The sequence below is a fragment of the Caloenas nicobarica genome, chromosome 2, assembly GCF_036013445.1.
Source record: "Caloenas nicobarica isolate bCalNic1 chromosome 2, bCalNic1.hap1, whole genome shotgun sequence".
In the NCBI taxonomy this organism is placed as follows: domain Eukaryota; kingdom Metazoa; phylum Chordata; class Aves; order Columbiformes; family Columbidae; genus Caloenas; species Caloenas nicobarica.
Window position 1 is genome coordinate 157,080,416 of NC_088246.1, and position 144,179 is coordinate 157,224,594.

The 144,179-nt window shown below is 43.4% G+C and overlaps 1 protein-coding gene across 1 annotated transcript; it reads right to left on the reverse strand.

Moving 5' to 3' along the window:
* Positions 1 to 13,463: 13,463 nt before the first annotated feature.
* On the reverse strand, positions 13,464 to 91,810 carry ST3GAL1 (ST3 beta-galactoside alpha-2,3-sialyltransferase 1). The gene is made up of 7 exons (XM_065628325.1): positions 91,695 to 91,810; positions 39,182 to 40,021; positions 28,322 to 28,518; positions 25,184 to 25,363; positions 21,405 to 21,450; positions 18,747 to 18,866; positions 13,464 to 16,917 (listed from the first exon to the last, which is right to left on the reverse strand). Exons 2-7 carry the CDS (start codon positions 39,491 to 39,493, stop codon positions 16,744 to 16,746), a joined length of 1,029 nt encoding a protein of 342 aa, XP_065484397.1. The 5' UTR covers positions 39,494 to 40,021; positions 91,695 to 91,810; the 3' UTR covers positions 13,464 to 16,743.
* Between the last annotated feature and the right edge of the window lie 52,369 nt (positions 91,811 to 144,179).

Consider the following 144,179-nt stretch of genomic DNA (forward strand, 5'->3'; position numbering starts at 1 on the left):
TGCCCTGTGGTGCAGAGAGAGTCCTTCCAAAGTTTAATAACTATGTTTTAAACTAATATTGCTTGTACTTAAGCAAAGTTGCTCTGACAAGGAGCTGATCCTGCAACACCCCAGTCTTTGCTTCACTCAGAGGTGGCAAACATGAAGAAATGAGCAGAAGCACCCAGCACCATCAATACAGATGGACACAGGCTCACTGGATGAGCAGGACACTCAGTGATGGTGGGATCCAGGGGCCCAGCAAACTGGGAGTGGGTGGTAGACCATGGTGAGCTGAGCCAAGAAGGGTCCAGCTCTGTTTCAGGGGATCAAGGCTGCCCTGTAAATGGAGTCTGAAAGGATGAAAGTCTGGTTTGGGTTTTGTCTTCTACTCAATCTGTAATAATACCCCTTATTACTCAGCCAAAACCAACAACAGACATTAAAAAATACCTACCCTTGTTCATCACCATCAGCTTTCACAGAAAGCAAAAATGCCCATTTTCTGGGACCAGCTCATTCTGCTGCTTGACCTGCCTTTGCTATGCTCGGCTTTAATTTTTTTTCTTTAACAATTTCACAGTAGGGCTCTATTTTCCAGATCTCAAACAAACAGCAGGGTGCACGCTGAACAATAGTGAAGAGTTTGGCAGCACACAGGTTCCTTGTCTGTGCCAGAAAAGCTTCTCTGATGGCCCCGAGTTCCTCTTTCCCCGCCTCTGCCAGTGGCTGACATCAGGGAAAGAGAAAATACAATTGAAAGCCATCAAGAGTAATGTCCTGTTTATTTTCCTGCTAACAGAATTATTTTCAGGACATCTCAGAAATCAGAAATGGGAGTGAAAGAAAAGGGATGCGGGAAAATCAGAACAAGCACACATTGGGATTTCATTAGCTGTTAGCAGAGAAGAGACTAGAATTGGGACCAAAATGCAGGTCAGGGACAGGGTAAATGAAGCTGTACATATGTCCTGTGTCCTTGTTTACCCTTCTGGGAGAAGACCATAAAGAGCTGGAGAGGTTTCTGTGCCAGAAGCAGGACGACATACTCTGTTCATTATGTTTGTGATCATATTCCTGTTTAGTTATCACTGGCCCCTATAGCTGCATGGGAGCCATTCTAGAGCAGTGCTAGCACCGACATGGATTTACCAGGGGAAAAAAAAAAGGGAGATTTGAGCTTCTCATGAGCAGTAGGTGCTGCTGTTTGCCCTTGTGTAAACGATGAGGTTGCGCAGCTGCACAGCCTCTTTCTTGCTATTAGGGCAAAGTTACACAAAGTGGGAAAGCCAGTCTGGCATCTCTCAGCTGCTGAAAGGCGCAGGTCTTGCTACCTCTCTTTCCACCTCTTCTCCTTCCCTGCACATAGTTGCAGCTGTACCGTCCCACCCTCCTGCACCAGCTCTGGCTCTACTTGGATGCGAAGAGCAAAAAATAAGCATGTGGTCTGGGCTTTACCACCTTCTGTAAAAAGGATTTCTTTCTTTTGTTCAGTAAAGCTTTTGCGTTTAAACATTTGTCTTTACCTCTTAACAGTGAAGATCCTGGACTGTTCTTATTCAGTAAAACCGCTCTGACTTAAAACCTGCTTCTTTACCTCTTAAAAGGCAGGATCTTAGGATGTTGATCTTTCTTAAGCAGCACAGAATAGCAGGACACACAGACTACCCAGCACAGGGTTAGTGAGGTGTGCTGTCTGATGTGGTCTTCTTGTGTCAGCAGAGTCTTCTTGTCCAAATGCTATGTGGCTGTCAGAGATGCTCAGTCCTTTTTCCAGGCTTTCAGTCATTCCTGGGCAGTTCAAGGGTTCTCTCTGTTTTGTGCAGGCGGGGAGAAATGAGGTGGGACATCCATATGATGAGGTGTGGCGTGAAGAAAATGGGCCGGTCTGTGTCCAGGCACGGTTTGCAAAGTGGAAATCAGAGACTGAGTACGCTGCTTCTGACCATTTGGTCTCTGGACCACCTCTGCCCACTCCTGTCCGGAAGATGTGCCTCTTCTGGTAACCACCACCTCAGGGTAACAGGTTACGCTGTTCCCACTGCTCTAATTGCAACTCCCATCTCTGCAATTACAACTGCTGTAAGTGACGTGGATCAATAACAAACTGATGAGCAAGAGCCTTTCCTGAGGCTACTGCATTGAGCAGAAGATGAAGAACACAGCAGGGGGCTTTCCAGCTTTCACTACCTTCTATCTAGCCAAGGCCAGTGACAACCCAAAATCAGGCACAAGCCAATGGCTGAGTTGGCAGGGACCTCTCATTGGGGTTCCTGCCTGCTCCTCTCTGAGCCTGGCAGCAACCCTGCAGGTCTGCCCGGCTGAGCTGGCCACACCGGTGGGGACGGAGAAGAGAAGATATGAGGAGAGGATGCTGGACCTGTCACCTCCTCCTGATGCCAGACTGATATAGGCCATGTATTTAATCAGGGGTGGGTTCATGGGTAGGATGGGGGACTTGATCTCCCTCTATTTCCCTTCCCCAGGCTAGTTCAGGGGTGTCTTGCCACAGCTAACTGTGCTATGAAATTAACAGACAGTTTTCCAAGAGCAGTAGTTCTTTCCATAGGAAAGAGTGAATGAAGCCATGAACTTATATTTCTGTCCTTTAATACATCATCAAGACCCACACCTCAACTAACCTTTTAACCTGGACAAGCTACATTACTAATCAGTGTATTGTGAACTCCCTTCCCTTACCCATTCCCATTTTGACAGGGACTGCATTTGTGGTACCTTTTTCTTTCTACATCTATTTTCCATCATAAATAATTTTCCATTGTTCCAGTTCAACCACCCCGTGGAAAAGAAAACATGCTAGTAAAGGAGAAATGCAAAACCTGGTCTCTGAGCCAAAGATAACAGTAGATGGCCAACATCTGCTCTACTGTAGGGAGGAAGGGTGATGGTGACGGCGAAGAACATAGAGAAGGCTGTACCTGCCCCCGGCAGAAATGGCCTTTCCCACTGCTCAGGAGCACATTGGTGGGATTTGGGTTTGAGCTGCCTCACGTTGGGCCTAAACTGGTAAACAAAACAAAGCACAGGCTGAAACCCTGTCCCACAGCTGACCCTGTGCTTAGCTGCTTGCACATTTGCTGGCCTGGCTTTGGGGACCATTCCCACGAGGCAGCACCTGGTACATGGGGTTAAATGCAGGTGGCCGGGTGGATGGGAGCTGTGCTGTCTCACAGCACCAACAGCAGGGAGAGGCCCAAGATTTCTGTTCGCTGTCATGGACATCACCTGCAGTCCTAATCTAAACCCACTAAAGAGAACAGAAAGATCTCCTGGTGGCTTCAGTATTCTCTGTGTCATGTCCTAAACTGAATTCAGGCCAACGCAGGATCAGACCAACTTCACATAAGCAGCTTTAGGCTGATGTCAGTGGAACTGTTGATACGAATTTTCAATAGCGGGGTTAATGTTGCAGGGTGAGAGCTTCCTGAAAGCCGAGTCTGCACGACTTATATCAGGTCTACAAATTTATAACTGTGAGCATGACACAGCCCAGTCAATGTAAGTTTTAGAAATGTGGCCTGGGTAATAGTTAATGACTGACCTACACAGCAAGGATAAATTATTGTAGCATGCAATCTGTTGACCCCATGCTTAAAGCAGCCTTGCTGTACTCTCCCTCTGCAGATAAAGAATCTTGCAAAAGGGAATAGAAGTTCATAAATCACTAATTTTTTCCGAGGAAAATTTTCACTATGCTCCAGTGTTTTTTGCTACATTTTAAAAGCAGGTGCTTTTTATTTTTCTCTAACTTTCAAAATTCTTCCACTACTTCTAAATGTTTGAAAGGGGGTAAAAAAAGATTGGGACAATGTATAGAAAAAAAAAATCAAGCCTGAAGGATAGGTGGATATTTGATATGTAAATACATGTATATGTCTATATGTCTCACTCTATATATGTATTAGGTCTAAGACAATTTTGAAAATTATCTTGTCATAAATACCATTTCTTGATTATTCTTGGTAACACAGTGGACATATTAAATACTTACCTAGCCTGTATATCTTGGGGATAGGAATATTTTTTTTTGTTCTGATCCTGGATACTTCTGCTATGGCAACAAGGACTCACCATGTCATTATCATTTTAGTGACAAGTCATGACCCCACTGCATGCCATTATGTGATACGATTTTTATGAACCTGTTGAGGTGCAGCAAAAAATCTGACTGGCAGACAGGTTTTTCTGGTTATTTTCTTCATGGGTACTGATTAGATCAAAACTCTCCAATTAAGGCCCAGACTCTCCTGTGCTAAGCACTACACAGAGGTGTAACAAGAGACAAGCTCAAAGAGTTGAGGGGAAAGGATGCCAGGGTATGGCATATCTATAAATGCCATATGGCATTTCCATAAATTCAAAACATAAGATCTGGAAAGTTAAATTCACAGATAGAGTGTTCAAGTGATGACAAAAATGGCATTTTTTTTTTTTTTTTTTATCCTGGGATAGAATGGAAAATCCTGCTGACTGGTGTAAACTGATGTAGTTTTGACCTCTGGGAAGTGGAGCTGATCTACTTCCACTGAGAACACGGCCAAGTAATAACATGCTGCCTTGGGCTTTGCACTAAGCGGGTTTGCAGAGCTGATGAGTTTGCTTTGTTTAGGGGGCTGGTTTAGGTGTGCTATATTGCAAAGGAGAAGAGGGTCTGAAGGAGGCTGTTACCAAAGGAACTGAATGCCTGAGACACAAAGAGCTAAAGCTGTTCTGTACCAGCCATGAGGCAAACCTTCCTTGCTGAAAGCACAGTAACATTTCTGTCCTTCCTGCAAAATACAGCCTCTCCCCAAACAGCTGGATGCCAGGGAATCTCTGCTGATGGCTTTAAAGAAATCTTTCAGTCTTCCTTTCAAAACTCTGCAATTTCAGCTGGTTTACCAGATCCACTCCACTCCTGGGGAGTCACACTGCTCGGACATAACCCCAGCCTTGCAAATCATTAACAAAAATGCAGTAGATCTGCTGTTCACCAGAGATTCCTAGAAGCTTTGACTGAAAGTGCTCTCTGAAGGTTTCTAATCCAAGTGGGAAGCTCCTGTGCCGGATCAGATCAGCCGTGGCTTTGCCTAGCCAAGTCTTGGTGCCTTTCAAGGACAGAGGTCCCATTTCTTCTCTTGGCTGATCTATTAACTTCTTGCTCTCCAAGCGAGAAAGACATTTTTCCTAATCATAGAATCATAGAATCATTTCAGTTGGAAGAGACCCTCAGGATCATCAAGTCCAGCCACAACCTAACCTAACTCTAGTACTCAACTATGTCCCTAAGGACCTCGTCTAAACACCTTTTAAACACCTCCAGGGATGGTGACTCCACCACTTCCCTGGGCAGCCTGTTCCAATGCTTGACAACATTTTCCATGAAGAATTTTTTCCTAATTTCCAATCTAAACCTCACCTGGTGGAACTTGAGGCTATTTCCTCTCATCCTATCACTTGCTACTTGGGAGAAGAGACCAACACCCTCCACGCTCCAACCTCCTTTCAGGCAGTTGCAGACAGCGATCAGGTCTCCCCTCAGCCTCCTGTTCTCCAGGCTGAACAGCCCCAGTTGCCTCAGCTGCTCCTCATCACACTTGTGCTCCAGGCCCCTCACCAGCTTTGTTGCCCTCCTCTGCACTCCCTCTTATGACCAGTTTGAACCTCCCAAACTGCAGTGCTTCGCCATTGGTGCTTCTGCTGCCATTTGGCACTACTGAAAAGAGCTTGTCTCAGCCATCTTCACCTCTCCTTGACACAAGGGCAAGGACATCAAAGCCACACAGTACATCTCATCATCTTTATACATTGCTTGCTCTTATTGTAGAAAAGAAGGCACATGGTATACATGCAGTCCAGGGACTAACTAGGACCAAGCTGTGTCCTGAGATCATCCATACTGTTTAGTCAGTAGTCTGTTCCCTGGCAGTGTTTTAGCCCATGGCTTCTCATCCCTCTCAGAGAATGCCCAGGCTCAGCCTCGGGCACAGCGTGAGCCAAGGAGTGTTCCCAAAAGGCGGTGTAAAAGAAGCCATCCAGTATTTTTAGGACATGGAGGTTTAGTTGTACAGGCATACTCCATGGTACTTCTGTGCCCTTCATCGCAAGAATGGGACTTAACCTATTTTATTAAATCCTATTTTTATGTTTCCATATCTACATATATAAACATCTCCCAAAACATCCCTACTCTTAAATGCCAGCTGTGAGCTCACCCTTTGTGCTCGTCAGCCCTCCCTTCTGCAGCAGCAGACAGTGCTGCTGCAACACTCTCATGTTATTTCACATACTTTTACTTTATATATATATATATGGTTTAGTAATAATTCATTTTATTCATTTATATGTTTTAGTAAGAATTCATTTTTTAGGTCACAGGGACAGTACTTGGGGCATACAAGAGATACAGAGTCAGGTGCTAAGCAGCACAGGAATGGTCAGTCAGCTGGAGAGAACTAGTCCTCAGCAGTGGAGGTGAGGCCACCTCCAGGAGATGAAGTGTCAGCAGTGCTGATGTAGCCACAGTGGGTTATTCATGGAAAGGTGTCTAGAATTGGTGAATTGAGCCTTACTGTGCTTTCTGTTATCATGAAGGAAGCATTGGGCCAAGAGCTTGGCTTTACTCTTTCAAATGAAGGTGAGCATGGTCACCACAATGCACCCCAGCTGCTCCTAAATGCAGGTGACTTGGGGTGGGGTTATTCTCAATAGGTATACACTCAGAAGGGAGAAGTCCGATTACAAACCTCAGCACATCCTTTTCCTACCTCCTCTGGGATTTTGCTACTCATGGGCTATGAGTAAATACAAGTTACCACACCACTTAGAAAAACTGAAAGCTGAGCAAAACAATAGTGACCACAGCATCTGTGAGCCAGGCTGGTGAATTTTGTCCTGGGCTGTAATCCTGCAAAACCCGTGGTCAGTCATTAGGATCTGGTCAATGAGATGAGAGTTACTGGGCTTGGTGGAGGACCTCACACACATCTTAGAGATGGGCAAAGAATGAGAATCACAAATAAAAACTCTTCAGCCCAAAATGATGAGAGGACTATGGAGGTATTCAGCAGAACAAGTGGAGTGGAACAATTGTTCACTGTACTGATATTATAATATTGAAAACCCAGGAGCCTAATGAAGTGTTAGGCTAGGAAATTTAAAACTGAAGGCAGTAGCTGTTCGAAGAACACAATTTTATTACTGCCACGGGCCCTGGGAAGAGTCCAGCATCTCCACATGAGGTGCGTCTTTCCCACACGTGCTGAATGTGCTGCAGCAGGTCACCCTGTTTTGTGGGTCTCTCTGGCTTAGCACAAGCATCTCTTCCCACAGGGTGGGGTGGAGGCAGCTCTGCATCCATGCGGGGGGATGATGGGCAATGCCAGTGCCAATGCCCCAGCCAGCATTGTCCCCTGGAGTACCTGGGACGGGCGTGCTTTCCTCTGCAGCAGACAGGCAACGGGACTTGGTGTTGTCACCCAGCAGAGCCACCTCAGAGTCCAAAACAGGAACCAGGACCCTGTGGTCCCTGCCCAATGCTCTGCCAAGTGGTCCCCTCTGCCCCACTCTGCCTTGGCTGTGGGGCACTGCTGAGGCACGAGTGTATGCCCTGCTGGCAGGCACACCCAGATAGGGCTTCTGCTTTCATTGAACCCAGCTAATTAGTTTGCAGCATTGATTGCTTTTTACAATATATCTGCCCCTCATTTAACATCTGGGTGCTACAACTGAGAACAAACAAATGCAAAACTACATGAGTTGATTACATTGGTAGCAAAACATACAAGTCCTTTTAGAAACAACTGAGTTGCCTTTATGATCCACAAAGGGCATTTTCATCTGCTATAACTAAAGGCTTTTGCAACACCAGCTAAAAAGATTTGAGCATTCCCACATAGCCAGGAGTCCCAAAGATTTGTCTCTGGCCAGGGAATTAAGTTTCAAAGGAAGAATAACTTTTTTAAAAATTTTAATATATTTTTTTATATTTTATTTTTTATTCTCGATTATGAGCATTCCTAATGGGTCAGTGCAGAAGACAACACACACATAGCTGAGAGTGTGATCCCCGTTCAAAATAGGAAAGGAAAACTGCTTGGCTGACAACACTGATGTAAACTCTCAGGGTGTGAAGCTTTGCAGCACTTCTCCCATCTCGTGCTCCCCCATCCCTTTCATGGCCAGCGGGCTCCTGCATTTAGTTCTCATCCAGAGGCCAAAATATATAGATTTAGCAAATAAATCCCAAGCCATGAAGATGTAGTAGTGTCAGGAGGTAACGAACTCTAAGCTGGTGATGAGACGCACACTGGTACAAGAGAGCTTTGTGCTCCAGAAGCCACTATATAACTCATGGGAACAGGAAAACAGCACGCTCTAGTGGGGAAATTATTAAGATCTGTTAGAAAACGAATCACTGCACGGAGTGCTCCGTGTGAGAGCAGCTGTTGCTTCGTATCTCTGTCCCTTTTCTCCTCCTTTCCTTGTGCATCTCCAGTCACTTGTTGCCCCTCATACCCATTAGCCCAGGGATGGGGATGATATCTCTGAGGCTGTCCCACCTACTGTCATCCGACTTGGGCCGATTTATTTTTCAGGAGCCAGGACTGGCTTGCTGAGTGTGTTTAGCACATCACACATATACTCGTGACAAGGCATCAGGACTAGTTATAGTGGGGCAGGGAGGACAGTTGGGTCAGTGAGGCCGATGGCAAAGTGCCCCGTTAGCAACATAATTAGAGGGCTCCTTCTCTCTCTCCCTTTCACGATCACCCAGTGGAAAACTCCATCTCCATTAAGAAGCAGAACTCATTACCAAACAGAGACACTAATCAGATATTAGTTGTAACCATTAATGAAAAAGCTAATGAGGTGCTGAGATCCCCAGCGCTGACTGAAATGAGTTAATCACATCTCACTGCTCAGAGACCCATTAATCTGCGTACATGCTGATGTTTCCCATTCCTTTGCTTATTACAGGAAATAAAAACATTGTTCCAGCTTCATTTACCTGTGTCTGCTGGATCTCTCTGCTAAACTGCAAAGTCATGTAGCTGTGGGCCAGTGTCATGGTTTAACCCCAGCTGGCAACTAAACACCACGCAGCTGCTTGCTCGTTCCCCCTGGTTGGGACGGGGGAGAAAATCAGAGGATAAAAGTGAGAAAATTTGCAGGTTGGGTTAAAGACAGTATAATAGGTAAAGCAAAAGCCATGCATGCAAGCAAAGCAAAACAAGGAATTTGTTCACTACTTCCCATCAGCAGGCAGGTGTTCAGCCATCTCCAGGACAGCCAGGCTCCATCACGCGTAATGTTTACTTGAGAAGACAAACACCATCACTCCGATTGTCCCCCCTTCCTTCTTCCCAAAGCTTTATTTGCTGAGCATGATGTCACATGGTATGGAATATCCCTTTGATCAGTTGGGGTCAAGTGTCCCAGCTGTGTCCCCTCCTAACTTCTTCTGCACCCCCAGCCTACTCGTGGGTGGAGTGGTGTGACAAGCAGAGAAGCCTGGATGCTGTGTAAGCACTGCTCAGCAATAACAAAAACATTCCTGTGTTATCAACACCGTTTTCAGCACAAACCCAAAACATAGCCACATATTAGTTACACACAGAAAATTAACTCTGTCCCAGCCAAAATGCACATAACCAGACTTGGAACCAGTAACAAGCAATGAAGTTCTCTTAGCCCCTCAAGAAGACACCACAGAGGACTACTACTTGTGCGATGGCACACACCTTCAGGGAAGAAGTGCTGTGGTGACCCAGGGAAGAAAGCAAACACCATGCACACAGCCACATAAAACAGTGATTTCTCATTGCCTCTGGCTGTTGGCTTAAACTATTATTCCAGCTTCTACAGTGACAAGAACTGAACTGTCCCAACTGCCCTGGTTGCACTGTTCCTGAAGAAACTCCTAGGTTTTTCTGTTTGGATCGTGTCATTCCTGCTAGTGGTGGGTTGTAATCTCACCTGATTGCTAAGGTGTTGTTGATATTGCCTGCTCTCAGATGTCAGGAAAGGTCTTACCACCTCTTGAATCCACAGACTTCTTTAAGTCTCTGGTTTATTTTAGTCTCGCTGGAATGGAGTTAACTTCATAGCAGTCCATAGGATGCTGTGGTTTGGATTGATGGCTAAAACATTGTTACAACACACCAGAGTTTTGGCTGTTGCTGAACAGTGTCTGCACAGTGTCAAAGCCTTCTCTGTTTCTCACTTTGGCCCCATCCAGCAACTAGGCTGGGGTAGGCAAGAGTTTGGGAGGGAACACAGACGGGACAACTGACCTGAATTAGCAGACTGTTATTCCATCCCATGTAATGTAACCTTGGCAATAAATTGGGATGGAGGGAGAAGGAGATGTAGGGCTGCATTCCAAGGTGGCTGTTGCTCAGTCACTAGCTGGACATTGGTCTACTGGTGGGAGGTGGTGAGTGATTGATTGCCTTTACATAGCTCGTTTTTTCTTCTTCCTTTGCGACTGAACTTATCTTGACCCACAAGTTTTCTTGCTTTTGCTCTTCCTAATCTCTCCCCCATCGCACTTGGCTGAGGGGGAGGGAGCAAGTGGCTGTGTGGCTGTGTGGCTGCTGGCTCACAACTCACAACTATGTTAATTGCCCCAAAGCATCACCAGCCTGATTCACTCCTGGCCCACCTACTTCAGCAGACAAAATAAATAGTTAAAAAACTACTTCATTTCTAAAGGCTTTCTAGAAGCTCAATCAACTTTATTTTTATTTAGCCATTTTTGATCTTTACTTCTTTTTATTTTATTTCCTTATCTACCTATTCAAATCAAGCCCTAAAATGAGAGAGCCTGTCCGCTTGCAGAACTTCTCCCCACAGCCAATAATTTGATGTGCCCAGTGATGAACTGTTGGTCACCAGTCACTCCCATGCGTCTGCCTGTGATTCCACCAGAAGTTGAGGCTTCTGATGAGGCAGAAGCTCTGTGCCTCGTCAGCATCCTGGCGAGCTTGCTCAAACATACTTATGCTCTGAGCGTGAGGATGTGTTATACAAAATCCTCCTACATTCAAAGAAGAAATAGGAGTGGAAATCACTCTTTTCATCATTTTCTACCATATGAAACCTACCTAGTCATGTGCACCGGCTGAACACATGATGTGGCTGCAAACTGGAAACATTTCAAATCACATCTCGAGTACAGCCAGTCCATTCAAACACCCAGTCCCAGACTGCAGGTTTGGGGCAGGGCTGGGGGAGCAATGTGCAGCTCCTTTGGATGGTGACAGCTCTTAGGGTCTAGCTCCAGAAAAGCAAGGAGGGAACAGAAAAATCCATATGGGCAGAACCTGCCATAAGGGACTCCATGATGGAACACTTAATTTGGAGACTTGCCTGGGGCATCCTTGGAGGAACATCATGGTGCTGCAGGATGCAGTGTTAGTGGCATAGGCCAGGATGCTTTTCTTACCGATTTTTTGTCTGGGTGGACTGGGAGGCAGCTGGTAGTTGCTGTGTAACTCTGGACTCTCTGATTTTTTGGGAGAAGTAACAATTCTGGAAAAATGTTCTGTCTTAGCAGGAGTGTGTCACAGATCAGACCAAATTCCCATATGGATCTGTTTGTATTCTGCCAGTCAAAGTAACTAAGGAGTAAAGCAACATGCTACATTTTGTGTAGGAGAAAATTAAAATGAAAACACAGAGATTTACCTCTTCATAAAAGTACCTAACCTTGGAGAACTTTTCACAGTGTGAACAACATTTTATTTCATATTGCCTGAAGACAACAAAATGTAATAAGATCTGAAAGTCTGTAGGAAAGACAAGCGAAAACAGAAATTTTAAATGTGGCAAGGGACTCCCTTGCCTTTTCATTCGTTGGGTTTAATTGCTATCCTGAATGTAAGCCACCAAAGGAATCCATGCCATGAACAGAAGCCATATTGTTCCCCTGTGGGTACTTTCTTTCTTCGTTTGATGGTACAAGCAAAGTCCTTTGTCCAACTCCTGTGGTCGGACCATCTGTCTGGATGTTGCTGTTGTCGCTGCTGCATGTCTTACTGGTCCCAGGGGGTCTTTAGACTGTGTTTTTTATTCAAATTAATTTCCTGACAAAATCATTTCAGACCTGGAAGCTGCACTTAGTGCACTTCTCGTGAGTGGACATGAAGCCAAATGAAAAATTATTTTCAAGAGCAAGCTGTTCCCCAGTGTTACTTTGCTTTGCTGAGGGTGACAGAAGAGCAAATGCTTCACGTCTCCTCTGCAGAGCGACAAGCGTGAAGCTACGGAGCCACTGTGAAGGACAGTCCCATTCCATAGCCATCCCAGGTTAGCACCCTTGTTTTCCCTGTTTGGAACAATTCTGTGACCAGCCTGGTTATAGAAGCTCTGGGCAGAAAACAGGCTTGGGGACCTGAAGTGACTGGGATAGCTACTTAGACATCTGCACCTCTACTTCCCACCCATTTATGATAAGTGCGATGCTGACTGCACTGTAACCATTAGGGGTAGTTAATATCTCACCGATGCAGCTTGTTTAGAACCTGGCTTGAAAAGCAAAGTATGAAGCAACTCCTGAGAGTTTGGTCCTCTGACGGTCTCACTGCAGAGCAGCTCTTACTGTGACCATCAGACCATCGCCCGTATCTGAACAGGAGCTTCCTGAGCTGCCCTGTGATGACTTCTTGAACTCCTACCACTAAGCAACGAGGCTGATTAAGTTTCAGTGGGAAATGTGCATCATTGCTAGTCTATGTACCTCATTCCCTTAAACAACAGATAGAAATGGCACATAAGGAAACTGAGCAGCTTATGAGGTCCACAAGAAATAGTTAAAGTGGAGTCTCCCCGAGTAAAACCATGGTCACGCAGATGAGGCGGTGTGGCATGCTGCCGTGACACCTGCTGACACCAGCTCCCACTGAGGGCTGCGCTTGTGACGTCAAAGATGTCCATCTCCTAGATGGGGTTGTCCTAATGGACAGCCATGACTAAAGTGCTTGTGTGATCATAGCAGCTAAATTTGGCTCTTAAAATAGGTACCTGGGATTGATCCTCAGCATCTCTCCTGTGATAGGAGCCAGGTCTGTTACTGCCAGAGAATAGCTGTCTTCTCAAGTCACTCATTTCTGAGTCTGCCCAATTTCCCTTATGTATCACCTAAATACAGCATAGATCCATCAGGAAACGACAGGCATGTGAAGTTTGTTTCTTCTCCAGAGGCCTACAGCTGCCATAAGTGAAGCAGTGTGACGCCCATGACCGCAAGCTTGCCAGCAGTCTGAAGCACGCATTCCTCTGCTGGTATCACCCGAGGGATGGGTGGGAGGGCAGTGGGATAAGGCTTGATTACACTGCTATGTGACAGAGAAGGTTCTAGGAGCTAATGGAAACGTTGTGGGAAGAAGTCTGCACAAGGAGAAACACCTTTAATTTGATTACAATAAAAAATTTATTTTGATTCATATCATACTGAAAAATTAAATAAATAAAAGGTCAAAGAATGATTGAGACTCCCCGCCATCAGAGAAAAGAATTATTATCATAGTTGATCATGTAGTCAAAGAAAAATAGGAACAAAATTTGGTCATGGGAGAGAAAAAAGTGCTCAAGAGATTTGGCTTTGGTAAAAAACATAACACACACTCAAGGAGTGCTTCGGAGACTTTGAAGTGGTGGCAAATAGAGTTCAAGAGTTTGAAGCCTTGACGTGTTGCTATATGTTTTCCTTTGTTGTTCCTTGAAACAAAACAAGCCCATAAAGTTTCTAGCAGGAACACAGTCTTCAACATTGGCAGTGGGAATTAATTCTTCCCTCGACATCATCTGTTGGTATCTCCTTATTCTGAAGGCATTTGAGCAAGCAGCAAAATTGTGGAGGAACTGAGACAAAGATCTAATACAACAGTCATTTGCCTAAAGGACTCTAGAAAATGTTCCTCTGGAATAGAAATGTGATGGCACAGACTATCACTCGTCCTACAGCTGAAGAAGACCACTCTGCTCTTCTCATGCTCTGAAAAACAGACACTAGTGGTACACAGTTACTGCTTGCTATCAGCAAAATTAGATGGGATTTGCAGCTTGTTCCATGATGTAGACACTAAATCTATCCACGACAGTATAAGCCACAAAGTTTTATATCTGCTGTCAGAAACAGAATATTCAGGGGAAAATGGGAAATTTAATTTGGGCAACAAAAGGAAACTTGCAGAACAACATGGGCTAGAAGATAGCTGATATTTTTTGCCACTTTCTTTGATCCCAAACTGACACATGTTCTGAAAAAAAGAATTCAATGGGATTTGAGTACCAAACCACCATGAGTTTTCTTCCAAGTGATGACAGAAGAATGACTGAAACAGCAATTAAGTGTTTCTAAATTACTGAGGAAGAAATATTAAAATATTTGAATCTTATGATCAAAAAAGTATCTCCGAAATCCAGCCAGAGGGTGAAGAAACCATTGGGATCTTCCGTAGAGTCTTTTTTCCCTCTTATAGTTGCTTTACTGGTATTACTGTGACATCTCACCAGAAACATATTGATTAACAAAAGTTGAAACAGTAAGAATGCTTTAAGCAAACAATGAACAGGTAGAAATGTTTCATTCTTTTACGAAGGACACGTAGAAGACAGCAAGGCCATTGAAGTTGCTGTGCCTGTGATATCCAGGTGAGTTCTGCTGGCCACCTTGCTCAGAAAGGGCTTCTTGACATGACAGAGGATCATGAACAGGTCTAAGTATGATGATTTGAAAGTCCTGCCCTTTCCACATTGCTAAACTGAAGGGTCACATGTGTACGGCAAAGGGAGCTCAGTTCCCCACGCAGACGTTTGGCATCCTCCTCTATTTATACGCTGTGAGTCCAGCAACACTCATGCAGGTAAAGCAGTTTGTGTTGGTGAATAGTACTGTGGCCCAAAATACCACCTGACCGTGCCGCTTTTGCCATGAATTGCTGCCTTGGCAGGGAGTTCACAGTTAATAACTGGCACGGGAAGACAAGGGGAAACATTTGGGACTGAAGCACATCACTGAGCGAAGGGCGAGGATTTCACTGAGCTCAAATACTCATCAGCTTGGACTTGCTGCCACAACTGGTGCAAGAAAGGCGAATCATTTAGGTGATGATTTCTAAATTGCCACAAACCCCAACCATCATAGTCTATTAAAAATGAAATAGGACATTTTTTCCAAGCCTGATCTGAAGTCCCTTGAAGTCTGCGGCAAGAACTCCATTCGCTTCACCAGAGCTCGAAATGGGTCAATAATCCATTAATCTTATTTTCATGATATCAGGAAGAAAAGTAAAACTGTTCTCCATTCTTCAGCACCTGAACATTGTTCTTGGATTCGTACTTTATCTCTCCTTGGAGACTAAATGTGTTAATTCCAGCAAAAATCTGTGGATATAAAATCTTCCCTGTCACCTCCCTCCTCTCACTGCCTAGAGGTACTGACATTAATACTCTCATTCCTCCAGAGATGCACATAATTTTGAAGTCTGGCTTACACTGTAGGATCAGCTTGCGTAGATCGTGTCCTTGTAGATGCTGCTACAGGGCAAAAGATTCCTTTTGTATGACTAGCTGGTATCCAACCCATGACAGTTCTTCAATTTCAAATAAAGACTTTGCAAAGAGTTACCACTTTCTAAATTTGTAAAAAAATAAGAGGAAATGTTTCCTTGGAACTTTTGGATATTTTCCCATAAAAAAAGGTAAAAGTTACCTTTAAAAATTAGTATTGTTTGTGTTCGCTCAAATACAATATAGGAGCTGTTATTATTGGTTTTGACTACAAAAGTATACCATATGGAGGCTAAACTTTGGTTAATTTTTCCCCCTTTTATAAAAAAGTTTAATTTAGGGTTTGTCATCTTAAAAAAAAAAAATCACATCTGTTGCACAAATATAAAGGCACATATAAATGACTGAAAGAAAAAAGTCCACTTTCCAACCTTAAACTGATTAAATGAAAATAAACATTCCAGAGTATTTTCCACCAAAAGAAAAAAAAAATCATATATAACCAAACAAGACAAACAAACAAATGGCTAAAAAAGGCCATTTTTTTGCTGGAGTTTTCAGTATTGTTTTCTCTCTCATTATGGCTGTATAGGAAGCAATATTAAATAATATATGATTAGAGATGATTTGATACATATTTTCTAGACACTATCAATGCAGAACGAAGCAATGGCTGAAAAATTTACTACTCCAGGCAACTTCATCATGTTTTTGCTTAATACAGCATGAAACCAGAAATAATAAAGGAAATAGAAGAGACAGTTCAAAAAGAAGATCAACAGCAGAAGTGAATTCATTTCTTTGAGGTAATCCTTACTATGATGTTCAGAGCTGCCCTAGCTGGTCTTAAGTCCCAGAAGTTGTTTTGACTCCTCTTCAAGGATCTCCTGCCTTACTTGAGGAAAGAACAGACACACAAACAGCAGTTCCTGTGCCCAGGTTTCCCCTAATTGCAGCAGGCAGATCTTTCATCAGTAATTCAGCAATCAAGCCATAGAGCCTAAGCAGAGATTCATTTATTCCCGCAACTGATTGGTAGATCCCAGGTATCTGGAGACTGGAAATCACGTGCAGTGTGGAAGCCGGTCCTTGGCCGAGCTCCCTGCGGTGAGCATTGCAGCAGTGAGACGCTCCGAATCCGCCGCACATTCACACATTCAAACCTGGCTGGTGCCCAGATCATCTTCATTGGGCTTTGTTCTGCCGCATGTTGGAAATTGCAGCCCCCACTTCTCTCTGTGGTCAGGGTCATCTGCCCTTGAAAAAATTGATTTTTTCAATGGAGGCAAGAGTCAAAGTTACATTGAACTCAAAATCCCCATCATGGACACCTGTCTTCCGGAAAGCCCCAGCTGAACCATTGTTTTCCCAGTAATGATGCCAGTTTCCTCTGCTGTCTGCTCCAAAACCATACACATTCACCTAGGAAGTAAGAGAGAAATAGGGTTATAGCCTGGAAAACAACTGGTCTTCATCTGAAATGTTGAAGAATCTCTCTTGATTCTGCCATAGGCAGTAGGACCTCGGTGGTGTCCCAAGCTATTCTGCTGCATGGCATGATGCAACCACAGAATAATGGTCCAAGGCCTCCTCAAGAGACACTACATCCTAAGCTATTCTGAGAACACTCTCATACCTGAACCCAGACAGAAAAGGAAATTTCTATCCCTGAATTCTTGTTTGGCAATTATGAAAAACACATTCCTGTCCCCTAAGCATGATGTTTGACCTCAGGAGGTCAGTGGTTTGGAATGGGAATCTCTTATTTAGCTGATTAAGGCCACAAAGACTGGAAAATTTTTGGTTTTGCTTTTAGTATTCCAAATGATGAGCCATGCTGATCCTCACTTACATGCTTAATTATATGACATTTGCAGTCACTTCAGAGTCAGATGGACCTTATGCTCTTTGTGTGTATACTCCTATGGCCTTTCCCCATAGGTCATTTATTGATGGCTATGCCCGTCTGCTCTGGTGGTGAAAGTCCAAACATAACAGTTGACTTATTTAAACTGAGAGCGGCCATATGGCTGGTTTTGAATGGGTTATAGCCCACAAAACAAGGGTCCTAACCCACCCACACCTGGATCCACCCAAATAGGAGGTTATTTTAAACTGTTTTGGGTAATGTCAGAGCCTGGCTCACTGCCTGCTTACCAGAAAACAGGCTCCACCCAACCCACCCATCCTATCTGCCTTGGCTATGGTACAGTTTCTGCCAGCATCATTAAGAGCATTTCTATCACTTCTTCGATCAGTACAGGCCTAGGTGACAAAAATATCTCTTTCATCAGCAGACCTGTGTCCAGGACAGGTATTTTACCAGTATAGTGATTTTCATCCACCATGCTGACAAGCTCATACTTGCAGGATTTTGTGGAGCTGATCTGGCCTTACACTAACTAGCCAACTCTCCTGTCACCTAGGAACATCTTACATCACTTAAGCCAGGGAATTTTCTCAAGTAACTGCTGGAGCGGAGGCATTTACCATAACCTACTGTATAAACCCACAAGCCTGGGTTTGAAAAGAGACCATCTGCACTCCCCAGATTGGCTAATGTAAGAGATGATCATTGAAGTTCTTCAGGTGGGATCATGTTTAAGATTAAGATATCCAAATGGAGGTGCCTGAACATCCATTAGTCAGTGGTGATTCAGGCAGCACAGTTGCTGGAACCCAGGGAGCGATATTGCTCTCCTAATGTCTTATCATGCAGTTGATTTGCCCCACTGATTAGAGAGATAAGACCTCCTTGCAGTTGCCCAAATATAAGTGCCATTTGAGATGTCCTTGGGTACTCAACACATGTATTCAAGGCAGGCAGATGTCACAAGCCAAGAGATTTGAACTTTTCTGGCCTGGCAGATGGAGGCAGAGGGCATGCCCAGGGCAACACCAATGGCTCTAGGTGCCTAAACAGTGAGACAAAATATAATTTGGGCTTCCACTAACAAAATGGGCACTGACATCATCCATATTTATATGCCTTTGAATGCCAAGTGGAATCTCACTATATATGTTTAGTTACATTCCCCCAAAATGCATCTTAAACCCTAGAACTTGCTGACATGAAAAAAATCACTGTCAGTTGAGCATATTTGCATGTTACTGAGGACTCTGTATCTGTTTGAAGAAACAAATGGTAGAGAAAATGGAGAGAAGGAAATAAAGGCTGAGTGGCCAGGGCATGTTCCTGGCACTTCAGTGTAAAATGTCCTGATTTTTTATCCATATATCAAAACACAGACCTCATCGCATACGTGGAGTGCAAATATCAAAGACAGAAGGCCCGTGGAGGGGTATCTCCCATGATGCTGGAGCCAGTTTTCATAGACATATTTCATAAAAGCTGGATTATAAATGAGGATCTAGGCAAAATTAGAGAGAAAGACTCATTAGTAAAATACCCAGGGGAAAAAAAAAAACCACAACAAACCAACAGTAGCATGCCATCCCTAAAGGACACTTGGGTAGGGGAGGAAGGGAAAAAGGAATAATAGTTATTCCCTGAGGGCAGGTGAAAGGGAAAAATAAAGTCCCAGAGTTAAGTGCATTCAAGGGTATTTCCCATGTGCAATTACACATGAATATTCCTTCTTTGGTCTTGATATCCCACCTGCTTACACTAATGCAAATCCTGGATGATTCTTACTGAAACCAATGGGTATAAAATGGCACAAGTTGGAAGAAAGTTAGGCATTCAGCTCTCCCTGTAGTGTCCTGCTCTAACGTAGGTGAGCTCTGGGGAGTTGGAGGCCTGAGTAAGGCAAGTATAAGATTCCATCTGAGATTTGATAGAATTATAGAATCATTTAGGTTGGAAAAGACCCTTAAGATCATTAAGTCCAACTGTAATTTGTGCAGGAACATAGGAGCAACTGCATCTTCTGCACAATACGCTGACCATGTCTTAGTATCACTATAGGTACAGATCTAAGGAAATGAGAGGTCAGGTGTAAACTATCAGGAAGCTTATTAGCTTGCATCAGCTGCATTTCTCCCGTTTCCCAAACATGCTATTTTTCTATGCTGTTTTGTTCTGGTTTGTTTGTTTGTTTTTTAAAGACGTAAATAGTACTTGGTTATCACCTGGGGAAATTGTGAGGCCATCTAATGGAGACAGAGTGCTTAAGACCAGACCTGAGTGCACAGTAAATCCAAGGACTAGTGGGAGCCATTGGTTTCAACCACCTTGTCTCAATCAGGCAAATAGAGCCTTTTCCCTCCATGCTGCGTTTGTAATTAGAGTGACTGGTTAGCTGCAGGGCTTTTCCTTTTACGAAGTCAGAGGTTAATTGCTGATATTGTATCTGTGTGTAATCGCTTCTCACAGGATGTTTTGCATTGCACAACATGGGAAGAAATACAACCTTCTTATCTCTCTGCTCAGGAAGCTGCTGCGAATCGCCAGCCGTACCCTGGGCTGGTGCTACTCAAGTGTGACGTGAGTTTAACAACCTGCCATAGCGCATCTCACGAGGTTTTTGCAGAGGTTAATGTGTTTCTCACACCAGGTAGGGATGAGCTAAGCGATTATTTAATAGCCCCAAAGGTCCACAGTTCGGAGCATGGGGATATAAACTAATACTGGTTAAAGACCTTTGCCTTTGGCAAAAGCTGGCCTCCTGAATGAAGGACATGCTTTAATCTTTAATTTTAATGCTGTGGAGTTAACATACATTACCAACCCTTGAGACATTAGAAGCTTGAGCTCCTCTGAAAATCAGGCTCTCCGAAGGCTGAGAGAATGAGACACTTATTTTGCTGGAAGGCTTTGTGGAAGAGAAAACATCTTTTACCTTTCTCTACATAGCCTGATTATGTCCTCAAACCATGCAGCTACAGAAGACAAAAGTCTTCGCACGGTGGCTAAAGGTGCAACACGGGAATGACTATCCTGCCCCATGGGAAACCCTGCCTCCAGCAGTAGGACACGTCTGTTAGACCACAGTAAACTTGGGCAATGAATCTGTATAGATCGGTTGGACTCTCTTCTGACCACTGTAAGTGGGCAGCAGGTTTGTCCATCTTCGACCTTCTCAGAGAATTGAGGTCTGCTGATTGATTGCCTTCTACATTTCCACACAATGAAATAAAATGGGTCGGAGGTGTTTTGTTAGCCTTGAGGGAAGTGCTATGGCACAGACCCTGCCTGCATTGCTCAATTCTGTCACTGTGCAAAACAGGGAATATTCCCTGGTCTGTGCTATTCTTCAAACCTTGCTTGAACATTGCGTGGGAGAGTTTTAATAAATCTGCAACAAAATCAGTGTGGATTGGGCCTGAGCCTAGTCTCCAGGCTTGTTTAATTAGGTGCAGACAGTAATTAAAACTGTGGGTTAGGAACCTTCTCCAAGAGCCATCGATACCATCTTGAATTCTCCCCTGACTTGAAAACACACAGCTTTATTTGTTCAGAGTTCACTTAGCTCTTTATTCCAAGGAACTGAGCCAGGAGAGAGAAACATCGCTAGTGTTCAAATAGTAAAATTATTTTTAAAGAACCCCAAAGGCTTTCCGCAGCTCAAAGTGCCATTACATCCAAATGACTGCAATGGATGGGAACAGCAGAACTGCTGTGGATGGTGAGCACGGTTGGCCAACAGTGAACCTTAAATCTCCCTGAGCAGTAGCAGAGGAAGGAACGCGACCTTCAGAACAGTGGTAATGCTCTGGTATAGTCACAAGAATCGTTTCTTTCCAACCTCAGTTATTTAGTGGTTGATCTATGTCCTGAAGGGTACACAGGATCTAAACCTTTAGTTCAGTGGAGGCTTGTGAAGTGTGTGTTCTGGTTGTAGTTTTTATGAATATCAAGGGGTTCCTTGGATTCTTGCAGTCTCCCAAAGTGGCAAAAGACCTACAAGTAGATTAGCAGAACAAGTTCACAAATCAGCATCGCTCACCTTTTCTTTTTTGACTTTGATTTTCCGTGGAACTGGAACATATGTGCTGTTAGAAGAAAAAATTAACACCAAGATTAGTAGAAGTCAAACACGTTAGTATTTTCCTGTGTTTCCAAAGAAAGGATACTCTTCATGTACAGAAATAATTTCAAATTATTTGAAAGCAATATATTCAAGCAATTGTTGGAAAATGAGTCTACAATTAAGTTATACAGCATAAAAAAGAACTGAGGTGTCACTGAAGCAAGTTTATAGGAAGCCATTATGTTTTTAAATTTTCGAGTTAATTATTGACAGTAGGACACCAAAGATTTAGTTCACAATATATTGTAAAGTCAATATTATGTGGAGCCCATGACTTCTTGGCCCGTGACTGTTGCAGTCTTTGCACTCTGATGAAGGAAAGGGCTTTCCATTTAATTTCATGGCAGAAAAAACTTTTCCCACCAGGGGGAGACTTTTCCCCTCCTAATACTTGTAGCTACTGCATGATTTCCAGAGAAGGTGGTAGTAGAGTTTATAATTTCTGTGGTTATGTGCAATTCTGGCATTCCCAGTACACGGCCCCTCATCAGCAAGCTATTCCCTCCTCCTCAGGGGGATGCTGAGGGCTTCCTGCAGTTCCCAGCATAAAACTTCCAAGTCATACCTTATGACTGGATCAAAATCACGAGTCATGTCTTGAAAACAAAAAAATCTTTTCTTCCCCATATCTCATGCACAGTGCAGGCTGGCATTGCACAGCTCATCACAAGTGCTGTAAAAAAAAATAAATCTCCCTGACTTTGTTTCAAGTAAGAAAATTCTGAACTGACCTTGTAGCTGGACTATATCCCCAAATATACTCTGTGTACTTTTTAGATGGGTCGTGATAAATCACCAAAACCTTCCATTAATTCAATCTAAATGTTTTTACTTATGAGGGTTTTTTTGTTTGTTTTGATTTTTGTGGGGTTTTTTTATTTGTTGTTTGTTTGGGTTTTTTGTTTGTTTGTGGTTGTTTGTTTGTTTGGGGTTTTTTTGTTTGTTTGGTTGGTTGGTTGGTTTGTATTTTGGTAACGACAAGGTTCCTGTGATTAAAGTTTTATTTCTTTTTGAACCACGGATCATCAGAACTTTGAAACATTTGTCTAAGTCTTTCCAGACCAGTGGTGACCTAGCAATGTTCTCATCTGCTTAGGTACCTTCTTTTGCAAAACCAAGTGGAAATACATGGAGATTTTTCACTGTAGAGACTCCTGGAAGACTCGGAGAAGTCAGGTTAAGGCAAGTAGGCTAAATATATCACTGATGAGTTCCTGAAGGCTTTCTGTCCCAGAAGGCTTTCCTAGGTCTTTTCTGGGACAATGCTCAGTCTTAGAGAGCCACTTTGAAATAGGACATCCATCAGTCAAATGGGACATGTCTGAATCATTCAGCTATCAATTCAAGCCAATATTAAGGCCATATGCAGTTTGGCTTTTCTTTGGAACCATAATACAGGATGCTTATATTTTTAATTAAGGTATTTATTCTCTTCTAAAATACCAAATTTCAGATTTTTTTTTTTTAATTTGATGCCTTCTCCCCTTTACAAATATACAGCCAACAATTCCCCTATACACTGTACCTGACATTGTATGTTTAAGGCATGCTCATAGGTTTATTCTGCTAGCCTAAAATTTTGTTAAATGCATTGTTATGATTTGTGAGCTTATGATTTTCTGGTTTTATTGCTCCAGCATGTGCCAGCTTATTAATTATCCAAATTCCCTGTTTGAGTATGGCAAAAGCCTTAAAATACTGGTATTTCTTCCATGGGGTTAAATTCTCATACACTAATTTATACCAGATGCTTACCAAGCCCACGTATACAATCTAATTACAAATATGTAATATATCCTGTAATTTATTAAGCAAAGATGTTTTTCCTTACATGTGCTGTGACTGCCTTGTAGTCAACCACTTATATCTTCCTGACAGGCTAAGGGCTTACTCAACTTTACTGCTGCAACCCACTTGCTGCCACTTCTGAAGGTAAATACTCCACAAAAAATAGTGAATGGCTTTGCAATCTAGGCACAGAGCAGTGACAGTGCTGGAAATATGGATGGGTGACGATGGCAACAACTGGTCCTCTGCGGGTGCCTCTTCCTAGCACAAGGATGGATTTGATAAAGAGCTAGCAAGAGGTTTCAGTCAAAGGCAAGTGAAGGCAGCTGGGAGCTTTCCATTGCTTCTGATAGGATTTGCTTCTAGGCTTAAGAGCAGACTTTCTCAACCTTTTTTATCAAAACAGTTTCTAAAAGAAAAAAAAAAGCCTTTCAAAAAAGGTGAAATCCTTCAGCCAATTTCTGAGTGTGTGCTGATTTTTCCAAGATATGAGTGTGTCCTGAAGATGGATTTTTTTTTTTTCCAGACAACTTATGGCTGTATATACTAAGTGCTGTTGGAAAAAATAGGTAAAAAGAGATGAAACCAGATTTGTTACAAGCTAAGAGAATCTTAATAAGAAGTGAAAATAATCTAAAATGCATTTGCAAAGAGAGAAAAGAAAAATGAAAGAAATAAAACTCCATTTGTTGTCCCATCAAAAAGTTTTCCTTAAAAATGTCAAGCAGGACTTATCCTCAGTCAACTTGGACATACTTCTCCAAGTTTTAATCTTCTGAGACTCTGAAATTGTGGGGGGAAAAAAAAAAAAAGCTTAAATGTCTTGAAATACTTCTCTCTGGAATAACGCAATCTGATCTGCTGTTGCTGTCTATGTGTAGCAGGGCACCACCGAGCAACTCTACCAGGCTGTGGCTTTACATCCAGCAGATAACCTCACACACAGCACAAATGTCATGTATTTCATTCTCTGGATTAGGAAAAGCCATTTTATAGGAAGGGAGAGAATCTGCTAGCAGGCATCCAGAAGAAACATGCATTTTGTTCACATTTCTAATTCTAATGTTGCCATAAATGCATTAAGCAAGACAACATTTTCTTCTGAAAACATGAAGAAATGGAGAATCAATACCAGCATCGTGAGGCAAAATCTGTTAATTTAAATCTAAGGCACACAGGTGACACATGGAGCAACGGTGTCTCTTTGGCACAGCTCTCAACCACCTTCCATCAGGAAAGACGAACAGAACTTCTGACCAGGGGAGGATGCTGCGGATGGAGGACTAAGTGCCCCAGTCTCCTTCTGCTCTCACTGCCTTCTGTGAGCAGCCTGTGCATCCCTCTCTGCCTCCTTGTCCTCTTCTGCAAGTGGAATAATGTATGTCGGAGGACCACTTGGCCAGCCAAGTACCTCAGGTGGGATAATCCAGGTGTCTAGAACCGCTGCTGAATGAATAACCCACCAAACACCTGATTCTGCGGTGGTTTTCTGATGGGTACCACTGGGTACGGCCATGCTGGCTGTATCCACTGTACTGCCAAGGGACAGGAGAGGAGGAAGGATGAGCAGAAGCTCAAAATGAGGTACTGAACCCCAAAGCCCAGGAAGCCACTGCTCAAACTGGCCGCCTCCAGCAGCAAAAATTCCCTCTTTCATTTCTCTGAGACCACTGTGTGGGGCTGGAAAGAGCTGGATCTGGATCTTCTCCTCAAGGACTGCACCATAACATTAAGCTTTTCCTAGAAAGCAAGCACTCAGGACTGAACCCTGACCGGAGAGGGTCTGTAAAGCTCCCCTAGGCCTTATCAGAAGCAGGGATTTTCCCTGCATGGGCTTTTCTGTCCTACAGCAACGTATGGGGGCTCCCACCCCTTCAGCCTGTCCACTCGGGGCTGCCCTTACTCACAAGTTGATGGTGCCTGTGGTGAGAGCGGTGACAATCCAGCGCAGGTCCAGGGTTTTGAAGGGGATCAGGATCATGCTCACGTTTTCTGCCAGCTCTTTGTAGCTCTCGGGGTAAACGAAGTGGTGAGTGGTCTTGCTTCCGACATCTGATTCGTAGCCAGTGGTGGGGGCACGGTTCATTCTGCAGCCCAAATAATAAGAAGTCAGAGAGTGAGAAAACTGGAGAGGTACTAGGTAGGTGCAAACATGTGTGATTCTTCCCCAAATCATTTGCTTTGGGTGGCAGGGAAATGCTCTCATGGCTAAGGAGAGTGCTGTATGCAGGCTCCTCAGACAACCTTGAAAAGGTGTTAGTTGTCCTCAAGAAGGCTGAAATGACCATAACCCGTAGTGGATAAATTAAAACAAAATGAAAGCTCAGCTTTAGTGTGGGATTCCTCGGACTGAATGGGAATTTCTGCCAAGCAAGTGTACCTCTGAGCACATCAATAAGTTCCCTTTTCAGTCAGTGGAGCACTGGTCAAAAGAGCAGTGGGTCCATGAGGACACATCTCCTTTCATCCTAAAGCTGAAGCTTCCAGTAGGTGAGAAAAACACTGGCCTGAAGTCTATTGGGTTGACTTCTCGCAGTTTCATTTCCCCCATCTGTACAGGTGTATTTGGAGGTCTAGGGTCAAGGCAAAAACCATGATATGTGTGATAAGAAGCAGCAGGTATTTCTTATGGTCCTCCCATGAAAAGGCACCAAAGTCACAGTGACAAATTCAGGACCTTCTGCTGACACTTCATTTACTCAAACCTTACTTTGTAGTACATCCCCCAAAACTGGTACCTCTACTTAGGGTTGCTCTGCACACACACGGTTTGCTTTAGTAACCCTGGGGTCAGTGCACGGAGATCTGCCCGTGGCACATCAGGGCTCAGCCAAAATGTGTTGGTTAAACAGGGCTACCTCATGTTGGGTGTGTCAGGGAACAGAGCGGGGGGTTTCCCAACTCAGAACTGCAGAAATACCTCTACGCTTGTGTTCACTTCTGAAAGCAAAACTGGGCACGCATCAGCAATTCCTTCCCTGATGCATTAGCTCACTTCTAGTAGAGATTTGCATGTTTCTGTGGTGCAGTGTGATGCACATCAGGGGTCTCCAAAGTGGCCCTGCATGAATCCATGTTGCTGTGCAACACCATGGAGAAACCTCCAAGCTGGCTCAGAGCAAATGGGTTTTCTCTGCAGCCCAGTGCAGTCTTCTGCAGAGACATTAACTCAGCTCCTGGCAGAAGTGCAGGGAGGACAAGGAAGGATGTAGCTGTTGAGGTGATGAGGAGCATTGTACGTTGCCGGACAACATGCTGCCCTGGTCACTGATAATGGGGGAGGTAAAATCTGTTATCAAGTCTATGCCAGGCTGTGATACTGTAGTGCTTCCCCAGGTGAATTAGTTAGGTTTCTTCCAGCTTCTTTAAAGGGAGTTATTAGCGTAGGTAGAACAGCCTGCCAAGCTACATGGGCTTGTTATTGACGTAGCCTCTTCCCTGCCAGTGACCCACATCATACTGTGTAGAAATACTCAGTAAAGCGTGAGACTTACTATGTCTTATCTTGAGATTAGTCAGTCTAAGGTATAAAATATGGGCTTTTCTTTCTGTCAGGACAAAGCCAAGGGTGGCTTCTTAGTTATTTTACTCACATCCTGCCCTTGGGTTTATGTACCTTGTCCACCACCCGTGGTGGGGCTGCCTGCATGATGTGGCAGAGGGCAGCTTTCACATGCAGGCTTAGCAGGAAGGACCAAGCAGGAATTTCCTTCCGACATGAAAGCAGATAATTAAACAAATAAAAGTGGGCTGGAACATGGTGTCTGGAAGGACTACAGGCATGGCAAGGCCTCAGAGCAGAAACATTCTTCCAAGTGCATTAGTCTTTTGCTACTACCCAAAAAAACAGCTTTTGAGTCTAGCAAAGGCTTTTCTGCATGAATCTGGAAACACAGGCCAGGCATGATAAGAAAGTCGGCATGGGGATGGGGCTGTCTCCACAGCCAGGAACATGGAATTAAGCATAAATGCACCTCAGCTGCCTCACATTTGCACCGTGCAGGACTAATGTCTATAGCTCTTCCCTTTGTGGATTGGAAGACCAGGTTGGCTGCCTCTGCCTTTGTGGAGGTACTTTTAGCAGAGGGAAAGGCATGAAAATGAAGGAAGCAACTCCCAAAATTATTTGTCATTAATATTTAGATATCATCTAAGGACTGTACAGCATGTCCAGGCCACACTGGAAGCCAAGTGGCTTAAGGTGGCCTTAGCAGTTCAAATAGTGGTGATTTGCTCACGCACTCTTGACCTCAGTGCACAGCTTCCTGCTAAAGGTCATGTTGTTTCTTGGACCGTAACCCCACATATGTGGTATTTTCAATAGCAATTCCTCCCTGCCAAGAACTCTGACCTGCCCTGTGTTGATCCCCAAATTGTGCTGTACTGGCAGCTGTGGTGTAAAAGCTGGACATGTTGGAGATTAACTTAGCCCAGATATCTTGGCTGCCCTCTGGGTGATCAGCTCTGCTTACCTAGTTCCTGCTTGCGTTTCAGTGGGACAAAATAGCCAACCTTCATTGCCTCGAAAGGAAGAGGTGATGCGACACTCAACAAGGTACGTGCAGCCAACCAGTTGTCTCCTGTCCTTTGCAAAGTGACTTTGGCTTTCCTACCCCACCATTGCTTAAGAATGAACCAGTGTTAGAAAGTCAAATCTCATAAAAGTCAATTAAGTGTGTAAAAGATCACTTGTAAGTACTAGTTACAGAAATAAGCTTTTATTTCTGTAACTGGGTTACAGAAAACTGCAGTTTTGAGTAAAGTTTATTTCTGTAACTAGTACTTAGTTTTTTTCAGCTATATTTCATGGGCAGTTATGGATAGTACAGAGCAAGCTACAGTATCAACACCTATTCATGTTATTTTTCCACGCTAAAACACGACATCATATCTCCAATACACGTAGTTTACATCCTGGGAACCTAGATTTGATCTAAGTAGCAGATTTCACTAGATAGCCCCTGAAAAGTTGTTTACTCACTTGTCCCCCAAAATACCTGTGTATCTTAACAGAGACATCTGGAGATGAGGTGATGCCTACTCACCTGAGCACAAAGTCATGGGAGTCAATATCTTGACCATACTGAGACTGCAGAAGGTTCCCAGAGTTGCCCACGACGGCACACCGTCTGCACGTGGAAGTGCCTCGCTCCTGCAGTGGATCCCCATCCCCAGGAATGAACTCAAACAATTCCTTCAGAGTAGCATTAATATTCTTCGGAGTTTTCTCCCCTTGTAATTTCTGTTAGGAAGAAAAATCATTCCAGGTTACCAACATAGCTAGATTTTGTGCGACCAAGATGTGGCTTCAGATGTCTTCTCAAAGACTCTTTTTGCTTCTACCCGCAGACACTGTTTTCTGCAGTATGCAGGCTTTGGGCTGGGAGAAGAAGTGTGAAAAATAAAGTGAAAAATCCCTTCCAATTAACTTTTTAAACTTGGTTCCCCTTTTCCCTTGCTTTTCCTTGGATTCCCTCACCTCCTCAGTCTATCTAGCCATGGTGGCACAGAACATGTGTCCTCCCCAGGGCTGGCTTTAGCAGAATAAATGTTCCTCTGGTGTGAACCTAATCACACCTGGGACCAGATATCTTCTGTTAGGACATGTATAAGATTTCTTTTGACCCCCCAGGAAGGACAGAAGAGTCCCAGGGAACCTGATGGAGCACAGAAGTGGCTGATACCACTTGTACAAATTTTGGCATATGCCAGAAGTGGGAGACCATATTCCAGACTGTGGAGGAGCCAGCTGCTAGTTTAATAGGAAACTCCTGTAAGGTAGCATTAGCTCCGAGAGTGGTAGATGTAAAATCATCTAAAAAATTCTCCAGGACGAAGAAAACCACCCGGACCTCGGTCATTGTATCTGTTGCCATGGAGGGAAACTCTTTTGTAGCAGCTCTGTGGTGCATGGTGGAAACAATGGCTCAATCAGGAAGGTACAGGCAAGGTGCAAGGCAGGTGATGGTCAGACACTCCCTTTCTGGAGCTCTGTTCTCTAAGGGCTACTAAAGAGGTTGTGAATGCTGGCAAGCTCACAAAAAGCATTGCCCGCTCTCGTGGTGCTGCTTGCTTGCAAGTTCACAAAGGGAGAACAGCACCTAACAGAAAATCTGCCAAAAGGCTTTACCCTTGCTCTGCCAGCCCAGGGAGTGAGAGAGGAGAAACATCTTTTCCCACGACTCCTGGCAATGGCCTGGAGTAATTGGGCTTTAGTTTCTGATGCGTTTCTCTTCCTTGTACCAGGAACTGCTAATTGGTCCTGATCTCTCCCTCTCACACACAAGCACACAGATGTATAATTTAATTTTTGTTTAAATTTTGTGCTGCCTTTTTGCAGATTTATGTAAAGCAACCTTCTTTACACTGAATTGAACAACAGATCCATGAAGCTCCGAGCTACAAGACAACACTGGTGCCAAGGACCGAAGACAAAAAAGACAAAGCAATTATATATAGAATCATAGAATAATTTGGTTGGAAAAGACCTTTAAGATCATCAAGTCCAACTGTTAACCTGACCCCAGCAATAAACCCTGTTCCTAAGAACCTTATCTACACGTCTTTTAAACACCTCCAGGGATGGTCACTCAACCGCTTCACTGGGCAGCCTGTTGCAATGCCTGACAACACTTTCCATTAAGAAATTTTTGCTGATATTCAACCTGAACCTCCCCTGGTGCAACTTGAGGTCATTTCCTCCCATCCTATCACTTGTCACTTGGGAGAAGAGACCAACACTCTCCATGCTACAACCGCCTCTCAGGTAGTTGTAGACAGCAATATGCAAGACTTAATCTTCTTGCTGATCCTTGCTAACCTACATGCTCATATATGGACTGCAAAAGGTGGTTTTTATTAAAAGAGGTGACTACAAAACTCTCACTGGGCGGAAGTAATTAAGCACATGTTACTAATCTGGTTTGTCTTTCCCCTGCTATAGCTGATGCTGAGCACTGGGAGAGACAAGATCAAGGGCTCAGGTTACCCCAAATCTGAGTCCATTGGGAAGTGTTGAGAACTGATGCCAACCATGACATTGCCAAAATAGTCACTGCCTTCTCCAGGGCAGACACATTAATAAAAAGTACAAGTGATCCCTTTACTTAATTTTATTCCCTTAACCCACCCTGAGGGCAGCACAGCACAAAAGCCAGGTCAAGCAACCAAATGGTTGCACATGCAGCAAAAAGATAATTAAGATGCCCAGACAAGCACTGTCATTATTATCACGTATGTCAGTATTCTGCGGATGGCTCCATTATTTAAATGTAAAGTATTATCATCTTCTAAAATTCTGTGTGATGATACAAACACATGTTCACATATCTCAACTCTTGTGTATTGTTTATTAATCCAATCCAACCTGTCTTTACTCTGAATATATGAATAACAATGTTAGAAAGCCCACAGCCTTCAAAATAAATACAGACTTTGTAGATGTCTTAGAGTGTATTATCAGGTGTATACTATAGAAAAATCCAAGCTTTTTTAAAAAAGGAACTTATTTTGAGTTATTTGAACATGCATGTATATACATATATGCATAATCTCTCTCTGTAAAGGTGAACTGACTGTCTTTAAGAAATGAAAGAGAAAGCCACCAAACATGCACCAAAACATTTTTAAGAACATTATTCTGGGGGAAAACCAACTAACCAATCAAAACCACAAACAAATAAACAAACAAACAAACCTATTCTTGAAGTGATTTTGCCCGAGAAAATTCAGATGTGGAAGGTAATTCTCAGAAAATTCTCAGCACCTCAGCCCCCTTTTTAAGATAAGTTGTCTCTTCAGCCAGAATTATAGCATCAGAAAGGAACCGGAGTATTGGCTTCTGTTTGATGCATTAAAATGGTAAGAAACATTATCATGGATAGGCACCTCCATCACAGAATTACAGAATCACGGAATGTTTGGGGTTGGAAGGGACCTCTGGAGATCATCCAGTCCAACCCACCTGCTAAAGCAGGTTCACCAGAGCAGATCACACAGGAATGTGTCCAGGTGGGTTTGAATGTCTCCAGAGAAGGAGACTCCACAACCTCTCTGGGCAGCCTGTTCCAGGGCTCTGGCACCTCAAAGTAAAGAAGTTTCTCCTCATGTTTAAATGGAACCTCCTGTCCTTCAGTCTCTGTCCGTTACATGGAACAGGGATCTGCCTTTTCTTTCTGTTATGCTGCCATCAGTCTCGAGTAAATCTATTGCAACCAAATGAAAACATGGGCACCAACACCAGCGAGAAAGAAGGACACCATTGTCCTGCAATCCCTTAGCTGTACACAACCTCCACAGCAGAGATTATTACTTATATGAGAGATTCCCACAATGATCTCTAATAACATGAGGACCTTATTGCGCTGTGTGCTGAACATCCATACATTAAGACATTCACCCTTAACTCATTAAAAGTGTTCTGTTTTAATTTCTGCAGTGATTATCTGATTGGACTACACTTTTCAGGCCTCATCTTCAGTCAGGACTGGTTAGTCTTTGACATTTCAGCAAAACAGAGCAGAGCAGGCAATGAAGTTGGTTATCTCCAAGGCAGATAGTTTTTAAAAGTTCAGACTTAATGTGCAGACAGTTCTTTATTGCACAATGTTTACATGACTTCTTGAAAAAGACCATTTTAATAGCATTACAATTACAAGCCAATTATCCTTTGCTTTCCCACACCACTTTTTTTTCAACAAGCTGCCACCAGTCTGGCCTTTCCCATAAATCAACAAAAGCACTGGGTGAAAGTCTCTCCATGCCATGCAAGACAGAGCCACGTCAGTGCCATGCGGCTCTACTGGGACAACATCCTCCCTCCAAGTGCCTAGATGTGTGCCAGGGATATGTGTATGGATCTAGCTGCTAGAAGTGGGCTTAAATACACTGAAATACCTGACCCCTGTGTCCTGAGTGGAGTGACTGCTTTTCACGGAAGTCTGTGCAAGCAACAGCTCTGTCTAACGAAGCTTAACCTCTTGCCCAAGTCCAAAAAGCATCTTAACCCACCTTTTGTACACATATAAAATATCACTAAGTCACTTAACACTCCAGCTCCCCTCCATAAAATATTTGCATGTCACTTGAGAGTCAACTCTTCACCTTAGTTTTTTAAAAACTATAATTGGAAGTGCAGATTGAGAAGTTTCCTAATTGTCTTCACAGGGAAGATAAATTCTGGTGTCCTCCCAGCTGTAAAAACTCTGCACTTCACATACAGAAGTTTAATGGTTGGTTTTGCATCTTTTTATTAAAAAAAGAAGAAAAAAAAAAAAGAAAAAGCAACCAAACCGAAACAAAAAACCCAAGAAAAAAGAACCCCCACAATTTATCCACTTCCTTTCTTTACCCATGAATGGCTTTCTGAGGAACATCCTGTTGCTCCTTCTTACACCACACTGTGCACACCTCCCTTTAGGATGGCAATGGATTGTGCTGCTTTTACAAACTTCTCAGAAGGCTTCCCTGGGCTCTCTGGTACCACCATGTCCTCAGTGATCACCAAGAAGCAATACCCAAAACTCAGCTAAGGGGATGCAAGATGAGGATGTGAATTCAGCCAAGGCTGCGGAGAGGTAATAGCCTGGAGTAGTGAGGACACAGCTACAGTCAGGAGAGCCTCAGAAGAAAGTTCTCATGGTGCCTTCGCATACCACATAGATTCATAGAATGGTTTGGGTTGGAAGGGACCTTCAAAGGTCATCTAGTCCAGGCCGCCCGCCATGAGCAGGGACATCTTCACCCAGGTCAGGTTGCTCAGAGCCCCGTCCAGCCTGGCCTGGGATGTCTCCAGGGATGGGGCATCCACCACCTCTCTGGGCAACCTGGGCCAGTGTTTCACCACCCTCATTGTAAAAAATCTCTTCCTCATGTCTAGCCTGAATCTCCCCTCCTTTAGTTTAAAACCATCACCCCTTGTCCTATCACAACAGGCCCTGCTAAAATGTCTGTCCCCATCTTTCTTGTGGGCACCTTTTAAGCACTGAAGGGCTGCAATAAGGTCTCCCTGGAGCATTCTCTTCTCCAGGCTGAACAACCCCAACTGTCTCAGCCTGTCATTTTTTGACAGGTATTAAATACTTCTTCAAAATCCCAATTAAGTAGCAGGTAGAAAATATCCTTCTTAATCTGTAATCACTGGTGTGATGTGGATGCAGGTGGAGCATGAACTGAGACACAGCCTTTGTGATGGACAGACAGGTGTAGGTTTGGGTCTGGCAGCAGCCAGACTGCCAGGGCAGCCCTCCTGTGAGAACACAGCCAGGCAGCCTGGGGAAGCTGGTGTAGCAATACTGGGTTTTGTGTTTTTTTCTGATTTTTTTAACTGTTTTTAAAAGATAAAGAGGCAATAAATCCCCACAAGAATCCCTTTTGCACAGCTACTAATTGCCTCACTGCAGCAGTTTGGAGGCATTAAGACTTGTGCAGCACTTCCCAGCTATATGACATTGTATAAAGATTAATCCTGGCAACAGCCCGGTGGGGCAAATCCAGGTAATCTCCATTTTGCAGACAGAAGGAGAGGTGAAAAGGAAACCATTAATTTTAAAAATGCCTCTTTGGTCTGGAAAATATGGCATTATTATTGTTATATTTAATGTCCTGAAATTACTATTTGTCAAAGAGATTAAGGGGAAGAACATAGCGGCTTTCAAGAGCTTGGGCTTTGTTTAATGATTTGTGTCTGTTAAAAAGTATGCATTCTCAAATCGGAATGTAATGTGCATACATTACATAAATAACACACAATAATATGCATATGACAAATTCTATGATTTATGACTTCCATGGTTGGAACGAGTCACTTTCATGAAACTCTAAGGAGCAAAGCCCCTGCCTCCTCCAGCTTCGTGTGTCCTCATTTCTGGCTATAGGACTCTTGCAGCTCGGCAGAGTGCATCGTAGTGCTTAGAGGGACCCATGAGCTTGGACAACCTTCAGATCTACTTGCCCTTGCTATAGGAGACCCTGAAGCTGCGGTCCAGCTTTGTGTACCCAGGGGCTGACAGGGTGGATAAGCGGTAGCCCAGGGTTAGGTTCTCACCCAATGCTACAGGCTCGGGGAAGAGTGGCTGGAAAGCTGCCTGGTGGAAAAGGATCTGGGGGTCTTGGTCAACTGCCGGCTGAACGTGAGCCAGCAGTGTGCTCAGGAGGCCAAAAAGGCCAACAGCATCCTGGCTTGCATGAGGAATAGTGTGAACAAGTGATAGGACAAGAGGAAATGGCCTCAAGTTGCACCAGGGAAGGTTCATTTTGGATATTGAAAAAACTTCTTCACTGAAGGGGTTATTAAGCATTGGAACAGGCTGCCCAAGGAGGGGTTTGAATCACCATCATTGCAGGTGTTTAAAAGATGCATAGAGGAGGTTTTTAGGGACATAGTTTAGTGCCAGTGTTAGGTTAATGGTTGGACTCGATGATCTCGAGGGTCTCTTCTAACCAAAATGGTTTTGTGATTCTATGATTCTCACCCAGTATGTCCAAGGCTGGCCTCAATGTCACGCCTGCATCCAAGCAGGACGACACCAGCTGGGACTGGACATGTAGCAGGCACTGGGACTAGAGCTTGGAACCTGGGCTGGATTTGGTGTCACCTTCTGCAGCGAACCTGCCACTTTCAGGGAGGTGAGCTCTTTGTATTGCTTTCAAAGTATCATAGACAGTGTCCCAGTTTTAAAGAAGACTTCTGGTGATCAAAGTATTTGGTCAAACTTTCTACAAAGAGCATTCAAAATGCATGATTCAGGTGCCAAGTAGCTCTGCTGCTGTCTTAAAAATAAGTGCAGCTTCTGTGACTTCCCCAGAGCATATGTTGGGGATGCCCTTTTGTTCACTGTCTGCTTAACAAATCTTTAAGCCATATATTACATTTCTTCCCGCAAACAGAAGGACTAAAAGCTAACATTTCTTTTAGATAAGCTAATCACACGGTCCCAGGAGCCAAGCTTTCTTCCAAAAAACAAAAAAAAAAAAGAAAGCAAATCCCTCAAATATCGTAAGACTCGAGATAAAAATTTTTATAACGTGGTAGTTTGTGAACAATGTGCTACAGATAAGATTGCCAGGGAACTCTGAGCCTCATTTTACATCACAGTTTTAATCCATCAGCCTCAACAGGGTTATTTTGGATTTAGAACAGCAGGTTCTGATATTGTATTTTCATACTTTCTGACTATCAAAAACAATGCCAAAAACCCCTGAGAATAAAACATATAGTTCTTGCTGCGTTACATGTTACTAAATTTAGTGAAAATGTCCACAGCATTTGTGTCATGAAATGATGAAAAACTTGCAGGTGAGTCAGCTCAAGGAAGTGAGAAAGAAAATATAAACAGAAAGAAATTCATCACGTAACCTAAGGTGCTAAATTCCAAAACACTGAGACTCTCACAGTCCCTGAGTGTAAGATGATGGAAGAAAGATGGATGGACAGACAGAGAGACACACAGGTAGAGAAGAAGAGAGAGAACCATGAAGCAGTCTGGCAGTCATGTGAAGAGCTGCACACAAGTGGAACCACCCCATGCTTTGGCCACAGATGTCACTTCATCTCAAATACTGGTCTTCAGGCTCTGAAATCAGTCCTTACTTTCCTAAGGATACTAATGCTACAGGAATGTTTGGATGAAAAATCTTTATTCGCATACACAGCAACAGGGTTAATGGGAAGGGAGGGCAGACTGAGCTTGGTAGACAGAGAGATCTCTGGCAAGGGCTCTGCCTATGTTTAGTCCAAGCACATTACATGAGTCTCCCCGTGACAGGAAAGTCACAGCTTTATAATAAATAGCTCCAGTGAAGTCACCATCACCTCAGTTACGCATGATGAAACCACCACGCTGGCTGAAGTCAGGTCCCAAGAGTGAATGCACAGTCATTTCTCCCCTGAAATGTTTAAGGAATCTTAGGTCTCCTCATGCCTTATATTTCAAGTACAAATATAGTAAAAAGTCATAAACTACTGAGTTGGCAAAGTAAGCAACAGTAAAACATGGCCATGAGCAAAGTTTTCTTTAAGACGGACTGAAATCTCAGAATCACTTTGAAGATGAGCCTAAAAATGAACAGTGAAAAGGAAGGGAGGTCAGGATGCACCTGGGAATTACTTGCTGTAGAAATTACACTGTCTCAGAAACACCCAAAGCAATATGTATATAGGAAATAGATTGCAATGAATTGAGGCCACGTCATGCCTGAGTTTACCCAGAAGAATCTTTCAGAGGAGTCAGGGCATCATCTCCATCTATCATAGATTAAGGCAAGTATTTTCAGTAAGGAACTGATTTCCAATAAACATTGCAGTTTTGTGAGACACCAAAATATTTCACACGTTCTAGTTGAAGAAAAGTTCTGGATGAAAAAAAAAAAAGCTGGAAAAAATGTAGAAATCTAAGAAGATGTATTTTTACCAACTAAGAAAAAACTACTTTGATTTTGTATTCTGAAATGGTGTATTGCCTTTGAACTTGACCTGAATTCAAAAAATGAATGAAAATACTAAGAATAGGGTGAAACAGCCCCAAAAGTTAATGGACAGCTTCTATTTGGGCTCAGGAGGGGGAAAGGAAGAAAAGCCTTTGGGCTGTCCTGAAAGTCCCTATTTTTAAAAAAAGACGCAACCCTCACCAAAAAAAACTCAAATCCTGTTTCAGGTTGAGCTGAATTCATAATTCTGTAAAGAAAAGTCCCAAGATTTTCTTTTTTTTTCTTTTTCTCATGTTTGAATCAGAGCGGGCTTTGAATGCAGAATGCAGCGTGTCTTTGCTCAGGGATGATGTACAAGCCCTGGGGAGCAGAGCCCCCATTGCAGAGGCACCTTCGCCACCCCGCCGCATCTCATGGGACATCTCCTCAGCTGGATGCTGCGGCAGTGCAGCCCCCACAGCGATGCCAGGATTTGGGAGATTATTCCACCCTTTCCTCAACACCATCTTGAGATGCTGAGTGCTCCCAGTTTGGAGAGGAGGCCACCAAAATGATCAGAGGGCAGCAACGCCTCTGCTATGAGGACAGCCTGAGAGAGTTGGGGTTGTTCAGCCTGGAAAAGGCTCCAGGGAGACCTTATTGCAGCCTTTCAGTACTTAAAAGGTGCCCACAAGAAAGATGGGGACAGACATTTTAGCAGGGCCTATTGTGATAGGACAAGGGGTAATGGTTTTAAACTAAAGGAGGGGAGATTCAGGCTAGACATGAGGAAGACATTTTTTACAATGAGAGTGGTGAAACACTGGCCCAGGTTGCCCAGAGAGGTGGTGGATGCCCCATCCCTGGAGACATCCCAGGCCAGGCTGGACGGGGCTCTGAGCAACCTGATCTGGGTGAAGATGTCCCTGCTTATGGCGGGCGGCCTGGACTAGATGAGCTTTGAAGGTCCCTTCCAACCCAAACCGTTATATGATTTTATTGTTCTATGATTCTATTCAGAGGCAATCAGGAGGCACTTTATAACCAGCCTTTCTGCTAATGCTGTCCACAAACAACCTCATCCTCTCATCTACTAAGCTTGATTTGAAATATCCCCTGTCTTCCAAAAAATGCCAGGTGTTACATCAGCTCAGCTGCCTGGTGAAACCTCACCCCAAGCCAAGGGGAATTAGGATGTGAGCTTCCCATCTTCCCTTCTCATGGCTCCAGCAAAGCCCACCTAGGAAATGTGGGGACCAGAAGGAAAAGGGTCTGCAGAATTCAAGAAAAAACACAAGTGATGGAAAATCATTGCCAAGTCATAGCCAAGGGAGAGGTGGAAGGATGCAACACCTGGAATCTGTGGGACCCGTAGCAAAAAGGTTGGTTTCATCATTAAATGAGGAAATGATTTATGCAACAGTTAAAAACGTCAGAGTTCAGTGGCGTCTCTTTCACCAGTAAATGCAACAACCAGCAGAGTGAGAAGTGATAAATCAGACAAAGCCTTATTCCCACAGCACCTGACACCTGCTCCGAAAACAGAATGTCCCCACGGTTAAAGTGGCACCTGCCAGAGTGGCCTCCCCAGGGTACCAGGGAAGGGCTGAAAGCCCCAAATGCAACACCAAGCTTTGTGCTCACCACAGGACACCAAGTTGCATGTGGTTTTATGTTCAAAGAAAGGCACAGGGACACTACTCATAATGAAACTGTGATTTGATGGGCTGCTGCCACCAGAACCTGCACTTGGCAGCTTGGCAGCACAGGCCTTGAGCTACTCATAAAATTAATGTCTTGTTTGAAAAGAACATAAAAGGGGCTTTAATTAGGCAAAACATCAGGATACGACGCCTTCCTTTCTGTGCTTTCCAAACAAGATACCACCAGCTTTCATGATGTTTGGTTCAGGCTCTTTGGACCACCCTACTCAGAGGATACGCAGAGGCTGCTCCTTCCCAGTGACCCATGGCCACCCATGAGCTTTACAGATCCATTTTACATCACCATCCACAATGGAGGCTGTTCTCATACACATGGAATTAATAATTTTCTGTTTAATCCTGCTAATTATTTACATATCTTATGCTAGGGAGAGCATCAGGTGAATTACACACTTCACAATGAGTTTTCTTTGCTACCTTGATGGCTTTTGTCAAAAGCCCTTTTTATCATCTGAAGTGAAACGAGCTGGCTTACGGAGTCTAGTCTTTCGAAAAGAAGGGAGAAAAAAGGCAATATTGACATTCGCAAATTCTGGATTCACCGCCTATCTCTGACAGGGATTTTCTAGCTTGGAGCAAGTGAACGTGCACTCCGAGTGCCCATGAGCTAAACAGCAGCACGAACTCCCCACTTTCTTCCACCTCTGCCTGCCTCGTCAGCTGGGACAGCAAATGCTTTCGGCAGGAACCATCTCCCGCTATCTGTTCAGCATCGCCCAAAGCCTGACACCGCAACCATCGCACGAACACCAGGTCGTACCCACACTTCCCACTTACCAGCCACCACTTGTAGCTGTCTTCTGGGATCAAGGCATTTTGTGAGGTCAAGAAAGGTTGCATAGTTGAATTAAATCTCTGATCGAACCAGAGGGAATGTCCCAGCTCAGAAATGCACGAGCGACAGCTGCAGGGTCTCCTGGGGTACTTGAAAAGTTTTTGGACTTGCTCAGAAAACTGCACGACGAGATGTCTCGGATCCCAGGTGGTCGTGGTCACCTGGTGCGTGTAGTTCAGTAGAAATGACGTCACCGTGATGAGCAAAAAGGCAAAGGTAAACACTTTCACATTCCTCCTCCTTACGACGACCATCTTTCCCACCCGGGTTCTGCCGTCGCCACTGACCAAGGATGATGTAGGGTCCAATGTAAGGCAAAAAGGAAAGGGTGCTGCAGGCGTCCGCCAGCTGCTACCTCCGGCTTAGGCTGAACCTACTGACTCCACTACCTCCATCCATAAGGAAAGAAGCTTCGTTTCCTCCAAATGAGCTTAAAAAAGGCAAAGCTGGGTATTTCCCTTCGCCTGCTCACAGTCCTTCCAAGTCTCTTCCACCTCTCTGTAACCTGCTGCTAACCTCTCCCACCAAGAGTTTTAGGAAGACGAGCCCTTGCCATTTCGCTTACCAGAAGATTTGGAGGGGAGCAATATCAGCATTAAAACTTAGGTATTCTGTGTGGGAGCAAGCCATAAATTAAAGCAAGCAAATTGTAGAAAGAAGAGGGTGGTTATTTCTTTTTTCTCGGAAGTTAGTTCATGAAGGATCAGATCATCCGGGGATGTACATTCCAGCGGAGAGACGTGCTTTGATGCCCATTTAAGCCACGGAGAGCAGTTTTCAGCCTGGAGACACAGACACATGCATGAAAGAAAGAAAAAAATATTGTTAGAAAGCTTTTTGCATTGCTCCAAACCTGATTTCTCTGCTTTTCTCTGCCTACTCTTAAAGTTCTGATCAACTCAGAGCCCTCGACGCAGCAGCACCAGCTGCAATTTCTGCTGCGGTATTTACACACTGAGAAGTTTCAAGGTGAAATTTCTGAAAGGGCAGAGCATCGACCTGTGGACATTGAGTCCCTTTGTATCGAATCAGCCCCTGCGCCCTGGTCTTATTTGAATTACAGTTCGTAGCCATTTGAATGGCAATGACTCACCTCCTTCCCTTAGGCTGACCTTGGTAGCCACAAGATAGGCAGTAAAGTATTCATAACTCAAAGCAGCTGAACAAAAAACACTCTGCAAAGGAGGGAGGAGCAGGACAGGGAGGAAGAGGAATTGTTTCCTTTCTCTTCCTCCCCCCACCCTGACGGGCTTAATTTCTTAAGGGTCGGGGCTGGACTCGTGATTCAGAGAAAGCCAAGCAAGAACAGCTCATGCGTCCTGGGACAGATGGAGGAAATCGCAGTATAAATGGCCTTTGTTTCACATGGATTATTGCTATTTTTCCTGCCAAGGGAGTGTAGGTGAGGGCAGCCTGTGATCTCAGAGAGTTCCTGTGAGATCCCGAGCCAGGCAGAGACACAGGGAGCTGCTTCACCTCGGCGAGTCAGGGGGTACGGAGGGACCGGGAGCTGCTCTTCGCTCCCTTTCTGGTGTCCCCTGCCTGGCAGCGGTGATTTAAATGAGTTTTTAAAAGTCGAAAAATGGATCTCTTCCTCCCATGATGCAATCGTTTTGTGGGAAGAAGAAAGTGTTGTAGTTTTTAAAACTTCGGATGTTTGTAAAAAGCCCCCGAAGTGCCATTGCTTAAATAATACGCTTTTAAATTTAAAAAAAAAAAATAATCAGAGAAGCATCTATGTCAGAGTATGTGCAATTTATGAACAAGCAAAAGCCAGCAAAGGAAGTCTCACTTGCTACTCAGCTGCAGGTTTCAGGTCAGCAAATAGCAGAACCGCAACTACTACCCATGAAAAAACATCATTTTAACCCATCTTTTAACCCACACTGATGCAGGATCCCTCTCATTCCATCGCCCAAATCTGATGATTATCCAGACATGGGAGAAGTGCGTCTGGTGGCCACGGCTTTGCTGCTGGCTTTTCTCCTGGGGATCCGTGAGGATCTGCCCAAGGCCAAACTGCTTTTCCAAGGTGTTTGACACGGTGTCTTGGAGACAGCACAGGCCTGGTTTTTAGAGGGGATACGTAAATATTTAATGAGTCCCATAAAGCCAAATCCGACGGCAGGAGCCTCAGATTGTGGTCTTAAGCCTTTGCTCTGCTGCAGGTTTCTCATCTGCAGCACGTGATGGGTTGCATGTGCTGTTCAATTAGCTGCTGTTTGCCAAATGCCTCAAGATTTATTTTAAGTCTGGCCCCTACAAATGCATTTACAGGAGCTCAAGAGCTGACAAGTGGGTCAGGCTGGATAACAAAAGGCTTTATTAACCCCGGCTGCTTCGGCTCGCCTGCACCAGTAAATCAAATACCACCAGGGAACAAGCCTGTGCTTGCTTTAACTTTTTAGAGGGAGGTTTTGGAGCTAACCAGAAATCTTCCAAGCTGTTCCTGGGTACATCTGGGGAATTACAACCCAAAGGCAGTGGGGATGCTGTTGCTGTGCCTTGCAGAGTTAGAAAAGGAGCTTAAAAACACGGCCCTGACCATGCCAGCTGGCCCCTGTGCTAGAGAGCAGCCCCAAACACATTTGCTTTACTAGCCTGGATGGAGTTGTTAGTCTAAACAAAAACACAGCCTCTAAACCCCCCAAAATATGCCAAATCCGAGAGGCAGATTGATTCTCCATTTACAGACCGGATAATTCAAGTGCTGCGATGCTGGTGGGTAGAATCCCTACTGTTGTTAATGCTGGGCCAGCTCAGTGTTTGTAAACACAGTTCCTGCTCCTCTATTATTTTTTAAGGGGTGGAGGGAGGGAGATTATCCAGCCTTTCTTGGAAAAGCCCAGAAAATGGAGTATTGTTCATAAAAGAAACAGTTCTGGCCTCCAAAGCAAACACCCGTTTCACCAGAATTTTTTTTTCTTTTTTAAACAGAGTTTAGTTTAAACTTATATTTAGAATTAAAAAAAAAAAAAACATGCAGTGTTTACACAGTAGACTGCAGTGTCTCCAAACTCCTAATCATCCCATCTTTTATAGCGTGTGATGGGAAGGTGAGAAACCAGAAAAACTCCCGAGGACCTTTTCCAGTGTGGAAATATACACCGGATACTCTATTTTAATTCTCACTATTTACAGTTTCCTATGAATGCCCAAGTTTTCTATGGATCCTCATGACAGAAAAAAAAAAAAGTACATATACAACTTTACAGCAAGGCTCTGGGGACTATAAATGTGATTTAGGGCCTGAGGAAAAGAAAGACTGAAATGAATGGAAAATGCTTTCATCGGGTTCACTGTGACTTGAACCGGGACCATTTTTTTCCTTTCTTAGCACACATATTAGACCGAAACCAGACATCAGTACTTTTGTTTTTCCCAGCATCTTGCACCACATCTCAGACTGTCCCAGCATTTCTCTCTGTCCACATATATTCACAAATCTTCGCAGAAGGGTTTCCACAGGATTCGCCAAGATGCCGGGAAGTGGGAAGGGCAGGGATGATGCCAAAGCAACAGCTGCTGTGGGAAACCGCACCGGGCTGCCAACCCCAGCTGTTGGGAATGTGCTTCACCTCCTGATACTACTTGTAATAGTTAATTTAAGTCATTACAAGTAAGCAGTGTGATACCAGCCATGGTCCTTATCAACATACCTCGGCGTGACCTTGGTGTTAGCACAACTGTGAACAGGATATTTTGGCCTTAGACCCAGAAATAACTTCAGGTACAGAGATTTAAATTATATGCCCAGCCCCTGTCCCAGTTACAGTCTCCCAAGAATTAAGCAGAGTTTACATACAGCATGCGTGCAGCTATGCCTGCGGACAGATATCCCAGCTCAGCCCATACAAGCAGCAGGTTAAACTACCTTAAGTGACTGGGTGCTTAAGGTCTTAGCTATGGTCTGGATTTCTCCTGCTTCCTTCCCACCTCCTCTCCTGTCCTACACATACCCTTGTCCCCATGTAAGACACCCCCGTACACCCTGGGATAATTTATTTATGTTGCCAACAGCCAGTGACATGCAATGCAGGGAAAATGTGAAATAACATTGACCAGGCAAGAGCAGAGAGGGGAAGGTTCAGAATAAGAGGCAAGTTCCTCCAAGCTCTGTCCTGAGCATAGAAGTGGGTCCAGTGTGATTAAACGGTCACACGGGAGAGCAGAGCCTAGTCTTTTGTCTATGTTTTGTATTACAGAATATACCAGTATTAATCCATTGTGATTGTTTGTCTTCATTGTCTTCTCACTTGTTTTTTTATTTTCCCAGGATATATCAGTTTTGTGTTATAAACTCACAATCTGAAGAATGTCCCTGGTCCCTTGCCAGTTTGGCAATTAACAGACCAGGATAAAAACACATCAGTTCAATGGATGAATTCTTAACACCTTCAGGAAACATTTTTTGACAAATCCACCTACAAATGCAATGTATTCTCATTGCACTTGTTAGGTTATGCAATAAAAGCTCATCTGCACATCCACAGAGGGGCACAGAGAGACAATGGCCCGAGGGGGAGCCCAATTAACCCCCAGCCCCAGCTGCTCCCAGGCCCATCCCAGGAGCCACGAGCCCATCGAAGGCCCTTCTGCACCAGCCCAGAGGAGCACAGGGGCACAAAGGAAGGTGGGAACCTGAAATAAGGACTCAGAAGAAGGGACACTCTAACTAGGTCACTGCCAGGGCTAGCCCAGGACAGTCTCAACCCCAGGCATGATACTCGCCCAGATGAGTCAACACCAGAGCACCTTTGGGACCCATGGGTTGCTGCCTTGAGGCATGAGACACATGGGATACAAGGGAAGAGCATTTGGGGATTGCACAAGAACTGTGTGGCCAGCCACACACTATTAGCAGAACTATTGATTTTTTTTTTTTTTTAAAGATGGGTCTTAAAAAAAAAAAAGGCATGTAGAAAATAACAATGAAAAAATGTAGACAAAAAATTCACAGTACTTCTCATTCCCCTAAGTTATAAATGTCCCACTATGGTAGAGTTTGACCCCTTTTTGATGCCTACTTTGCTATCATGGAAGTATTTAATACCAACACCACTTTGAGGAGATTTTTGTTAGCTTGCATTAGATGCTGATGCTTCAGGATCCAGCTTTTGCCTTCTGTTCCATAACTCACTTTAAAATCCCGGTACAAAATGCACTTCTCTAGTTTGATGTCTCCAGTGTTTTCCAGATGCAGTGTGTTGGACAGAACGTGACAAAGACAACAAGGAACAGCATCCCTGTACAGACACATTTCCAGCTTTCCATTCACTGTTTGAATAGTTCAAGGGTCCTGAAGTCCTTTTGACTCAAAAACCATGTACCCAACTGCCCCGGTGGAAGCTGAGGAAGCATAATGTGATCTGCTGAAGCTCTCTCATGACTGATGGTGGCCATCGCACAACTTTCTACAACACACAGTATTTTACAGCTGGAAAATTAATGCTTCAAGGAGTAGAGATTTGCTGCAATTCAACTTCAAGAGACTGTGCTGTGCTAGAAAGGTCTCAGTGGCAGAACTGCAAATGCTCATTTTCAGAAGCACACGTCAGATCTCCCCCCCTTCAAAACCTCCAAAGATGAATTAGTTTCCCAGCTAAGCCACTGACAGCTATATTGTCCTAAAGCCTTTTGGCAACACAAGCAGTATGTCCTCAAGCATCCTTCATGCTGTCTTGGGACTTTCTTCCCATCAACACTCCTTGTGAGTAACTACTTGAGCAACCTTTGGTCTCAAAGCCTGGGCCTGGGAGAGGATAGAAGGTTAAATCTTGCTTTAATGCACCCACAAAGGCCCAGAACAGTCTCGGAAGATGTCATCCCAGGGCAGCAAAAAGCTTGTCCCTGGAAAAATATACATTCATTCCCTCCCCAGTTCTGTGCTTAAGCCTGGAGAGGAACAACGGAGGGGACTGTTTCACTGCAAACCACAGGCTTGTCTGCCCTGGCTCATCACTGGCTGCCTCCCACTGCCCAGAGCTGGCTGACATTTAGAAAGAAACACTTCATTGCTCTGACACTTTGCCAGAGACCTCTGAGCATGAGACTTTTGCTACGTGAGATAGATTGTGCAATTAGGAGACAGCCTGGCAGCCCTTCAGACTTAACACAGGACATAAATGTGAATCTCCCTCAAGCAGAAGATGTTGGGAGCTCATGCAAGACCTCTGGTCCATCTCTGGTTCTAGGAGATCAGTCTCACCAAGCATTGAAAGCGACATGAGTGATGGAAACATGAGGGGATGCTGTGTATGTGCCCCAGTACAGCCTTTGCGACTTGTTTATTGTGTGATTTCCCAAATGCCGTTGGTCCCACGGCACTGGCAGGTAAGTCGGTCCCATCCTTCTCAGGCACCAAATGCCACCACAGGATGCAACTTTGGAAAAGCACCAGCTGCCACATGACTTTCCCCTTTTCCATCCATAACTTAATTAAAATCAGACTGAGCTTTGTTTCTCAGAGCTAACTGGCTCCTCTCTCCTGTCTATCGTTACATCCTCACAGGGGTGACATGGGTGCTGCTGTTCTGTGTGCCCACAGCCATGGAAAAGCAGCCCTAAGTTTCACCTGCCATTTAGTCAGAGAGAAAATGATCTGTAACTCTTCTGCCCCATCCCTGACCATGCTGCGAGGCATAAATCTGACTGCCACTGTTAAACGGGGTCGCAGCATCGAAGTTGGACAAGCTGGTTGGCATATCGCTCTTGGATTTATTAAAATGCACACCTCAAGCAACTCCAACTAATCATACCAACACTGCCTAGAAAACAAAACTACTCAGGAACATTTAAGTCATGACAAAAAGTAGCTTTACACAGATTTGAAGGCAGCATCTACTCCACGCTTCTTGAATTTGGAGCCAGCTATTGGCCAGCATTTCATCCATCAGAGTGAACAGAAGAAAAACTGGAGGTGGTTTATGGAGCGTAACTGCATGGCATTTTAGGTGCCAGTGATCCAAAAAAAAATTACCTACTTGTGTCTTATCAGTGAGTAAGTTTGCTGGCAGGCTTGGGCTGGCCGGGTAGATAGGAGATTGCCCTGATACTCTCACACAGCCTGCCCTGCCTGCGTGCATAACAGGCCTGTGCAGTCAGGTTAAGCAAACAGCTTTTTTGTGCAAGATGGGTATAAGATTAACAGAAACCTGGGTGGGGAAGTTGCATTCTGTTGCCTCAAAATAAGTCTTTATCTTGGCAGGCTTTATCAGGCACGTTGCGGAGCGGTCTGGAAATGAAAACGCCCTTGCAATGCTTGAGGAAAGGGCTGGAGGCTCTGGCTCAGAAGGGGTCACGAGTCTGCCCGTACCCTTGAGCACTGGGAGCTGCCATCCTGGCCTCCTCCCACCAGGGTGAAGATGTTTTATCCTCCACTGCTGCGGAGGGGTTTGCAGCAGCAAAAGCTTCCTCCTCCTTCGCATACCAAGAGTCAACTCCTGAAAGAAGTGACTGTTCTAGAGAAATCGCAGTGTTAATATCCAGAATTAATTGTGTTGTCCTCCATGGGCTACAGTTCCTACTCATGTCTTCAGGCTAAGTGGGAAATTTTGCTTTGAATGGGGCTGGAAGTGCCATGAAAGAGGGTCTGGCTCCAAAATCTCTGCCCTCACCTGTCCATCATGTCTGTGGCAGAAGTCATCTTAAGAGCTGAGCATGGAGAAGGGTGAATGCTCCAACCATCTCTCCTGTGGGGCTACAGGACAATTTCACTCCACTCCTGGGAAGCACGTGCAGCCAGAAACAGGTCTGAAACAGTTTGCTCTGACCAATGAAGCTTAAATCACCCTCTAAATGAAGAACCACCCAGAAAAAAGTGACAACCTGGGCTTAAGTCTTTGCTTTCCTGGTTGATCCCAAAGCTCTCCTTGATGAATCATCCAGATGGAGATCAGCGACAAGTGGTATCCCTCAGGGGTCCATACTGGGACCAGTCCTGTTTAATATCTTCACCAATGACACAGTGGGTTCGAGTGCAGTCTCAGCAAGTTTGAAGATGACAGCAAGCTAAGTGGTGTGGTTGACATGCCTGATGGACAGGGTGCCATCCAGAGGGACCTGGACAAGCTTGAGAAGTAGGCCCATGTGAACATCATGAGGTTCAACAAGGCCAAGCACAACGTCCTGCATCTGGTCTGGGGCAACTCCCAGCATCAATACAGGCTGGGGGATGAAGGGATTGAGAGCAGCCCTGCCGAGAAGGACTTGGCGGTACTGGTGGATGGAAAATTGGACACGAGCTAACAATATGCACTTGCATCCCAGAAAGCCAACCATATCCTGGGCTGCATCAAAAGGACCATGGCCAGCAGGTCGAGGGAGGTGATTCTATCTGTTTACTCTGCTCTGGTGAGACCCCACATGGAGTCCTCCATCCACCTATGGAGCCCTCAGTACACGAAAGACACGGACCTGTTGGAGAGGGTCCAGAGGAGGTCATCAAGATGATCAGAGGGCTGGAACAGCTCTGCTGTGAGGACAGGCTGAGACAGTTGGGGTTGTTCAGCCTGGAGAAGAGAAGGCTCCAGAGAGACCTTTTTGCAGGCTTGCAGTACTGAAAAGGGGTCTACAAGGGGTAATGGTTTTAAAGTAAAAAAGGATAGATGTAGTCTAGACATAAGGAAGAAATTTTTTACGATGAGGGTGGTGGCACAAGTTGCCCAGAGAGGAGGTAGATGCCCCATCCCTGAAGACATTCAAGGCCAGGCTGGAGGCTCTGAGCAACCTGAACTAGTTGAAGATGTCCCTGCTCATTGCAAGGGGTTGGACTAGAAAACCTTTGAAGGTCCCTTCTAACCCAAACTAGTCTATGATTCTATGAATAAAAAATGCTGATGCTGCAAATTCATTCCAGGCTCCACATCAAATTGACATATTCCTGATAAACTCTATGTCCCCTACTGCTGTCCCTTCATACAGCACCTGATCTTAAGCCTTGAGAGAGGAGTGAAACTAGGTTTGGTGTGAAGGGCAAGGTTATGGGGAATCCAGCTCCTTCCCCTGGCCACACCAGCTATGCAAGAACAACATTCACCTGAGTACCACTTGGAAACACATGGGTGACTGTGACTATGGAGATAAATTCACAATCAGTTTATTTCCAGTGGGAGCTATAATGTGAATAAGTCACTGTTTACACAACAGCCCTTCGTTTCTGTGGCCAGGATTGGTGCCATGCCAGGCTCAATGAAAAAGCCCACAAGTAAAATACCAAAACTTGCCAATGTAAGCTTAATCTTATCTTTTCCAGGTTATTGCCGTGCCGAGGGAGCACTCAGCCACATCCGCAGACCATGAAGCAACCACCCCTCACAAAGTGGCCCCTCTGTGTTTTTTTCATGGGGTAAACTGTGAGAGGCCAGGGAAAAGGGTGATTAATTCAAACTTTATGGGCAGCTCCACTGCTGACTTGTTTATGGTTCATTTTAAAAAAATCTACAAAATATGTAATTTATGGTAATTAAAGGAGAGCAAAATATTTAGGAGTTCAAAATGGAAAACCAAACAAATAAACAAACAAAACAACAAAAAAAAAAGCAATCAATCAATCAATCAAACAAAAATCTCTATTTTCACCTCTGCTAGGAGAAGGGTGAAAAAAATGATCACCTCTTCTTTTTGGTTTTACTTCATATTGGGATGACCATGTATTTTTTTTTTTAAGTCTTGCTAATTCCCCCGAGACAGTAAGAACGCTACCTTCCAGTAATCCAAATACAGAAAGACAAATTAATGGTGGCAAGAGCAGTATTAGAAATAGAGGCAAGCTGAAAGTATTGTAGAAGTGATTCCTGTACATGTATTAGTTTCAGTTTTTAGGATTACAGGTAAGGATACAGGATTATTTCAGATTATAGGACACTCTAAAGGTGGAACTCAAACACATTGACAGCAGGTGTTTTGCTAAACTGTCTGTGAGTACTCAGCTCAAAAATATTCACCAATCTATTTCTTGGTTAAAATTGCAGGGAAACGTATGTGACTATAAATACAGTTGTTCACGTGGAACAGACTTCAAAGAATACATTGTGAGGAACTCTGATTTCTGACATTAAGAGAGTGATTAACATGGAAGATTAGATGATAATGATAATATTGATGGTATTGTCAATAATCCCCATACTCTAGGAAACACGTTTATGTGCCCATGTGAGCATCTCTGACTCTCTTCCCTGGGATTCCTGCCTTGAAGCGATACCGAGCAGTTGTTGGCACTGTGAGGTTGTTAACTCATGTTCACACTGATGGGCTCCTCGTTAAACCAACAGTGTTTGTCTTACAATCGATGACACCAACTGATACGGCTCTGCATTAAACATTCATCATCAGATAGACTGAATTCACTCTGGAGAAGGTTTAATGACACCACAGGGATTTTCTCCATCATTAACCTGGGATTTCTGTTTGGTCTTTCTTGCACAATGAGGGTGTCAAAACTGCCCACAATTAAATTCAGAGGTGTTTATCATCTGTGCCTAATCTGGCCCTGGCAGTCAGTGCAAGCTATGGAAAGTACAAAATAATACTTCGAGTTTTCTATTTACTGTGTGCACTTCTGGGAGTTTGGCAGCCACAGAAAGTTTATAAGGAGTCAATAAGTAATACATTAAAAATTTATCACAGATATAAGTAACACATTTGATAATTGATATACTGTGTTACAAGCCAGAATTACAAAGTCATTAAGCAGCTAGTTTAATTGATTGACCATTTATACAACCCTAATAGGAGCACTTGACCTATTTGGATCCCAATGTACTGTGTCCTCTCGCCCCCAGCCCGGGCATCATCCAGCCTCTGTGCAATGGTGACAGTCCCATCCCAGCTTTTCCATTTACGACAGTGTTGACAGACAGGAAAGACATGAATGATTGAGACTGCCTTTTATCCAGGAGATTGCCAGACCTTAGGCTGTCTCTAGTACCTGATGGACAGAAATAGCTGCCCAGAGCAGACGATATGAATATGGCACTTTGGTGCTCCATCAGTGGAAGATTTGCTTGTGGTAGCCTGGGTACAGAAAAACCCCAGGATTTCAGTGAAGAAGAAATTTTGTCTTTTTTATTTTGTTTGGACTTTTAAAGTGTTTTTAGAAAAACAAAGATTAACATACATCAGAGTGGTACAGAAAATCCTTCCCATAATCCTGAATATGAAAATATGTCAAGAGCTGCGTGCAAAATGGATTTGCATACATCAGAGTTGCACATACAGCTGCTCGACTGGGCATCCTGAAGTGCATTAAAAATGCTAACACTGACTTATGTGGATGCTGATAATTGAATGGTGGAGAAACACACACAGACATGCACAAAACTATGGCATCTTTTCCACTTGTCTTACTTAGATGGTTAAAACATAAGAAGGGAGGCTGCTAAGGTAGCCAGGAATCCTTGAATATTGAAAGACTTTCTTGTTCAAAGAGAAATTCAAAGTATCACTTATCCATACAGAAATAATTAGCAGAGGAAGACTTAATTTATTTAGTATTAAAATTTTCAATTCTAAAATGGCATCAGACTATCATCCATAGATTTTGTAAAAGCAGAAATTTTAACACAAGAAAGCAGTAATGAATTCAATTTTGCCGTTTTTTTTCCCTCTGCTGTGCTGCCAACCACGTCCTATCCAGAAATCAAGCCATAGCAGGCCAGATGCTGGAAACATAAGCCTGGATTTACTCTTTTACCTATGACAAAGAGTGGAAGAGGGAAGGTCTCTGTCCTTGGGCTCTGCTTATTGAACCAGGATAGGGAAGCCCCTGCTGCTTCATTTCCAACATCTGCCCAGTTGGTCATGCATTAGAAAACCAAGAACTTTTTCTCCTGCATCAACAAAAGATAATCACCAGCCCTTCATGGACTGGTTTGGTGCTGCTCAGAAACCCCAGGTTCAGCCTTGGGGTCACTGTCCTTAAGCGACCATAACCGTATCAGCACCATGTCAGCACAAACTCCACAATGGACCACCAGCTAAAGCTAAATCCTGTCTTTGGGTACAAGATCACATCTCGCATTCAAACACCAAGAAAGGATCTGATGTCCGTTGCGATATCCTTTCCCCATCTAAAACATACCTCCATTTTTGATGGGACAGGGAAGCTTTTTCTTTCTGTTGCAAGTTTTTGTGCATATTATTATGGCAATGAATGTGGGATCCTGTTCTCTTTCTGATGAAAAGTTTCACGGCAACTTTTAAAACAGGGCTTACAAAAATGTCACCTCTTGCTCTAACATTAAAGCTCCTAGCAAGTTTTAATGGGCATCATATGAAAAACTAAGTCTCCAATGACTGCAGGCAGAAGAGCCCCGGGGCTTTGGGTTTTCTTTTAAATAAGTCATTAGTTTGTGTCAAAAAGTTTACTTTTCAAGTGGGAGCTACATGATTTTTATTTGTGTGGGCTTGATTAAGCAAAGGAAAAAGAAAAGTCATTTCACCTTTAATTAAAACCTCTCAGGGACTTGCTGGGAACTGTGTACCAAGAAACTTGAAAATATGCAGTTCTGCTTGGCTTGGTTTTAAACAGGGCAAGATGAGTTTTTAATCTCTTTTATTATGTGTCTCTTGCTCAGGAAAAAAAAAAAAAAGAAAAAAAAAAGAAGAAAAAAGATGAATGCTGAAAAATAATGACTGCATCTGAAGGGAAGTCATTACAAATAGAACTTAAATGTTCCCAGAGGAGAACTGACCTGTGACTTCTTATGGAGGAGATGTAGCATCAGCTGAAGGGCATCATTGTTTTTAAGTTAGTCTAAAGAGGGACAAGAGTCCCCAGCCCCAGAAGTGTTGTCACACTCAGCTACAAGGGGTTGATCTAGTATGTGGTAGATGTTTTCTCTGCGGTGTTCTCGTCCTTAGGAAAAGATAGCAGATACCAGGGGATCCTGTGCCCCAACAGATTTCCAGATTGCTCCTAGATTTTTTGTCTAAAAGATGGATTTTCTAGTGACAGGCAGCACTGCTGCAGAGACATTTCCAAACTTGCAGCTGATGGAAACCATTCTCATTTTATAGCCTCCTGTATTTCTTACTTCTGAATTTCATTGACCCTTCTCTGATTTACATGCATGGCAGATTTGGTGCATCACTGATTTGTAGGAGAAACAGTGAGGGAAGCGTGGGAGACAGACGGTGATGGGGCTCACAGTGACAGCACATGGCACACGAAGGCAAAATGATCTTGCTTGAGTTTTACAAATATATGCAGTCATTGCTGTTCACGGGGCTATGAGCCAGAAAGGCAGCTGAGGAGAGGGCTGCTTACCCCTCGCAGCCACTCGGTGAGGTGCAGCTCCTGGCTGACACCCGAAACTGAGGTGGTTTGGCTTTAATTCTGGACATTCTTTCACAGACTTGCAGGAGGCTCAGCTGGGTGAGGTGCTGAGAGGTTTCTTCCCATGCAAAGGCAGCACCAATCAGCTACACAAAACTATTTTAATAGAAATTTGTCTAATTCCTTCTGAAAACAGCCACGAGGAAATTCTCCTGCCTTTCCAAGCAATTTGTTATCATTAGAAGACCATCCCTGGCTTAGACAATAGTCAAAAAAACCTTTCCCCAAACTTGCATTTGATTAACAGTCTTAAAGAAAGAAATTGAAACAAGCACAGCCTTCATATGAAACACTAAGCTGTGAACCTTTCAGCCCTAAATCAAAAACAAACTCTTTGGGAACACTGCAGAGCATCACTGTGTAGTGTCTGTGAGCAGGCACCTGCTGCTGAAGTTGCACCCCGGCTCGCACAGTGATGCAGAAGGATAAGAATCATAGAATTATTTATGTTGAAAAAGACCTTTAAGATTATTGAGTCCAACCACAAACCTAACACCGCCAAGTCCACCACTGGACCACGTCCGTAAGAACTTCATCTACACGTCTTTTAAACATCTCCAGGGGTGGCAACTCCACCACCTCCCTGGACAGCCTGTTCCCATGCCTGACAACCTTTTCTGTGAATAAATTTTTCTTAATATTCAATCTAAACCCGCCTTGGTGCACCTTGAGGCCATTTCCTCTCGTCCTATCGCTTGTTACCTGGGAGAAAAGACCAACATCCTCCATGCTACAACCTCCTTTCAGGTAGCTGTAGATAGTGAAAAGGTCTCCCCTAAGACTCCTTTTCTCTAGGCTGAACAGCCCCAGGAGAAATGTCCCCTTGCTTCCAGATACAGGCATTCTGGGCAACAGTTTCAGCCTGTGTTCCCAGCCCTCACGGGACATGACACTGTGCTGGGATATGATGGGAAAAATCCTGGGAGGCTGTGGGCCAGGTGTCCCTGTGGGGAGGACCGTGTAGGCTGAGCAGACTGCACACAGCTGTATGCATGTGGCCCATAGGGACAGCAGGGGCTACACTGTACCTGGGGAGACTGATTTTGCTTTCATGTACATACCAAAATGGTTAAAAAGTACTTCTACAATGTCTGTTCATCCTCAACTTTTGTACCCCAAGGTACTGGAAGAAAGAGAAGGTACAAGGAAAGAGGATTTGCCTGGATTAGCTGGGAGCAGGAAGGGTCTGGGAGCAGGTTTACTGCCCTGTGACAGGGCTTACAGCTGGAATTAACCCTTATAGGGATCACCCTGCTGCACGCAAGAAGTGTGAGGGCCACACAATGAATTAGCCACTGTCTAAATTTCTGGTGGTCTGAACCAAACCATCCTCCCACCATAACAAAAAGCCTCTTCTACAGCAAGGGCTGAAACAAATGACAGGGACATCACCGTTCTTCCTCCTCACAGCTTGTATTGGAATCATAGAACCATAGAATAGTTTGGGTTGGAAAGGACCTTCAAAGCTCATCTAGTCCAACCCCCTGCCGTGAGCAGGGACATCTTCACCCAGATCAGGTTGCTCAGAGCCCCGTCCAGCCTGGCCTGGGATGTCTCCAGGGATGGGGCATCCACCACCTCTCTGGGCAACCTGTGCCAGTGTTTCACCACCCTCATCATAAAAAGTTTCTTCCTTATATCTAGCCTGAATCTCCCCTCCTTTAGTTTAAAACCATTACCTCTTGTCCTAACACTACATCCCCTAGGGTATTACTGGCACCCTCTCCAACTCATCCTCTGCAAAGCAGGACTGGGGCTGCAAAGCATCCGTGAGGTTAAACATGATTTACAGCTCAACCTGCTCAACACGGGCAGGATAAAAAAGGGATTTGCTTTCAAAAACATCTTTACAAAACCATGAAGATGAGCTGCATGTTTGCTGACCAGGCTCTGTGGCAATATCACAGCAGATGAAAGGTATGAAGAAGTTTTTGCAGCCTCACCAGTGCTACCAGGGAGCAATAAAGCCTCTTTGCTGCCCAAAGGCCCGTCAGCAATGTTCTCCTGCATGCAGGTGAGGTTTCTGTGGTCAAGACCTACCCCAAACCCAGACAATAGAGCTTTGTGACAGCACACATCACATTGTGTGTACGTGTTCTCCCATCACCAGGCCAGCTATCCCTGATGTGTAAATCCCACGACTTGACAGGTGTTGCACATTACTTCAAGTTGGCCAGACACCTTTAAAAGACTGTAGAAATACCAAGTTAATTAAGAAAAGAAAATAGAGATGTCTTCCTCATGACCTAGTGAAAAAAAAAATCCTAATATTCCTAGACAAAAAGAAATTTTAAAAAATCCCTGGAAATGCTAGACTTGAAGTGACAAAATCTGGGTGGCATTTGCGGCTGCACAAAGACAAACAAGTAATGGTCAAAGCACTCACTGCTTTCATTTGGGAGTTTCCTGAGATGCTGTGCATCCACTGCTTACTGGTTACCACAATTTTAGCCACTCAACACCCCTAAGAAGCTTGAGCAAAATCCCTCAGGGATTCTGAGAAACCCCCAGTTTACCTGTTTTCAGCCACATCCAGTTTTGATCTGACAGCATCTCTTCCCACGCTCATACAAAGACATTGCACACACCCCAGGTGAGACAGGCCTTCGTTACCCATTTTTTAAGCGCATTGGAAAGAAGTCACAAAAAACGACTTATCTTCTCTGTTTTCGTTTCCTGGCCCACCAAGGCTGGTTTGCTGTGGCAGGATTAACCTGGGGCCAAACCCTCAGAGGGGCAGGTGGCACACAATGAGTCGGTTATTCAACTCCCATGCCAGCTCTTCACCTCAAGCCTTTTTTTCCGTGATCCCTCCAAATACCACCATGCACAAGATGTGCTGCTGCCACTCTGTTTTACAGATGGGAAAGGGGTGAACGAGCCTGTGGTCGTTCATCTTATTCTCATCATTACAGAGTTCAAGGCAGAAATGTAACATTCATCCCCAGGTCCCAGCTCTGCTCCTGACTCTGCTCCTTCTCTTTCCCACTGCTGCTCCGCATTTTGAAGGTAAATCATTAGAACTGGGAAGCTGGAGCAGTAAGAGAAATGTTCCTTTGCCTTCTGCAGCCCCCTTCATGCCTCCGACCCGCAGCTCTTTCAGGGCTGTGTTTCAGCCTGGGTCCTCCGAGCACTTGTTAGACAGCTGTCCCTGACAGGGGTAAAAATTAGTTTAAGATGGAGTTGGCTGTGGTTCCCATCACTCTTTGCCAAGCCTGATGCTGTCCTCAGCAAACTTTCTGGCATAATGGGCCACAGCCAGACTGAAGAAGAAGCCCAAGCCGTGCAAGGGCTACTGATAAAGGCAACTTAGTTTGCAAATGCATGACTAGCTATCTTAACACCAAGAAAGTAATAGAACGCTTGAAGTATAAAAACGTATTTTAAGGCTTCTTTGGTCCAGTTCACAACCCCCTGCATGTGTTCGTGAGGACTCAAGCTGCTTTTCATTTACATTACATTTATCGTACAGGGACCACTGCATCCCATGGGCACTGCTGGCAGTGCATGACCCATGCTCACAGTGGGCACCCCTCTGTCATTATCGATGGGATTTTGGGGATCCACTGGAGAACCTGTGCTCCTCACTGTCCCCCACTGCATTGGGACATTAAACCCTATTGCCTCGTCCAAAGGCACTCATTTTGCAACGGCTAAAACAGCTCCTGCTACAGAGCTTTCCCATTCCCACCTGCCTTCACCAAGCCCAACAGAGCTGCTAATTTGATTTACTGCTCTCCGTCCCCTATATGACTATCCCCATCTATGCAAACCCTGGAGTTAAGGGGTCATGTGCTGATTTTTATAACTTCACCACCAACTCAGTTTTTAAGAGCCTTTCTTCCACTGTTCTGGACAAGATTAGCCAGTGCAACGTGATGGGTTGCTATGGTAGTACTGGGGAAAAAAATAGCCATTTCTTTTTCTTAAAAAAAATATAAAAATCAATAATTGGTATTACTATGTAAGGTCCCTGACATTAATTATAAATAAATGTTAGACCTACTAAAATAAGAGACTGAATTTACGGCAGCAGGCTGCAAGCTGCTGCTGAAGCCTGTGCGGCTGCCACAATACAGATACAAAATATAAAAAGTATCGAGGACTGCAGTTTGCATTTTATCGCCTAGGAAAATGAATGTGTAAATAGCAATAAAATGCACAATTATTTAGCACAAAGCCAAAAGACTCCACAGCATTTATAGGCTGATGGATGGCTTGCCTGTCCGCTCTAATTTACCAGAAAACAAGGAAGACAAGGACGCAGGAAAATAAACAATGACTCCTGTCAATATGATTAGCTGCAAGACGCCAGGTGAGAGCAGCCGGTCTCCAAAGAGGGTAACACTGCACCGCTTCAGCTGGCTTTTGCTTCAGTAATTCAACCCGGATTGCCGTGCTGCTTGGCAAAGGCAACATCCTGGGAGCAGAGTGGGGAGGCAGGGATTGCTGCTCCCAGGGTCTGTATGTGCCCCATCCCTGGTGCTTCCAGCAGAAGGATGGAGCAGCCACGGGGGCTGAGGGTTGGGGGGGTGAGGGCTTAATGAGGGGGTTATTAGGCAGCCTTGCAACAGATTGGTTTCTGGAAAAGAAAAAAGCTTGCTGGCACAGCGGTCAAGTGTCAGGGGCATCACCTGTGACACGACGAGAGGCAGGGAGGGCCTAAAAAAGATTGAGGAAAAAAATGTGAAAGTCCTTCGATGTCATCAGTTAAAAAGCAAGGACGGGAAGCAGGGAAGCATTTGACAGACTTTATGGGATAAAGCAAACTGCAGACAGAGAGAGCATTACCAGCTGGCTCGCTGGCTGCAATCCAGCGACCTGCGGCCATGCCTGCAAAGGAGCCACAGGGTCCCAGGCTGGGTGCTGGCAGCAGAAGCTGAGCCCCAGCACCAGCCACTGCGGTTATCTGTTGCCCCCACCTCCATCTAGAAGACACCACGCTATTGTCACCCACCCTATGCAAGAGTTTTTTGAATGCAACACGGGTACATGTTATCAACTCAAGGTTTTTGTTTGTTTGTTTTCTAGCTATGTATCTCCACGTAGGCATACGAGCCCAAATTTTATACGCTGCCTTTCCTTGGGGCAGGGAAACCATATGCATGATCTACTCGCACTTGCACAACCCCTTTCAAGTCACTGAGGTTGCAGTGCCACAATCTAGCACTTGGTGTGATATTACCCTCAAGTTCCTTATGCAGACAGCAGTGCTCCTGCAAAGAGTAATTAATATAAGTCACCTGGCAATGATGGAGCCAGTGAACAGAAATGGGTTAGCTCTTGGGTCACACCCTATGAACAGCCGGGACATGAGCCAGGATGTGCAGCTCCAGCCTGGTGCTGGGATGCATGTCTTGATCTTACGCTTTCAACTCACAGTTGTAATTTAGAAGTTAAACTCCTCCATTGAGCAACCATGAAACAGAGGTTTGCTCCCCCATTGGCAATTGGGGAACCCTTGCCTGGGCTCATAATTTAGACACCAAAAATAAGTGCCTTAAGAGAGGCAGTGTGAATAACCCAGAGTGCAGGAGGAAGGATACATCAGCTGAAAACAAACAGGTTTTTTCGCTGCTGGCCTTGTCAGTGTATTTTGAGCTTGCTCCAAGTTCACATAAAGCCGGCTGAGTCTTCCAAATGATTTCCACCAGCTGTTTTACAGAGAGTCCTTTTTAAAACAAAAAAAAATCAGGATGAATCTTAAGAATGCTCCTGTTTATAACAGTGGACATTACATGCAGGACACCTCCTATATTCAACGAAAACAGGACAAAAAAATACACCACCTATCCAAATCTACTTCATTCCCTTCAATGAGACTCCAGATGCAGGTCCTTCAAGAAGGTTCTTAGTCTAGCTAGAGTAAAGCCCTGTGAAGGACTCCTGATGTGGCTTGTCAGACCAGGTTCAAAATCCAAAGCCAACAGAAAAGCTTCTAGTAACATGTGCCAGCATACGTCAGCAGTTACCAAGCTGCAATGTAGAATGAGAATGCTGAATATGTTCTGCCTTTCCCCACATATTTCTCTCTATAAGAGGAAAAAAATCGTTAATCATCAGTATGACTGCCTACTTGGATTAGAAAGCAGATAATAAATAGTACATCCGTCTTTTAGTTATTAACATAACTAAGCTTATTGCATAATATCTGCTTATTTTTCGAAAGCAGCACTTTCTACCTGTCCCAACAGCACATTACTGAGTTAGAATCATAGTCATAGAATCAGAGTTGGCAAGATGTGCAGGAGCTTTTAAGTGAATAAAATAATTTATTCAGATCAAACTCAATTGTCAAATATTTTGTTTCAAAAGTTGGGATCACCAATTATAAACTTTTTGAAAGAAAAAGTCCCCTTGACTTAACAGGTACCTTGTCATGGTTCCATTGACCAGCTTTCCTATAGCTCCCATTTCATCTGGCTGTGTCTGACTCCTCCTGTTTATTTATTTCACAAATTATCACAAAGACAATTTTGCTCAAGGGGACTCCTCTGCCAGATCACACACTCTGCAGTGCAGAGATTGCTTATCTCCCACCTTCCTTTGCTCAGAACTAAACCTATTGCTCTAAACCTGGGCTTAGACTGTCAGAAAATGGTCCACAATGACTATCATCCTGCACCCTGGTTCTGCTCCCTGGAACTGGAGATTGATCCTGGACCGTGTAGCAGATGAACCCCCCCAGAATACCCTGATTGGGTTTGGGCCCCAGGACATCTCATCTCTGCAGCACCAACAGATCTGCAACAGCTGAAGACTTCCTGCAATGTTTTGCTGGCTTCTCTCTGCTGTTCTGTGCTGGCTCTCAATAACTGGATAGACTGGTGATATAGTCTGAATAGCCAGTCCCACTGTGCCTGTCATCCAGTGTTTATCTTCCTTAATTTAGTTCCCATAAAAAGCCCAATTGCTTGTCTTTGGATGATAAATCAGCATTTCAGAATATATTCTTGTTTCCATGCAGCACTATCAATCACATCCAATATATATTTTATAGTGCTTCCCTTTGACTTAACCTTATCATTGTATAAAGCATAGTGTTGGGGGGAGAACAACAGCAGCATGTCTCTGAATATGAACCATTACAAGATTTTAGAGTTTAGGCTGCTATGCTGGATCTGTATCTCTGAAGGGAGTTCTCAAGTTTTTATGAAGATGACAAAGCCTTGGGATGCCTTAGCCCTCCTGCACTCACAACCCTGGTAGAAAGAAAAAGACAAACCCATTAACCTTTCTGACTCTGCTTGGTCTAGTTTTGTCCTAGCAAGCAAGAGTCAACACTGCAGGAATACATTAGCAAAACAAATACGGAATTAGTTGGCAATTTGAGTGGCTCCTAATGTCCCTCCACAAAAGTGCAATGTCCTGTCACTGTGACAAGCCAGGCACCAGATGCCTTTATTTTTAACTGTGCTGAAGAGACACGGGTCTCATCTCAGGCTCTGCCCAAAGGCAAGACTGGTCACAGCCCTTCCTCAGGCAACTACTGCTCCGAGATGTCCTTTTCCTGCATGCTGAAAAATATTTCTAGCTCATAAATTCATGGACTGGGTTCAAATGCCTCCCAGAAGCTCTTTCAGCCACAGCCACAAATATGGTTTCACTCTTCAAATGTTGCACTGGCAGCAAAATCAAAGCTTTGCCACTGCTCAGCTGTTCCAGTTTGGAAACAAATCTTTTGGCTACGATTTCTCCAATCAACCTAATTCCCACTAGCCATCAACTGGTCTGCTTAGATGAAAGCAATAGTCTGAATGCTTTTTCTACAGAGAAGTAACCCCTTGATTTTGGTGCTCTTGTGAGCTTTTCCTCAAAGGTGAATTTCTCTATGTGAATCATTTAGACAGAACCATTCTCTCTTCCGGCTTGCTATTGAGCTGTCTAGGAGACAGCATTTAAATTCAAGAAGGCAAAACAATAGTATTGACTGTCCTTTGTTCAGGTTTATTTAATTCTGTAAAGCAAACAGTTTGTGTGAAATGCACTCCTGGTAATAAAATCGTATTGCACATTTGCTTATAGAGGGTCACCAGGGAGAGCCAATGCGCCTGTACTCAGCAATAAATGTTTGATTCCGTGTTGCACAGCAATTATTCAAAATAAGAAGGACTATTGGATCCAAGACTGCTGCCCTTTAGGACTCAGCCTGTCAAGTTGCATTGCTCTGTACTTTTTATCCAAGTGGATTTCATCTCCACACTCCTATTGCTGGGTGATATTCAAGTCTTTAAGTCCAAGTTGTACTGAGCTTGGAAAACAACATTTGACCACCAGACTGCCCTTTCTTTGTTAAAAAGGAACTTTGGTTTTTTTCATTAGTATTACTATTTATCAATAAACTATAGCGTATTAAAGGAGTAAATTTTAAAATGTATGGATAGTTTATTCTGAGATGACAGGGAAATATGGAGGTTTCGACTTAATCACCCCTAAAATTGTTTCTTCCCTAGCTTTAAAAATGTCATAGTTTTAGTCATCAAGGGGAAGTTATGTTGCTATCATATTTATTTTCTTTGTATTTTTTTCTGTATATACCTTGGAAATTTATCAGGAATCTGGTATTTTTCTGTCTTCAGAAATTTAATAAAGAGTCATTAACATATTTTACACATACATCCCTCTATAGATACTTTCTTGACATTTATTACCCATCTAGCCTTGCACTTGATAGACTTTTACATATTGCTCAGCGAAGAGAAATATAAAACAATTCCACAGAGCTTACACACACACACAGATGTGTGCCATTTCCCCTTAAAGTAAGATTTAATCAAGGCAGTGCCACCTCAACCCTGACCAGATGATCAGCCAGCGCAGCTCTGAGTAATATCTTGGAAAGTCTGAGCCTACAGACAATTACAGACCACTTAATCACAAAATTTAATCAAGATAATAATTAGGCACCACATCCTGTTTAATGCACAAGGATGTGAGCCTTCCAGCTCCCACTGCCAGATCGGAACTGAACACAGAACTGGAAGAAAGAATCGGCAAAGTCAACAGACTATATCCTTGGTGACAGATGAAAAAGTAAACTCAGATGCTCACCAAATCCTTAAGAACTCCTCCAGCATTTTGTGACAGTCAAAAACCCAAATCGACAAGATTCTTTCAAAGATTTGTTACTTCGCAAGACCAACTTATTACTTTTTATTTGACGAGGCTTGAGAGAGAAAGCTCAGGGCCCTGGCACAGTAGATGCTCTACCGATGCTTTGTAAGCACTTTTTTCTCAGATAAACCTTGCCCTGCAGAATAGACAAGGGTGGAAAGGAAAAGCACTATTAAGAGTCTTTTTCAAGGTCAAAATGAAGAATATAAATCTGTCAGTCCTCTTAGCCGCTGTAATACACTGTGTCTGTTGGGTGGGGTTTGTAGGTCTAAGCAAGGAGTTAAAAGACTCTACAGTTAATACATTTTTTTCAAATACCTCGTATTTACCATAAGCTAAGCAAAGTCACTTTCTGGGATACATGCTATTAAGAGGATTTTTCCATATTTTCTTCTGACTTCAAAGTGCCACGTGAGTCTCCTTGTTAGAGCCGAGTGACATCCACACATCACTGAGCTGGAGAAATAGTGACAGCAGCAACGCATTTGTAAACACTAAAAAGCCCAGAAACACGAAGCCTTGGAAGAAAGAGCAGAGGGGAGAACGGACTCAATGACCCAGTAGGTCACTTCCATTTCTAAATTCTACAAACCATCTGGGCTAAAATTAGGATGAGGAGTAGACTTTTTTTTCTTTAAACCAGAGCTATGTTATAGGTTGAGATGGTCACAAGTAATTAGAGGGTCACAAGTGACTATATAAGCTCCATCTATACAGAAAGAATGGGTCTAGGACAGGGTGTTAAACACTGCCTTGTTCTCAGGGCAAGGATGGGCATGTTTTAAATATCCATTGGACATCTTCATCCATGTTAAAGATTATGTTAGTCGCAGTGGCTGGAAACCATGTGCCAAGTCATTTGAAACAACAACATTAGCTACATGCTCCCTATTCTTCTGTCTACGCATGGTTTGCTGTGAAAGGAAGAGGTGCAGAAAAACCTACAAAAGGTGCACACCTTCATTGCATACCTTCATCGCACCGAGACTCCACCTCTCCTGCAGTGGCCAGTTTGCACCAGCTGGGGATACTGGTTCATATTTTAAATTCAAAAAGTGAGTAGCTGCTCATAGGACTCAGCAGAAACCTAACTCTACAGGCTGTCGGGGAAGCGAAATCCTTTCTTTAGACATAGGAGGAGAGGAGAGGAGAGGAGAGGAGAGGAGAGGAGAGGAGAGGAGAGGAGAGGAGAGGAGAGGAGAAAAGGGAAGGAAAATGGAAATGGAAATGGAAATGGAAATGGAAAGGAAAGGAAGGGAAAGGAAAGGAAAGGAAAGGAAAGGAAAGGAAAGGAAAGGAAAGGAAAGGAAAGGAAAGGAAAGGAAAGGAAAGGAAAGGAAAGGAAAGGAAAGGAAAGGAAAGGAGCTGAATGATGGTAACATTTCAATTTTCAGTGTTGCTGTTAGCTGTGATGAATCCCTTTTGTAAATTCAGTGTCTTGAACTGCAAACACTTATCAGGAGTTTTATTATCAGCCATTGTGGGTTTGTGAACAAGAATTCCCACTGTATTTTAATGGCTGCTGGCCATACCCATCAAAAAAGGGGACTCCAACAGGCATACAGTTATCATTGTTCAAATTTTAATGAATATATGGCATTCCTATTCATTATTTAAGTGACATTCAGATGCAGTTTCCATCAAAGATGCCTCTTCATAAATGTTATTAGCTACAAATGTGCCTTTAATAAAATATTACACTGTGAAAAAATAAAGCGTTGTACTGATAATCAAAGGAAAATAAATGGAAGGCACTGAAATCCACAGCGATAGTCTGAACTCCTTATTCACTCAAAAACCTCTTTGATTTTAATGGGCAATTTCTCAGAGCCCAGCACAGGAACGCAGGGTCAGGCCCATCAGATACACACAAAAACACAAGAAACACCTTCTCCAAACTCTTGTGGCTCACACACAGTCTGCTACCCAATTACTAGAGTCAGAGCAGGTCTATCTGTGGTCAGTTTGACCACAACTCAATAATATTGTCTGCAAATCCAATATACATGGCTCTCTGGACAGCTTTACATTCATTATCCAATAGTTTGGACCTCACACTTTGGAAAACAATCTGTAAATTAGTGTTCAGGCTGTTGAGTGAGGTTCAATGCGGTTAAGGCTCTGCTTTTCTCACGGGTGCTTGTATTTTTTGATAAAGTTGTGTGCTGAGGTATCTCAAGTTAGGCACTCAGAACCGAAACATCTTAAATCTAATCAGGTTGTAAATGCTGGCCCCAGACTGCTTGCTACCCAAGCCAGGAAGCCGCTATTTATTTTCTCTAAATTAATCCCAGCTCAGCAAGACACTTAAGCACACATCTAACTTTATAAAGACAGAGTGGGTTTCCCACTCACTTAAATAATGCAGATGCAAATGCTCTGCTGAATCAGGTCTATAAAAACCCAATAGCAGTCGGTAATAAATATTGTGACATACAGGAGCAACTTCTGCTCCGCAGCCAGGAGGTTGGAGCGCATTGGTGTGATTTGTAATACCGTGTCCCCACTGGTCCCCTGGGATCATCCCCATTCCCTGAATCCTGCTCTGTTCGCCAGCACGAGAGCCACATGCACTCCTCCTCCTCTGTCTGGGAATAAGATGTGTCTCTATATAGAAGGCATCTATTATGCAAGATTTAGCTTGAGTTTTCCTGCCCCACTCTTCTAACCGTGCATTTGAGATGACAACACTGTCACCGCCTAGGCTGGGTGTCTGAAGCAGGAGGGGCAGAAGCAGAAGTGGTTTATCTGCCAGAGCGGAAGGCTTTTTTTCTGCAACAACTTTGTATTAGATTGGCTTTATTTCTACGGGGATAAATGAGCAGATGATGGTGAAACCTGTCCCTGCTAAACCTGGTCAGCTCTGGTAGACTCTGATCCAGGAAGGGGTAAGAGAGACAAGAAGAGACTAAAAGGGATGCCTGAGTGCAAACTTACACATCTAAACTCTTCTGATTAGCAGCCCTCTTGCCATACTGGTACCTGAACTCTGCAGAGACTTTGTCTTAAAGGAAAAAAAAATAATAATAGCAGTAATAATAACAACAATGACAACAGTAGTAATAGTAGCAGTAGTAGCAGCAGTAGCAGTAATAATGTTCCCAGAGGTACCTGGGAGGCAACCTCTTCACTGCTGCTCCTTGGGTAGAGTTGAAATGCTCTCCAAATCATACATTCATAGGCAAGGTAATACCTCAGTGCCTTGCTAGATTTAAAAATGAAAATTAAAGCATTATTATGAGCTAAGGGTCAGGCATATACACGGCCAACTGGCTGGCAATGACTCCACCTGGAACAAAGAGATCCCAAAATAAACTTTTTTAATGAGCAGGATGGCAAAAAGCCAAGCAGAAGATGCAGAGAATACCTCATTAAAGAAATTGATAAGCCTAAGTCAGGTCAATCTGTTTAAGTAACTCAATGGCTTCAGTCAGATAGGAATAGATCTGTTTAATTTGCCTTCAGAAAAGCAGCAGCACAGTGGGAGCGGAGGAGGAGACCTCGTAGGGAGCCATAAGCTTTCCATAAGAGTTGATAACCATGCGGGAAGTCGCATCTGTGGTTTACTCCCTTGGACGAGAGACAGCTCACACAAGGCAAGCTGAAGGAGTTGTAGTGGTGAGAGCAGCAGCACACGAGGAGTGGATCTGCATTGGGTGACATGGCTTAATGCCATGGGATCTTCCCTACACAGCCACGGCCCATAGTGGGAACACAGAGCTGACCAAAAGAACTGATCTGGCAAATGCAAAAAATTAAATTTAAGGTGTGAGCCAAAATCTGATTTCTTTTTACACCTTTGCAGCAGTAGGAGAGCTTCAGAAGGAACAAGCGAGCTGATTTTCTGCTGGAGCAAAAATCTCAGAACGCAGCTCTCATTTTAAAAGTCAAGCCTGGGGGCCCCAAATGGGAAAATAAACTCTTGCAATTCAAAAAGACTGTTCTGTGAACTAAACAACACTGCCTGGCCTCTGTAAGGATGTCCACTCTGCTTTTGCTTGCTCATACTGACGGCAGGGTTATCACTTCAGGATTTCCGTAACGCTGAGAACAGCACAGACACCAGTGTGCTGGAAACTGCCAGCAGCCAAACAGCATCTTGCTAATGATTGCTGCTTACAGGGCACCATATCAGCAGTAATTAGCAAACTGCTGCTAGGCTCAGAGACCTCATTTGCAGGTATCCCGGTGACCCCATTGATATGACTTTGGGGCTTATTTCACCACTGAGCAGAAAAATAATGTCTTTAAGTAATTGCATGGCTTGGTAATAGGTAAATAAGGACTTAACTTCAAAAAATAAAATAAATATAACATTCATTTTATTGGCCAGATCTCAGCAGCAACCCAACAGGAGGTTTTGTCATGCTTGGACTTAATCTACCTTTTAGAGATGATGTGTAATAAATTATCATAATGATTAAGAGCCAAACAGAGCACAAATGGAGTCCCTGTCACCCAGGCTTCAGGCAAACATTAAGCTTTATAATGTATGAGTGTACACAGTAATGAATAAGTATGTCTCTCATAGGCTTTTGTTCCTTGCAGACATACTCTGAGGGGTTTGCTGCATGTCAGCAGCCCCAACCATTAAATACCCTTCTGTCAGGTCTCAGAAATCATGAAATTTTAAATTCTTTGAACAGACCTTCTGGTCTCAGCGCTGGAAATCACACCTCAAAGCTTCTGATAATAGGAAAGTTAGAAGACAACTTAAAATATGAGAAGAGAGATTCCCACATTCCTACCCAATTTGAAAAGGGGGTGCTTTGGTGAAACACCATTAAGATAACCACGACAACACCGTTAATCTTTATCAACACAGAAACCAACCACAGGACTAAAACCTGTAGCTTCAATGTTAAAGTGAAAACCATTTCTCTGGGATAAAGTAGATTATTTTTTACCCTGGGAAAAGGCACTACATCCTGATCGAAGGCTCTCCTGATTTTCCTAAGGTGCCCTTGTTAGGCAGGTGCTTCACTAGGGATGTGGGGATCCCAGGGGTTCAAGCCTCTTCTTGCTGCACCAACATCACCTGCGCTACTCATGGCATAGAATCATGGAATGACAGAATGGTTTGGGTTGGAAGGGACCTTAAATATCACTAATCCAACCCGCCTGCCACAGGCAGAGACACCTTCTACTAGATCAGGTCTCTCAAAGCCTCATCCAACCTGGCCTTGAGCACATAACAAGGATGCCCCAGCACCCCACTGCACCCACAAAAGCTGTTCCCTTCGGGATGAAAGGAGGCAAACCCAGGAGCTACACAGGTTGGAAGGATGAGGATATTTTAGCCAGGATTTTGGCTGGATGATTACTATAGAACATTAAGCTGTTCTCTTCTGGCTGGATTTATTGTTGACTCAACAAAGGAAAGCACAAAGGGCTGAGTACCTGCCAAGTGAGCACAGAGGAGTTGCGCCAAATGGGAAAAAAAAAAGCCAGTGTAGAGTCAGAAGGAAGTCACAAACACTTGTTTTCTCTTATACCTGCAAAATTGAAGCTAGCTTCACTTTCCTCTCAATGGAAAACCTGCAAACGCAGAGCCCTGGGAGAAAACCACCACCCTGCTCTCTGAATACTTGAAGTGGATGTTTAAAAACTCCATCCTCATCCCCAACTTCACCCCCTGAAGCTGGGCATATTTTGATTCACCTTCTCCTGGCAAGCTGCCATATCCCTTCTAGGGGATATGAGTGATAAAACAATGAGGAGGGGGAAAAGTGAACCCGGCCAATGCCCACGTCCCCAAGTCAGCCGGCCCAGAGCAGGTGGACACAGCAGGAATCACTTGGCTCTCAAGAGCAGCGAGAGATGGGTGATCTGGATCTGCAGGGTTAGTCAAATGACTCTTTCAGGGCTCTGTGCCAGCACGAAGCAGAATGAAACAGAGATAATCCGCTGAAAGAATGCCCCGTACAGCAGGGGAACAGCCAGATGCTTCCTGTGCGTGAGATTTCAGGGTAGCATAAGATACTTATCAGGACACAGGTTCAGCATGGTCACCAGCAGGGGGTCAGAGGGGAGAAAAAAGGTTAAATAAAAAAAAAAAAAAAAAAGGAATCTGACAATGAAAAAGCAGAAGTACAGTGTAAGTGGTTTGTGCCAGGAAGTTGTCATTCGCTGGGGTCTGGCACTGAGAAACAGCAGCGGCTGAAGCACCAAAGAGCCATCCCTGTGCAAAGCTGCAGGTGGGCAGATTGTCATTTGGGGGACTGGGCAAAACCAGATATTCACAAATGGTTCAGCACAAACCTTAGAAATAAGGAAAGCATCACTGTGAAGCAGACTTAGCACTCCCAGCAACCTGAAATGCAACTTTTGATTTACAAGTAAACAAAATTAAAAAAAAAAAAAAAGACATACAGTAGACGTACATTTGTTTGTTTGTTTTTCTGGAAGCATCTATATTTTGAAAGTCTAAGAATCACCCATCACTGTTATTTTAGGCCTCAAAAGAACTGCCTGCAACTTACTTTTTTTTTTTTTTTTTAAACATAGTTCCTTAAATGTCCCAAAATAGGTAATTAAGCAAATAGTGCCTCTAGCAGGCATTTGGGCTTTCTGTGGTCAGACTTTCCAGTTACAACATGTGTTCTTTAGCAACATCTTTCCTTGCCTCCAAGTATTTCAGTGTTTCAGAGGATTTTAGACTGCATCATATCTAAGGCTATAGCTGACTGGCTAGTAACAAATACAGAAAATATTATGAGTTGAACACAGAGAGAGACACAGAGCAGAGCGCCGGCTGGCAGAGGTGTGATGCAGAATTACAATCCGAAATCTTCTCAGTGAGAATCATGTTTTCACATCCCACAGCTGCATTTGCAAAGCAGTGGTCCTTTTACAGAATGAGCAATATTTTTAGCTCTATGCTTTTACATATTTACTTATTAGCAGAGAACAGAAATCATGTTTCTCTACTTAAGAAATTTCACTTCTGCATCCCCTCATCTGTTCCTGAGAAAAGCCAACAAAAGCACATTTTTGCAATGACAGTGAACACGTGTAAGGGCAATGAGTTATCAAATTACAGGCAAAAGTGTTATAATATCAGTGGTGACTTGCATATACAGCAGAGCTATCTTACTGAAAAAAGAGCTCATGAATCCTCTGCTACAGAATATCAGACAAAATCTTCTGAGTGGTGTGAACTAAGGGAAATTACCACAGAAATTACAAGCGATCAGACATTCGTGCAGGAGAAATTCCTTCCCCAGGCTACCATCAGAAATTGGTGTTTCAGAAGAATACCAACAGAAAGTTGTGAAAGGCTCTTTAAGACAGGGAAAGCCATCTTCTCCTCAACCTTTGGAGACAGCAATACAGCTCAAAGAATGAGATTCAATATCTGGCATATCAGAAACCCAGTTTTTCTGGTTTACCCAAAACTGTAACGCAGCGGCAAGTCTGAGGATCAACTAGATTTTGACAAAGCAGCAACGCCTCACTGGAACTTAAATGTTGTTATTCTTTCATTTCGAAAAAAAATAGCAAACTTTTGCCCTGTGGCAGAGTACTGACTGCATCCTTTCAAACAGAGGACAAGGCCAAGTATTAAATACTCGAAGAAGTTGTTTACTCGCATGGAAAACAAACACTTTGCAAAAGGCTTCACCCATTGCACGTGCAGGCACCTGGGATCAGGTCAGTCTGGACCTCTCATCTATGGGAGGGTGCAAGAGGGGGTTCACGTAGGGGGAAGGCACCATCTGGGTTAGTTTTCAGCTAAGCCATGTATCTTAACATGAGTGACTATTTGGGGTTTGATGGGGTTTTTTATATGTAGCAAGCTTTTATGAAAAAGATTCTGGGTTCTGGAGTCTGCAGGGCAGATCTGGGTCAATCAGGCCAGTCATATTTTTTATTTCCCTACAGAAAGAGAAGCAGAGGCTGTGAATTAAGACCATAAAGAAGCTTCTCTGTCTTTTTCACACTCACCTACAAGGGACACCACCTATGTGCTAGAAGTTTTTTTCAATACATAACACAAAAATACATATATATTATTTTTTAATGCCATAAAAGAAGCAGGTAGGCACAGCTCTTACTGACTTTCAGTAAGGTACAGACAGGTCAGTGCTGTTTGGGCTCTGAAAGCCTCCCATCAGTTTACCTGATGGACACGGCTTAGACCTTCAACCTTCTACAGTTGTTTTGGGTCACAACAACGTCATGCAATGCTACAGGCTCAAGGAAGAGTGGCTGGAAAGCTGCCAGGCAGTGTCGGTCAACAGCCGGCTGAAAATGAGCCAGCAGTGTGCCCAGGTGGCCAAGAAGGCCAACGGCATCCTGGCTTGTATCAGCAATAGTGTGGCCAGCAGGACTAGGGAAGTGACCATCCCCCTGTATTTGGTGTGAGTGAGGCCCCAACTCAAATCCCATGTTCAGCTTTGGGCCCCTCACTACAGTAAACACATTGAGGTACTGGAGCGAGTTCAGAAGGGCAACGAAGCTGGTGAAGGGTCTGGAGCACAAGTCTTATGAGGAGCAGCTGAGGGAACTGGGGCTGTTCAGCCTGGAGAAAAGGAGGCTGAGGGGAGACCTGATCGCTGTCTGCAACTACCTGAAAGAACGTTGGAGCATGGAGGCTGTTGGTCTCTTCTCCCAAGTAGCAAGTGATAGGATGAGAGGAAATGGTCTCAAGTTGTGCCAGGGAGGTTTAGATTGGGTATTATGAAAATCTTCTTCACGGAAAGGGTTGTGAAGCATTGGAACAGGTTGCCCAGGGAAATGGCTGAGTCAAACCATCCCTGGAGGTATTCAAGACATGTAGATGTGGTGCTTAGGGACATGGTTTAGTGGTGGACTTGGCAGAGCTAGGTTAACAGTTGGACTTGATGATCTTAAAGGTCTTTTCCAGCTTCAATTATCCTATGATTCCATGAAAATCACAAAACCAACTTCAGTTACTTCAGTTTCCTCAGTTTAGATAGCCCAGCCTCTACCCTATGGCACTTTCATCCCGAGCAAAGAGGTTAATGGAATCTCATTCCTAGCCATGCTGGGGCAAGATCCATCCAATCTAATGTTATACCTCAACGCCTGAGCAAGTCATTAAGGCTTCTTTGAGTGTCACCGGGGATGAAGTCCCACCTCCAGAGCTTATTTTTGTGTTTCCTCTAGAATGAGATGAATCACATGCTAAAGTACCTGTTTCTCTTTGCAACCTATAAAAGGAGGACAGATAACCAGCTTTGACAGCAGCACATGCGTTGCAGATGCTTGCACTTGGTGGGATGCGTCCCACACTCATCTGCACTCTAAGCAAAGTCCCAGCACAGAAAAACACCCTCTGCTCCAGAAGGAGCACAAACGGCTTCCCTCCTCTCATGCCTGTCCTCCATGCCCTCCCTTTCATTTTGTAAGGAGAGCTATTTTCCCACAATTTAAAAAAAAAAAAAAAAAAAGAAAAATAAATAAAAAATAACACACAGAGTATTCTTAAAAGAAAATGAAGCTCCAATTCCCTTGGTGACGCCAGAGAACACACTTCCTTCTGCAAGGTCATTTTTAAATTATGGGGTCACAGCAGCGTATTATTCCCAGTATCGATTCTGCCAATAGCCCTGTCAGCCGGCAGCGCTGAGAGGGACAGATGCAGCAGGAGTCTTGCCCATGAGAGCTGTCTGTGTGCGAGACCTGGAGAGAGACGTAGAAACCAAGTTCTACCCTCAGCACGGAAGGGCAGGGCTTGTTGCCAAACACAAGCATGGGTTTTCCTTCATGTCTTAGTCATCCCACATGTTTGTCCTCCTCACTGTACTTCCTAAGGAAATGAGTCCCAGGAGCCAGGCCTTTTTCCTAGGTTTTTGTTTTCTCCTCTGAGCACTGACTCTGTTTGATGGCTTTCTTTCACCCCTTTTTGTCTTCACCACCAGCCCAGAACACCCAGGAGGACAGCGTTCTCAGCAGTTGCTTCCCTGAAAAGCCACAGAAATGAAGAATAAAGACATGCCTGGGAAAAAAAAAATGTAATGGAGGTGCCATAGATGGGAAACCCTGAAAACTTGAAACCACCTTCCCCCGCACAAGTACAGCCGCCACATCTCCATTCCCCTTCCCAGCGATGTGACCAAGAGGAGAGATAACACTGTTTCAGGTTTCGTTCTGCCAGAGAAGAAAAGATGAGTGTTGTGTTAGCAACTCCCTCCACTCCCAATCACTGCAAGTCAGGTGGAGTATGAGAGTAACATCTCTGAGCAGGTACCAGAGTAATTGCAGATCATACAGCACCTCAAATTATGGAGTTGCCCGGGTGGCATTAATTCCTCTGCCCACTAAGGTTTTCTACTTGAAATGTTGACACCTTTGCAGCTACTTTGGGCCTGGCAGCCCTCTAAACTATGATCCTACGGGGCACCTGGAGTGATCCATTCCCATACCCATGCACCCTTCACTGTTCAAGGGTCATCGTGGCTGAATGTCACCTCTGCTTTCAAGGGCAGGCAGCCAGCAGCATCCCACTTTGACACTTTCTCCAAGAATGTTCCAGCTCTTTGCCAAGCAGGGTCACCAGATCTTGAGGGACATCTATTCTCAACACACAGACAATCACACATTGCCATTTGCAATCATGGTTACTACCTATTAAGAGCTATCAATGAGCAGCATTAATTCTTCTCATCTTCTGTATTGAGGGTTACAAGGTTGTAGCTTACAAAACCAAAACCATTGAGTTAATACTCTTATATATTGAGAGTTCAGGTACCATAAACTACCTGTCCAGCAAAAGGGAGCATACATTTATTTTATAAATTGGTGTATTTGGGATCAAGTAATCATTAAACTCTCCTTTCCCCATCCACAAGAGTGGAGTCTCTAGGAATGTTATTCTGATATATTTTAACATCTCATCGGTCATGTTTGCACAACATGGGATATGGAGAACCCTTAAAGAGAGAAAAAAAAGAGCCCATAGTGTTATTTATGCTATCGAAGTCTCCTTGTACTGTAAATTCAAAGGTTTCCCATACGTCTTCATTACTTTAAACTTCTGGCATCTGTGACTACCCCACAGAATAAGCCATCTGTGTTTCAGCTCCTCCACACTAAATGCCTGAAGATTGTCAATACTTCAGTATATTCTGCAGACCCTCCACCTCTGTTCCAGAAATTTTTAGTGGGATAGCACATTTTAAAAAGGGATAGAAACTAAATATTAATTAAAGTAAGGTGTGCTCTGTAAAAAGTGCAAATTAGCAGCCTGTAGTTGTTAAAACCACATCAGCCAAAGTGGAGTTCCCAGCTCTTGTACGGCAGAGATAGAAATTAAACCCTGTCTTCAATCCAACATCCTATCCAAAGTCTATCCCCTTTCTCTAACTTTGAAAATTATCAGAGTCTCTACCTAATGTCTATGAACAAGACCACTTCAAAAGCTGGAATCAGAGATGATACTACAGACTTCTGTTGAAACAAAGAGAAAGTAAATATTATCTTGTTTCCCTGGAACTGTAGGTCACCAGTGCTCAGCCTCTGATTATACAGTAGTTAAGAATAAGCTCAGATCAATATTGCCACTAAAACCTATTTTTTCAAAGCAGTGGCTATAGCAGCACTGCAGGCAGAGGGACCAAGTGTTCCCAGATGTTGCTGGAAAGTGCAGCTGGCAGGCTGGTGATTCAGGCTTGTATCAGCAGAACGTGTTACATATTCTGGATATTTCATAAATAACAGACATCAGTCAGCCAGAGGTGGTTTCCATATAAACCTGCCTCTATTTTTCTTTCCCATACATTAGAAGGCAAGAAAGGTGCTCCTATTCTTCTTGTAAATCTGGGACCTCACAACAGAAACCTTACTAGTATTTTTTTATTCTCACACATGGCATAGTTCCTCCCTCCCATTGTTATCCACTGACACATTGTCACTGCAGGGGAAAAAGGAAGGAGAAGAAGGAAATGACAAGAAACACAAGGTTTTAACCTGAAGTTTATTCCTCTTTGGCTGTCTGAAGCTGCCTGAAGCATGAATCCAGTTCTGCTGTTTAAAAAAGGAATTACCCAAGTGACTCACCTCTTGCTGAGGGAGAGACCACTGGCTTGTTCATCACGTGCCAGCATTCAGCGCACACCACTTGTCCATGCTCACAGCAAGAACCTGATTCCTGCAATTTATTCCTGGGTCTACCATGGATTGCATGGCTTTGGGGAAATCACAATAAAAACTCAAAAACTTGACAATTTTAAATGGATGCTTCCCTTCCCAACAGACTCTTCCTGTACAGACTTGTCTAAGTTCAAATACTGAAGCTGAGATTTTAAACTCATGCTTACATTTTAAGTCTCATTTACATAATCATTAGCAGCATTAAATTAAAGGAGAATCTTCTATGAAATTTAGTCATCGGGTACTATGGAAAAGTGCTGGCATGGTTGTTTGATGTTCTGAGAGGGGCTGGTACTCCAAATCAGGAGATACGAGAGCTTTTCAAGTCCTGCTCATTATTTGCTTTGCAATGACACAGGAATGAGTAAGGGCTTTAATCTGTAAATAACCTTTCCTTCAGGAATCTGTGAACAATCCACAGGACATAGAAGTTGCATTTTTTTTCTTCCATGAAGTGCTTCATTAAAGTATTGCTCACTTAATAACAAGTTTGGGGAGAAAAAAAAATCGTAATGCATTTTTATGCAAGGCCAAAACTCTTGCACCTCTTTACTCTTGATACAAACAGCTTGCCTGAGTTGCAGATGATTCGGCTTTGCATAAGAATGTTCCACAGAACAAGAGGGAAAAAACAATTCTTAAGCACAAGGGAAAAATTAAGAGGAAAAATGCAAGATAAGACAGCCAGATGAGCAGTTAAAGGCTCCAACACCTTGATCTCAGCACATCAAATAGAATAAATCTACTTACATGCAGACTGTGCCCTTCTCCTAAAAGTACACTCCCTCCTCAGTGCAGATATCCAACTTCAGATCAAAGCCTTCTCAAGGATTTTTTTTTTTTTAGCTACTTCCAGTCACCCTCACTCCTCCCCACATCCCTCAATACATCGGATAAAGGACAGCACTTCGGATTTGAGTTTTAATGCTGTACATCACCATGACTGATCAGACCTCCCCAAAAAGAGGGTGTAATGATAGTTTCAGAAAGAGGGGGATTAATTTTGGTGGGATACTGCAAATCAATCTTCATTTTAGAGTAATTAATTTTAGCACCTATTAGACTGGCAACGCAGACACTACTGCTGCAGGTACGAAGTATCAGTACCGCCGAGGTACCCTGCAGCAATGCAAGCTACAGGCTTTGTAACTAAAACAGATTTTTGATGGGACTCTTCTGCCCAGTAACCCCTCACTAGTGAGACAGTATTACTGCAACAGGTTGCCCAGATTGGTGGTAGATGCGTCGTCCCTGGAGACATCCAAGGCCAGGCTGGATGGGGCTCTGAGCAACCTGATCTGGGTGAAGATGTCCCTGCTCATGGCAAGGGGGTTGGACTAGATGAGCTTTGAAGGTCCCTTCCAACCCAAACTGTTCTATGATTCTGTGATTCTTCTACCCTGCCAGCCTCCCGCCAAGATCAGAGGCAGAGGACTATGCTTGGAGGCTATAGGAGCAGCAAATACAAAAACACCTAAGGAAGCCACGGTGCTCATCCAGGCAAAACGAGGTGACATCCTGGCAACAGCAAATTTGGTCAAAGCTGCAAACAGAGGAAGGAACTCAATAGTCTGATTTGCAGCGGCTGGTTATATTAAGGATACTGGAAGATGCACTGATGATCCTGGCTTAATACTTAGCAGCATAAAGCTAAAACTTTGGGCCAAATTATGTTTCCATTTTAGCTCATTTATATCTGTGAAAATGAATTCAATTACTCCAGATCTTCATCTATGTAACAAAGCTGGTCATTTTGGCATCAACGTCTGTGGGTAATCATTACAGAACCTAAACTACAGGCTCGCTCCAGATGGCTTGTCTCTACAACGCAGCGTACATCCAAGGCACTTCACAAACTAATCACCTACTGATCATATCCCTTCAATTAAAATTACTCAATATTTCCAAGTGCAGGCATCCATTTTAGAAATATCAGGAAATTATGAAGTGCTTGGCCAATAACACACGGCTTTTCCTACATTGCAGAATTGTCAGCTGAACAATATTAACCAGTTCAGTAAGGCAGTATAGTTTATATCTAGCACATGGTGTATTTGGAAGTTTCTCCACCTCTGTATCTGCTGCAGCAACAGCCTTAGTGGGACCAGCTGAGAGCAGAGACAAATAGGGAAAAAAATATCTCTCACTCTACAGTGGGGATAAGATAGAATTTTTAGAGCAATTTGATTCAATCAAATGGCAAAAGCTCCAAAGGAAGCTCCAGAATTGCTGCTTTTCAATGAAAGGGACTCAGGTTGATGCACTTGTTGCCACAGAGGAGAAGACACTGGAGGGGAGAGATTTGCTGAGGGGGTTAACCAGGAGGTTTCATTCTCCCACTCAATTGCACATTTTCTTATGTGGCTGTGCCACTTATTCTAGTTTATATCAGGTGAATATAGAAAAGTAGAAAGGTGGGGACCTGAGAAGATGATAATGATGTTGGGGTTTTTTTGTGGAAAACAGAAAAATACAGAGAGCTCACTACAGAGTTTTCTGGGTGCCTTCTACAAACTATAGACACAAAGCCAACTATTATTTTTTTTATTCATGTAGGCTCCTCAGAGCACCAGCATCAGCTATTTCAGTTTGAATCAATTAAGTCTCTTCTCCAGGAATACAGTCATTACCTTCTCCAGTTTCTGCTGATAGAATCATAGAATGGTTTGGGTTGGGTTGGAAGGGACCTTAAAGACCATCTAGTTCCAACACCACTGCCATGGACAGGGACACCTTCCACTAGACCAGGTTGCTCAAAGCCACATCCAACCTGGCCTTGAACACTGCCAGGGATGGGGCATCCACAGCTTCTCCAAGCAGCCTGTTCCAGTGTCTCACCACCCTGATAGACAGGGCTTACATTAGTCATGGTTAAGAACTTGGAGCAACTAGTAAGAAAATTAAATTATGCCTTTGACGAAGTAGCAGACTTCCTTACTCATTATAAAGAAAATTAAGGGTATTATCCAGACAAATGGTTGTGCATGTCAAATTTGATTCAATATATTTAATGCAGTAGCCATGTTTTCAGTCACGAAAAGGTAGCTCAGCTCCACAGCAGGAGCAGATGTTTGTATAGGATAACTAAACCAGTGTGAGCAAAATCTTCCAGTATTACGCCTTTTGACAAGTGTCTCAGAATTCACTGGTTTTTTTCACTATGTTGGATGAATTATGGGCTGTAGCTATCCTACGGTGCATAAACACAGGATTCTCTGTGGTCATCTAAACTGCTTTATTTGTGCCTTGTCATTTCCCTTTGAGAATATACCCTGCTAGTCTGCTGAGACAGACAGTAATTAAGACATTTGATTCAGTCACTCCTGTCCCCCATGCTTTTAGTGTTTATAAATATTAACAAACCTGATTGCTATATAGCGCTCCTGTAGTTTAAAGCTTGGAGCATCTCAAACAGTCATGGCAAAGAGACCGTTATGGGGAAATCAAAGCTGACAACAGAATTCAAGAATAAAATTTTCAAGGGGAATAAGGTCAGACATCACATGAGGCCACCCATCTCACTCCCTGACATTATATGGCTGCATTTCAGTAGTTCAAACATGGTTCAAGAGTGTCGCTACAGCAAAATTGTGCTTTGCAGCAATGACAAATGTGATGTTTGCTTGAGAATGTACATGGGTGTATGATAACATACTGGTTTCCTTTAGAGAAGCGCTATGAAAAGGTGTATTCCACTTTCTTTTTATCACGATACAGACAAGTACGACACCAACACATCCTTAAAAATAAGCATGTAGTAAATAAACATATAAACAAAAAGTACATCAATTTGAGGCTGTAAAGGAGTTGGCCATGATGATCTAAAGACAACCTGTGCTTTCCCACCCCAAAACTATACATTTGCCTTTGGTACTTATCTCAGTGAACAGTAGCTGAACTTGTGCTAATAAAGATCAATTTTCTTCACAGCAGATAGGTATGCCATAGTCTTTATTCCAGAAACCCCAGTATTTTCAGCTAACAGCTTCACCCTGTTTTTGGTTACAGACCTTTTCTTACAGATGCCACTGAGGACCAGAGACCTAGTGTACTAGCTTATTTTCACTTCACTGCTAGCAACTAGAATTACTGCAAGTCTTTAAAGAGACTTGTCTGGCTGAGCAGCTTCCAGAATTGCAATGAAGTAGTTATTTAATATCCTCAGACAAAAGGTACTATGCAAATAAAGAGCACTGTGTTGTACCAAGGAGGATCCTCTGATTACCATCTCTTATTAGTCCAAAGGAGGTAAATGGATTCTAGCCCAAGTTTCTGCAATACAGTTTCCTGGATCAAGTCCTGGATAAAGAGTCTTTAGTTTAAAGTAAACCCTGCTAAACAAGCTATAGTCCACTTAGCTTGACAAATTTAAACAATTAACCTGCAGGAAGCCAAGCTTCTTTTTCATATTTGCAGGTCAGCTGCCTTGAGACAATGTCTGAAGTACAAATAGGCTTTCAGGGCCTGATTCTGATTTCATTCAGCCTGGTGTAAATCAGGAATAATCCCTTTAGAGATTAGTAGGAGTGAGATCAGAATCGGGCTCTTGGAATTAAGCACAAACCATGTGCTTGCTGGGCTTATTCTAATTCTGCTAAGTACAAACCAATTCTCCTTCAGCACGTCCCTCTCCCATTCTGTCTAAAGGACTCTGAGCTGAGGAGCAAAGGAAGCGCTGCTGCTAACACCCAACAGAAGACATTTGTCATTGCAAAATACTTTTGCCTACAAAGTTATTAAATAAACCTTGATTTTTTTAGGAAAAGCAAACAAACAAACAAAAACTTCAAACTATACAGGCAGAGCTAAGTTGTTTTTAAAAATCCCTCCTGACTCCCACATCATGAAATGAACTACAGTAACCATCTTTTACAAGAAACCAACACATTTAATTACTTTGATTTACAGCATCTGTCTCTGGTTCTGGGTATGTATAAGAGAAAACATAAGCAGAGCTTTTGCCAGATACATGTAACATCCCTAGGAAGTGCTAAGGAAGTTCTGTTCCTTAACAGGAAGCATCTCAGCAGGAATTCCAGCATTGTTGCGAATGAATGCAATGTTATCTCAAAGTCACTTGTGTCTTTCCCTGCCACCGTCTCCTTTGAAGGGTCAGGCAATAAAAAGTCAAACATGCCAGTGAGTATCTTGTTTATTTTAGGCGAGATCCAAAAAAAAGTCATCACCTTGATGAAACTGTGCATCACTGTGCAAATATACCATAAGGATATAACTTTTGCCATTTATCGTGCTTGTGATACATCCTTGCTAATGTCAGTTTGAGTGTCTACCTGGAGAACCCTGGTGAAAGAGGGTAAGATATAAGTATCCGTCCTATTTTGATCAAGATACAAATCTCACAAGTGATGGGGAGCTATGAAGTTACCCACTGAGAAGGATAGCATGACCCTGCATAAATACTATTCTCATGAGATATGGAGTAGTTTAGTCTCGCTGTCATGATGCTTATATCATTTACCCCTCCCAAAATAGCCTACTGAACAGACTGAAGGATATCTTTAATTCTAGATGCTAAACATGTTGCTTTGTTCTGCACTTCCTGAAGAAAAAAACAAAACGAACAATTTTAACTCTCCCAACATCCAAGTTACTCTGCAGGTTCCTGCTGCATGCCTTGAAGATCACTCATCAGGTTTGAAATCTTTTACCGTGTGCTGTTGACAAAGATCCCTTACCCCATAGACTTTCAGGAAGAAAAATTCTCATAACAATCTCATGTCCCAGCAACGTTGGACAGGAAGTTGAAATTCAACAGGAGCTGTAAGTGGACTGTCAAGGGCTGTCACACCTATGAAAGAATTTCCTTTGGGAAGGATAGGGTAACTTTGTAGGAAGGAAAATTTTATCATTATTTACCTTCAACTGGACTCTTGGTCAGTGATGACTGATAGCTTTAAGAAACGAACTCTGCTATATAGATTGAAGAGTCCTGTTGGATTTGGGAAAGAAAACCACCATTAACGAGCCTGTTCATACAAGTGCGATGTGTTTTAAAGATTATGAGAAGTCACAAGCTTTGTAAGCCTCATTAAGCCGATGACAGGTTCAGCAATCGATTCGAACACACGTGCTGAGCAACGTCCCTGTGCTGACTCAGAAGGAAGCACGCTGCCCACTCTGTCTCCATGGGATATTTCAATCTTGCCTTCAACAATCTCCAGGTAATGAGCAGATCAAGCCCTGATGAGCTCATTAGATATGACAAGTCTATACTCAAGGTTACTGTGCACAACCCTGTTCTTTCTTGGAGAAAGGTGAAACCACCACAGAGCATTTGTTACTGATGGAAGAGAGGATTAAAAACAAAACACAGCACTTAGTCCAAGATGCGGAAACACCTTAATTTCCTTGGAAGTCAATGTTGCTGGTGCCAGTCAGAGCAACGCTGCCATGTACCTGCTCAGGAGTAGCAATCAGCTCAGAAGAGAGCATGGCAGCTGGAAAGGGAGATCTGAAAGATGGATTCTGACAGCTATAAAAGCAAGAGGGTTTTTAATATTCAGAAAAGTGTCAGCACCCTAATAACAGAATTTCCATCTCCAGGAGCTACCATTGTCAAATGAAACCTGATTAGAGACAAAAGTTGAAAAAAGGCATCCAGGCTTTGACAAATTCGGGATGGTTCCCTTGGCAGAGGTGAGGGACTGGTGAAGGAGATGTCTTACAAACTGAGCAAGTCTCACCGGGTTTTACCCCCAACTTGACCCTCAGGCACCGATGGCAGAATGCCACATTTCACAGTTTAAGTGAGGAGGATGCCAGCAGTGCAGGAGCAGGCAGCACCAGTTTCAATGGCACCAAGTTCCACCCCGCTGAAGAGCTCTCTTACAAAGCCAGCTGGTTTCTTCTGAGAGTGGGAAGAGTTACCCGTCACCCTGATAATCCCACCTTCAGTGTGTGCATCTCTGCAAAACAAGCCTGAAACTCCCGTAAAAAGTGCAGCAGGTTGCCTCGGGGTCTCTTATTCTGCCTTCAGTCTGTCTCATGAGAAGCTCCCCACTGGGGACACACGCAGATATCTTCTGCATGTGTGTATCACAGCCAGTAAATTTCCAAGCAGGACAGTAAGGATGTAAAATTTTTACTGGCAGACAACAGCCAGACTCATAATATTATTTTCCACTTTTAGAGACATGCCAAAATTGTGGCCAGTGGCTCTGAGCACAACCTCAGGGGAAAGTTACACCTTGATGAAATGCCCTTTTCCAAAATGAAACTGTGCTGTTTCTGTTTTCATAAAATACAGAGAACCTCTAAGTTTGTGTGTGGTGAGATAAATCACAGAAATGACATTTTGAGCAAAGCTTCTTTAAGAATTCACACAGCCACAAAAGAAAAGCTGGATGTATGGGTCGCTGACAGCTTGCCTGAGGAGGATCTAAGCATTGCTTTCTGCTGCACTAACAGCTAACTCTTGGTCAGGCTTGCTCTCACAGGACAACCGTCCTTTTTCCAAAATAATAACTTTAAATGGGGCAAACTTCTTAGGATTGTTTGTCAATTAGTGTGATGACAGTCCCTACAGATGGGACTCGGGTATTTTAAACCACAGGGACAAAGACTATCTAAACTGGAGGGTGGGAAGGGAACCTCTTCTCCAAGAAACAATAGAGGCAGTGACCACACTGAACACTTCTGGCTTAATCTGGGAAAATTTTATTTCTATATAGCATTCTTCATCCAGAGCTTCTACAGGCAAAGGAAAAGTGTGTGTGTGTGTTCCTTTTAGGCTAGCAGAAACAGATCACAACAAACGAGCCCCTTTCCCACACCGGCAGCAGGTCAGATGGCAGCAGAGGAAGAAATGAGCAGCCTCTTCTCCTGGAGCTCTGTGAAAAAGAGACATTGCCCTCAAAACGAGCTGGGATGGTAATTCTAACCTATCGATTCTTTTCATCTAAACCTCCAGTTTTATCTCTATTTTAAAAAAAAAAAAAAAATCCCAAAATGAATTGTAATTAAATAGCAACATCCTCTGCCAATACTCACCCTCAACTCAGTATTGACAGGAGACTCTTGCCTTGCAGAAAGGCAACTTATTCTGAACTCCTTTGTTTCATTGCTACTAGCAAAAGTTTTAGCTACTTCTGCAATTACTGCATCACCTTGTATTTTTCAACAACCTTGTAGTTTTTTAACAGCCAGCATCCATCTCCTGTTCCTTCACTCTTTGGCTTCACAAACACTTATTTAGCTGCTTGAGGCTTATTTCTATTTGAAGCATTGGTCATTTTACACACCAGAGTTACAGTGCTTTAGGAGAAGCCCAGGTAGGGCAAAAGCTGGGCATTTACACCCAACTCTTGGTGTAATTTAACTGTCTGCATTGTGAGCATTACATCAAATCACAGCAACACTTGGAGGACCAATATATACATTGATCAATATATACACTTTTTTTTCCTGAAAACTTCCATGATTTCAAAGTACAATTAAAAAGAAAAAAAAATAGAAGTAGTTGTCTCAATTTCTATCACATTTATTTCCTGTAACTTGAGTGAAATTCTCCCTTGTAAGAGATGTAAATCACCTCAGTCTGGAAGATGCATCACAGCTCTCCAGTGTCCTCAAATATTTTACAGTGTACATATCCTACAGGTTAATGAAACACTTGCAGTTTCTCAAAGGGGCCAAAAACCACCTGAATATTGCACAAAGGTACATATATAAACAAGTCATATCAAACCTTATGTGGTGGCCTGGGGCAAAGTTGGACGGAAATCAGTACATTTTTTACGGGGTTTGTTTTGTTAGGTTATCTTGCTGCCCTAGCAAGCTGATGACGTGGCCGTTTGAGACGGCAGGACAGCAATGTGCCACCATCCCCGCAGTTTTACCATGGAGTTGTGCAGCTGCTGCTATTTCACACATCCTGCTGCCACGATACAGGCTTTTCCTCTGTCATTTCTGGTCTGAAGAAATTTTTAGTTTTGCATATCTATTTTTGCATACTGTTGCAATATTCACAGAAAATTTGCTGCGACAGCCACAGTGAGTCAATGACACTTTACTTTTCTCTGGGAGGTCTCAGGAACCAGGTGAGCAAAGGCAGCACACCAACAGCCACATGGAAAAAATACCAAACTGCACAATCCTTGCAGCCTTACGGTGATAACCTCACTGCAGTAGCCAAAGCAGAATTATAGGTGATTTCTGCTGTATCAGCAGTGCTTTTGCACATCTCCGATGACTGCAGTACTCAACAGAGTGGCAGACTGTGAATCACTAAAGCCAATGTCCCATCTCTAAAGATCTTCTGTCCATGTGTTTGAAGATTTCCTCTTACTTTCCCAATTCAAAATCAAGCTGTTGGTCACAAGGGCAATGATTATATGTTTTCTGGAGTCTCCATACATTTTACAGACTGAACTCAACCTCCAGGAAATCAAAATGCTGTCATTTACAGCTGCCGAGACTAGCGCAGAGAGTTCAGACGGGATGGGGCTCAGCTCTCCAAGTCAACTCCAGCTTCTCAGCCACAAGCGTGTCCTCCCACCACCACATGCTTATCTTCAGATGCAAAGTTCATGTGTCCCCAGCTCTCCCAACGTCTTGGTTCACTCTGACCTTGGCATGCGGAGGGGAAGGGGAGTAGTGGGAGATGCAGAAGTGGGCTGTTTTCCTTCAGCAAGGAGCAGTTGTGGAAACCAGGCTAATGAGAGGAAGAACACGTGCAAAAGAGGGACAAAATCCATAGAAGGGTACCAGAAGAGCAGGACTGAAGGACATTTCAGTGTCTACTCAGGAAGGAGAGAAATGGAGATGAAACTAGGAAAACTTTCCCTGAAGCTCTGAAGAACCTCTCGGTATCCCATACCCACTTTGTATTTCTATGGGCACCTCACATCACCACATTGCAACCATCAGAATAATGTCAGTGGAGTTAAGTTTTTCACCTGAAGATGAGATCTGGAAGAAAAGCCATACCCTCTAGCCCCACAGCTGTGCCTCGGGCCCAGGTGTTCCCCATGAATCCATTACAGAGTCCCCAGTTACTTGGGTAAGCCACCTCAGAGGCATTTCTGGCAGCTCAGTAGAAAGAAACTGCCTTCTGCCAAATTTATAAAGCAATCCCCACGCCATTCTTCCAAACTGTTTTACTCTTCTTAGCACCACAAAAGAGAAGTTTGATTTCCATATGATACAAGAGCCAGTTTACATTTGAATATTACCTTCCTAAGCAAGAGAAGTTTCTGCATGGATCTGTTTAACTACTAACTTTTTAGAAAGGCTAATGCAATTTTTCCTTGCATTTCTGTGTTGCCACCAGTGCATAATCTCCAGAGTGAGACAGATAACTCCATCATAACTTGCATAATTTCATTGCAGAGGTTATGGCATTCTCAGATGCTGAACTGTATGTGCCTCCACATCCTGTCTGCAAACTTAATATCTACCTGCTTTGTGTTTCCACTGATGCTACTGCTTGATCGTCTAGAGATATTAGGTAGCCCTCAGCATTAACATTTGTAGTTTGATATTGAACTTTTGTTAACAGGATACAGGGCAAGCAAAAATTTATTTTTACTTTTCAAGGTGATTTTTTTTTTAGGCTAGAATTGAGCCAAATCTTTGGGAAGAGCAGAAAGTCTGTTTGTAAGATGCAGAATGAAGCCACAGGAGACCTGATCATACAGTCATCACTTCTCAACAAGAGCAAATTTTATCTGAAGGGGAAAAGCAGAAGATGTGGGAGGGGGAAAAGAGAAGAGAGAGATCAAGAAGGATAATTTCTAATTCTTCTAATAAGCATTAGACCAAGAAGCAGGAGAAATCCTTTCTGTACTTGAAATACACAGTATTGCCCCTGAAGAGAAAAGCTGGGTGAACCTTCTGAAGAAAAATAACTTCAGTACAAAAATAGTTTCAAAGACACAGAAACAAAAACCTAAATTCAGGTATAATATCAGTATTGCCATGGGCCAACATACACTTGTGTTGACGCAGGTCACATCAAATTCAGAGGGATCATTCTGGCATTTCTGAAGGCAAACTTTCTTCTCGACTCTTTCAAATGAGGAATTTTGACTACCTGAGAGTTTAAAATGGACTTGCAATTAATATTAAGTAAAACAAAAAGCAAGAATTCCTCATTTGACCAAAACTATAATTACCTTGACCTGCCTTTTTTTAATTAAGGTTTATTTTGATTCAGTGTAAACCAATATTTTTCTCAGTTTTGTCACAAAAGAAACAAACAATCTAAGACCATCTGCACAAACTGATTTAAATCGAGATCTAATAAGAGAAAGCATTAGGTGCATGGAGCAATGGTGTTAGCAGCTAAAGTCTCGCACTAATGCAGGCTGCAGCCTGTATATCTGCCCAAGGGCAGGTCATGTAAAAGGCATCACCATATCACATCAGACTAAAGGAATTTAAGACATAGGCATGGATGCCCTTATCACACCCTGACAGCTTCAGATGCACTGGAGGATGTTATAAAAGAGACAAATACTGTACGGTCAGCTCTGATTCAAGTTGCAGATAGCCCTATACCATGTTCTTTACATAAGAGCTTGTAGAAGTCTCAGGATGAAGTAACACAAGTCTCTGTTTCAAGACTAATCCCAAAGGACTGTCCGTAGGACCCAAATGAGTATGTTTCAACCCAAATATTCAGATGATGTCTTCCAATTTGATCTGTGGTTTTACATGCCAGGATGTAAGCAGGTACCTTAAAAAAATTCCACATCTGGCCATGTGTAGTGTGTACTGAATTTGAGCTGGAAATAGGGAACCTGATTCCTACAAAAAAAACCTGGAGGTGATGCCTTGTGCTCCCCTGGCAGGGTCATATTAACTGAGCTGGCAGATTCAATAGAATTAGATTTCTTTGTCAAGCTGGTACAGCACTGTGATGTGTCAGCACACACAGCATTTCAGATATGTAAGATTAAGTCATTGATTGAAGATCCAGCCTCCAGAAATAACGTAGTGTCCTTTAAAAGGAACAACCTTTGTTTTGTGTTGGTATACGACAGATTAAAAAAATTAAAAAAAAAAAAATCCACAGATCCTGGAAAAATGTCAGAGTCCAGAGACATTTTAAAATTGCATCCAATTTAATACCTCAGTTTCACTGTGCCAGCTTTTGCTGTGCAGAACAATCCTCCAAAGGGATGTATAAGGACTGATCTGGCTCAGGGAGTTTTGGGGATACCCAGAGTAAGCCGGATCACCTCCGTGCCAGCAGCAGTCGTGTGTCAGGCACCAGCAAAGTGGGAAAGGTCAAGTTTGGACTCGGTAGGTTTCGACCACAGCCACTCACTCCTCTGTCATTCAAACCCTTTGGAGTGGAAAGCTACGGAGGGCTGAGCCTTCATCAAAAACTATGGCTGTGAGAAAGGACTTCCAAGTGGAAAGCTACTACAAAAAAACCCACAAAGGCTCTATTGAGATGATGTCCTCAGAGCAGGAAAGCTGCACTCCAAACATTTGTCACCAGATGCAGGAAACAACTATTTACGTCGTGCCTCTTTTGCACCCTGTGATACCTCCCAATTGGCCAACAGAAACAGCTGCAGTTTCATGAGGTTTACAGATTTCCTGAAATAATACACCCCTTCTCTGCCAAAGGCTTTGTCGTCTTGCACACAAGGCACAAGTCTTCTTCTTCCAGAGGAATGACATGCACGTCAGTCCAGATAAAGCAACTTAATCGAGAGAACTTCAAAGCGCAGCAGAGCCAGTAACGAATTGCTTTCCACTCTCCTTTCTCCCCAGAATTGCATTCTAACAATTTACTACAGTCTTTATAAATGATAAGACCCCTAATCTTAACTCATACTTCAGAGGAAAGTCCTACTGATGTTATTGGGAGTTTCTTTTAAAAAGAGCTCCCTGTCTACCCAGGGTCCCCATTTTCCCCACTCCACGGCTATTTCGCAGCTGTGTGTGTTGTGCAGCCCTGACTTACAGGAGCTTTTCTAAGTCTTCTAAGACATTTTCCACAAAATTACTTGAGTTTGCTAGTTACAAACCAGAGCACGGGACGCTCAGCACCAGTGAGAAGAGGATGTTGGGGTAAGAGTGGGAAAGGTGACCAGAAGGGTGGCAGCAGTTCCTCTGTGGCTGCTGTTAATGAGTGCCAGGGTGGCCCAGAGTCCTTATCAGAACAAGAAGAGCTTGTGTTGGCAGTTGCACTTTCCCCCCCCCACGCCCTGAGAACTGGTGTGGCAGTTGCACATCCCCCTCTCAGAACTGGGGCCTTCAGTGGGGCAGCTAAGGGCTCTCTGTGGAGACCCAGGGTCGCTGGGCAGGGTCGTCGGCAGAGGAGGGGCCAAGAGCGCCCACAGCCCAGAGAAGCCGAGAAGCTTCTCGAATGCCCACAGTCGGGGGAGGGGAGCAGAGAAGCTGAGAAGCTTCTGGAATGCCCACAGCCAGATCTGAGCAGACTATAAATGGGGTTCCCGCCGGCGACTCCCTTTGTGTGGTCTCCTCGGAGCTGCGGCTCTGCCGTGCTGCCGGAGTCCCTCCCCTCAGACGGAGAAGCCGCCTAAGGTAACTTCCCTGGATTGGGAGCGCCTCACCTCCGCATGTGGGTGAGTGATAAATTACTGAATATGTGCTTTAATAAGTCCTCGCCTGGTAGGCGAGTGTAAATTCCTCGTCTGGGACAGACGAGTGTAACTTTCTTGCCTGGTAGGCGAGCGTAAATTCCTTGTCTGGGACAGGCAAGTGTTTATCTCGTATGGGCCAAACGGGGCAGAGAGGGCTCTGGTTTGTTTTCTTGTGAGTGCGTACATGCACGCTGTGGATCCTCATCATTCTTACTTTGCTGCACCCCAAATAATCTCCTAACCTAATATCCGAACGTGTATCTTATGTTATCGGGGTGCTAAATAATTGTATAAACCCCATATCTAATCGGTTTATTGGCGTTACTTTTCCGGCCAGAATAAAGTTTGGTTTGGACCTTGTTGTCCGCCTAAACTTATTTTGGGGTGCCTCCGTGACAGAGCCAAATGAGGTAAGAGACAACTCCTCTTCAACAAACTTCTCCTAAATAGAGGCCACTTACATTGAAAATGTTATCTATTTCAGAAGTTAAAGATTAGTGACCTGAAAGCACGTCTAGCACAGGTTCAATTCAGTTGCCAAACAGATTTCAGATGCCCCCAGAGACACTCCAGATATCAAAGTCACCTTCCCAGAGTCCCAAGTACGAGACAAGGAGTCAAAGACTCACATCTTTCTGGACCACGGAGAGATGCAAACCTGTTCTGGATGGGCTGCAAAGGCATTTATCCATCTCACCAGTGGGATCAGGAATACTGTGCCTGCCAGAACTTGAAAGGCAGATGGGGGCAACCACCTTCTTAGGCTAGCTGAAGTCATCATCAGTCTGTCAGCTGACAGAGGCACTATAGCAATAAGAGCAATAAAAACATCTACAGCGGTACTTTATCTGCAAGTCTGCATCTCTTGCATTAGTCATAATTCTTGGGAAACACCTGTATGGGACGAAGAAGTTTCTCACTGTTGTGAGTAATTCTACTCTAGGGTGTGAGCTGACAGAGTCCTGAAGTTATTTTTAACTTGCATACCTCTGATTTACTCAGATTTTCATTTAGCAGTTATTAGGCATAAGAGAAACATGATAGACAGGCTTTGATGCAGTCAGGCAGAACTACAGACTTCAGAGAGGGGCAAAGGTGTCTCTGCCTCACTTTGCCTTATTTAGCGAAATTTATGCCCATGTTTTAACCTATATCAGTAACCTCAGATCAGTCAGAATTGCAGATGCTTCTCTTTTCCTTGCAACTTTGATTGTACACAGGCTGTTTTAGCAAATATTTTATAGCAACATTTATATCAAAATTGTTAGTACAAAGCTAACTAAGCTAACACTGAAAGATTTCATCAGAGTATCTTGGAAGAGGGGTTGGCTAATAAAAATAATTCTTCCACTTATGAAATGCTCCTAGGTGAAAACAAATAGTTTCTGGATGCCCAGGTTACAGTTATGATCTATGCCAGCGTCATATTTCCTTTGGAAAAAAAAAAAGTACTGCAAGGAAAAGACAAGGACAGTAAGGAAGGAATTTATCTCCTCCTTCACCAATTCATCTGTCTGCAGAGAAGTGCTGTTTCAGGTGAGACATCAATAGTCCTTTGCTGCCTTCTGCAAAGTATAGAATATATGGATGATATAGAAAATAAAGTCTGATATGAGAAAGAAAAAAGTTAAAGAAACTCTACATTTAGCATAGGACAGTGTTGAAACAAGACAGAAACTACATCCTTATTCAGAGTTCCCTCAGCCAGTGCCACAAAAACCTCCACCAGGTGGTGGGATTAACAGTACTTGAAATATGCTACAGAGCTGGATCTGCTCTCACTCTTCTGCTTTTAAAAGCACATCTCTGCTTCACCACATATTTGAAAACACTTCTAAAATAAAGTCCTGATAAAAACATATTAGTACTATCATTTAACAGTGTTTGCAGTGCACTTAGCATAAAAGATGCTGTTATAACCTAGAAGATGGAACTGCCATCTGCATGACCCTAATTTCCCCTCAAATTACTCCTAGTTTTGCATAAACAGAAGAGCAAATTGCTTAGCAGATACAAAGCCGTATATAAAATGATGTTTAGTTTTACAAACTACCTTCCTGAATTGAGATGCCATCACCATTATTAACATCAACAAGTTTGGAAGAAAAAACTGCAAACAAGGCTGCAAGATCCTTTCTGGCTAGGATGTGTGAAAAATTCATACAAACAGAGTAAGTCACTGTCTCCACTGCACGATCAGCCTATACAACAAGTGAGCAAGCCAAAAGAATGAGGAATTAGTTTTTTCTCCTCTTTTGCTCTTTCAGAGACTACGCTCTCACATGTTACTAGCAGAAAGGTAAAATGAATGTATATTAGACAGAAGTGTACTTTAAAAATCTAGTGGTAGCTTTAAAGCTGGTTTGGCAGGACCGTAGACCGAGACTTTGTTGAGGCACAGGATTTAAACCTGCTGCCACTGAAATGTTACCCTACAGCAGCACCAAAATAGAGTAAATGAAGTGAGAAATTGGCAGAGGAACAGAGCGCCAAGTTCACTGTAGACTTACGCAGGAGTTGTGTTGTTTCCAAGATAATCAAGAAAACAAGTATATTTAACTAAAAAACAAATCCAGCTTTTTTATTCTCATCCAACCACTCCCACCTCCACCTCTAACCACCACCCAAACATGTGTTCAAACAGATTAAAACGTGCCAAGTTCCCAGATGAGCAGAGAAAGGACCCCAGGCACAGCCGTGCCCTGCAGATAACCACCATTGCCAAAGGGGAAAGAGGACCCAAAGCCAACCCCAACTTCTAACATGAGAACAGCTCTTTCGAGGCATTATGAACACCGGGCAGAGCACCACTGGCATTGGATTGAGCAGTAAAAAATTGAGGAGGGGTGAACATATCGGCTGCAGGAGGCACTGGCTGCCATGGATCACACGGGACACTATGGATGTAGCGATCCAAATATTTCAAAGCAGATGCTTCACGTAGAGCCACTCCTCCAGCTAAAACCGTGTAAATAATACACAGGAGGAGCGTGCTGTTAATTGAGTATCTTCTGAACTGCCAAGAGACAGGAAGACTCCAGTTAAAGGTGACTTTTCCTTTTGACTTAAGTCACTGAAGAGCACCAACGTAAATGAAGTCCTGAGGACAGGATCAAAGTAGAATAGGGACTTTTGTATATCCTTGAATTTCCTGTCTCTTTTCCACACTGAAATTTAATTTCCTTTTCAAAGAGAGCTTTTGGAGCTTATGAAAATTGACCCAAAAGATTACAAGGGCTTTGTCACCCTTCCAATCTTTCTGAAAGATCCATAATTAGGGAGGTTTTTCCTTTAACATGTGTGCCCAGCAGGCAAATATATAATGCAGACTTACAACGAAATGAATGGGTTATTTCAATGTATTGGATACATACAAGCCTAGCCGTTACAAAGAGTTAAAGAATCTCATGTGTGTCAAACAAGTAAATATGCACCGAGGCATTTTTTACTGGTTTGTTTTCATTCATGCCGTGACTAAAATCAATCACGTTAAAGATCTCAGCTCTATGTTTGCTGTAGACATAAATATATCAAAGTGCAATCGAAACACACCTAACAACCAAATTGTTGGCCTTGAAGATTAGTTATTTACACTCCTCTGGAAATTAACTCCGCAAACAGATACGTAAGAGCGGATACCTAAGACAGTTAGCTTGCTTTTTGCCCTCTAACGGAGTAATGCTGGCGTTCCTCTCTCACCGCACAGCTTACTCAAGAGGAAAAAAAAACCCCACACAATAAAAAAAAAAAAATAATAATAATAATAAAAAAATCAGGGTACAGGACTCCACCGGGCTGCTCCCCGCCCGCCAGCGCCCACCCCGCAGCCGAGCGGCTCCGCCGGGCAGGGCGCGGGACAGGACCGGTCCCCCGTGGACCGGGGGATGCCGTGGGGGGGGACACCCCTCGCCACCGCCCCCCGAGCTGCACGGGCATCGCCCGAGGGTGCGCCTTGCTCAGGAGCCCACCCTGGCACCCGCAACCTTTCCTTCTGCCCCGCTCCATCGGGGAAATCCCGGCTGGATGGAGCGAAGCCTCCCCGCTCCGGAGTGCCGGGGCACACGCCGGGGGATGCTGCAAGCTCCGTCAGTGCGGGGGACAACCCCTGCTTCTAAATAATAATAATAATAATAGAAAAAAAAGAAAGAAAGAAAGGCACAACTTAAGAGTCGAATGAGGAGCTGGAAGGGAGGGGGAGGCTCCCGCCGCGCCTTTTGCAGCAGAGGGGAGCGGGAGGATTTGCAGGTAAGCGGGGAGGAAGGCGGAGGAGGAGGGCGGCGCGGGGGGGGGTCCCGCGGTACTCACGGCGGGGCGCGGGGGGGGCCGCCAAGCCCCATGGCCAGGGAAGGGCGGGCGGTCGCTGCTGCTGCTGCTGCCGCTTCTGTCTCTGCCTGCGCTGCCCGCAGAGCCTCTCCGGGCGCCCCGTCCCTCCCCTTCCCTCCCCGCAGGGCTTCCTGCCCGCTCATATAACGCGCCCCCAGACACGTGGACGGCGCCGGGGGCCCCGGCGGCTCCTCCTCGGAGCCGGGCAGGGCGGTGCCGGGGCGGCCTCCCCTCCTCCCCCCGGCCCCGAGCCGCTGAGCGGGGCTGCGCGGCCGCGGGAGCTGCGCGGCGCAGGGTGCGCGCCGCGCCCGTCGGAGCTGCGCCCGCCTGCGGGGACGAGGAGCGGGCGGGGGGGTCACGGCCGCCGACCCCCTGGCTCGCCCCTCCTGCGCCGGGAGGAAATCCCAGCTCCCGACACGGCATCCCTGAAGAGTGATCGCCCAGAAATATCCCTGTTCTCACCCCCACCCTGAGCCTTCTGTACCTGAAATGGGCTGTGTGGATCCCAGAAGGGATCACAGCAGGGACACTGAAAAGAAATTCCGTTCTTCTCGGAGGAGAAAGCATACTTTGCATCGTTAATAATATACTATTTCAGTACAGCATCAGACATTTTTAAGGTGACTATAAAATGCTGTAGAATTAAAAAGAATACAACATCATTAAAGAATCCCCCAGACAGACACATTCAACTGATAAAGTGTCTGCTAAAACTATTTAACAACATAATACTGGCTTTTTTAGTGTCGATGTGTAAAGGCTAGAGCCGAGACAAGAAGCAGGGAGGTTACAACACCTCCAGAGGAGCAAATAATCTCTCTGGTCTTCTCTCCGGTCCTCCCGTAGACAGTTAAACATGCACAGTGAATAGCCATAGCACATGTCAAGGGAGAGAACATATTCCTGAGCTCTGAAAAACGTGTTTCTTGAAGGTGGACAGCCAGTGCATAACTCCCTTTGTGAAGCAGATAAGTTTATAGGTTATTAATCTAGTTAATGAAACTACCCACATTGTTTTATTCCATCCAGTACAACATACTTCCACTGGAAACTGTAACGCGCTATGCAGGAGCTGTAAATCATCAGCCATCACTGAGCTTGTTTCCATAGAGTTATATTAGTAAAAGCTTAAGTGTGAATTTAGACCGGTGTCACATCGTGTACCGCACTGTGCAGGTATTTGCATTGGGGTGTGAGCACCAGTGACAGGCTGAGCTTTCTGCTTAGGAGCGTAAATCCAGACAAAACCTTCAAGGGACTCACCCCCTCACTAAATCCTGCCCCTGGATACTGGAGAGCAACATAGTATTACATCGCTCATAAACAGGGCTTGGAAGGGATTTAATCTAAAGTAATGAGAGGTTTAAAAAAAAAAAAAAAGCTAGGCTGTTTTTTTAACAAGGAATGTATCAACACAAGGAATTACTGTGTGGGAGAAACAGTGTAATAAGTAGCTCTTCGCTGCTTTTTCCCAGGCGCTACTTGTCACTTTGTTGGAGGTGGGATAGGGCCCTGGAGGATCCCCGATTCGATCACCTGTGACAGTTTCTGTAACCCTCTCAACTTGATATTCATACCTTCAGGGAAATTAGTTGAATTTGCTGCTTCATTTCCTTCCTGATGATTGTGAGTGGGTCTGTTCATGAAAAAGCCACTGGGGACCAGCTCACCAGCAGAAAAAAAAAAAAAAAAAAAGGTGGTGCATCAGGTTTGAAGTTCTCTCTCAGGCATTTTTGAGGTGATGGAGGGAATGAGAGGGTGATGAGGGCTCTGAAGAATACCTTATAAAAGCAACAGTGCCTGGAGAAGGAAAAGTCTGGGCACTCTGCATTTCACTACCTCCTGTATCACACCTGGTTTGTCCATAAGTTTAACAGAGAAAAAAAAATGATTCTAGTAAAACAAGAGATTTCTCATCATACAGTAGATAAAGTTTTACTAGTGTGTCTACAGGTTGTATCAAGGAAAGCACCCTGCAGTCAAGAATGTCTTAATTAATGCTAGTTAATCAAGATGACACTGGAACAGGTTGCCCAGAGAAGGTGTGGATGCCCCCTCCATGGAAGTGTTCAAGACCAGGTTGGATGGGGCTTTGAGCAACCTGGTCTAGCGGAAGGTGTCCCTGCCCATAGCAGGGCAGTGAGAACTAGGTGATCCTTAAGGTCCCTTCCAACCCAAATCAATTTATGATTCCATAACTGAAGACAGGGAGCAGGATCTGAACAAGGGATATGGGTGGAGCATGGAAAACTGCCTCAGGTTTCCACTGATGCCATCTTGAGAAGTAGGAGGCTGAGGCTGGTGCAGAGAATAAGCCCAAATTGTCCTGAAACAGCAAGTGTGGAACCTATTTATCTTTGTTATAGCAGTGTTACACTCAATTAACTCCTTTGGAAGCTCTCAACTTCACCAATGCACCCCAAGGAGTTTGCGGGTACCAAGCACCCTCTGATTGTGCCATAGTAATTACAGCAGGTTCCGACGCAGAGGGCTGGATCTGCTCCCCTTTATACCGTAGTGTTTTCTTAGCAAGTGTCATTTAGATGTTTTTGGGAAAGAATCCAGAATTCATTTCACAGACAGTATTTCCTCAACAGCTCAGCGAATATGAAATAGTTTGAACTAACCATGCAAATCTCACTTCTCTTCTTATGTAGAGAAACGATATCTATTCTAAACTCTGGGCCAGGGCTTTCAGCTGCTGATGGGGGACAGCTATGCAGACATCAAAGGAGCTGTATCAGCTTTCACCAAGTGGGGATCCAGCCCTTTATTCATATTTAAAAATGAAGATACTGTGTCTAGGTAAAGCATTTTTCTCTATATTTATAAGTAGCCAGTATTTTACTTTATAGCTGTTCTTTCGGTAGCAGGATTGTTTCTCAGTAGTCAATGTTTAAAGGCCCTTCAAGGCTGAAGGGATTAAAAATGAATAATTTAAAGCTGGTCTATGATGCAGAATTTTTAACATATGTTTTACAGGCCATGTAGAACAATCTTTTTTTTGTCTTGTCAGTAGATATTTTACAAACCTGCTGTGCTGGAACCAAAACTCTTTTTATTTAAGACTCAGATTTGAGCCCTCCTATGCATCGACACAGCGGCGTGCTGGCGTCTACAAGTCGTAACAAGGAAATCATTATCACGAGCACTGATCAGAAGAAAAGGAGAAATGAAGCAATTTCACTACTTTTTCCTCTTACATACACTAGTAAACCAGATGTGGGCAGAACTATGGCTCTCCCATCTCAGAAAGCTTCATCCCAAGGTAAAGTCAGAGAAGCTGTAATTTGTTTAACCTAAAGCTGCGAAAGGGCTGGACCCAGGTGGCATTGGAGAAGGTATGAGACGTTGACTTTTGGCTATTTTTTTAAGGTTGGCTGGAGCATTTTTTGCCCACCTCCTGTTAACTTCCTAAACAATGCAGTGCTGGGAACACCAGCTTAGTCACACTTGGCAGTTTTAATAGGCAATGGTAATTTCTGGTAAATAACCAATCATTCACCTTCTATGTATTTCATTTCTTGTCCCTTCTAACTCCTTGCAACAGCAAAGGGAGGAGGCACTTACTCTATGGATGCTAAAAATCAGTCCGAGTTTCACCCTTTGTACCGGTTTCCACACTCTTCCTTGCCTGGATTATCCAGCTTTCCATTTCTATTTTATAGTTACTACAGATTTGCAATTAAAAAGAAATTGTTTCGATTATTTTAAAAGCTCTTTGGGCCCCAAACCAATTTCAAGTATTTCAGCAAGGCATAAGGTTAGGCAATGCACTGGGAGAGTGCAGATTCAGGCTTGTGCTTGCTCTCCCCTCATTTGCTCTCCCTTCAGTAGATAATCTCTCATCTTTCAAACAAGCCAATTGCCATTGTGTCTAGGCCAAGAAGAAGAATTTAAAATAGAAAATCAGCATTTGGTGTGTACATAGTTGCCAAGAAGCTATTTCTCCTCGCCTGTGTAAATAAATTGTCATCAGAAAAGGCTGGCTTGCTCTGAAAGATGTGCCAAGTGCCACTGCTGCACCGTGCTCCTCATGGGAGGAAAGAGGAGAAGATCCAGGAGTGTGGCCAAATAATGCCCCATCCTGAGCTTCCTCCACTAGTTCTGTTGAAGACAAACAGTTTTTGCACAGGCTGAAATTTCGTTGGATAATTGCTGTCGTAATTAACATAGCAGGAGTGATGACTGACCTTGCCAGTTATGTCCCCAGTCCAGAACCAAGCTCCATGCAGGTGGATCACTTTACAAGGCAAAGTGATTTACTGGTGAATTTGGTTTGCATGGCAAGGTTTTGGTAGTCAGGGAGCTACAGGGGTGGCTTCTGTGGGAAGGTGCTAGAAGCTTCCCCCATGTCTGATAGAGCCAATTCCAGCTGGCTCCAAGATGGACCCACCACTGGCCAAAGGTCAGCCCATCAGGAATGGTGGAAGGACCTCTCTGATAACATATTTAAGAAGGGGAAAAAAACCTGCACAATAGCAGCCAGAGAGAAGAGTGAGAATGTGTCAGAGAAACAATCCCAAGGTCAATGAAGAAGGACAGGAGGAGGTGCTCCAGGCACCAGAGCAGAGAATCCCCTGCAGCCCGTGGTGCAGACCATGGTGAGGCCAGCTGTCCCCCTGCACTCCATGGAGGTCCATGGTGGAGCAGAGGTCCATCTGCAGCCCATGGAGGACCCCACTCCAGAGCAGGTGGATGTGCCTGAAGGAAGCTGTGACCCCATGGGAAGCCCACACTGGAGCAGGCTCCTGGCAGGTCCTATGGCCCCATGGAGAGAGGAGGACAGGCTGGAGCAGGTTTATTGGCTGGACCTGTGACCCTGTGGGGAACCCACACTGGAGCAGTCTGCTCCTGAAGGACTGTAGCCCATGGGAATGACTCATGTTGCAGAAGTTTATGGAGGACTGTCTCCCATTGGAAGGACCCCACACTGCAGCAGGGGAAGAGTGTCTTTCCCTGAGGAGAAAGGAGCAGCAGAGAGAATATGCTATGAACTGCCTGCAACCCCCATTCCCTTTCCTTCTGCACCTCTCAGGGGAAGGAGGTAGAGAAATCAGGAGTGAAGTTGAGTTTGAGGAGAAGAAGGGAGGGGTGGGGGGAAGGTGTTAAGATTTGGCTTTATTTCTCATTATCTTACTCTGATTTGACCAGTAATAGATTAAATTAATTTCCCCAAGTTGAGTTTGTTTTGCCTGTGACAGTATTTGGTGAATGATGTCTCCCTGTCCTTATCTTGATCCACAAGCCTTTCATTAGATTTTTTTCTCCCCTGTGCAGCTGAGGAGGGGAGTGATAGAGTGGCTTCAGTGGGCACTGGGCATCCAGCCAGGGTCAACCCCCTGCAACTGGTATGTCTATATCATAGAATCATAGAATGGGTTGGAAGGGACCTTGAAGATCATCTAGTTCCAGCCCTTTTGCCATGGGCAGGGACACCTTCCACCAGACCAGGTTGCTCAGAGTCCCATCCAACCCGGCCTTGGTTTGCCTTTATGTATCTAATCATTCATGTTTATTATATATTGTACAGAGACACACCTATTGATTGACATGACTACCAGTGAAAGAGTTCAAATACTTTCAACAAAACTTTATAAATGTGAAACTGAGAATATTGACCACAAATGAACTCTAAAAAATTTAGTTATTCTGATTGGTTAGAGAAACAGATGGTCTTCGCAAAGGTCATCTCCACTGAAGAGACAAAAGATGGTTTGTACTTGAATGTGTAAGAGGCACTGCCCTTATTATACCTAACTTGTGACAGTAGCACATAATACACAGTGAGAACAAACTTTATAACACTAACTGACGGCAATTCACTTTACCACAATTGATAAACTGTTTTATCTCATCTGCTTTGGTCTTCTTGGCTTTTTATTTTTTACAAACATCACTCTGCAATTCTGACAGATGTTGCAGGACTGTGACAGTCTCCTCTGATCCAAAGCTTTCTAAAGGCAGCTGGTAAGAGCTCAGAGGTTTAAAACGGGCTTTTAGATCACACCCTCGGCCTCTGTACTTCTCAGAATCAGACTCTGGCATTGAGGTGCATTAAAAGCAAAGAGAAAAGAAACAAAAAAACATATAACATCCTTCCCTGCTTGCTCTTGGAGTTCAAATGATGAGGAGCTGCAAGAGCTCGGTGGTACTGACACATAGCCGGTGCTCTCAGCATCTCCTTCGCAGCACCTCAGTGCAGGACCACGTCTGAGATAGCTGTGACATCAGTATGGAATTTCTTTTGAGGCCAAACCATTACACAGAGATGTGTTTTTACCTTCTAAGACTCATTAGTGCTGTATACAGGAGCAGCAACTGTGGGTGAAGTTTGTGAAATGGCACAACCTGGTCTTCAGTAAATATCTGAGAAAATCAGAAAAAACATTTTTGTATTGCAGCATATAAAAACTCACGGTATACACCAAAATCTCAATTTGCAGAAATATTCAGCAAATCTGGAGCTCAAGCAAACTCACATAAGAAACAGTCCGGGCTATGAAATACTTCTTTGCTTTTGCACTCTTGGATAAATGCAATTTTTGCTATAAGGACAATACAAAGACCGAGAGGAATAATAAACACTAAGTAAGAATAAAACAATGTGAGGATATTAAAATAGATAAAACAATAGTACCTCTGTCAAAACATAGGAAGCTAAATTCATGTAGGAATGTTAATTGGCCATCAGTAATTTACTGCAGAACAAACAAATTGCATAAGCACATAAAGTGAGGGTAAAGATAAGTAACCATATGGCAAAGTGAGACAGATATGGTATAGTTTTTAGGTGTTTCATAAACATGTAGCATGTCCATTCTCTGCATATAATTGATCCACCGTGGCAGTTCAGGCATCACCTCTGTAAAGTCACAATAGTAAGATTCACCTGATTTACCTTGGTGCATCTTGATCCCATAGTGACTTAAGTACCATCTATGCCCAGCCACTTCAGCTGAAAATCCTCAGTTTTTCCCAAGCAAAGACTTGAAAATATGTGCATTGATTGTGAAGTTATTAACATAATTTGATTTTATTTCATTTTGGCTATCCCCTAGGATAGTCAGGACTAAACTGGAAGGTGAAATTAGACTTAGACTCAGAAAATAAATGTTGTTGATTAGGTTAAAGTGCCTATTAGGCTTGTGTTTGAGTTTCCAGCCCACAAGAAGGATGGCAAGCAAAGGCTGTTAAAGAAACATTTTGACAAGAATGCATTTTTCTGTGGCTCAAACAAAATAAAGACAGTAACGCAGAAGAACCTTTTCAAAGTCAGGGTTATGTGCTTGTCTGATCAGCACCACCTAACCATTTCATCTCTCTTTAATGTCACGGAAGCACACAAGATGTGCCACTGTGCAGTTTTCAAGATAAATGTTTTTCCTCAAAGGACATCACACACATACCGAGGGCTGTATGTGCTGCATTAAGATAAATGCACTAACAAAACAAAATACTAATTACATGTAAAAGCCATCCCCCGGGAAAATTATGAGAAAAACAATGAACCACACCTGGCAGATGTTAGTCACATAATTTAGTATGGAAAGGCATTTATGTTGAATGGTAGAAAAGCAACGTAATCAGACAGATAAGGTAGAAAAGTTTCTTTCTTGCCAGACATAAAGGTTGAAATAACATTGTGCAATTCCTTGCAGTTGTTGGGACAGGCTGGGCGGGGACAAATGGTGTGGGCAGTATTCCTCTGGGGAGAGATGGTGAGTGGTTGTGCCAGGGTAGAGCTGAAGATCTGCTGCAAACTCACAGCTTGCAGCTCAGTGTAGGACAGAGTATCTGAGATGTTACTAGAGGAAAAAAAAAAGGTTTAGAAATAAATTTTCCAGATGTAGACTGGAAAATACTTGGGTTGCATTATTTCTGTGTGCAAAAGCTAGCAGAATTCTTCACTAAAGCAGCACTAAGTCAGCTGTAATGCTGTTTTAGATCTGGTATTAGAAAATCAGTGATTAGAGAAGTGCTTGTCATCAAAGATGTCTTTGGAGTAGCTGATCATGACTTTTTTTCCACTTAAGTTGGCAAGACTGCAAGTCCAGTTCCCTTATTACAGAAGAGTGAAGTTGGGTAAACTAAGGAATTGTTTTAATGATTAGAGAGAAGAGCTGGGCAAAAGATTTCAAAGACTTGAAAATGGTCTTCCTGTGAACCTGACAGCTGCTGCTTTCGGAACATAACCTACATCTAAGAAACCGAAAAAGTGATTCAGAAAACCAGAAAACAATTAATCTAAGCTTAATACAGTGTGATTTCTTGGAGTAAATTTGGAAGGAAAAAGTAATTTAAGTTCTGGAGATAAATAAGATATAGGATCAAATGCAATCTTATGTTTCCCAGAGAGAGATTAAACAAGATTAATTTGTAAGTTTATTAGACAAAAGAAGTGATTTTCATGAAAAGTTAAATGTAGTAGATTGTGTTTACCTGGTCTTCGATGAAGCTGATTAAATGGTTCTACTCAGACAATTAATTGTTTTCTTGGAAGCTGGGGAAGCTTCTTGGAAAGTGGGACAAGACTGGTAGTCCAAAGTCCATAACACATCTTCATGCTATCACAGAGGCAGAAGGGTGTCTTGTCATCCAAGTCAAGATAAAAGATAAGCCCACCACTCAGGAAGAGGAGGTAGCCAGCTAAAGCACAGTTTTGGGGTGGGTAGGAAGAGTTACCTGGCTTGGGAGGTCACTTGCTTTAGAGATGGAAAGCAGCTAGCAAATTTGAGTGAGTCGTCAAAGTCCACTTTAGACCAAGGTGAGGTGGACCTCACCCTTAGGAATTTGCCGTCTGCCTTGAGATAAGAGCTCTTCACTTGCTTCCAATTAAGGAGGGGGAAGATTGTGGTGTACAAGATAACCCTAAGCTGCCAGCAGGATGAAACCGTGAAATGGGAAGATGGGATTTGCTCAGCCTTACAAAAGGAAAGCTGAGGGGAAATCCGATTGCTGTCAATTGATTGGGAGGTAAATGTCAGGGAAGGGGGCAATGTATAGCAGCTAAAGGAGGAATGAGCATCAGCTGCAGGTCGATGTATTCAGAATGTAAATTCAAATAATGTTACTAACTATCATACAAAAAGACAGAGAGATGCAAGAAAGCCTCCAGTGGATAATGGAGAACAAATTCACCAATATTTACATACGGGGCTTCATGCGTTCCTGCAGAATATTTTATGTGGTTTCCTGTACAGGAAAAAACCTACTTTGATGAATTAGAGCTACACTTCCTTGTGTAAGGAAATGTAGCTTGATGTTGCATATGCTGAAAGATATACATCTCTACCAAGTGGCATCAGTTATATCGTCCTAAAAGGAATAAGAAACAAAGACACTAAACAGCCTTGCAGAGATTCCGCTGTCCCTAGCAAAGGCCACCATCAAGGACCCATTCCTAACCTCCCTGATGAGCAAAGGGATGGGTTGGGTTTGCTCCTACAAGAGCACCGAAGTTATGACCAGCTCAAAGAAGGCTGAATATAATGAGCTGCTTGTCATGGGAAGTGCTGTTGAGATCTGATATCATTAATATGTTCACACCAATAGTCTCATACTATGTAACATTAAAGTTTCCTAAGGATATTGATATACAGTATGTTCCAAAATGCAGTTTCTAAAGGTTTATTTTCGAGAGGGAGAAAGATTTTCATAAAAAAAAAAAGCTAGCTGGTACAGCACAGTAATGTTTCCACAGCGTAACGTGAGCTATTGTTCTATTTCTTGTTTCTGCTAGTTTGTGTTATCAAATGTACTTTTTATCTTTTTCCTCACTTATATTGCACTTTGAGCAGTTTCAGAAGTCAAAATAAGTTTTGATCAAGATACGGGGAGGGAAAAAACCCTTCCGCCATACAAGCTGACACTCTGATTTTATCGTTGTTAACTAAGTAGGATATGTTTCAAAGTAAGCTTCATGAATACATACAAGGTTGCAATGTCTTTGCAGTTGTCCCAGTCTTCTACTATTTCTGCAAGAGGACATTTTTCCCTGGTTGAGAACTCTCCCACACAATGTGCCTGAGCATTGAAACTTGATCTGTTGATAACTTCAGACACAAGGACTCCGTCCTCAGCTAGTATAAATCAGCTTTTTGGTGCCTTCCATAGATCTATGATGATTTGTATCAGCTAGGGATCCACCTTCACCTTTTATTTTGTAGGACATTTATTATGTCTTTCCTTTCTTCTACTATTTATGTCATTAAAAGTTCCATCCACCTATTAACCTTATGTAAAGTATACATCATAGGAACACAATAGACTACGAGCTGAAAACATACAGTTGTCTAAGAAATTAAATACTGGGCTGTTGCATTCCCTTTTTCCCAGTGGTATCTTCATAGATCTTCTCAGTGATATACCCTGCCTCTCTTTACTTCAGATATACACCCATCCTAATACATATGAAATGCTGTGTCTTTGTTCCCTTCTGTCATGGTTTATCCCCAGCTGGCAACTAAGCACCACACAGCCACTCACTCATTCCCTGCTGGTGGAATGGGGGAGAGAATCAGAAGGGTAAAAGAGAGAAAACTCATGGGTTGAGATAAAGACAGTCTGATAAGTGAAGCAAAAGCCACACACACAAGCAGGGCAAAACAAGGAATTCATTCACTACTTCCCATGTGCAGGCAAGTGTCCAGACATCCCCAGGAAAGCCAGCCTCCATCACATGTAACGGTTACTTGGAAAGATAAACACCATCATTCCAACATCCCCCTCTTCCTTTTTCTTCCCTCAAAATATATACTGAGCATGACATCATACAGTATGGAATATCCCTTTGGTCAGGTGGGGTCAGCTGTCCTGGCTGTGTCCCCTTCCAACTTTTTGTGCACTACCAGCCTCATTGCTGAAAAGTCCTTGAGTTGGTATAAACTTTACTTTGCAACAATCAAAACATCAGTGTGTTATCAACATTCTTCTCACACTAAATCCAAACCACAGCACTATAACCAGCTAACAGGAAGAAAATTAACCCTATCCCAGCCAAAACAAGGGCACCTTCTCTATACTGTATTAAAGCCTATGTGCTGTCATCATTGGATGATATCTCTATCATTTACACTCTCATCACTCCTAGCAGTCCCCATCAAGGATCAAGGACCTATTTAGTACAAACACATTTCCTACTGCAACTGGCTTATACTTCAGCCACTCCTCCCCAAAGAGCAGTTGCATTAGGAGCTGAGATACCATTCTTATGGGATGCTCTTATGTCTCTGAACGCTGAGAAGAGAGATGAAGCTTACTGCAAAATTATTTCTTGTTTTGCACCAAGGAAGATGAGCAAAGCAGGAAACAATACATATAGACAGGAGGACAGAGCACAGTGCATATATCACCTCCCGTCTAACTCTGCTCCACAAAGGAGTCAGAAGAGATGGTTAACATCAGTTCACATGAGGCAGTAGAGCATGTTCTACTGAATTCTCTAAGATTTAAATTGAGCCTGAAATGCAGAGCTCAGGGCAAATATTTCTCTTTATTGCAGAAACTAGAAGGTTACTGACACTGGTGTCACCAGAAAGAGGCTGAACAAACTCAGTCCTTCTAATCTCCATTTGTTGCTTGAAGGACATATAAGACTGAAGAACCATAGCTTCCAGGGGCAACAGCTCAGAAGACTTGTCCTATTTTGCTTACAAAATTGTTCCTATCTGTGCAGACGAAATCCTTGTGACCATTCCCATGACTAAGTAGAATGTAGTTGTCTTCAGAAAGGATTAGCTCTCTTTTTTTAGCAAACAAAATAATCTGATGGGTTCTTCTATTTAATGATTTTTTTCCCTTGTAGAACAGAGGAAAATGAGGACTTTTAAGTATATAAAAGCACACAAGCTTTAAAATAAATTTAAGACACGGATCAGCCAGAAGGTCTGGACAAGTCATTTGATCTAATTTCTGGATCAACACAGTCCACAAAGGTCCATTCAGTTAACCCTTATTAAATGGAACAAGGAACATTGATCTGAACAGGCATTTCAGAGAGACATCAGAGGCTCCCAGAGACCAAGAAGGCACCTCTTCTCTTGCTACTGTTTGACAATGATTTGTCTCACTCATTGTACAACAAAAAAAATATTTCTTTGCATGTATCCGGCTTCAGCATAGAGCTGTTAATTCTTGTTTCTCTCTGCTGGATAACAATGCCCATTAAAACCAGAATTGTCTTCATTTGAAGGTCCTCCATGCTATAATCAAGTCAGCATTGTGATCTGCTTCTGATGAATTAAGCAGATTGAGCCTCTTCAATCTCTCACGTGGGATATATCTGACCAGATGTGAAATTCTACCCAACGGATGACTATAAAGCACTTTCCACCATCCTTTCAAAGTCAGCACAGAGAAACGAGCCCTTCCATGGTGAAGTTCATCTCATCTTAAAATGTGTGTTTAAAACAAAACAGATAAATGTCCCTCTCAGCATTCCTATTTCTCTCTAGCAACAATCAAGGAAGTCTACGCTGAATGTCTCTCATGTCACTGCCTGTATTATAGACCTCTGTAGGTCTTGTATACACAAGGTGGATCTGACACTTCTACTAGGTCATTCTCCCAGCTTTGAATAATTTCCTTGGCTTTATCGTCTGCACATCACACTGATAACATTTTGCAGCATCTCCAGCAGATGCATGACTTCAAAGACTCTGTATGAGGAGGTTTCACTCTTAAGTGCTGGGAGTGAACACTGGGGCCGTTCACTGAAAATCTGGTTAGGGAGATAGAGCTGGATTTCAATATGTATGTTGCCTATACTCCGTGCTTCCTATTGATTGTTACTTTTCAATGAGATACATGTGGCACTGATGAGAAAACACCTTGATAAGTACTGACCTCCTGGAAAAAGACCAGATTATGTAACTATAAATCTTGACATTTTTTTCCATATCTGTTTTGCCTTTTTCTGGTACTAACAACCCCTTCAGATTTCAGCTTCTACCATCCAGCCTTGTTTTCTAGCATTAGCCATTCAGCTGTATCTAATCATACCATGCTTGGTCACTAGCCCAGCCAGACAGCTGCCAGATGTTTTATTTTTAGATAAATACTTACATCTGTGGAGTTATAAAGTAGAGAGCAATGAATCCATTCTTGATGGCTTTGCTTCTTAACTCTGCAACTTGAAGAAGACAAGATAAGAATTACATAATCTCTGCAAGAAAAGACAAAGGATTCATGTATCTGAGCAGGTTCCATTTAATTTACACAAAGCGTGTTCAAGGGTTGGTGTGTTTGCTGTCACTCCATAGTGGTTTATTAGGTCTGGAGGAAAGAAGTGTAAAGAAAATCCTTTCTCTTGCCAAACTCCTTATACCTGTTTTAAGCATCACTGGTTGTAATGATCTTGTCTGATAAATATGATTGCTATAATATGTTATATATATATATACATGTATATATATATACATACTGGGCAGCAGGCATGGCTGTGTGAGAACCTGCATGTGTTTCTGGCTGGGAGAAATGAGAAAGGGCTTTCCCATCAGAGTCCTGCTAGTTCCCTTTGCGGATCTTCTACCACAAACCACAGGAACAACTCAGGTGTGTCCTATCCCTGTCTGTCCCTCACTTCCTTCTGTCTTTCCCACCTTCTCTCTATCCCTGTCTTTTTCACTCCATCACATTTACTAGCTCTGATTGCAGACACTTTCAGGAAAATGGGCAGCACTTTTGGGTAAGTGTTGCCATGTTTTGTTACCTGTGGCTGTGTCCCCACAGATGTACGGTCCATGTTAGACAGCCAGGTTTCAGCCTACACATGCTGTGTCGTCTCACATCAACCTCAACCTTACCTATGAACTGGTCTAATGCAGATAAAGAAGGCAGATTATACTGGCTGTTTATGATGCTGCATTCTCACATGCTCACGCCATGGCTTTCTTTTAGGGAAAGCAAGAATGAATCATGGCAGAGAACAGATTCCTCCAAAGAACTGATTTTTCATGGTAAATTTTGCTGCACACTATTGCAGTCAGTGATCAGAGACAATTCAGGTAAGACCACAACACCCCTGCAATTCTTTCTACATTGTTCTAAAAGTTATTTGTACCCATTTAGTTTTAGTTCGTAGGAATCAACTTCAATTAAATCAATATAATGTGGACTTCCATTGATTTGCAAAGGTTCATACAATGGCTTGTCCTCATTTAAAAAATAATTTTCAAAATATTTGGTATCCTTAGTATCAGCTTGAGAGATACAGGGGTAGTAAAGAACTAGGCAAATGTGAACATCTTGTGGGATAAATGTGAAAGTGTTAGAGGCATGAAATAATTCAGTGAGAATTCAAACCATGCCTGGTATTTCAAAATTAATCTTTACTTAGCTAATATAATCCCGTATGAAAAAATAAGGTGTAAGGTGTTCATTTCTTCTCTTATTTTTTGTCTATTTATATCAGAAGATTTTTATAGTCATCTGTTCACAACATCATACAAACAACCCTATGACAATATGTATCCCAGAGAATTAGGCAAATTTGTGTAAAGAATCATTGCTTCATGTGGGAACAATCAAACACTCATTGCAGGCATCTTTGTTCCTTAATTTGTTTGTGCTAGTACCTTGATTTGTTTCTCAAATTTAATAAAGAAGGATACAAAGCCACTAAAAAATCTAAAATTACAACGTAACCATATGGAAATATTAAGTTCAGGAAGTCTTAGCACTTGAACCAACTGTTCAGGGCATTTTCCCCTTAATGTGCTTACATAAATCACATTAGTTTTTATGAGAGTTATTTTTCAAATTTATAGACTTTTTCGGGTGGATCTTCAACTCCCAAGGTAGCATATGCAGAGGCTGAGTGTGTTTCTGCAAGTTAAAGACTACAGAGTTCAAATTTTAACTCTGACACTGGATTTGTGGATGTCATTTCATACACTAGTTATGCCTGAACTTTTGTAAATAGCTTTTACTTTGTAATGCTTAACTTTAGAAAGCTGAATTGTCATTTCTGAACGCCCAGTGTTCAGATTACTGATGTAACATGCAATATTTGCGTGGCAGTTTTAGAACTGGTCTGTGTGATGGCTCCATCTATAACAAAATCTGAAGGGGAGAAAAATTGCTGTCGCTATTTGAGCAAACACAGTCCATAAAACTGCTGTCTATCTTGGTTTTCTCATCAATGTTTCACTGAAATCCTCCATTTCTGGAAATAGCTGATTTGGGGGTGTTGTGGTTTGACCCTAGTAGGCAGCTCAGCCCCTCCGGTGGGATGGAGGAGAGAACCGGAAAAGTAAAAGTGAGAAAACTCGTGGGCTGAGATAAGAACAGTATAATAGGTAAAGCAAAAGCTGCATGTCCAAGCAAAGCAAAATAAGGAATTTATTCACTGCTTCCCATTGGCAGGCAGGTGATCAGCCATCTCCAGGAAAGCTGGAAGACAAACATCATCACTCCAAATGTCCTCTGTTCCTCCTTCTTTTCCCAGCTTTTATTGCCAAGCATGACATCATTTGGTATGGAATACTCCTTTGGTCAATTGGGGTCAGCTGTCCCAACTGTTTCCCATCCCAGTTTCTTGCCCACCCCCAGCCTACCCTGGTAGGGTGGTGTAAGAAGCAGAAAAGGCCTTGATGCTGTGCAAGCACTGTTTACCAATAACAAAAACATCTCTGTGTTGTCAACACTTTTAATCACAAATCCAAAACATGGCACCATATGAGCTGCTATGAGGAAAATTAACACTATCCCAGCAAAAAAAAAAAAACAGTACAGGGGAATATATAACAATTCAGAAAAAACATATTTCTAGCTTTGATGAGTTATATTAATATTTATGTATTTAAATGTTTATATTTATAGAATAATAGATACAATGTAAATGTATATTAATTGTATTTTTATTTATATATACTATTCCTAGTTTTGAAGAGAAAATGTGCTGAATGTGCCCTGAAGGTTCAGAAAACACAAGGCAAATCAAAACTTTCCAACGTTTATGATAATTTTGAATGCAAAGTTACTTTAACAATTATTTGGAGATTTTGGGATGACCAAGTTCACCTGTTTTGAATTTGGCATTATTGTGAAAATCAGTGAGAATCTCTTGAGTGCATTCAGCTGCGCTAAACCCAACACACAGCAAAGCTTCCTCACCACCCCACAGCAAGACTGCCTAAGTGTAGGTTGATTCCCAGCCCTTGCTACTGCTTGGAAACCATGTGGGCTGACTGGTGGCCTCACATGGTGGTGCAGAGACCTCATGTGGAGCAGGCAGTTCTTGATGCCTGCAGATCACAGAACACTGAGGGTCTAAGGAAAGACTTTAGATGCTCAGCTTTCAGTCGAGAAGCAGAAACCATGTCAGACAAAGTGCAGGGCTCTGGGTACCTCACACAATGTGCCAGCCAAACCAGATTATGCCTTGGACCTCTTGAATTCCCCTTAACCTGCCATTTTTGCACCACTCCTATGCAGGTACGGGGGTAGATTTTGGAGGCACAGCTGACCTTATACTTCCTATATACAACCCCAACTCCACCGTATCCAGTGAGGTTCAGTGTCTAGAAAGTTAATTGAAACATATTTACAATATAAACAAGGTGTAAGTTTGCCACAACAAGGCTGCTAAGCAAGTAGGATGAATCATGGAGGTATGCTGCCAGCTAGACCTACCTTTGGGACAAAGGCTGGGTCCTGACTCATATGTCACCCAGTGCTTAAGTGTCTTTGAACTTTGGTTATAGCATTCCATCTTACCCTATGAGACTTGGATATTCTTCAGAAAAAGTAGAAGAAAGGCTCACCAAAAGGTCAAAGCAGTCATCAAGAAGATTTTGTTCCATCTTTGATACAGACAGTGACTCACACAAACACTCAACAGCTAGCAGCCCTCATAAGGTGCCATTAGCTGCTGTCCCTTAGGGAGGCTGATGGGTGGAGACCATGCTCCTTCCTCCACACCCTCTAACACCTCCTTCCTGAGGGTAGTGGGGTATTATGGATCACTTGACATCTTTACCCAAGGTTTAGAGTTTAGACTGGCTCTGTGCCATCCTAAAGAGACTCATGCTTCAGTCACGAGCCGCAGGTTTGCAGGAGTTCGGCAGAGATGACCATGATGATTCCTGCTGACCTTACTGCCACTGTTGTGGTTTAAACACTGTTACTCTTCTTTTTGTCCTACATAATGCTTGCTACCAGCTAAACTTTCACTGACTCAAAACTCCTCAGACCTTCTTGTTTTATCAGTTATCACAGTCCTATCAGCCCTGAGAAAGCTTTAGGAATGCTTGGATTTGAGTTTGAAATACTTTGCCTTCCGGCTGTAGCTTGGTTCCTGCACCTCAAAAATGAGCATTTCTATTTAAATTCAGGCTTTCATGGCTATGAAGTATTTTGAATAACCAAACCCTCATTTTGGTTCTTTTCTAATGTAGGTGGGTTGGACTGGTCAGTGCATGTGAAGAGTCATAACTACCTAATTCGCTGTGTTAGTGATGTGAACCAGTGATTTTGCAACCCACACTGAGACCACGTGGACGTACGGAGATAATGGGGGAGGCATTGAGTGATTACACAGGACGCTTTTTTTGCCTGCAGGTCCAGTCTTCTGCTTCTTATTTATTTTGGGGAATTTTTTCTTTTTCTCTTTCTTTGCCTAAGCAGTTAAATACAAAAGTATCTCCTGATCTGCAGTGTTGGGATCAGTCATGCACATCCTGAACTGGGCAGGTACTTGTATTACATTTCAGTGAGACAAAAATCACTGCTGTGTGCTGGAGAAAAGAGCAAATTCCTTTCCTGTTTTAATGGCAGGTAACACCTGTACTGCCAAATGGACTGCTCAACGAGCTTTTTAAAACAATCACCTCTTAGTGTAGCTCAGATCTCATTCCCATCTCCTTCTTGGTTTCTTTTGCTGCCGTGGATGGGGGAAAGCTGTGCCGTGCTGGGAGGGCAGCAGATTTACAGCACAGAGTAACAACTGCCAGATTCCTTCAGCTTAAATGTCATTAAAACAAATTCTTTCATTGAAGGGAAAACAAAACTAAGAAGTATAAGAGGAAAGTCAGTGTGAGGGAGCACAGCATGTTAACCAGCTGGGTCTGCTCCAGCCTGTGCAAGGGGACGTTTCTCAGGAGACAGTTAACTTTGAAATGCAGAGGCGTTACAGAGCCGAAAGTGTGGATACACCAGTGCATGTCCCAGTGGACTTGTTGTTTCATGATCGCTGCGCTTCTTTAAACTGGTTAAAACAATCTGTGAATTTATCCTAAAGTTGTCGGCTTGATGCTGCTGGAGAACTTGATGTGTTGAAGCCTCCCCTCTTTGCAGATGTTCTACTTTCTCATCCCTGTCCCATCTCCAGGAAACACCTTTGAAACAGCTCAAGCCACTCATTCCTCTTCCTCTCCATAACCGGGGATAAGCACTTAGATACTCTCAGGGATCTCCATGGAGAACTGTCTCTGCAGCTCACAGGCCCCGCTGTTCTCTGTCCCAGGTGATGGAGGGCGCCTGAAGACCTTCAGACTCATTGGAAATTGGAAGAACAATCAAAGATATAACCCTCCGCAAATGAAGTATTGAAATACATCCATACATTTCATCTGTGTTTTTCAAAGTTACTTGACACCAACAAATACAGAAAGAAAGTGGGATTTTTAAGATCCTCAACAGCTCAGTCAACCAACTTCCATTATTCCCCTAGTCTCCTTTTTTTTTTTTTTTACTCCTAATTTTGACAGAGTTTCTGCAACTACAGACACTTTTCAATATCTACCAATAAATATTTTTCCAGACTGGCAGTCTGTAGTGATCTGACACTGGTTAGTGCTCCAAGCAACACCCACGTCAGAAGTAGATCTGCTAGGAACACGCAACATCTCCCCATTACCACTGCCATTACACAGACCTATGCTTATGATTTTCTTTTTGGTGTGTTTTTGCAACAGCAGTAGTGCAATGGGCCCCACTTCTCTTTCCTTCTCTGAGTACCATGCAGCAGCAGGCAGAGCAGTTTGGGTAATGATAGGGTGCCTCTGCAAACAGCCTGCTGTGAAGTGACACATTCTGAACAGCAGAAAGCTCTATGGATGTTCTCTCATCTCTTAAGAGAGTAAACATTTCTATGTCACCCTAGCAGGGAAACCGTCCTTGTTGCAGTACGTCAGAGGAACTTTGTTCTTTTTCATAATATGCTACAGCACAACTTAGTGTGCCATGGTGAGCAGCATCAGGTAAGCAAACCTGCTGGCTGAGCCATCAGTGGACAAAAAGATTTATTTCTGAAGAAAAGGTTGAACGAGATAAAATCGCCATGGCAATGTTCAGGTGTCTGAGGCTCCAGAGATTATGAACAAGCAGCAAGGTAAAGCCAGATGCCGTCAGCAGCTGAGTGGGTAACTCGCAGCAAATCATGGTTTTGATTAAGTTCACCCTTTTCTTAGCCACAGACAAACTGTTAAAGCTCTTGGAAGTCCTCTACTTGCTTACGGTAATTGCAAATTGAGCCCTTTATGCAGAAGACCAATGTCAGCACTGTGTATCTGTTAAATCCCCTGAAGCCCTGGAGACAGATGGTATTCCAGCATCCAAGGTATTTCAGAGACTTTGAGGATCTTTTCAGTGAGTAAATTCCACCTACTCTGAAGTCTTGCCTTTTGCAGTCAGGAGAAGAACTCAGAAGTGCCCTTATCTCCTGTGTTGGAGGCAGGAACCTGGCAAAATGAAAGCAGCATTCACTGTGTATGAGCAAGGAGGCTGGGAGACACAGGTTGTGTTGCTGTTGTCTTCATAAACATCACAGGTCATTTGCGTTTGTCCCCTATGCATGGAGCATAATAGGTACGTGGAGACACCCAAACAAGTTCATAGCTAGTCAAGAGCAACTGTCTCTGTTTAAGCTATAGGCACATTCCCTGATCATCCAGCCATTCTTACGTGTTGGCTTGCAGTCTGATTGTAGTCAGGAGCCAGCAAATGTCAGGCACAGCAAGAACCAGCTCACACATGAGTATGGATGTAGCCTAAGATAGTTAGGAGGCCCACATCACCATAGTAACTGCATGCTGTTGCATTCATTTTAGAAAAATAAATGAAGCTTATAAGTCAAAGGGTATCTACACAGACCAGTGTGATAGCACATAAAGAAACTGCAACAATACAGAATGAGAGAGCAAGGCTTTCCTGTCTGGTTATTCTTGCTTGTCAGGAGGGTTTATTGCCTGGTTGAAAGACATCATTAGCATGGTTAGCCTGCTTTCAGTGTCTGAGCTGATGTGTTCAGATACGGCTTAGGTGTATCTATGCAGCACTGTACTGAGCCATATAGGACCAACCAGAAGTATGAAAAAGCCTCTACAGTACTGAGCAGATTTTCAAAATTGTTATAATAGAAGAATTTAGCAGGTTTTAGTATTCCCCTTCTCACAGTGAGGTTTGCTTAGCATCTTCTATATATTGATAAAGACAGGATGAATTGTTCTTTATGGGGAAAATAAGAAGCTAGCTAAGATGGTCTGGGATCCTCATTTTGCTGCTGTTGCCAAAAGCCCACCCTGTTCTCTTAAAAAAATGGAACAAACATACTCACCAGGGGCAAACACAGGTACTAAGTTCTGGTTCATCAAAGCTGACCTAAAGGCAGCCTTGCTGGGAGGGGAGCAGGCAAGCACATGGCATGTTGGTCACTCTAACCACCAAAACGCACCAGTGTCTGGCAGCATGTTGACTTCACCTTTCGTCAGAAGTTTGCAGATGTATGATAAAAAGGAGCACCTGACTAATCCAGGAGCTTTGGTGTAAGAAGGAAAAAAAGAAAAGCACTAAAAAGAAGAGAGAAGATGATAAAGAATTGGCATCAGTGACAAACATGCTGCTGATTGCAAAGTTGCTCTCCAGGTCATATTTGAATGGCTTTTACATTGTGGGACTACTTGGTCATCCAAGTCTGTCCTCCAGGCAACCCAAGGGATTGTGCAGTTGAGCCTGTTAACTCTCCTCCTGGCAATGCATCTGTGTGGGAATGTAGCGGAAGGTTTGGCGAGGAGGTTAGTTAAATGTAAATACACTCAAGTGACTTGCACCTGTCTGTAGAAAAAGCACATACATCACACTAATTGTTTTACTGGCCTTGTGTGCTTGATGAGTAGGACCTCTGTGTTAGATAGCATAGGTCTGTGAGAACTCTAAGGCACCTTATCACTATGTCTGAGATTCCTGCTTTGTTGTGAGAAAGGGCGGGAGGCTGCGCCTGCTTGAAGCCTTGAAATCCAGGCGAGCTCAGCAGGCCCGGCGATCTTCTACCATGGCTGAACTTACCAGCGCCCGCGTCCCTGCTTGTGTCACCTCTGCCTGGGAGCTCAGGTGCGACTGTGGAGATCCCCCAGTAGAGAGGAACTAAAATAAAACTCGCTCTTTGCAATGCATCGGTGTCCTCTAGCTCTTCCTGTGACGTGCCTGCGTGTGTGTACGCAGCATCCAACCAGAAGTGAGGCAGAACGCAGGCTGTCATGCTTAGAGCTGCTCCAGAAGCTTCTTCACACCTGATATTTCGGCAGTGACCCAGGAATACAATCTGAGTGAGGACTCCAGGCTGCCAGCCACCTTAAACCTCAGCAGAACTCCGCTGGGAGGATTATCACAAAAAATGGGAGATAGAGGACAATCCTCAGCCATGACACTTCTTTGGTTTTGGGGTTTGTTTGCTTGTTTGGGTTTTTTGCCTTTTTTGTTGTTGTTTTTGTTTGTTTCTTTCCTTTTATTTAGTTTTATTTTCAGCTTATTGAAAACTAGAGCTGCATCCAAATAACTTCAGGCTGGGGAATGCATTTGAGGGGGGCTTTAGCTGAAGAGGGAGGGCATGAAGGCAGTTTGCAGCATCCCTGACCTGTGGTTCACATAGACCAGTTGCACTCTACAGCCTGATCCATCATTAAAGATGTTCTGATCGTGTCCTCTTTGCTTATGTGCAATATAAGGAAGCAGGCTTTTTTCCTTTTATTTTAATAAATGCTCTGCCCACCAGTCCGCTTTCTTTTCCCTGGAAATCTATCCATTTTGCAATAATCCCTCTGGCAGCACAGGTGATGATAATTCAGGTCACAAGTTCTGACAGAGAAACCACGTCATCAGCAAGTCACTGCTAACAAATACGTTTTTTCTTGCTCCTCATGGATTTCTTCTCACATCCAGCACTCCACTGCTTGGAGTGGGAGTGGGTGCTGGTCTAACTGAAATCAAGTAAATTTTCTTCAAGCAGTTAAAAACTCTTCTTTTTCATAGCTAGCATGGTCATTGTTTGGATTTAGCTTGAGAATAATAGCATAGCACCCTGGGACAGAATTAATGTTTTTCTTCAAGTAACTTTCCTGTGTTTTAGAGCTGGAATGAACAGAATGTAAGAACATACTGATATAATGTCTTAGCCATTGTCTGGGAGACCGAGGTCTTTCTGGGCTCTCTATCTACAGGTGTGAGGCAGCTAAGAATGGGAACATAGATGGGACAGACCTTGGCTGACATCCAGACTGATCAACAACAATATTCCTTGCCTTTAATATCACGCTTCATATTTAATGGCAGTCGGGTTCTCTGGTTGGTCAGAACCATTCCATTTCTGCTCTGTTCTGGTTGAGTTCCATTTGGGAGTTCTTTTTGTTCATCCTTTTTCCATGCTGCCATTTTGCAGTGGCCTCTGGGACTTTCTGCCTTTTTGGTTTTGCTCTCTCTCCCCAGGATCGACTGTTCAGGACCAGGGTGTTCTCCTCCCAGGACTGTCTGCTCAGCACGGACAGAGTTCATGAGGAATGGCATCGAGTATCACTTATTTTATATTGTATTTTTTATATATATATTCTTAGTAGTGTTATTAGTGTATTAGTATTATTTTGTTATCTTACCAAACTGGTTTTATCTCAGTCCGTGAGTTTCTCACTTCCTTTTTGATTCTCTCCTCTACTTGGGGGTGGGGGAGGAAGTGCCTATCGTGGTTTTGATTGTTTGAGTAGAATGGTAGAGTTAAACCATGACAAAGTGAAAGATGTGTTGCAGCAGCAGCTTAGAAACCCTCTAAATCCTTGCAAAGGGCTGCCCCTTTGCTGAACTTCTAATTCCATGAAGGAGAGTGAATCCAGGACATGAACAAGGTGATCAGCAAAGTCACACCCCACACCGGGAAATCTGGACAAGCATCGTGAAACAGAGGGAACATCTGAAGACAACACCAATAGCTCTGCAGAGGCCAAATGAGGGTGTGGGGTGGTGGGAACAGCACGGCCATGTTACAGGCCAAGTCTTGGTTTTCATGGAGAAATGCAGGGGTGTTTTGGCTGCCCCTCAGCTGAGAAGGCAAAGTGAAGGAGAACACATTCTTCCTGCTGCTGGCCACTTGCACAGGGCTAGGCCAACATACGGCAATAATCTTATAGCAAACGTGACACTTTCCAATCACATTACAATATTCTACCCCAGAATCAGTGCATCCAATGGCTGTTTTGTTAGAAAATTAAACTAAAAAGAGAAGATAACTAGACAACAGGTCCTGTTGCGCATTGATTTCAACACCTGTTTGAGCATCCCAGGAGCTCTGGGCTGAGTTGAGGCCAATGACAGATCCTTACAGTGAGTCAATTGCTGCTGCCAATGTCTTCTCTATAAATCAGCTATATCTCAATTGATTTCAGTGACATTTTGCTGAATTTATACCTGAGAGCAGACACTGACCTTAAGCACACGGTCTGACAGGGGTGCAGTCCTGCCCAGGCAAAGCCATTTGGAGCTTTCCCAATACCATTTGATTGGCATTAGGACTAGATCTGTAATGAAAGAGTATATAATAGCCTGAGAATTGAATCGAATGTATCTAACCTGAGTCAGATCCTCAGACAGGAATGCTGATAGATCTTAAGCCAGCTTACTGTGGGTTTTAACCAAAAATAAGGACATAGCTCTTTAAATGTCACTGTGAAAGGCCCATGTTTGATTACATAACAATATTGTTTTAATTTGAGTTTGTTCCTCAGCAGCACACATCTTGCTTGCTTATTAAAATTAATGAGCTACTTTCTCTAGGATAGATAAAGCCCACACCTATGCTTCAGGAAGAAGGTGACAAGAAAACAAAGACAACATGACAGTTCAGGAATGCCCAAAGCCCTTCCTCGCTTTAATGCGATGCAGAGAACCATTTTGCACAGTTCCTTAGCTGGAACAGCTCTCTCCCCTGGGCTTCCCAATCTCTAATTTCTGTGACCCTGTGAATCTAGTGTACACACAATGCGTGACTGATGCTTCTGCATGGAACAAGCCGCATTAATTTTTTATTCTCACCAACCACAGAACTAGAAAATTGCTTCCAAGACTGTGTGAAAGTTCATCCCTGGAAAGACATCTGAATTTGGTGGGTGGATTTGATCACAGATTAAGTTTAAGAAGTCAGGAAGGAGGGAGGGAGTAAAGCATTGGCTAGATCTGAGGAGTAATTGCAAATTTTCCTTTATGAAGACAGGAGCTTTCTAGGATGTAGATGGAGGACAAAGGAAGGGAAGAGGGGCTATGAAACCCACAGATCAGATGGGTTCATGGCTGACAGATGCAGCTGTTACCACAGCCTGGATTTTACAGCTGTACTTTCACTTTTCTTCTCTCTCTGGCTTTTTCCGCTGGGGCAGTGACGTTGGTCTGCCAGAGATGGCAAGTGACTCCCATCTGTCCCTAGAGGTGTTCCCGTGTCAATGGTGATGGTGGCTGCTAGGAGAGGCTGGATCCAGCAGCCCAAGGGAGGTGAGGCTGGGGCAGCTCCATGCCCCAGGTCCCACCAGTCGCCAGGCTGACCACGTGTTCCCTGCAGGCACACTCACATGGAGCACACCTACACACCACTTTTATACATACTGCACACCACATATATACCCACATACGTGGTTTGCCACACAGATTAAGGACACACAGAGAGCTCATACAAACACGGAAAGCACTGATGGCCTCATCCTGCTCCACTCTCTGAGCAGGACCATGGTCAGTTAGTGGGACTATATATGTACACACACACAGATGTTCAGTTTGGATCCCTCCAGCAGCTGGGCTCAGACATTCCATCTGCCCAGTAGCTGCCCGTGCATCCCAGTCTCACCAGTTGCAGCACTTGGAGATACAAGCCCCCAAGGTCACAACTCCAGTTCAGTTGCTATTACAGACCATATCACTCACACAGAAAGATGTCTGGCATTCCTCTGGTCTCTCCAAGTCTCCTTTGGTCTTGACCTCAGAGACTTACTCACTGCCTTGTACTCTAACCATGTCTCCCACTCGCTGGCTGGTCCAGCTCCATCTTCACAGACTCACTCCCACATCCACACTCGTTCCAGTTGATGGACTACAGACATGTGGGCCCCATGACCCCTGGTCCCACTCCAGTTGCTGTGCTCAGAGGCCCCCCTGACATATGCACACAGATCATCTCTCATTCAGGAAAAGAGGGTTTAAATGAGGTTTAAATTAGGTTTAATGAGAAGGAAGAACAGATAGCACTCATGAGGTTCAGGGCATGGCCAGGCAAGCATACTGTCCATCAACCTGTTTACACTTGGCTGGCCATTTATCCCTCTCTTTTCCTATGTTGTTCCTCCCCAGTCCTTACTAATGCTTTCCTTGCCTCGCCTTTGATTACTCCCCTAACCATCCCTTAGTAAGTCTTGTGCAATCCGAAAATGCTCTTCCCCTGCATCCCACAGTGTCCTGTACCTCTTCTGTCAGTGAGGAGACCCAAAGAGCTGCTCGCATTGCCCCCAAGGTGGGTGTCACCCCCAGCTCATGGAGCTACTGGGGTATTGGGGCTCCCCTGCTCCCCACACGCCTCTGGGCTCCTTTGTGTGTGGAGATGAGCTTTTTGTCATGCAGTAGAGGGTGGAAGAGGGAGTGGGTGGAGTCACCCTGCATGTCGTTGTACATAGCTCACGGGTCACCATACCGGTAAAGCCAAGCTTTATCCTAACGCTGGACCAAAAAAAAATTTTGCTTGCATACTTTTTTAATTTTTACATGAAGCATTAGGGTTTTAGGGAAGGGCCTGACTGTCCAAATCCATTCATCTCCACACTTTCATTTGGCGTGAAGTGACAACAACAGCTTTCAAGTCCACCTTTATGGTGTTGTGTCACCTCAGTTGCAATTGCTCTTCCTCCTATCCTGTTTGCAAGTGTTGCTGCTGTGAGGTGAATGGAGAAAATCATTCATGAAAAGGAGCAGAATGGGAAACTCAGAAGTAATGAGGACACTGTGAGCAGAGCTGAGGTTTGAGGACTGGGATGTTTTTTCTTTTAAAATGAATTTGGCATTTAGAAAATACAGTATCCCCTCATATGCTGCAACAAGCCAAAGTTAACACTTGGGTTCACTGAGACTAATCTTTCACACTAGCTTGAATAATACTTAGGGCAATTTTTTTCAGGATCCTTAGATCCTAAACTCACACTGAAAAAAAGGGCTTTGAAGAAGGGGCTAGGAAGAGATTTGGCCAACAGTAAAATTCTGTTTCATCCTGTCCATGTGGGACTCCTTCGCTGAGCTGTGAGACACAGGGAAGATAACAAGGAGAGGAAAAAGGGATCAGCAGCTTGCTGGGTCACATCTGTTGCTTTTCTCTCCAGGATCAGACATTTACTGTCCTGCCAGCATCTTCTCCCATTAAGTGGTACTAGAAAAACTGTAAAGATACAGTTACTAAATTTTAATGAAAATATACTGTCTCAGATATCTCAAATCTATGCACAGGATGGATTTAACAATCCAGTATAAGGGTTCAGCAATGTTATGCTACATAATTAATAAAATTATCAGGGTAATGCTCAGGTTAATCAACTCCAGCCTAATTGGATTTTGCTGTTGATCAATCCCAATCACAATGTCAAGAGTTACTCTCTCAACATAAATAAAATGGGTGTAAGGGAAGTAAAAAATGCTGCTGGATGAACCTGAATTTCCAATTGCTTTGATATTACCAAATTAAAAAAAAAAAAACCTGTGGCAGGTAGTGTGCTGGAAAGAGAGGCTCTTCAGTGGTCAGGCAGTCAGATCTGACCAGCGTATAAGTTTCAGTCAGGTTCACTTGTGACCCTTGGGCAGTTCATATTCCCAGGCTGCCTGGGGACGTTGGGCTTCTGTGCTTCTGGAGGGTGCAGCCTGAAGTCAGGCAACATGGGAAGAATTAACATCTCTTACACAAGGACATCTTTTTGGTTTTTGTTTTGGTTTGTTTTTTTTGGGTTTTTTTGGTTTTTTTAAGAGATCCTAGGATTGGAATCTTGTCTCTTAAACTTCAGGTTCCTCCATCCACCTCAGATAGCATAGAAGGTATGAAAATCCCATGTCAACCTGGGCCTTTCAGGTTTTCCAGACTTTCACAATAGACTTGGGAGTGATAGCAAAATCCAAGTCAAAGTTTTTAAGGATATGAGACTGCTTGGGAACTGATGGTTGGTTAAAGACCTTGGTATCTACCAGTACAGTAGAGAGCTCTGGGGCCTCCTGTCATTTCCAAACTCAAAGGTACCATGCAAGTTTAGAGCTTAATGAAAGATTGCTGCAACAGACACATTTCCAAGGATATTTTAAATTAGCATTTTGTAGCAAAATTAAATTCTATAGACTGCATCATCTTGATTCTCTCCTGACTGTACTCAATTTATAGCACCAAGTTCTATCCCTCTAAAGTCTACATTATGGTGACCAACAACTAGGAAAAATAGGAAGTCTTCTAGGAATTTATGAATCTCCAAGGAACAGAAGTGTCTTCGGTGTCTAATTCAAGATCTACAAGTCCTGTTTCCAATCTAGAGCTATCAAAGTATCTTAGATTGCTATTCTGGGACTAGTTTTATTTCCAGCCTCCTACAAACACTCCATTAGATTGCTCAAAGCCTTCACAGTAGTGTTTTACCATCGTCTTGTGACTACAAAGCACAGATAGACCAAGATCCCCCCTCTCTCCCTTGTTATGTTACTAGCTGTGCTTGGGCTTTATCTTTCTCTTCCATTCCTTTAACTTGCCTGGCTTATACATGCTTATGGATTATGGAAAACAAGGAATATAGAGGGGGACCAGGTTGATTGTTTAAAGTTAACGATTAACTACTGAGGCAAAACCAACCAAACAAGAACAAACAATAATAATAACAAAACCAAAACCAAAACCCACCACTTGTTGGATTCCAATTTTTCTTTGCATCTTTGGGGAAAAAAGAAAGAATCCCAAGGAAACTGCTGCTCTGGTGTCCGGCTTCATGCAGAGCAAAAGATTCATGCTGAACCATGAGAAAGTGGCAACTACTGTGCCCTTTGGAGAGGACCTGGCAGGATTCCTTTTCTTGCTAGCTGAACAACAGAGTAAAGGGACACAGGAAAGTTATATAGATTTGCTGTCATATAAATATAGTTTGCACACAGTGATGAATTTGACAAGAGTAGTGGTGCTTCCCTTTGGCCTCTAGGGAGAAGCATGAAAGAAGCATCAAGACCTGAGTTTAATGCCCCAAATGATAGACAGTCTACTGACCTCCAGGGCAGCAGGGTTGGTATTGAAAGTTGTGCAGTATGGGATAAAGCGTTTGTGGTAGGACATGGTAGTACGGCTCCTGGCTTCTGGCCTTATCCTGTCCTGTGCTCCCTGGAGGCTTATTTCATGGGGCGTAGACCACAGACCATTTCCATATGATGAAGATTTCCAAGTACTCTTTAACTGAACCCAGATGACCCAAGTCCCCAGACAGTATCCTTCTGCCAGGACAGTCCTGTCTCTCTCTTTCCTTTTAATTTGCAACATACCCTGGAAGAACACAGGCCTCTGTGTTCCCTTATTTAAGCGTTTTCTCAACCAAGTCTTTGACAATATCTCACAACCATTAAAAAAGTGAACACCACCACCCTTCTCCACTCATCCAGTGTGTGATGCACTATGTACCCCTAGTAAGTGTCTCACTCAAAGCTGTAGAGGAAGGCTGCAACACACAGATGCAGAGCCCAGCAAGTAGTAGGACAGCTCCATGGCTTTGTTCATTGGATCTTCCTTCATTGATGCGAAATATTTTGACAGAACTGTATTACATTGTGTGATGAAAGGCTCATCTCCACTCACACAGGGAATCCAGAGGCACAAGGGCAAGTGGGGCAGCCACAATGTCCCAGTCAGAGACATAAGCCCCTGAGCTGGGCTGGAGCTTTTGCAGGAGAGCCTCAGCCTCATGGGCTGGACATGGCACCTTCCCCAGTAGAAACAGGAGCAGCTCCCCAGCTCATCTCCCAGGTCAGAGAGGGATCACTGGCTGGGTATGGGACAGGTTGCAGGATGCAGGGGAAGTGCATCTGGGGATTGCACCAGATTTAATACAGAATGGGTTAGGGGAGGAATCAAAGTCAGAGAAAGGGAGGGATCTAACTGGTTTAGGGAGTAACAACTGTGAAAATAAAAGTAAAAGGGGATCTAATAGCCAGTCCCATTTAATCAGGTTGCTGGTTGGTGTGCTTGTGTTCAGGTCATGCTCCTGAGCAATGGGCCCAGGAGAAGAGATTTGTGGGGAGTTGTTAGCAAGGAGGTGGCCATATTTTACAACATCTTTCTTTTGGTAAGGAATTGCTTCAGCTCACACTTTGCTCTAGCACAGCACAGCAAGTGAGGTGTTATTCCCACCCCAAATCAACACTAAGGAGTGGTAAAGAAAGGAATGCATCTCACTTCTCTGTTCTAGGTTTCTTTTGTGTGCCTGTAGGGACACTGTCAACTGACCAACAGACTGAGGAATTCACCTTCTGACTTCCTAAAGCCAATTGCACTTCTTAGGCTAAAAGGCTCATTGAAAGCAATAAAACAAAGGGAATAATTTGTATTAAACCAGACAGATATAGACTCTCAAACAATTCCATCATATAAGGAATTTCCAGCCTTGAATAAAGTTAAATTCAATTCTGAATTTCCTAGTTTAGAAGTCTGAGAGTTCCCAAAAGGACCTAATCCTTATAATGAAACACAAGTCCCCATAAAATAGCAAAGCACATAGGTCCTGTCTGTGCTAATTGTTTGGCAGATGACTACTAGCATTGTTACATTATATGCAAGTGTCTGTGTTATGGTCCTGAGAAGGCGATAAATATAGCCTACTGATGAGCAGAATTTCCTGATGGCTGTAATTTATTTGGTTTTGCTTTTAGTGTGTTTGGCTTCACTCTGGATTAGAAACATGATTTCTGAACCTGGAAGCCCTCCAATCTTTTGCTCTCCACCAGACTGATGTTGTTCTCAGGTTCACAGGAAAGATCAACTGTAGTGAAATGGAGCTTTGTGTGTTCAGGGTCACAAGGACACAGAGAAGACCCACTGGGCTCAGAGCCCTGCCTTGGGTTACTGCAGGTTCCTTCTTGAACACCAGATGTTGTCAACGAAGCAGCCTGGGCTCTGTGGGCTGAAGGTCTGCACAGAAAGACTTCCAGTAATTTTTGCTGCTGTACAGCAAAACTGCAGGGATGGTTTGACTTACCCATTTATACTTTCTTCTTTGGGTAGTTTATTAGTATTTGCAAGTGCTTTGGGATGCCATCTTTTCTATTACCCCAATCTCAAACATCGTTTTGTATCAGACCTGCTCCTGAAACAGCCTGATTTGTACCACTCTATCAAGATAAAATATAATGCAATGAAGGATAAGTATATTTGAGGTCTGTAGGCAGTTTTATACCACTCAAAATGTCACCCTTCTGCCTACAGTGAAGTGTGCAAACTCCACTGAAAGACAGTACTTCCCAGTTAATCTCACTAACATTTGCTTCTAGGGTTTCAAATCACAATGAGGATAAATCCTGCTTTTGTAGGAAAAGGTCTTCTGCGTTTGAGAAACAAAATTAGGTTATTTGATGACCAAAGCCCCAACAATGAGCACATGTCCATCTTCACACTGGTGACTTTCCTCCTTATGCACACTAAGCTCCTCAAGGCAATTGAGACCCTCAGCTTTCATTGGAGTCCGCAGGGGATGAAAATGGTTTGGCATTTGCTAGGAGTATTGTAGGATGAGGCTTCAATTTCATGCTGGTGTGTTGAAAGTCCTTAAAGTATTTATTTTTGCATTAAGCTATTCTTTCCTCAAACAACTGGGAACAATATGCCTCCCTTAGGATGGAAGTTTGTTCTGATGATATAATATATTTAACACTTTTCTGTAGCAGGTGGTCTTCTCAAAATATCACGTTAAATTGTTAACCTTCAAGGAAGCATTGTACCTCACATGATGACTGCTTGGTATTTTATCATGACAGCGAGAGTTGTTTTAAGATCTTCAACCCCTACAGGACCTGCAAGGAGGTAGGTGGCACTCATGTGATACCTGCACTGGTGGCTCAGGCAACTCTCCCACCAAATCCTGTGTCGTTGGCACCTTTGGCAACAATCCTGGGGCCACTCCATTCTTGCATGGCTAAAATGATGTTTGCAAGCTGCAGCATCTTTGTAAATATTTCTCTCAGAAAAAAAGCTGCTTTAATTTTGTGAGCTCTGAGTTCTTTCATGGTCATTATCTACTACAGAGAAACCAGCGCTCCTGAGTCAGCTTTGCAGAAGGGCTTGCCTTCCCTATTAAGACTAATTGAAACTGATGTAGATATGGGGATGTATATTTTCCTTTGGGGGTGGAATACTGAGTTCTTTCGTTATCCAAAATCTTATCTACCAGGGAGTTTAATTAGAAAAAATAATAATATTATATATAAGCTATCAAGGGCTTTTCCTAAGCTGTCTGAACCCAACAGACAAGGCCCTATAATCCTTACCAGTTTCAGTGATTTGATCATACGCACCCACTATTCTGAGGTTACAGACGTTGTTTTAGCTCTGATGATGAGAGATCTTAAATCTATGTCAATGGAATCACTGGCCTAGTTTATACGTGGACTTTGGACAGCAATGTGGTTTCTGTCTTGCAGACTTACACTCTTCTTGTCCATGTTTTTAATCACTATGTAAATTCCCTGTTTCCTTGGTTCTGTACATGTATTCCACATAGCTCATGCATAACCATTTCAAAATAGTCAAAATGCCACCAGTCCTAAGTCCAATTTTATTACATTCTTAACAGTCTATTTTTAGAGTTAGTAGGATGGACGAATTTCACTTCTGCCAAAGCAGTGCATGACCTTTAGCTTCCCTTAAAAAAAAAGAGGTCTCTCCATCTGTGTGATCTTTACAAAGCAAAATGTCATTCAATTAAATCTAATCTTCCGCTTACAAATCTTGCCAGAGTGGCTTCCACTGCTGCTTTGGGTCCAGCTGACTCTGCATGGACAAGCTTCCTATGTGAAAAAAGCACACGGACTGAGGAGGAACTTTTTCAGTTGTTATTTAGCTTGGTGTGCTACACTGCTCAGACTTACTAGGACTGGATCAGGACAGGGTTAAGTTACTCCAACCACAGTGTAATTTTATTAATATATACTGCAAACTATACTAGTTTCACAGTCAAGATAATCTTCCTGTTGGCACAGTATGAGAGGCAGATGATTGTTGCTGTGTCTCTCCATGTCCTGCAGCAAGTAACTTAAATTTCCACTATTCTTCCCCATTTCTTTCTCCAGGCCTTTTTCTCTCAGTCTGCCCTATAGCACAAGGCAATTGATGCTAATCAGATTCATCTTTTGATACTAAAGTAATGAGCACTGTGGAAAATAAATATCTATATGTATACGTCTGTGTATATATATATATGTAGCTCATATTTCTATGCATCTCTTAATAGTTCAGTGTGTCTCCAGCCATCCTGTCTGTATCCTGTAGCTTATTTCAATATTACTAGATTTCATACTATGTACCAACAGAGTCCAACCAAGTTTATGAGTATTTTTCTTCTTTCAAAAGACAAAGTTTAACTGTTTTAAAATAACACCGTGGACTTCTGTTCCCAGGGACAGAGTTGAGTCTTGGTGCAAGATCCTGAACAACTGTGTGACAGACTTTCATACTAAAGTTCACCAAACCAGGTTTAATCTGTATTATGCTCTCTGTGAATAAAGGTTCAGTGACCTGTTGAAAAACAGGTGTGAAAACACTCACGTTGTTATATACAAAGAAGGAACAAAGTAAGTTTTAAAACCATGGTATACATCCAGGTCACTAGGAACAGTGCCTGAGCTTGCCTAGGTGTAGTTCTCCCTGAACACCTTAAAATAGACCCCAGAAACATGTCCACGCTTGTTGCCAAGAAGATAATTTTCTGCAGTACAGTCCTTTGTCTTAATTGCTATAGCAACTGTAACAAAGCCTCTTGGAGATGATTCTTGGCAGTTGTAAACCATTGCCATTCTTTGAAGGAGAAGACCATAGAATCATAGAATCATTTTGGTTGGAAGAGACCCTCAAGATCATCAAGTCCAACAACTAACCTAACTCAGGCACTAAACCATGTCCCTAACAACTTAATCTATACGTCTTTTAAACACCTCCAGGGATGGTGACTCCACCACTTCCCTTGGTAGCCTGTTACAATGCTTCACAACCCTTTCCATGAAGAAATTTTTCCTAATATCCAATCTAAACCCGCCCCCCCGGCACAATTTGAGGCCATTTCCTCTCATCCTATCACTTGCTACTTGGGAGAACAGACCAACACCCTCCGTGCTCTGACCTCCTTTCAGGTAGTTGTAGACAGCGATAAGGTCTCCCCTCAGCCTCCTTTTCTCCAGGCTGAACAGCCCTAATTCCCTCAGCTGCTCCTCATAAGACTTGTGCTCCAGACCCTTCACCAGCTTCATTGCCCTTCTGAACTCGCTCCAGCACCTCAATGTCTTTCTTGTAGTGAGCGGGCCAAAACTGACCACAGGATTTGAGGTGGGGCCTCACCCACGCCAAATGCAGGGGAATGATGACTGCCCTGGTTCTGCTGGCCACACTATTGCTGATACAAGCCAGGATGCTGTTGGCCTTCTTGGTCACCTGGACACACTGCTGGCTCATGTTCAGCCAGCTGTTGATCAACACGCCCAGATCCTTTTCTGTCAGGCATCACTCTCCACATCCTGGTGACATATCCTATTATGCAGAGGGATGGCATATAAATAGCCAACATATGCTGTTGCGTTATAAGTAATTTATTGGTTCCCAGTACACATTCAGTACAACAGTAGTAGATAAACTCCAGGACATACAGCAATCTCTTTGCACCATGAGAACACCAGGTGCACAGCCCAACCCTAGAAAATAAAATAACCTTATAAGTCATGAGCACTGACTCATTTCATCTTTAACCTCACACATCAGGTGTCTTTCAGAGGCTCTTAACTGATACGTAAACAAAGTTCTGCTAACTGTCTTAAACAAAACCAGATGAAGTAACTTCCTGAATTCTACTGAGTGAGAAGACAGAATGTTTTTTATTGGTTTGTGATCAACCCCCTTGCCTGATAACAAAATTAAAAAGGTAGTTGAGAAATAGGTAACAGTGGCATCACAGTAGAGGGGGAATATAGTCATGTAATAAAGGACAGCAGCAGTGACAAAGAGTCATTCTCTGCATGCAGCCGACAGCTAGAGCAATACATGGATGAGGACTCATTTAGGGAGCAATAGGTTGCTTCATTCAATAAGGCGATAATCTGCTTCTCTCTCTCCCCCTTGATGGATAAAGTTCCTGTCTGAAGGCGTAGTGGATTATTCTGTATGTGGAAATGGGATTATGGCTAAAGAAAAAGGAGCACTCTGCTGTTACGGATCATTGGAGAGAGGCTTAAACGTCACCTTCCTGCAGATCTGCTTGGTTCAGGTGCTGGAGGCACATGCTGTGAGCAATGTGGTTCAGGATGCAACTGATAGCACCTGGCAATTCCTTTGCTGCTGTGGATGGGTAAAAAAGGACCAAGATTTGACAGCTGTTCAGAGAAAAACCATCTGCTTTAAGGCTTGACTAGACCCTCAAGGTTTGTTTTTTTAACAATTAACTTATTTACATAAACCAGATCCATTTTAGCCTCTTTCCCTCCCTTTTTTCCACCAGGTATTGGAGGTGGCTTTTTTGTCTGAACAAGTCAGTTGATGTAGGTAAACCACTGGATCTAGCTCAGGCCCTTATGAGCTTTTGCCATCGCTGCTGCACATTCAATATGCTGAAGGCAAGACTGGAGCAACTGTCTTCTTACCAGGTCAGGCACCAGGTTACCGAGACCTTTCTCGGGGGTCTCCTCTCTGGGCTGAAGGTGGATACTGTCAGAACCTTTCTGGCTCAACTCAAAATTTATTGCACACCTGCACTTGAATGCCTTGCATGAAAGTCACATGTTCTTCCTCCTTCTCCTGTCCATTAACATTGGTGTGCTTGAATATTGTCTTTCCAGCCTGCTTCACACTGAAGCGGCAGATGACATTTGGGTGATTTTAGCCACATATGGCAAGCAAATCTGAACTACATGCCTCATGTACCAAAGAAAAAGCAAGATTTGATACTGAAGGAGTATATGTGACTGCTGCCATATGGCTACTGAATGAGCATCAAAGGAAACTGAGGGACCACACACAGCTGAGCAACAAGAGAGGACAAGCCTTTCATATTATGCCAATAAGGTCTCTCAGCTCTTATTTGGAGAGACTACTTCCCTAATAAACCTTCCCTGAGGATAAAATTTCCTCTGTTTTATTTTCCCCCTTCTTTTTTTCCCTTCCCTTCCCTTCCCTTCCCTTCCCTTCCCTTCCCTTCCCTTCCCTTCCCTTCCCTTCCCTTCCCTTCCCTTCCCTTCCCTTCCCCTCCCTTCCCTTCCCTTCCCTTCCCCTCCCTTGCCTTGCCTTGCCTTGCCTTCCCTTCCCTTTCCCTTCCCTTCTCTTTCCCTTCCCTTCCCTTCCCTTCCCTTCCCTTCCCTTCCTTCCCCTTCCCTTCCCTTCCCTTTCCCTTCCCTTTCCCTTCCCTTCCCTTTCCCTTCCCTTCCCTTCCCTTCCCTTCCCTTCCCTTCCCTTCCCTTCCCTTCCCTTCCCTTCCCTTCCCTTCCCTTCCTTTCCCTTCCCTTCCCCTCCCTTGCCTTGCCTTGCCTTGCCTTGCCTTGCCTTCCCTTCCCTTCCCTTCCCTTCCCTTCCCTTCCCTTCCCTTCCCTTCCCTTCCCTTCCCTTCCCTTTCCCTTCCCTTCCCTTCCCTTTCCCTTCCCTTCCCTTCCCTTCCCTTTCCCTTCCCTTCCCTTTCCCTTCCCTTCCCTTCCCTTCCCTTCCCTTCCCTTTCCCTTCCCTTCCCTTCCCTTCCCTTCCCTTCCCTCCCCTTCCCTTCCCTTCCCTTCCCTTCCCTTCCCTTCCCTTCCCTTCCCTTCCCTCCCCTTCCCTTCCTTTCCCTTCCCTTCCCTCCCCTTCCCTTCCCTTCCCTTCCCTTCCCTTCCCTTCCCTTCCCTTCCCTTCCCTTCCCTTCCCTTCCCTTCCCTTCCCTTCCCTCCCCTTCCCTTCCCTTCCCTCCCCTTCCCTCCCCTTCCCTTCCCTTCCCTTCCCTTCCCTTCCCTTCCCTCCCCTTCCCTTCCCTCCCCTTCCCTCCCCTTCCCTTCCCTTTCCCTTCCCTTCCCTTTCCCTTTCCCTTTCCCTTTCCCTTTCCCTTTCCCTTTCCCTTTCCCTTTCCCTTTCCCTCCCCTTCTTTCTATCTTTAAAGATGTGTCTAGTAGCACAGGAAGCTGCCGATTTTTTTCCTTTCCAAAATAAGTTAAACAAAAGATTCGCTAGTGAAAGAGTACCACTGACAGCCGTAAATTAGATTTCTTGGAAGTAAAATTCTTCCTGTTTTATCACTGAGGATGGTTCTAATGGGGCTAATGTAGGGGCTGTGCAATATTCACAGAAAGAGGGGTACAGGGAGTGAAGTGAAAGCAGTGAGACCCTTTCCCAAAGTTGGGTTGCAGTGATTGATGTGTAGTGGTAAGCATGTATCATCCATTTATCATCTGGGTTTTTTTAAACCATCCAAGGCTGTAATTCACAGTAAGTTCCAAGATCCAATTTTTGCCTGCCCTGTCATAACTTCTTATAAAATATAAGCCACCTTTTAGTCTGAATTTGGCAAACGTGTGCTATAGGCAGAGCAGAAGGTTACAAGTAAGAAGTGATTTAGTAACACAGGATACTCAAAACCTTTATAAAATGAGCTTTTGGGGAAACATTCCTGGATGTAACCTTCACGTTTCATTGTATTTTTTTTTTTTTTAATCCAACTCTTAACTAAACCACTGCTTGGGTAAAGAATTTCCTTGTCAATTAATTGTGCCCTGTTCATACCTGATCCCCGAGGGCATTCCTGGCTGAGGTAATGTCGATGATGATAAGAACTACTCATCACAGAGAAAGTACTAAGCCCACAACAAAGCCATGCTTTCTTCACCTGAAGATTACCTGTGATTGCTCTGTTTTTGTTCTGTGGTGATGGCTGCACCTAATCCTTACAGAAAGAGCAGATGGAGCATGACTTGTGTGCTCTTTATCCCACTTGGGAAGCCCAGTGGCATGTAAACCTTGTTGTCTGGTCACCTGGGGTTCGGCAAGTCCTCAGGAGGAGTCCGGGTGTGATTTCAAGGCTTACAGCACACCTGAGCCTTGCTGAGATTCCTTCCTTCCTTCCTTCCTTCCTTCCTTTCTTCCTTCCTTCCTTCCTTCCTTCCTTCCTTCCTTCCGCCATCCTCCAATAGCTAGTGCTAACGTGCTTATGACAGACATCCCTTTTGGGATCGATTTAAGGGAATGGATTTTTTGCAATAGATCTGTGGGTTTTCACTATCAAGATGCAGAGAATGTGATCTAATAACCCTGTGATGAGGTTGAGACATGCATTTTTGGATCACTGGGTGGCAGTTGCAGGGATGCAGATGGAGACATCAAGTGGGAGATGTGCTGAATCCAGGTGCTGTCATTTGAGTCCTGGAAGTGTGTACAAGGACAACGATTTTCCTATTGAGAGAGGCTATCCTTGCAGTGTGTTAACAAAATTTCCCTGAGAAGCTCATCTGAACTGCAGTGCCCAGCACCATCATCTGCTGCACAGATTAAACGTTCTAATAGTTCTGCAACTAGAGTCCAAAACTGATTAGCAAGCCTTTGTTCGTGTGCAATATATGAAGAGGGATTTGTTGCTTTCCTGAATGTGGTATCCATGGGCAAGCCCTCTGTCCAGACCCTAGGCCACTAAAAGTCCCATGAGTAAGACCCTTCACAGTCTACAGCAGTGCATGGCAATTTTCTGTATGGAAATGATTAAAAATGAATGGTGGAGGAAAAAAAAAATGGGAAGCACAAACATGAATTTCTTTACAAACCTCCTTTGATAGTCAATAGAGGTACTAGCAAATCAGAACAACCAGCCGTTCCTCCTATACCTGGATGTTTCTAACACTGCCTTCCCAAAATAAGAAACACTTTATGTTTTGCCTCACTGTCTGTACAGTTCACAGCACAGAAGCAATGTGCAGGGCTTTTCTGACCTCCCCTGACTACTATCTTCTGGCCTCAGCATGAAACATTACTGTTTTCATACCTAGGTTTGCAGGGTTACCAATGCCCCAACTGTCCAACATGTAAAACTTGGACTTCCATTGCAACAACACACAAGAAGCACTGCAAAGTATTATAAACAGAAGTGTTAATTAACTAATAACCAAGCAGAAGGATGTATTGCACATAATTTCCGAAACCAATTGTATCTCCTTTGGGGCCTGGGTAATGAAAAGTTTACTGTGCGCATTCCCAAAGCACTATAAATCTGACATGTTCTTCAGTGTCCTCATGTAGACAACGGGTCCAGTGGTGTGCGCTGCAGCAAGTTGGGCTCACTGGTTCCTGCTACACTTTCTTACTGAGAGCAATACAATTGATTCTATTTAGGATCTGCACCCTTTTTAATAAAATAGGTACTTTTGTTTCTTTGTTTTTGATGTGGCTGTTGTTTGGTTTGTGGGGGAGGGGTGTGGGTACGTTTTTGGTTGGGTTTCTGGGTTGGTTTTGGTTTTTGTTTGTTTGTTTGTTTTCCAAATAAAATAATGGCCGGTTCCTGGCTGCCTTATTTTGAAATGTAATTTAATTTAATTTCTATTGTCATTCTATATCCAGTATGCTATTAATTCTACTCCATGTGTAAACACTTCTTATAACTGTAGTTGCAGAGAGATGGCAGGACAGAATTTGTAATGTAATTCGGATATATCTTTGCATTTCCTTAAGACTTTTCATCTTGAAGCACCTGAATCTAAACTGATTGAAAATTTAAATCTCAAAATATTTTGTATGTCAATTCCTTTACAGAAAAAAAGAAAAGTTTTCAATAGTGAAGAGAATATGTTTAATTAATACATTTACTCCAGAAACACCTGGTAGCCTGAAAAATTGCAATGGATGGTAAGAACAAAAATAGCTGATAAATTGTCTGAGGGAAAAAGCTGTCTGCAAGTTCCTGGTGAGGGCAAATGGGTCTTTAATTTCTTACTCGCCCTCCATCTCAGATCCTTGTTTCTTCTTAGAAATATGAGGCTACAACATGTGCTTTCTAAGCAGTGGCCACTTAATTCCCAGGATAGGTAGTGTCTGTCCTGTAGCATGAGGGAAGTGCCCTTAATGATTTGGTCCCAGCTATCTACTTGCTGATGCTGGGGAGGGCATATTTGTATACAAATTCAGCTTGGACAGGTCTTTACCTATTTCCACTTAAATCTTATTTGTATGGATACATTTGCTGTTCTGAAAGTCCTGTTTTTTCTTCTCTCTGGTCCACTGTGTTCTGCTCCTTTCTTCATTTCCTTTTTATGCAACACCGTTTCATACTGCTTCTTTCAAATGCCTTTTCTACTTCATTTCACTAGCCCTCTCTCCTGTCCCAGTTTCTGTTTTCTCTCAGTCTACTCTCATTTTCTCTCACTTTGCTTTTTGTCTCACATCCTGGTTCACTGTCCTCCTCCCTCCCTACCCTCACTTAGTCTTTGGTTTTCCATCTCTCTTTATCAACTTTGTCTTCTGCACAATTCCTATCACTACTTCTTTTCTTTTGTAATGTTCCCAGACTCCCCTGGTGCAGTACACTTTCTGCTGATGTGGCTTCTCTAGTGTCTTGAAACAGTGCTAACCTCTCCATGCAGGAGCCAGAGATCAGAGTTTGATGTAAAAGACATCTTAAGACTTCGATGTTTTCACTTGTGACAGTAGAAACTTCAATTGCCTCTAGAGACTTGACTCTGGGTCATTTAAGCTGTCACAAGAGGTATCTATTTAACTGCTGCAGTTCTCCTTGTCTGATCTTTAGTTTCAGGGTTTCTTAGCCTGTTGCATCTTGGACGATTCCTCTGGGAGTTGTGGGTGGGAGCAGCCTGTTTCCTTCCACCCCTGCATCATCAGGAGAAAAAGGGGACATTTGAAGGGAGTTTCAGTCTGCCTGTTTCTCAGGGAGGGCACTTACTTGAAAGGGACATAATTCAGAAGGAGTCTTGGACCGCGGATATGGCACAGACCCTCGCTAAGCAACGGGTGTCCTGGGAAGTGGGTATTTTTTTAGTGACACCTTTTCTGACAGGGCATCAGAGAGGCTGCCCAAAGACAGGGAGCTCTGAGGAAAAGTCTCTGAAGTAGACCAGGAGGTACAACGCACACAGGAAGTCAAAGAGGAGATTAATTTATTAGTGGGGGGCATAACTGCTGAAATTACAATTGCCTCATGTCTCTCAGACCATCTCTTGGCCCTCTGCCTTTCCAACTGAGCCACATCTGCCTACTCAGCAAGAAATTTAGGTCTTTTTAGACCTCCAGACTTATGAATGAAGACACAGGATGTTCTCCCAAAGTCTCATCAGTCTTCAGCTTTCAACTTCTTCGTAGCATAACTTGACACTGAAAAACCCTTTTTTCAGTGCACCTCTATAGGTGAGGTAGCAGGGTATCTGGGGATGCCCTGTTATTGGAAAGCAAGACCAACCCTCACTCAGAAGGTTGTGTCAAGTTAGCAGCCACTTAAGCATAATTATAAATGAATCTCTTTTAGTCTTAATAATAGCAGAGGAATTCCCTGCAGAAAACCCTCTCAGAGTTCCTCTTGCTGACAACATATGTGCCCAATATAAAACAAGCCAGATTCAGAAGACACCATTTTTTGTGTAAAAGTTCACAGTTAAAGAAAACCAAATATCCTACATTTGTAGCTGGCTCTGTGCTCTTTTTCATTCCTCTCCCTTGATCCCATTTACCATTCCCATGGGGTTGTATTGAGACTAACTGGAAATGTTCTGGACTGGACTAAAGTGACAGTTTTAGGCCCAGAAGATGCAGGACTTTAAACAAGATAGAACAAAGCATTGGTAGCCTAGTTTATTGTAATATTGCTATTACACATACACAGCACAATAAAATATAATATAAACTCATCTAATCTGTCAACACAAAACGAATAAGAACTAGAAAGTTGAAACATGTTTCAATTCTTCTCCCATTAAAAATGCTTTCAAAATTGGTAATTTGTTAAACCGATGACTGCTTGTGAAACATTTTAATTGGAAAAGCAATATCTTTTCTATCAGGAAAGTCACATTGTCACAGCTCCTCCAGGAGTAACTCCAAGGGGGACTCTCCTGAACAGAAATAGCTATGACAGAAATCATGGATCTCCCTGTGTTTTTTTCCACCCGCTCATGCCTCCCACACACAGAGGCACACACGCTCTGCACTCCCCAGGGTTCGGCATGCCGGCTATGTGCCTGGCGGCTGCTGTCCCCCTGCAAATCCCAGCATGCAGTGAAAGGGAGCTCAACAACTTCTGTTATGTTCGAGTCTTTTGGCATGGAGCAAACCTCATGTCATTTATTATAATTGTGCAGTCTATCTGCAGGCATAGAGCCAGCAGACTGGACAGGACCCAGGCAGGATGGGGACAGGGAGAATGAAATAACTCCTCTTCCTGTATGCTCCTCACTCTCCCACTAAGCAGTTCTCCAGTAGGGATGTCCTCCATGATGCTCCATTTATTCCTATATTTTGGCATTTCACTTTGCCTCTTGAGTTTCTTCTCTATTTGAAAATCACTTAATGGGCTTATTGCTAAAAGATGCGATCAGTTTTTCTACAAAAGGAAGCACAGATTCCTGCATGTGGGGAGGAACAATCCCATGTAACCAGTGAGTGTTGGAAATCACCATGGAAGTCGCAACTGGAAATCACTTTTGCAGTACATATGAGTGCTGGTGGGCACAAAATTGAACATGAACCAGCAGTGTGTGCTTGCAGCAAAGGGGACTAATGGTCTCCTGGGCTGCATTAGGCAAAGTACTGACAGCAGGTTGAGGGAGGTGATCCTTACCCTCTACTTAACACTGGTGAAACACATTTGGAGTGCTGTGTCCAGTGCTGGGCTGCCCAGTACAAGAGAGACATGGACACATAGGGGAGAGTCCAACAAAGGACCATGAAGATGATGGACTGGAGTATGTCTGTATGAGGGAAGGCTGAGAGAGCTGAGACTGTTCAGCCTGGAGAGGAGATGGTTCAGGCGAGGTCTTATCAATGTATATAAATACCTGAAGAAAGAGTGTAAAGAAGAAGGGGCCAGGATCTTTTCAGCAGTGCCTAGTGACAGGGTCAGAGCAATGGACGCAAATAGAAAAAAAAGGAGGGGACCCCTGAACATCAGGAAACACTTTTTAACTATGAAGGTGATTGAGCATTGGCACAAGTTGCCCAGGGAGGTTGTGGAGTCTCCACTCTTGAAGATGTCCAAAAGCTATCTGGAAATGGTCCTGGGCAACCAGCTCTAGGTTGTCCTGCTTAAGCAGGGTGCTTGGACAAGATGACCTCCTGAATTCCTGTGCAACCTCAATCCTTCTGTGATTCAGACTGTAAAGATGCATATGCTGGTCTGTAGTTTTTCTGTTAGTAAAGAAAAAAAAAAAGCCTTCATGAAAAGGTAATGACCTGAAAAGGTAATAGCTTGAGATTCCCAGAGGTGGAGACCTTCCTCCCCACACTCCTGCCTTTGGGGGACACCTCCACGCTTCAGGGATGATGGAGCAATTCAATTTTCATGACCAGTCAGGCCTCGGCTTCTCTGCTGAGTTGCTCCATACACAGCAGCAGTTGCTGCAGCCTGGCCAGCTCCGTTTGCTCAGCAGCGCTGGGCTGACAGCAGGGAGCTACCTGCTGGAAATAGAACGAAAATTCATTGCACATGTAATGAAGATAGTAACGTGTTTCTTCAACAGGAATCACAAATGTCTATAAGGCAAAACACCCCCTCCAGCCTGCCCAGAGATGTTGCTACGAGATCAAATGAAGTGTCTCTCTACCCTACCTGTCTTGGCCCTTTTGGTGTGCTGGAGACAACAGAGTGCAGGATATTGGTGGAGGCAGATGCAGCCCAGCTGTGGTAGTGACAGGCACTGATGAGGGACCTTCACGTCTGGCCAGGGTAGAGATCATGTGTTGGTCTCTCTCAAGGGGCTCTCCCTGCAGTGATGAGTCAGGGCATCTGGTTTCAACAAAAGAGGCTTTTAGAGCTCGATTTTCCAGGAAGGAATAACACAAAGTAAAAATGTCGTTAAGCCCACATGATGCTCCAAGAAAAGCTTGTGGATTGGTATAGCTGTGAGAGAGAATTATGAACATCTGCTCTGAACAAGTCAGCATCCTCCAGCAGCTTTTGCACTTAGCTGAGCTGCTTTCAGAGAAAGATGTCTCAGACTCCTGGTCCCTGGAAATGTCCAGAAATCACCAAAATTTCTAGGCTAATGCTCAAGCTGAAGCAACAGAGCATCTCATGATTCCCAGAATTCACAACCCAGAATCGATCACCTGCAATGAGTCTTCTTGCTTTTCTCAGGAAATATGCTTCCCTGATACTTAAGGCTGCTGAGGCAAAGGAAATGGTGTGTGGGCTCTGGGGTGAAACCTTCATGGGCATCTCCTCTGCCACCACTACACCTCCATCGGTGCCTGGACTGATGTTCACTCTCCTCCCACCTTTGCAGCCCCTACTCAGCAGGGCTGGGCTGTACCATCATCCCGGATTGCACAGCCCACCCCATCGCACATGGAGATCTTTGCTTTTTCGTAGCATGATTACAACCTAGAAATATAATTTGTTTATCAGCAAAACAACAAGCATTCATTCATTGTCTCAATCAGGTTACAGTAAACAATATATTTGGCTACTATCACACTACAGGATGTGACCTTTTGAGCTAATTAAATTTTGTCTATGTGTCCGTTTGCTCAGAAATTTCCACGACTATTAATCCATTACCACTCTGTATGCAGATGCAGCCTTTAAGAAATACACTAAAAGACCGTATCCATTTTTTTTATTTCCAAGCGATTTATGAAAAATGGGAAAGAATCCCAGTAGCTGTCTTCAGGTGCCAGGATTTAAAACAAATTCTTTTCTTTTAACTGCTATCTCAAATGTTTGTGGGAAGTATTAGCAAGCCTGAGTGACCACAGACATTTGTGGTTTTGTGAAAATTGACTTTTGTTTCAGTAAAAAATACTAACCATTGAAAGAAATATTTTAAAACCGTGGTGTGTTTTCGAATCCCACCGAGGTCTCCAGATAAGGGAAATGTTTTTTAAAATGCGATATTTCAACGGGGGGAGGAGGATTTCAAGCAGTTATGAAGTTGAATATTTCTGGATCAGGAAGTCTCTTTATGAGATAAGACGTAAATACAAATCAGAGACAGCTGAGATCTCTGGAATTTATACCCACTGTCCACCACATGGCAAGGTTGGACTCTGCCTGGGATTTGTTGTGAGGCTGGAGGGAAGGTTGCAGCCTCCTTCCTAATGTCAAGGTCCTTAGTGGGAGCAGGGACATCTGCATGGGCCAGGTAGCGCTTGTGCCTGAGGGCTGGCAGCCCCACCAGCACTGAGCAGCTGCTCCTCACACCTGGAGAAGTCAAAACCAACAACTCCACCTTCTTGGAGATGGTTCTGCAGCTGAGCAAGCAGAGTCTTGCTCTTTTAGCCCATTTTGGAAGGGTTAGGGTGATTTTTTGGTGTGTTTATTTATTTATTTATTTATTTATTTTTAAGTAATGTTAAAAGTTTTTACTCAGAGTGGAGGGAATGTGTTTCTGTGTTTCCATGTTTCCTTCTCTCACCATCACTGTTACCTCTCCTCGTACCTCAATTTCCAGTGCACCAACTTAATGGCACATTTTGCTCTTAATGCACACTGTGCACAGTCGCACTATCTTCAGCAAGGCTGCACCTCGCATAAGGAATGGTGGAATTTCACCTAAAAGCTACCTCTCCTCACCTCTGAGAAGGGACGTGCTTATCTACTTTTTTTTTCCCTTCTTTTTTATTTTCTTCTTTTTTTTTTTCTTTTTTGTCTTTTCTTTTTTCTTTTTTCTCTTTTCTTTTTTCTCTTTTCTTTTTTCTTTTTTCTTTTTTCTTTTTCCTTTTTTCTTTGTTTCTTTTTTCTTTTTTCCTTTTTCCTTTTTAATTTTTTTCTGTTTTCTATTTTTTATTTTCTTTCCTCTTTTTTCTTTTCTATTTTTCCTTATTTTTTTGTCTTGCTTTTTGCCTTTTTTTTTCCTTAATTTTCATCACATGGGTGAAATTCTGTGGTCACACTGACATCAGTGAGGATGTTCCTCCAGGCTGACTGCAACCCACAGTCACATGCTACAAGCCAGCGAGTATATGCATCTGTTTCTGTCTATCTCACACCTACAACTTATAAGAATTTTGATTTTAGATTAAATGCCAAATGGGTCACCTTTTACACAAGAGAATCTAAAACTGCTACAAATCCTGGATGTCCTTAGCAAGAGCAATGACAAGCATGAAGATATCTTAAAGATATAGCTTCAGTTGGATATTATTAATGTTTTAAAGAGAAGAAGAATACTCATGAAAGGAAAAGGAAACACCACCCACGTAGACAAGTATTCCCAAGAATTATGGATTCTCCATTTGGATTGCCAGTTTTTAACCAGAGTGTAAGATTGCTGGATAAAACCGCATGGGTAGCAAAAATAAGTCAGCTGGTTGCAGTACAGCCAGACAGAGGAAACAAAATGTTCAAGACCCTTCTTTTTCCCCTGCTTTGCCCAAGAATGTGTAAATGCAACCCTGGCAGCTGCTGCAAAACCCTGTATGACAAGCCAGACCGTTACTGTATGGAGTGTGATACCACTAAGTCATCCACAGCCATTACATAACTTTCAAATCTTGGCATCTTGGGCAGGTATTAAAAATATTTGTCTTCCTCTGTGGTAAGGTGTAGTTTGTGTATCTTTTGTTTGTGCTGGGCAAGAGGGTTTCATAGAAGGAAACCCTCTGGAGCTCAATGGGTCTATTCATTCCTAGAGAAGCTCATTACTTCTGTGGTTGCACAGACTAATCAAGGATCCAAATTTTTGAAAGATGCCTTAAAAGGCACCTATGTCTCCTCAATGACATTGAGATCTAAGTGCTTAATTTACCTTTTTCAGAGAACATGAATGACGACAAAACCATGACATGATTTTCAGGATAAGACATGGATGTTTCTCTGGAAGGAAACAACAATGGCAGGCTTTAAAACGGAGACCTTTAAAGCATTAATATCCACATTTCTATCCCAAGTCTTCAAAACATCATTAGTAATTCTGAGTACACACCTTCTTGTATCATAAACACTTGAGAGAACACTGAGCATGGTGAATCCCTAAAAAACAGGTCCCTTCAAGGTCTCTCAAAACAGTCATCAAAAAATATAGTCAATTTGGGTCACAAGTCACTCTATAGATCTTTTATTGCTTTTGAATAGCTGCTGTCATCCTGTACCAAATAGATATTGAAGCTAGATATGTGCTATCCAAAAACCCTGCCTTTTGGGTGGAACTATTTGGTAGCAAGCAATACTGTACACCCTACAAAATCCATAACGTGTAATAATGGAATCAGTGAATTATTTGCAAACTGTCATTTTTTATTTATATCAAATGACATATTCCCTTTCAGTCTTCCTAATTACTAGTACTTTTTTTCTTTTTTTTTTTTTTAGTGAAAAAATATCTGAGAGTATTTACTATGTTTCAAATGCCTTATTTCTGTCATTCCACATAATTATCAATTTGAGAGATTAGATCATTGCTAGCTCTGGAGATATTGCTTTGAATTATTTGGAAGGTATAAATCTGTAAAATGTAATGGATTTCAAGAGTACTTTTTCATTAAAAATGTATCACAGGGGTTCAGTGTGTGATTTCCAGAGTTGCACTAGGCATTTTAAATTAATTTTTGAACCTGGTAAAGTGATTTTTCTTCAGTGTGAATAAGTTGTCTGCCAAAGAGAATTTTGTGATGCTCTCCAGCTCATGCAAGAGCAGCCATTTCTCTGTGAGACTCACAGAGTGTTGCTCATTCTGTAAATACTCTTTTCTTACACTACCCACTTCATGATTTCTAAAATCCTAAGCCAAATCTCAAATGAACTACAACACAGTCCACAGCTTCTACATGGTGGGACATCACACATTCTGTAAGTTAAGATGACTGAAATCTTGTTTAAAAATTTATAAATAATGTTGTAATTGAAATCATTGACTCTAGCTTTTCGTTTGGTAGAGATGTTTAAGAAACTTCAGATAAAAATGGCCAAATGATTTTTTTTTCCATCAAAAACCCTCAGTTTTTCCAAGCCATTTTAATGTTTCACCAGGAAAAGCTGTTTTACAGTCTCACAGCTGTCACAAGAGGACAGCAAAACTGTCATGAATATTTCAGCTATGGGACCTGCAGACAGACTGGGATTAAAAAAGGGAGAGTGAATCTCCTTCCTTTGCTCTCCTTCTCTTCCAGCAGCAACAGAAGGTGTGAGGGAGCAGTACTCTCACCTTCTGGACATCCTGGAAGGTTTAGTGGGTTTAATTTTCATCAGTGAGGTCTGGGACCCACAGACTGCCATTTGACCTCTCCTATAATTTAATTCTGGGGAAACACTTTCCCATAAAATGTGCTGGGGTTTTGTCGCTATTATTGTTGTTGGGATTTTCTTTTTATCCTGCCCAGAACAGTTTCTACTGCACATAAATGCCATTTTTGTCCTTCATCTGCTGCTTTGTCCTATATGGGACACAGAGCGAGATGGTAGATGAGGATGACCAGGGAGCAGAACAGGAGTCCTTGTCTGTGTCACTGGCTTGAAATAATCCCACCACACTGGTAGCCTTGTGTCATCAAATTAGATGGGGAGGGTATCAAGCTTCCACCTCCCAAAGCTCTGTTCTGGATATAGGGAAGAGGATCCAGCCTCCCTGTTAAACCCTGCAGAAGCTGCTAGGAAACATTTAGATCCATCAGAAAACAGATCACACAAGTTCTCAGTTAAAAGAGGTGGCATATATATCTCTTTGTGCTGTGACTTACAGCCCCTGGAAGATGTCAAAATCTTGTGGAGGAAGTATTTGCTGATCTCTATCAGCAGTGTAATGAGATGGGTGACTCAGTGTTGCTCTAATTAATGCATGAAAAGACCTTTTCTAGAGTACTTTTGGTATGTTTCGCCCCGGAGACAAGAGATACCTGCAGCAAGCACATCCTCCCACACCTCTCCAGGGCACTAGAATTTATTAGCAAATCCCCTACTGATGATTTTTTATACTAGGGCAGGTACTGTTGTAGCAACCATGATTGGAAATGCAGGGTAAGTAGAGATCAGGAATGCTGGCAATGGTTTTTAATTTCATCTTGTATCATATTACCATGAATCCTAATGGCATATACTAAAGGTCTGTGATCACACTTAGCCTGTAAATAAAATGATCCTGTGTGAAGGAGGGAGAGCAGACCAGCAAAAGATGACAATATAAGTCTCTGCCTCTCTGGCATCACCTCTAGGGTGTATGGGGTATCTTTGGGATACCATCATGGAAGTGTCTTAGTGGTTTCACAGAATTACTTGCACAAGGAAGTCCTTAGATCACTGGAAAAAAAACTCTATCCAACCACGCTGCAAACAGAGAAAGAGATGGTTTGAGTGGAATAAAAACCCAGCAGTGCCTTAGTAAAGCATTTTGAAGCATTTCCAAACTAGAGGTTAGCCTTGTGCCAATTTTTTGTCACTGGATGGACTGGCAGGGTTAATTTGTTTTCATAAAGTAGTAGAACTTCACAGCTCTGACATCTGTCAATACCTTTGGCCAGCAGGTTCAGGGGTTCTTAGTATGGACCACATAGACACACACAGAGCTTAATCAGATAAACCCAGTTAGGTTGGTGTAAGTAGGTTTTAAACAGAGAGAGAGGCAAAAAAGTGTTTGGAAGCTGGGACTGAAAGAGAGAACTGGTATTACTTAGGGAGTGTGAGATAATTTCTGTTGTGTTCCCACCACCCCCTGAGGTTCATACATCTGTTCCTGGGATCGTTTGGCAAGGGCCACTAACATGTGGCAGAGCAGAGAAATCTGATCTGGGACTACCTTGTGCCAGGCAGAGGGAGGCCAGTGAGACCACCCAGCAGGCAGGGAAGGGCTTTCATCCCTGTGAGGAGAAGACAATGTATTACCCACTCAGTGATGACCCAGGAGACCACAAAGTCTCCATTAATGTCTTTACTAGTGATGCATTAGAGGAGATCCTCCCTTCCCTAGTCTTACCGTTCGTTCTCTGTAGTGATTTTTTAATTCTTTGCTGGGTTCATTTACTCTGGGTTCATTTACTCATCTCACTCCAGGTTTTACAGCCCTTTTTCATGTGTATCCTTGGCACCAGTGATTGACACCATCTCCTGTGTAAGCCACTGGGGTGGGTTGAACTTGGCTGGCTGTCAGGTGCCAACCCAGCTGCTCTTTCACTCTCCCTCTTCAGCAGGACAGAGGGAGAAAATAAGATGAAAACTCATGGGTCTGGGTCAAGATAAAGGCAGTTTAATGAAAGCAAGCACAGACTATGCACGGAAGCAAAAAAAACCCCCACCAAAACAAAAAAAAAGGAAAAAGAAAATATTTATTCTCTACTTCCCATCAGCAGTCAATGTCCAGCCACTTCTATTGTGGAGCACGATATCATATCGCATGGAAAAACCTTTTGGTCAGCTTATGTCAGCTGTCCCACCTGTGTCCCTGCCCAACCTCTTGCCTGCACTCAGCTTAGTGGTCTTTGAAGGGGGATTTAAAGGAAAGTCTTGTTGCTGTGAGACACATCAACACTGTGCTAACAACAAATACAGAGCACAGAACTAAGAGGGCTGCTATGGGGAAAGTTAACTCAACCCCAGCCAGACCCACTACAGCCACACAGAGAAGAAAAGTTGAGTGGAGACTGCAGGTGACATCACACTGAATTGACCTGGGAAATTCAACCTTTTCCTCAGACTTAAACTAGGTACCATCTGTAACAAGGCTGTGAGAAGCACCAGTTCCCTACTGTGACATTCATGACAGGGCTTGGTGTGAACTCTGCCTTGGATTTTGCAAGAGCGTGTGCTCAAGACAGCCTCAAACAAATTTTCCTGGCTGTGTGGAAAACATTAGTATCCTAGAGAGGGTCCTCAAGAGTGCTCTTCAGGTTCAGTGTATGATGTATCACAAAAACCTTCTATCTGCATGATCTGAAAGATAACAACTACTGCACCTGGATCGGAAACCTGCTTGTCTTGTCTCTCTGGGGAGTTGGGAGGCGGGGCAGATTCTTGTGTGGCTTTTCTGTGTGTTCCCCATATTTCTGTGAAAACGTAAGCTGTGCACTCACCCAGGCTAACCTCTCTCCAGGGAAAGTTACTATCAGGTCTAAGGTCTTTGTGGAGACACCAAAACTATTACAGTTTGTTGCTCTTCACTTCCTTTATGTCTAATAAGAAGGAACTAGGCACTGGGGGGATGCTGTTCTTCTCAGTGGTTTTTAGGTACTGCAGGGTTAGATGAGTTGTATCCTGCGCTCCCTTGTCTCTACTAACTACATACTCATTGAACAAAGGGTGCTGAGGATGACTTCTTCAGATGTAGTTTTCTATACGATGGAGATCTGTAGGTTGTCTTAGGACAGGCCTGGCAACCTGTGGAGGTAGCTTTATGGATTACTGGCCATGTTGGACTAGATGAAGTGCAGTTACAACTGATCAACTCTGCCAGCCTCTGCCTGGATCTGCCTATGCCATCCAGGAGTTTCTACACAAAACCACAGGTGTTTCTGCTGCTCCTTAGTGAGATACTTGTGCTCCTTGAGTTATCTGACACTTAGTATTCAGGAAGAAGAATTGAGTGAGTAACCGAGAAAACCTTATTTAAGTCATCACACAACAAATCCAAGTTTTCTTGCTGACTTAACTATATCTTCTCTTGTGCCAGTGGAGGGCCAGCCAGGTCATTTCTGTGAGGTATTTTTGGTCATTGCTAAACACTTTGATCTAGCAAGTTTATAGTGGTCTGGTAAAAGTCCTCAGCTGGTGTTTATCACACTGATTTACTCTAGCTGAACACCTGTCCTGCTGTGCCTCCTAAATCAATACAGACTTTCTGTGTGCAGTTCCTTTCTTGTTTTAGGAGCAAAAACCAAAAAAAACCCACATCCGACCCTATCAAATAAGAAAGAGTACTGGATGCGCAAAATAAGCTTGCAAAAGGAAGACATTGTCTCTTGGAAGAAAATTGAAACTCTTCTGAGCAAGAACATTATAGCCTATGGCACTGTCATGTAGCTGCACTTTTATAATGGACGCAATATAATGAGTGCTATTCATGAAAGCTGGTTATTATATCCTAGCTGGAGGTCATACGCTGGCATATATAGAGACGGTAATTTGTACACAGTGGGAGTTCTGCTGCTCTTCTGGTTTTCTTAGGTTATGTCTATATCACAAGGTATCTGCATATTCAAGCTCACGTTGCTCCCCAAACTATCCTATTACCCACAATTGAGAGATGAGTATTTGAAGCTCAGTTTCAGGCCAAGCCCTGAAGCTTTACTGATGTCAAAGCTCTTTCTTTGATCAGTTTGTAGAGCAGTTTTAGTGTGGCTCTGAGGGGGTTGTTACTGAGCTTGAATGCAAGCAGTCCTTCCTCTAGTCTCCCACTGGTCTCAGCCCTTTTGGATTCTTCTGCTCCTGCTCTGTGTGATGTTGGACATTAGGTTTTCCTTCTGCATTTTTTTTTTTCCCATGGATTGGAGTTTAAGAAGAAGCTGTCATCAAGCTATTCAGTCCTTTCAATGAGCAGCAGGGTTTGGTGTATCCTCACGAGGCTATTGGCACAGAGACTGTAAGGTGGCTACAGGAAGGAAATGTTTTTGGCTGGTACTGTCTTGTATGGTCCCATCCAGGTAATCATCAGTTCCCCTTCAGGGGCAAGGTACAAAGCCTTCATTTCTAGTTCCACCTCTGTTACGGTACTTCTTGGAGGAGACAGATCCAGTCTCTGCGTACCAGTGAAATGACACCTACATCAGTGGCTTAGCAACGTTTCTCTGGCATGTGCCTTGGTCCTGGGAAATGCTGTTTCTGAGTTTGTCATGCAGCAAGAATTCTAGCTGGTGGAGTGATCATTGAAACAAAACAACTTCTGCTGGCAGTTTTGACT

Coding starts and splice junctions, on each gene's coding strand:
- ST3GAL1 (XM_065628325.1), bottom strand. CDS start 39,493: ATGGTCGTCGTAAGGAGGAGGAATGTGAAAGTGTTTACCTTTGCCTTT. Junction 21,451..25,183: donor ACCACAGGCACCATCAACTT/GTGAGTAAGGGC, acceptor TTCTTCTAACAG/CACATATGTTCCAGTTCCAC. Junction 16,918..18,746: donor CACTCCACGTATGCGATGAG/GTCTGTGTTTTG, acceptor CTTACTTCCTAG/GTGAATGTGTATGGTTTTGG.